This window comes from Camponotus floridanus, unplaced genomic scaffold (genome assembly GCF_003227725.1).
Source record: "Camponotus floridanus strain SB8 unplaced genomic scaffold, Cflo_v7.5 scaffold3, whole genome shotgun sequence".
NCBI classification, from domain to species: Eukaryota; Metazoa; Arthropoda; class Insecta; order Hymenoptera; family Formicidae; genus Camponotus; species Camponotus floridanus.
In genome coordinates, this window is record NW_020229436.1 from 5,757,533 (window position 1) to 5,901,711 (window position 144,179).

At 29.4% G+C, this 144,179-nt stretch overlaps 6 protein-coding genes, 1 long non-coding RNA gene and 1 pseudogene across 18 annotated transcripts; 1 reads left to right on the plus strand and 7 right to left on the minus strand.

Moving 5' to 3' along the window:
• Positions 1-4,982: 4,982 nt before the first annotated feature.
• Positions 4,983-10,410, minus strand: LOC105250328 (cytochrome P450 6k1). Its single transcript, XM_011256353.3, has 6 exons — positions 10,211-10,410; positions 9,147-9,675; positions 6,885-7,244; positions 6,521-6,705; positions 6,112-6,400; positions 4,983-5,306 (listed from the first exon to the last, which is right to left on the minus strand). Exons 2-6 carry the CDS (start codon positions 9,655-9,657, stop codon positions 5,125-5,127), a joined length of 1,527 nt encoding a protein of 508 aa, XP_011254655.1. The 5' UTR covers positions 9,658-9,675; positions 10,211-10,410; the 3' UTR covers positions 4,983-5,124.
• A 4,841-nt stretch (positions 10,411-15,251) lies between these two features.
• LOC105250332 (cytochrome P450 6k1) lies at positions 15,252-24,128 on the minus strand. 3 transcript variants are annotated; one of them, XM_025410093.1, is made up of 7 exons: positions 24,016-24,128; positions 17,704-18,233; positions 17,149-17,517; positions 16,762-16,946; positions 16,250-16,538; positions 15,447-15,689; positions 15,252-15,353 (listed from the first exon to the last, which is right to left on the minus strand). In XM_025410093.1, the coding sequence occupies exons 2-6, from the start codon at positions 18,221-18,223 to the stop codon at positions 15,508-15,510; spliced, it is 1,545 nt and encodes a 514-aa protein (XP_025265878.1). In that variant the 5' UTR covers positions 18,224-18,233; positions 24,016-24,128; the 3' UTR covers positions 15,252-15,353; positions 15,447-15,507. The 3 variants fall into 3 exon arrangements, with proteins under 3 accessions (XP_025265878.1, XP_025265877.1, XP_025265879.1); XM_025410092.1 differs by having other exon boundaries at positions 23,946-24,120; XM_025410094.1 differs by lacking the exon at positions 24,016-24,128 and adding an exon at positions 22,951-23,019.
• On the plus strand, positions 20,893-22,255 carry LOC112638419. 2 transcript variants are annotated; one of them, XR_003122987.1, is made up of 4 exons: positions 20,893-21,105; positions 21,248-21,354; positions 21,449-21,692; positions 22,038-22,255. It is a non-coding gene; the product is annotated as an uncharacterized LOC112638419 (long non-coding RNA). The 2 variants fall into 2 exon arrangements; XR_003122986.1 differs by lacking the exon at positions 22,038-22,255 and having other exon boundaries at positions 21,449-21,794.
• Positions 24,129-27,437: 3,309 nt separating the features above from the next.
• On the minus strand, positions 27,438-40,771 carry LOC105250331 (cytochrome P450 6k1). 3 transcript variants are annotated; one of them, XM_025409974.1, is made up of 6 exons: positions 40,718-40,771; positions 29,602-30,094; positions 29,046-29,414; positions 28,662-28,846; positions 28,145-28,433; positions 27,438-27,634 (listed from the first exon to the last, which is right to left on the minus strand). In XM_025409974.1, the coding sequence occupies exons 1-6, from the start codon at positions 40,742-40,744 to the stop codon at positions 27,453-27,455; spliced, it is 1,545 nt and encodes a 514-aa protein (XP_025265759.1). In that variant the 5' UTR covers positions 40,745-40,771; the 3' UTR covers positions 27,438-27,452. The 3 variants fall into 3 exon arrangements, with proteins under 3 accessions (XP_025265759.1, XP_025265760.1, XP_025265758.1); XM_025409975.1 differs by lacking the exon at positions 40,718-40,771 and adding an exon at positions 38,782-38,796 and having other exon boundaries at positions 29,070-29,414; positions 29,602-30,131; XM_025409973.1 differs by lacking the exon at positions 40,718-40,771 and adding an exon at positions 38,782-38,796 and having other exon boundaries at positions 29,602-30,131.
• Positions 40,772-45,680: 4,909 nt separating this feature from the next.
• On the minus strand, positions 45,681-47,152 carry LOC112638406. Its single transcript, XM_025410060.1, has one exon. The coding sequence runs from the start codon at positions 47,094-47,096 to the stop codon at positions 45,681-45,683; it is 1,416 nt and encodes a 471-aa protein (XP_025265845.1). The 5' UTR covers positions 47,097-47,152.
• A 5,009-nt stretch (positions 47,153-52,161) lies between these two features.
• Positions 52,162-58,553, minus strand: LOC105250355 (annotated as a pseudogene).
• Positions 58,554-60,579: 2,026 nt separating this feature from the next.
• LOC105254238 lies at positions 60,580-73,647 on the minus strand. 7 transcript variants are annotated; one of them, XM_025409977.1, is made up of 6 exons: positions 66,042-66,141; positions 64,029-64,118; positions 63,745-63,944; positions 63,616-63,634; positions 63,492-63,530; positions 60,580-62,523 (listed from the first exon to the last, which is right to left on the minus strand). In XM_025409977.1, the coding sequence occupies exon 6, from the start codon at positions 62,468-62,470 to the stop codon at positions 61,055-61,057; it is 1,416 nt and encodes a 471-aa protein (XP_025265762.1). In that variant the 5' UTR covers positions 62,471-62,523; positions 63,492-63,530; positions 63,616-63,634; positions 63,745-63,944; positions 64,029-64,118; positions 66,042-66,141; the 3' UTR covers positions 60,580-61,054. The 7 variants fall into 7 exon arrangements, 4 of the variants coding, with proteins under 4 accessions (XP_025265762.1, XP_025265761.1, XP_025265764.1 ...); XR_003122976.1 differs by lacking the exon at positions 60,580-62,523 and adding an exon at positions 62,912-63,410; XR_003122975.1 differs by lacking the exon at positions 60,580-62,523 and adding an exon at positions 62,912-63,426.
• A 7,845-nt stretch (positions 73,648-81,492) lies between these two features.
• On the minus strand, positions 81,493-87,166 carry LOC105248829 (cytochrome P450 6k1). The gene is made up of 6 exons (XM_011253838.3): positions 87,039-87,166; positions 85,949-86,507; positions 83,690-84,058; positions 83,332-83,516; positions 82,824-83,112; positions 81,493-81,917 (listed from the first exon to the last, which is right to left on the minus strand). The coding sequence occupies exons 2-6, from the start codon at positions 86,466-86,468 to the stop codon at positions 81,742-81,744; spliced, it is 1,539 nt and encodes a 512-aa protein (XP_011252140.1). The 5' UTR covers positions 86,469-86,507; positions 87,039-87,166; the 3' UTR covers positions 81,493-81,741.
• Between the last annotated feature and the right edge of the window lie 57,013 nt (positions 87,167-144,179).

Below are 144,179 nucleotides of genomic sequence, written 5' to 3' on the forward strand. Positions count from 1 at the left end.
AATTTCTACCTTACTATCTCTTAACTCTATCAGAATCTTGATTAAAAGATGATCAATTTTCTACGGTCTTCGGAGAGTTTCGCGAGAGAAAAACCAGAAGATCTATTAAAAATATTTATTAAATATTCAAAGTTCCAAGCAGTTGCAAACGAAATAAAATTCGATTTGCAAGATCATCGAAATAATGATTTTCGTGGTCTAAGACCAGTAGATACATCCTACAATTACGTAATAAAAGAATAGATAAAAAAATAAATAAGTGAAATGAAGCGGAACACAAGAATTGGGCCAATCGAGCCGTAGCGTACGGCATCGTTTTACTCGTCAATTGAATCTTTAGTCTCATTAGAATTTTTCTCGTATTCCGATTATCGTCGTCAATTATTGGGATAAAATGCAACTCAATCAATATAATTAATTCCTGCCTCTCTCTCTTTCTCACGTTTAACATTGAAATAAGCGATCGATGTTAAAATCCATGCTTGATTTTATCTATTACGATGTCTTTTTATCGAAATACATGACAACTATGCTTATCCAAAGATATCCAATATCTAAAAATCACTTTAAAACTAATATTAACATTTATGAGAAAATATGAAAGAGAACTTATTTTGCTTCCTGAGGAAATGTATTTGTCTGCTCCCGTGTTTTCCTTATACATATATATATATATATATATATATATATATATATATATATATATATTCGATGAAAAAGAAGACGGCAGAGATAAGAAGTAAATTTGCGCTTTGCTACTTTATCTTCAAAATATATTTTTATAATATTTTGCAATTAATAAACGGCAAAATGAACCACTCCAAATAAAACGATTTGCCAAAAGGTCACATGAACGCCATATACAGGGTGTCCCAGACTTAACGAATCATTTTTTTATGTTATATTGATATGAATAGGAGAACATTACATTTTAACGCGCCGATTGGTAATCTTTAATCTTTTGTAGCGCCGAAACTACATCTTCCTCAACATTTTGGTATTAAGATTTTCGTCTCCAAATGATCTCAGGAATCTATCATTTACGGCCGATTCGTTAAGTCTGAGACACCCTGTATAATCGTGTTACACGATGTGTCATGTGAGATTTTTTTATTCGGATTCGAGCAATATCGAGTTTTCGATAATTAATATAATTAATATAATTATAAATAAAGTGTAATTGCCGTATGAGATGTTCCTGAAAGTTGCGTAAGCTTAAATTTTGATGCACTTAGATAGAACCCACGGCTACAAAGCTACGTTAATATGTACTGCTCTAACATCATTCAATTGCGACTATTATTATTGTTTGAAACAAATTGCTTGCATATCGAACAGCGATCGCGAATTCTATAAAAAAAATTTCTCGATAAACTCGTACAAATTGGATCATCATTGGGGTGATTTCGCGTTTATAAAATCCGTTCTCTCCGTCTCTCGCCGTCCCTCTCTATCTCTTACGAGTCGTTAAATGAAAATATCGTTGATTGCCAAGCGAGGAAGGAAAAGGAAGTCAATGAGACGTTTGCGTCGATTGTCGTTAGACGAATATTAATTAAACGAAATTTGTTGGTTTAGTAAATCAATTTTGCGTGCATGCGTAATGTCTCGTATATACGTACAGATATACGCAGAATGTATTGTATATACATATCTGTATTTATATACGTGTAAGATTGTGCGAAAATGAGAAATGGATCATCCTGTACATATAGTTATTTGTATGTGTATATGTGTATGTACATACATACATGTATATCATATGCACACGTACATATATATATAAATGCAAACAAGTATAATTATGTAAGTAAAAAAATTAATGAAATATATATTTACCTGATATATATGCAAGAGGATGAATAAAGATATAGTTAATGCTCGCGGGCGAGTTACTAGCGCGATGTTATAATAATATTATCGATATTATGATATTACACGATGTATCGGAGAGATAACGTGTGCATAATTATGTGTGCAAAGAGATATTTCGCGTGTGGAAGTTTCACTGCGAGAGGTATATTAATTTTTCTTGCTGTTCAGTGACGGCGTATTTATTTTCGCCCCGATCGTCGGGGATATTTATTTCGCAGCTGACACGAAAGCAGGTTCAACTCCAATCCTACTCGACTAGAAGACATTTACGTCGCGATCAGAATAACTCGATTTAACGTCGTCTTTTCCGATATTTTAAGTAGAATAATAGATAATACACGAGAAATCTCGATATTTTTGCGTCTTCCTGATAATTCGTGTTTCGTGTTCTTTACTGTTGCTCTCGTTTTTATTTTTTACCTAAGCAATGATGTAAAACAAATTGTATTTTAAAATAAAACACCTAATTTTCGTAATAAAACTGTGGATATTTTTTATTTGCTTTTCTATTTAATTTGCTTTTTTATTTAATAATCTTGCTCTATTCACACTCTTTTGGTATATTTTAACCGTGTAAAATTCTGTTGGTTATTTTATAACATTTAATATAATGCTATTCTGATCGCAAACGCGTCGATCGATGAGAAGGGAAATACAAATTAACCCTTTCAGCTCTGTTAGAGACTAGATTTTCGCATGTAAGCTTTTCGATCTTATCGAGTTATGTATACATATAACAGGCATTATGAGATAGGATCAAAGGTGAAATGAAATGTGAAAAAAAAAAAATATCAGAGCTGCTATTATGTATACGATCATCACGACGCACGTGCTACACAAATTGCAGTTGTAACGCAAAGAAGTCACCGTCACTGAATATAAACGTGCGAGAAAGTATGTGTGCATGTGTGTGCGCGCGTGTGTATATGTGTGTACCACACATATAGGATGCTATCGATATATGGTACCTATCATTCCATTCGATTCCAAAATGTTGTAGTTATATATATATATATATATATATATTATAGATATATAATTTTAAATAATCCATACGCGTGATTGATCGCCCAGCAAGTAGCTCGCGCGTATGATCGATCATTAGTCTTTTTGTAAATGAGAGCGAATGTTATATATATGTTATATATATGTGTATGTGTATATATATATATATATATATATATATATATATATATATGTATATGTATATAAAAGTGTATGTATATGTGTGAGAGTGTATCATTGCATCAACATGTGACCGGTTGCTCGTGGCTGCCTCCTATATTATATTTACAATGTCGACGAATAAAGGAAAAACGATTATTCTGCCGAAGATGCAGAAATATTTGAGTAAAACCCCCTCCTGTGCATTTGCACGATCGCAGCAATAGATTATCAAAATTTATTGCTTTTAAAATCGGAATCGATAAAATCACGATTCTGAATTAGTCCATTTAAAGTTACTTCATCCTCCTACGAAATTTTAATATATATTGTGAAATAACATTCATGATTTTTTATACTATTAAAATTTATTTCTCAACATGACAGATTTACAGATCGATCTGATAATTGATAAAATTGTTTTTTATTTTGCAAATTTTTTAATTATCATGAGTTACATTTTTGCATATCGAGATATTTTACGCCCCCTGATCTGTGTAAAATAAATAATGACAATGTCATGGATGTTAATTGAGCATTAATGTTTTTTGACATGATGTTTTTTGACTTTCTCAAGATTTTAGTAAATCAGTTTTATCTTTAAAAATTCGGAATGAGTTTTTGCGAGTTACATAATATCAGAATTTAATATAACTTGTCATATTTAATGCGCGAAGAAAATAAAGGATATATATTATTTTAACGCATGCAAATTATTTGTAACTTTCATTACATTATTTTTTAATTTTATAGTCGTTCTAAAGCAGCACAATATTTAACTGGTTTATAATCTGGACTAATATTTTTTTCTTAGATGCTTAATGGAGTACTCAAGAATTTTTTTGACATTATGCTTTGTGTTAATTTTTATTTCTGTTCTCCACATACGAAGAACAAAATAAATAAAACATGTGGAGAAATATGTGGAGAACAGAATGTAGAAGGAATATGGAGAAGAAATTAGAAGAATTTATATCCTCTTTAATATATTCTTTTAGATACAACATTATAAATTCATTCTTATAAAAAGTCTAATAATTAATAGTTTATAATTTAAATAATTTATAATTTAAATAAATTATTATAGTTATTATTATTATTAATAGTTTATAATTTAAATAATTTATAAATTAAATAATTTAAAAAAACGTCATTTAAAAAGATTCAAATACTTTATAAAAAGATTAAGATTCTTTCATAAATGCTTTCTGTATAAAAAATCTAACTTTGCAAAAGACCAGTATATAATAATTTATTTAAATTTACATCTTCGCTAATTTAGTTATATACATCCTAATTGTATATATATTGAATGCCCAGTTGAATTTTAATTTATATTGATTGCTATAAGCGATATGTCTAAATGACACATTTTAGAGTCATATCTTTTTCAGTTTGTTAATCTCAACTTCTTATAAATTTACAGAAAGAATTCCTTAAGAAAGATAAATAACCACGATCCTTTATGCGTATTGAATTTTTTTTTTATCTTTATGATAAATATATACTTCTAAAATATAATTAATATTTAAAATATATATATATAAAAAATCAGTGAATAAAAAAATATAATAATTTCAGATGTAAATAATTGTTGAGATGAAAACGAAAAATTATGTATGGAGATCCTTTTTTGCATATTATGTTTCACAATACGATAAATCGATTGTAGGAAATTTTAATTAAAATTAATATATGTAAAAAAAATTAATGTACTGTTACATTAATTAAAATTACCTTTCACTAGTTTTCACTTTTAGCGCCGATTTGATATTTCTTTAATCAATGATCGATGATGATATAACATGATAATTTATTGTAGTAAATATAAAATAATTTAGTGATATACGCTTAAGCAAGCTTAAACATGCATAATTCTTATATAATAACTATTAACTATTAACTATAACTATTAACTATATAATAACTATTAACTTATATAATAACTCTTAGAGCACATTATCTTACATTAAAAACAATCGTACGGTCGCGTAAAGTTTAAAAAATATAAATATAAAATGTGTAAAAATGCAAAATATACACAGTAATATATTAGTATCATCGGTTATTTTTAAGTTACGTTACTTATAATTCTTCGAGGTTAATTTTTCGTATGTTGAGATATATTACTTTTCCTAATGGCATTGTCAAAATTGCAGTGGGATCAAGTTTCATAGGTATCAAAGTCTTTTCGCATGGTGCCACTTCAAATTTGCTCAAGATCTTTACTAATGCTAGTTTCATCTCCAAAAATGCCATACGAATACCTGCGAAATAACCGTATAATAATCATATTTAATAAAAAAGAATAAATATATATAAGATGTCTTATCACATGAGTGTTAACAATACATTCTATGATCAATTATAGTCGATTTTTGCAGGAATCAAAATTTATAAGTAATTGACAATAAAATATGAAAGCATTTTTATAAATTAAGATTCAGAGAGATAAATAGATAACAAAATCATATTTTTCAATTATAATTAAACTTTACATTTTTTAAATATAATGTTTAATTATGAAATATTAAATTATACAGTAATTATATATTAAAGTAATGGATCAAAATAAATACATGATTGAAAATGACAACTTTCTTAAATATTTTCATAAAAAATGACTCTGAATTAACGAAAGAACGAATCGCTAAGGATTGTTAATAATCGCGTCAATAATTGTATATTATCACTCTAATTGAATTTTTTGTTATTCGTATAAGTTTTGTGTTTCGTTAGTTTTTATGTAATTATACAAAAATATAATTCTAGCTGAGCTCTTATAATTCGGTATTTTATTGATTAAACTTGATATCACAGTTAATTAAATGGAAAAAAGGAGTAGTCTTATTTAATTTATCTTATTTAATGCTCGTTTGTTTCACAATCGAATCTATCTTTTATGTTTGATCGATCAATTAGGATAAAAAATTGCTTTAAAGCTTTTGTAATTTTCGTCATAAATCTTAAAATGTATATAAGTTTGTGCATTTATGGAATATGTAGCTTCGTTTCGATTTATTCTATGTTAGACATGACATAATATATTAATCTTTAAATTAATTTTCTTACCTATACACCCATGTGGACCTTCTCCAAATGGAAGATGAACGAATGACGGTCTGTTACGTTTATTCTCCTCGTTGAATCGCTCCGGATCGAATTTATTCGGATCGGGAAAGTATTGCGGATCGTAATGCAAACCGCGTACGGAAATGAAAATCGGTGTACCTTTTTCAATTACGAGATCGGAGTTCGGCACTTTATAAGTCTTGGTGGTGACACGTTGTAGATATTCTATTGGCGGGTATATTCTCATAACTTCAAAGAGCACCATATCAAGACACGATAAGGACATGATCTAAACATAACAAAAATAATAGATCGAAAAAATAAATATCATTCTTATATATATGTATTTCAGTTATACTTTTCAAGAGATTCGATTGAGAGTAAAAAAATATCCTAATTATTTGCGCACCATTTCGTATGTAATATTTCCATCAGATTTAGCGAGTTCCTGAATAATTTCTTCCCTTAATATGTTCTGTATTTCAGGATGTAATGCGAGTTCGTATAATGTGAAAGATATTGTTGTCGCGGTAGTTTCATAAGCAGCCGCAAAGAAAACTGCTGCTTGTGCTAGTAGATCGTCTCCATCAAACTCTGAAATTAAATTTATTAAAGTTTTATAAAGGTTTGATTGTTTTGATTAATATTAATTTTAATCATTCAAATACATTGAATAATCTAGTTTTCTTAATATCTTGCTAAATGAATTTAATTTCAAAGCATTTTTGCAAAACTTGTGTAGTTGTCATCATTATTTATCGCATTGTGCTTACTAAAGTCTTTGATATTTTCATCATGATTTCTCTTCAAATCGATAAGGATATCGAGGAGATCGTTTCTTATTTCGCCGGATTTTTCGCGTTGAATGATCATCTCCCAGAAAACTTTACGCAGGAATGCATCGGTCTGTTTGCCGAGCACCGTCATGCCAGTTAAGCGACATAAAATTGGAATAAAAGATATTACGATTAACTCAAAACTACGATCAGTGTCGAACATCATAACACCGTGTTTCCGAAACTCGGCATTCGGATCCTTGAAAGAGTTCATGTCGAGTCCGAAAGCGGTGCTGCCAATCACATCAGTGGTAAATTTGGTGGCCAATTCTTTTACGTCTATTATCTTTCCCTTATCTGTCAACAATATCATCATGTGTCAATTTAACTATGTTGTATCTTTAAAAAAAAGAGATCAATTAAATCAAGTTAATGATCTAATTTACTTTACTTAAAATCAGGTCATGAAGAAATAATAATTTTCGAATTTAAAATTTTAAAATTATACATAATTTTTTTTAATTAAAAAAATATTAAGAAAAAAATATGAATTTGCAATGAACAACTACATATTTTCTTCTTAAAACAATTATTTGTTTTCTTTACATTAATTGATTCCTTATTATTTTGTGTACAAAAATATTGATATAAGAAAATAAAAAAATTAATACTTTTACGAGATATTTCATAATTTATGTAAAATTCCAAATGTCAAATTAAAATAAAATATTTCATAAACTATTCAATTTTTTACTATTCTACTTTTATAACTTTTTACGTCAAATGTTGCGAGGAATTGATTTATATAAATAAATTAGGATAATTCGATTTTTAAAAAATGAAAATGATTTTTAAAATTGTTAGTCTCCTAAGAAAATACTAAGACAATCAAAACATAATTCTTTCAAAATTATTTAATTTTTGTCTGAAATATGTTTGTATAAATTTATTTAACTATTTTTATATAAAAATCAATACATGAATAGAAATTTTGATCCGGCAGCCTTAATATTGATCAGGTAGCTTTCAGATTACGGTACGTCACATCGTATTACAGTTCCCCTGATCAGATACTTATGCTAACCTGATACATCGCCATACGGTAATCATGATTGATAGGTGGTATTAAACATTTTTTTAAATAATATTTTATCCTTTTTTTAAAATATTTTCGATGTCTGGAACAGTTAAGACGGCAGGATCAATCTCTGAACTAGTGGTCAAGCTACGACTCAATAGCCTGATCGCAATCCGAAATGCTAAATCAAGTAAATAAAAAAACGTTACATAATTCATTTGGCCTTGCTTTGGCAGCCGAAAATAGTGCCGAGCCAATGGCAGATTTAAATTTATACTCGGGATATTTAAGATATGAAGATATTTTGGGCAATCAATATTTATGAAGGCAATTTGTGGCTCACTTTGTATAAACAATAACACTATGTGTGCAATATAGAAAATTTATTTGTTTGTTAATTATTTGTTTTCATGGACATAGACTTTTATTTTGACTTTAAAGTTGACCTTGATTTTTACAGAATGATTATTTATCTTCAATAATCAGCATTCTTAATCTTAAAAGGCAGTCATCTTTAATTAAGAAATCAATAAAATATGAAAATAATATTTTGATAATTTGTTAAAATAATATTTTATGTTTGAAAATGTTGTTATGAAAATAATATTTTAATAATTTTTGCATATCATCCGGCACTTTTGAAGTAAATTAATTGAAGTTGCTTATTTTTTTTTCGCGCGAGGTGAGATAAGCCCATATTATATAATGTTACCAGGTTTAAAAAAGAAAGAAAAAATAAATAGATAAAAAGAAGAAATAAATAAATAATGAAAAGGAGGAAAACCTTAAGCACCGTACAATATGAAATGGATTTTGTTTCCTACAATTATAGATTCCGTTTTGCAAGAAAAACATCAAATAAATATAGAATAAACTGGTTCATATAAAAATGCAACGTATACAAATTACTAGAAAATATTTTATATTTTATGACATATAAATTTCTCAAGAATATCTAATCGCCACTTAAGATGGAGATGAATGATCTTTATAAAGATTTATCTTTATAGAAAGATTTATCTTTATTCAAAATTAAGAGATGAAAATGATCCAAGTTAAAATGAGAATTATTTAGATTGTTAATAAATTGTACATAATTTTATATAGCAATTTTTATTTAAAGAGATGCTTTATATCTTTTTTTCTCGATATTTTGTGCATTCCATAAATCATTCACTTACCTTCCAAATTCTGCAAATCCAAATAGTCGGATAAATTCTTGGCGCATTCCTTTATCAAATCTACCATCTTCTTCAGTTTACGGGGAGTAAAAAACGGTGTCATTTTCAATCTCAGCATTTTCCACACTGGATTTTTTACGAAGAAGAGATTTGCGTAACCTAGACGGTCCTTCTTATCCGGCGTGAAATATCGATCGGAAAAATGATCAAAGTCCTTCACTAGGATGTTCTTGACGAGTTTGTGATCGCGAATCAATAAGAAGGGCTTATCAAAAACAAAGAAGCCTACATAGGGTTGCCCTACTGCTTCGTCATAAAATTCTTTTAGTAGCTGTCCTGTTGATTTTTTCATAAATATACATTCCACAAAACTCCCCAAGAAAGGTATTGGTGGTATTTCCGAAACACCGCGCTTTTTCCAATATTTGAACTTGCGCGTCATGTAAAAGTAGAAGACTATGATGAAAACTATCAAGCCATTCAAACCCCAGTAAGGCATTATAAACATCATTTTACACAACTTGTAGATCTGTAAAAATATTCCTCTTGTTTGAAAAATAGAAGATATCAATAAATATATAGAGCAACCTCTTTTTAAATAAAGTGGAATAATTTTAAGAATTATTGCATAAAATTATATGGGAAAATGTCTACAAGTCAATGATTTCTAGGAGAGAAGAGAAACTCTCAAATTTCTCTCAATTTCTAGACTGAGCAAAAAGGTTTAGTTATATTTTTTCGTTAATATATATATATTTTATCTCTACATCAAAGTGTATAACAAAAAAAGGGTGAAAGACTCAGATTTCTCAGATAAATGACAGTAACATTTCTAATTTTGTTATTACACTTGTCATAGTATTGCTACTTTATTAACATACTTTATTAACATCTATAATAATTTTCCTCCAAGTCTAGTGCGAAAGATTTTATTAGCTACTTATGTTTTACTGATTATCTCGAATACATGCACTACAAATTCGTAAATTTTCTTCAAAAATATAATTTTAAAAGAAGATTGCACTATAAGATTACACTAAGAAAGTCATAAGTCTCATTATTACTTTTACTCATAACGACGTAACATAATTTAAAGATATGACTTTGAAGTCTTTGAACTCGCGTTATCACTATAAATAATATAAGAATATAATAGATTCGTAATCGTTATTAATAAAGTACTTCAAATTAATTTCACAAATTAAACTTGATTTAGTTTGGCTTTTTTGATTTCTCTGGCTTAATAATGTATGTAACACATGCTTTTAATCTCCACATACTATTGAGAGGTATAAGAAATTGGTCTTTTATAGTCGATTCTCCCCACTTGTTTTACTAAGATAATATAGTGTCGTATATAAAAATAGCTACGCTGCTAATATTCCATTCAAATATTCATGTCGTATTCCATTTGACATTTTGCCTGATTCCCAATAATATATTCCCAATGATTATCTATGATCTATAGCATTGAAATTTAATGATAAACCGTCACATACAGCTTTTCTCGAATTTAGTATTTTTTATTATATTTAATAAGATCCATTATTTTTTTTCATGTAATCTTAATAAAATTTGAAAATACCAATTTATATTGTAGTTTCATACACATTTTTTATTTGTGATTTTTTTTGACGGCAGGATTTTCGGATGCCGTTAAAAGTTTTTATCTTCTTTTGAAAGAGAATAGTATAAAGTTTGCGATGTATTTCAATTGTGTACACTTGTGTACAAGGAAAGGAAGTGGCATGGAAGTGTCCCCCTTCGATTTTGAGTTTTTAATATGTTGTTTTCTAGACAAAAATAAGGGACACGTATTTTTTTATGTGCCCATATGCGTATCTAGGGGGTAAAACACCTCTTTGAAAAAATCGAGTTTTTCCTTTTGAGATGAATATTTCAGAGGTTATAAGAGATAGAAGAAAATTTTTAAATCAAAAGTTAAATGGCTTTAAGAGTACTTTACAATAATAACAAAAAAAATTTATTTTTTTAATTTTTCAAAATACTCCCACCACTAAATATATTTTTTTTTAATTTTGAAATTTCTTTATTACAAAGTGAAAGGTTTTTTACGAATCCAAGTATATATGATTAAGTTATGTTTAGAAAAGTGATTTTCCAGAATTAATTATAAACCTCTCCATAACACGTTAATCGTGTCCGTCCATGCGTCCGATTTTTCGCACAACACATCTTGTGTTTTCATAACAGAAGATTACATACACTGTATATATTTATCTATGTAGGCTGGGTTCCACTTAATGATCGCAACGCTCGCAGAATCATCTTATCCTTGTTGTTCGCTAAAAGTTAAACAAAGACACATCATGTTTACAAGTGCCGAACGCAGTCATAACATTAAATCCTTGAATACTACAAGATAAAATAAAAGAATGTAATTTAAATCAATGACATTGGCACTTTATTGGTTGGTAATGTATTACAACCGATTACATAATCATATATTTAATATTGTCCATGACTACTGTGGCGTGACCTTTATCAGCCTTAGTAAGAAATAAATCATCATAATCACGCAAAAACTTCTTACAGAGAGAGAAAATCGCTTGAGAATATATCTATCCACAAAGTTGACATGCTTACTTTGACAAAGAAATCTTTATAGAGAATTAGCGACTAATGAGATTAGCGATTAATGAGATTTTTACGATTAAAATGACACCACACATGACAAATAGGATTATTTTTAATTAATATATATGGTTAATCTAGTTAAAAATAATCCGATTTATGTCGTGCTTAATGTTATTTTAATCGCAAATATCTTATTAATCCAATAAAATTATTTTTCAAATCAATAAAATATGACATATATATAAAGGTGATCCGGTTTAGAAAGAATGTCCCATATATATACATATATATTATATATTTGTCATATTTTATTGATACATATACATATACATATATAAGTGTGTTTTATAAAACGACCGTATGTTCGTACTAGATCCATTAATTATTGTGAATCTCACAATCAATAGAGTACGAAATATTATTGCGTATGATCTTTTTTCATTTTGATAGTATTTATTATTGGAGTAATATACACATATTTATTTTATTAAAATACTTTTATTGAAATTACTAAAACATTTTTTATGTGAAATAAAATAAAAGTATTTTAATTCTATATTATATATATACAGGGTGTCCCAAAACTCATAATCAATCTTTCAAAGACAGATTCCTGGGATCATCTGAAGACTATTTTTCCTCAACGAAAATGTCGAGGCACTAATAATTTTCGATAATTAAAGAATTATAAGTGATTGAAAATAAGGTGTTTTTCGTAAACTAAGCTTTGCAGAAATAAAATATTAAGAAAACCATATTCTTCGTTTAATTTTAAATAGAGTTTACTTTAGTTGAGTTTTAATTTAAGGCTTAATTGCAAAGATATATGATGACAAAAATTGGGAACATGCAAAAAATGATGGCCTTTATCGACATTTTCGCTGAGGAAAAATTGTCTCGAAATGATCCCAGGAATCTGTCTTTGAAAGATTGATTATGTGTTTTGGGACATCCTATATACACACACACACACACACACACACACACACACACACACGCACGCACACACACACACACACGCACGCACACGCACACGCACACGCACACGCACACGCACACGCACACGCACACGCACACGCACACGCACACGCACACGCACACGCACACGCACACGCACACGCACACGCACACGCACACGCACACGCACACGCACACGCACACGCACACGCACACGCACACGCACACGCACACGCACACGCACACACACACGCACACACACACGTATATATTACTTCATAATATATGCTAAAGTAAAAAAAGAAGAAAGACGCGCAGTTAATAATATGTAATAAAACATTAATAAATGTATGATATGTTTCGTACTTTTGAGATCCACAATTATGGATCTAGCACGGACTTGAACCAATCAGTCGTTTTACCGTGGAATTGGAAAGTGGATCCAGCCACGTAGTTCCGCCGGCCGTAAAATGGATCCAGTTAACGCCACTGTACGACGAGGAAAAAGCGTTCCCTGAAAAATGGCTGCATGACCACTCTCAGGCTTCTCTCTAGCGCAACTTAAAATAATGAAAGAAAATAATAACCGAAAATGTGAAAAAGCAAATACATAAAAGAAAATAGCTGATAATTAAATTGCTCTATCGCAACACTATTATTAAAAGTTTAATGTTCTGCCTCGTTCCAATCGCAGAGTGATTGCACCCACGAATGCTAACTGCAATTAGACGGACAATAAATGGTTAAAATGCGGCTATCATCGAAAGCCGCGGATGACACTTGCGTTCGCAATCGATGTCGCATGTTAAAGAATTTCAAATTAACACAATACTTATTATGAACGTACCGCTTTAGTGCACTTTACTGTAACGCTTTCCACTAAATCTGTTTACCGTCTATCGAACTTGCACTCGACGATCGTTCATTGAATCGAAAAAAAGACTCCTTTAAGAAATCGTGGTTTGAAATTAATTTCTTTGCGTTTAATAGTACGCGGAAATAAGATCTAATGACCGTTCGCAGGAAAAGAAAAAAGATCGAGAGCGTCTTCGTGAAGAGGGGGTGAGATACGAGTTGGGCGATACCTTGCTTTTCAGTAGTCTCGCCCAGGCTCGTGACAGACAAGTATGAAGCAAGACGATTACGCGGTTACATGAAATTATACGGAAAACAGATTTTCATTCTTACGTGTTAGCACAAGCAAAGAAAAAAACATAAATTTTCTTGCGAACTTAAACACTATACAATAATCATAATAACATAGAAACTTGTAAAATTTTAATTGTTTATTTCTAATTAATCGAAAAAAAACATTAAATATAAAATTTAAAAGTTATTTGAAAATATACTTGCTATATCTCGAAAATAACAGATATATAAACATCATGTTTATTAATTTTAAGTAAATATCATAATCTGAAATTTTCAAAAAGTCATATAATTTATTTAAAAATTTTAATTTTATTAACAAATAAATGTGCATGCAAAGCGAGGTTAACATAAATAAACATAAATTGGCAATAAAAAATTTAATAGCGAATATAGTTTATATATTATTATATATAAGATCATGTTTTTTTCACATTATTTTTATTAACTTACCATCGCCGAAAAATGTTTTCAAAAGTTTTATAATTTTAGGATGAAAAATATCATGTGTATATATGATTTCTGATAACAATGCATTTTTTATGCATTACTCTTATTCGGCAAAAAGTACCGCAAAAGTAATTACAATTTTTCATTAAGATGTCTTCGATTTACGAGTTATCAGAATCAAGTGGAGTTAATCAATTATTGTCAGAAACATTCTCTCATAATTCTATATCTCCTTTAGGACATTTTGATAACTTCTTTAAAAATATATTCGTGAAATTGCTTAAGAAAGATGTTACAATTTTTTCTCCAGTATAAAATATCTCACTTTATCCAATATTTGAATTTGCGAGTCATGCAAAGATAACAAAGAAGATGGAGTAAAATTATTATGTTCTTTAAATTCTAGTAATGTATTATAAATAGCATTTTATAATTAATCTATAAAAAATCTTTTCCTTACACTTATTTAAATAGATCTTGTTAATGAATATTTAAGAATTTTTTGATTATTGTTTACAAAATAATTCTACGTTTGATATTTTTCTGAGGAATTGCGGAAAATTTATAACACATAAATTTACGTATTTTACAAATATATATATATATATATATATATATATATGTTTTTACGTTTACTTATTAAATTAACTACACACTAAACATCATCTCAATAGACGAGTTGATGCAAGAAAGATCATCCATAGTACAATCGACGCGAAGTCATTCTTTTGCATGATAATGCTCGACCACATGCTGCGAAAAGCGTGAAACAGATACTTCTAGAGCTTGAATGGGAAGTCCTATCGCATCCAACGTACTCTCCAGACTTGGCACCATCGGATTGCTATCTCTTCCGGTCGATGCAACACACGCACTTACGGACACACACTTCTCCAGTTACGAAAAAGTCCAAAAATGGGTGGATGAATGATGAAAGATGGGAAAAAGTAATAGAAAATAGAGGAAATTACTTTGATTATTTTTTTTATTCATCTTCCCTTCGAAACAAATCAATTTTAGAGACGAAAGATCGGCACGAATTAAGTTTACCACCTAGTATCAAAATGAAATTATTAAAAATTTTACATTACATGCGCAATACATTTAATGATTTATCTTTATACATTTTTTAACAAAAATACTTACTGTAAGTATTTTCCATGAGTTAAAATAATATAATACACACTGCTATAATACATATTATGTTTTAAAGAGCGCTAGATTTAATTTTGCGGAAGTTGAGATATATTACGCCGTTTAAAGGCACTGTCATGGCACCCCTTGGATCAATTACCACTGGTATTGAGGTTTTCTCGCATGGTCTCACTTCGCATTTACTCAAGATTATGATGAGCGCTAATTTTATCTGTAAAAGTCCTAAACGAGTGCCTGCAAAAGTACATATAAATTATATTTGTAATTATATTATATTACAATAAAAAATAAAAACACAAAATAAAAACACAAAAATAAAAATTATATATTATTATACACATTATAGACTTATCATACACAACGGAATTATCATATACAAATATAATGAAAATTATTCGCAATTTTGTTATATTAATTTGCACTTTTAAAATATAAAGCTATAAATTTGAGAATTATGAAATTTATTAGATTATGAAATAGATAATAATATTATATTATTTAATAATCTCAATATTAAATACATAATTTATCTTTCTTTCAAAACCTGCAGATTTTTATTTATTTCGAATTTGTGTAATCTACTACACTTTTACGAAAGAAAAGTTAATGTTTCTTCGTACGTCTTTAAAATATGTGATTTTATAAACTAAATAAAACATTTATAACTAAATATAACATTTATAATATTTATATGAAAATGTAAATTTGTCTATGAAATTTACAACCTCAGTATATGATTTTGTTATTTTCCATATCATATAAATATCTTTTCATACCAAAATTGATTTTCTCACCTATGCAATTATGTGGACCTTCTCCGAAGGGGAAGTAAACGCATGCTGGTCTATTACGTTTATTTTCCTCATTGAATCGCTCCGGATCGAACTTATCCGGATTGGGAAAATATTCCGGATCATAATGTAGACCGAGCATTGGGATGTATACCGGTGTACCCTTTTCAATTACAAAATCGGAGTTCGGCACTTTATAAGCTTCATTTGGCATACGATTTATATATCCCAATGGCGGATACATTCTCAAAGTTTCGGAGACCACCATATCCAGATATGTTAACGACATAGTCTAATAATAAAATAAAATGTCGTCTCATAATATATTATATACATATATATATATATATATATATATATATATATATATATATATACATATCAATTTTAAATGAAAATTTGATCAAAATTAAATACAAATTTTAAATAAAAATTGCTCTGGCAATGATATCAATACTTGCGTGACACATGTTTATTTTAATAACTTTTCGATAGTAACTGTAATATTCATGTACCAAATCGTATGTGATTTTTCCACCAGACTTGTCGAGAGCCTCGACAATTTCTTTTCTCAGAGTATTTTGAAGATCAGGTTGCAATGCAAGCTCGTACATTGCGAACGCTGTTGCCGTTGAAGAGGTCTCGAAACCGGCGGTGAAAAAGCTGGCTGCTTGCGCCAGAAGATTATCCCCATCAAATTCTAAAATTCAACTTATGTAGACTTTTAAAGACGCTTATTATATTAATTTTAATTATCGAAATTATTGTTCTTATAGTTCAGTTAATTTAATAAGTTAATTTAATAACATTAGTACTTCCCTTAGCGTTATCTCTCTATTTATTTATTTTAGAAATAAAAATAAATTTTTAAAATAACCATTATTTATTTCTGTGTTGCTTACTGAATCCGTAATAATCTTGATCACCGTTAGTCTTTTTTAGTTCGAGAAGAATGTCAATAAGATCATTCCTCTTGATGCCAGATTCCATACGATGATTGAGCGTCTCCCAAAAAACTTTGCGCAAAAAGCTGGTAGGTTCTTTGCCAAATACTTTTATTTGAGCCAAACGCATTATAGTTGGAAGGAAAAATACCGCGAGCATCTCCAAGCCGCGAATGGTGTCGTATTGAAAGATCATTTTGCCATATTTGCGGAACTCAGCGTTTGAATCATTAAATGAATTCACATCAAGTCCATAAGCGGTGCTGCCGATGACGTCCGTGGTAAACTTGGCAGTTAATTCTCTCACTTCGATCGTTTCTCCTTCACCTGTCACCAATATTTTATTAATTGATTTAATCTATCTAACAGTAAATATCTTACACAAGTTATTTTGAAATTTTAAAATCTATTTCACGCGTATCTGTGAAATTGAGAACTGAACTTCTTTATAATTTCAAATTTCTGAAATACATATTTCTCAATATATTTTGCATTTTACATATGAATATTTACCTTCTTTCAACGATTCGATATACGAGCTCAGATGGTTTCCACAATTTAACATCAGTTCAAACATTTTTTTTAGTTTGCCAGATGTGAAGAATGGCGTTAATTTCATCCTTAACATCTTCCATACTGGATTCCTTATAAAAAAGAGATTGTTGCAACCCAGCTGGTCATCCGGATAAGCAATATTGTATCGGTCGTAAAAGATATTAAAGTCCTTTATTAAGATATTCTTGATGAGTTCCCGATCACGAACCAACAAAAAGGGCTTGTCTAAAACGTAGAAGCCAATGTAAGGTAGCCCCTTTGCTTGATCATATAACTCCTTTAAAAAATACGCCGGCGCTTTTTTCAATAACAGGCATTCCGTAAAATTGCCTAGGAAAGGCGTCGGTGGAAAGATTTCTTCGATGCCCCGTTTTTTCCAGTATTTAAACTTGCGTGTCATGTAGAGATAAACGGTTACCATGAGAGTCGTTAAAACTATGATGACGTCCAAACCCCAGTAAGCAGTTATGAGTGCCATTTTGGTTTATCTATAAAAAATATATTTTTATATAGAAGTAGACGGTATTATATTTTAATAACATATATCGCAAAATAAAATAATATTTATTTAATTGTATTTATTAAGTACATTTATTATTTATATTAGAACAAGATCTTGAAGGATTGAAAAAATAAAACTTGATTGATTGATAAATGAATGAAGTACATATCGATCTTAGATAATTCTCATATATTTAATGCGATATCATCCTGAGAATAACATTGTATTAATTTTAAACATGCCGACAATATAGATTTTTTTAAACAAAGTTTCCCATTTTTATTGCATATATATTTTTCGAAATAAAATCTACAATAAAATCTTTTTTCATTTTTCGATTACAAATTTACAGTATTTCTGATATTGAAGAAGCTTGGATGATATCTCATCTTCCTTTTCTTTCTTATTCTCATTTATGATGATTTAATGTTTTGTTACTCTAAAATATTACTTTGTCACTTAATAAAATCAAAATTTTGTTCGAAAACTCATCAGGAAAATTTAAATATCATACTCATTGATCTCCAAAATAGTACCTATAAAATTTGGTTTAAAAACAATAATTGTTAAGAAAAGGATATTTTTATAAAATGTAATTGGGGAAGTATTGTAATATAAACCGTATATCATTTTTTAATACTCTTCCGCAAGCTTCACGTACTCATATTTTACACTCAAGGAATTGACTCATATTTTCTAGACGGACTTCATTACATAAAGCACTGGAAAAAAACTTGATTGATTGATAAATGAATAAAGTACTCCCTAAATTTCTGAGAATTAGGGCTAACTTTAAACGAGTGAATATTCACTTCAAATGATAGTGAAAATACTGCAACTCGTCATAGCCATATAAATATATTTAACGTTACACACAAAAAAATATGTTTTGAAAATATGTTGAAATAAATAAATATATCCCTAAAAAGTCATTTTAATATTTCTTGTATTATATACTAAATACACGTGCAATGAATTGGTAACGTGAAACAACGATACGACAGAAACACAAAATCAATCTTCTTCATTTATCATTACATCCGAAGACTTGTTGATGGATTATTTAAGAAAATTTTCCGATCTTTTTTGTGTTCGTTTTCATTAAATCGCGTGGTAGTATGATTTAAGAAATTTTTGAACGTTTCATAAAATGTTTAATTTAATCTCAAAATGAATCTGAATGAACTTCATAAAAAATGCAAAAGTAATAGAAAGTATTTAAGATTAAATATAGAAGAAAATATTCATTATCATTAAATGCGAAATAAATGATGGTTATTATATAATGATTATCAATAGATAATGATATATTATTGATAAAATACAGGGTGTCCCACCTAGAAATAGCCACACCCTTTTATCTTTTAAGCTAAAAGAGATAGACTATAACAAATATATGAAATATATATATGAAATTAAATGGCTTTAACTGAACTTTATTGTGAGTATAGTGGTTGATTACAAAATTTATCTGTATTAAAGGACGGAGAGATATGTATAATTTTTTTATAATAATGTAGATATTTTGATATAATAAAAGTTGTAGCGCTGTTTGAAACGAATATAATGATGTATGATTTAATGTAAATATTTTACATATTATACGAGATTTTTCGGCTTGAAATATCGCGGGCAACGTCCACCATTTCATTTTCGGCCCTGCGATATAGCCAACTTCTGACTCGTGCATTAGAGGTTGACATATGTCGTTTAATCATGATACTCAGTCAGAAGTTGGCTATATCGCAGGGAAATTCGCCGAAAATGAAATGGTGGCCGTCGCTCGCGATATTTCAAGTCGGAAAATCTCGTATAATATGTAAAATATTTACATTAAATCATACATTGTTATATTCGTTTCAAACAGCGCTACAACTTTTATTATATCAAAATATCTACATTATTATAAAAAAATTATACATATCTCTCCGTTCTTTAATATAGATATATTTTGGGATCAAAGAAATATAATCGACCAAACTAGCCAGAAATTGATTTATTAGTACGACGTTTCGACCATATGGTTGTGGTCCTTATCAAGTATACACTGGAAAGATTATAAAAGATTACTAAATTAATTAACGGTTTAAATATATAGTACGCTCAACGAATTAAAATATAACAATTTTAGTATACCGATGTAATAAAAATCAGGAGACCGGCATGGATGATAATCTTGTAAATTGCACAAGTCACATTAAAAAAAAAAACACGTTATTTTAACTAAATTTGAATTCGAGAGAAATTAACGCGTCTGTGAGAGACTTCGTCAAGAGACTAAACAATAACGATATGAAAATTGAACTACGTGACCTTTATTAAGTTCAGTTTTCATTTCGTTATTGTTTAGTCTCTTGACGAAGTCTCTCACAGACGCATTAATTTCTCTCGAATTCAAATTTAGTTAAAATAACGTGTTTTTTTGTTAATGTGACTTGTGCAATTTACAAGATTATCATCCATGCCGGTCTCCTGATTTTTATTACGTCGGTATACTAAAATTGTTATATTTTAATTCGTTGAGCGTACTATATATTTAAACCGTTAATTAATTTAGTAATCTTTTATAATCTTTCCAGTGTATACTTGATAAGGCCACAACAATATGGTCGAAACGTCGTATTAATAAATCAATTTCTAGCTAGTTTGGTCGATTATATTTCTTTGATCCCTTTATTTATTGGACTAGCGACATCAAGATATAGATAAATTTTGTCATCAACCACTATACTCACAATAAAGTTCAGTTAAAGCCATTTAATTTCATATATATTTGTTATGGTCTATCTCTTTTAGTTTAAAAGATAAAAGGGGCCACTTCTAGGTGGGACACCCTGTTTGAATGACCCTGTTTGAATGTTTGTATAATTATCAATCTTGATTTTTAATAGTCGACTAAGAGAAATTATAGATAACACGGCCTTAAAAGATAAGAAATATTTATAATAATGGAAATCTAAAAAAAAATTGTAATCTAACTTTCAAAATATTCCACTCTAGGGATGTTGCTCGCAAATGTTAAATAATAACTCCATGGAAACTCCATGGTGTACGATTTAGGAAATCACGTATTGGCAACTTTCCCTATTTATCATTTATTAATAAAAGTAATATTTAGATACATTTTTCTTATTTTATAATCTTGAAACTTTTCGATTTTTAATATTAGGATATTATTTATTATTAATAGGTTTTTTTCAGATGTTTCAGCAAGTAAAAGTCATATGAGCAGCAAGTAAAAGTCACGGCCAAAGTTGGCTTTCTGAAAACGCTCGGCTATTTGTCATAAGTTTTAAAAAGTTGAAAATGAATCAATAGCGAATTCGGGAGATGCCAAAGGTGACATATGATCACAGACTAAAATTAATTTAATATAATGTCAACCGATCAGTCGAGATCGATATGCGTGGCTGGAACGAGAGTGTGATGTGAAAACGTGGTACATGTATGATTTTCAACATTTTTCGCCATGAAGTACCGCTATGAAAAATTTGGAAAAAGTAGATGTTAAAGCAGACATTTTAAGGTTTTCTTTAAAAAAAAATTGAAGGTGTATCTTTAAAACATAACCTCAAAAAATAATTTTGAAAAATTCAAAAATTTTTTTTACTCGTATATTTTGTCAGAATTTTTTTTTAATTTATTCTCAAAATAGTCTTGCTGATGTTTATAACATATATTTTTTTCATCAAAATCGGTTCGGCCGTTTTCGAGAAAAATCACTTTTTCACTTTTGCTTTCCCTCTCCATAACTCATACAAAAATGCAATTTTAAGATTGATATTTACAGGATTTTTTAGACACATAGGTGCCAATCCATGATACCAATCTCGACTCGATACGTGCGGGAGCAACTTTTACATGCTTATTCCCCTTTTGTATTGTTGGTCACCGATGATCGACAGGGCGTTTAACGTGTTAAATGAATCATTGTTAAAATTGGAAGGACACAAGGATTATTATCAACTTGTTTTTCATTCACATAAATCATTCGAAAAAATAAATAATTCCGATTAGGAAACTATATTGTAAATATAGTTTGATTATTGTTTGATAATTATAAGAATATTTATTTAATCAAGAGAATCATTTCATTTCAAGATTAATTGATCATGCTGATAATCGACTTTAAATAATGCCTTCTTTAAAATATTAAAGATTACAGCAAACTTACACAAATTTAAAAATAAATAGAAATAGTAATTTATCAGCGATCATTTTTAATCTATAAATAATCAATTTTTACAATTTAATATTAATAACTGCAACAATAAACATTATTTCATTTTTTCTCATTTTCATAATTAATTGAATTTTTGATAAAACATAGCAAACAAGATGAAACAGAATGATGCGTTTAGCCATGCGTTTTCTATTAAATATCAAAGATACAAAATTAATGAATTGAGAATCGAGATATTAGAAAAGACAACAAGAGCAGTTTAACGTCATTTTTTAAAATATGCAATAAATAGTTTCAATTAAAAATCTAAATAAACTTGAAAAGATCACATAAAGTTAAATTAAGAACAACGTTTTTCTTGAAATTTATTTTTAAAATATTACTTTAGACACACAAACTATTTATATTTTTAAAATATTCTCTTTAGACATACACACAAATCCCTATAAGCCTTTTAAAATGATTGAGAATAGAAAAAAATCGTATCTAAATAAATATTAGATTGAAGTTTAATAATTACCAATAAAAAACACGAAGTGTTTGAAAAATAAGTTTTTTAGCACAGTAATTCAGAACACGACAGTATAGCTGCAGAAACAACTTTATAACTCTGCATCACACATGCGATTGCATTTATATAGTGTAACGTTCTTCCCTTTCTGTTCTTTCTCATCGCCAAATCATTTATCGTTATTTCAACATAATAGTACACATATAAATATATTGTTATGTAAACTCGTTTATGATAAATCTTCAAAACAGATTTATGATAAATCTTCAAAACGTACTTAAATATGTTCCACAATAAAAATGTTTGTTACAATAAAATATTTATAAATTATTAAATATTTAATTTTATTTTTAAATGCAAATTAATGATATGTATTGTTATATTGTTATATTTCTATATCTCTTTTTTATATTAAAAAAACTAAAACTTATGTGTCCTAAAGAAGTAATATGCCTCTATTTGCATTTTTTATTTATATTTATAGCTTAAAGAAAAAAAGAGAAAGAATTTGTCTGCCTTATTGATTAATATAATTGATATAAAAATCCGTAACTTGTATATTTATAATGATTATTCATGTTTTAAATTGACTTGAGAATTTCGAAAATTCGAAGATTCATTTTTGATTTGTCGAATATATTTTAATGAATTTTTCTTAACGAATTTTTCTTAATTTAAATATTAATCACAGCAATGTGTGAGTATTTTTTTAAATGTCTTATTCTTTTCTTTTTTTCACTACACTTTCTTATTTATTTTTATTTCTGTAATTTTTAATAAATATCGGTTTTCGAGCAAATTTCTTAATTTCTTTCTAATTTACAATGAATATACAAAAAGACTCTGCGTGTTCAAAAGTTTGAAACACTATTATTAAAACTGTCCTGCAGTGTAGTAAAAAATGTTCTTTAATAAATATATTTGTAAGTAAAATAAATTTTCATTTTTCGAGATTTTTAATATAAAAAATGATAACAATATGTACAATATGACGATTTTTGTACCTTTCTTATATTTTATAATATCTTCGATGTTATATCATCATAAAATCTATTTTCAATCATTAGCACTCACTGTTAAATATGCAGATTACACAGAACGCTAAAACGTTTTGCAAAAGAAACACGCAATAAAAAGCTGCTATGACAGGAATAAACTTCTTTGTCATGTTGGCGACTCCATTTATTTCGTTTCCCTCCTCTGCGAACTTTATTATCTTAGTGCAGTGTCGCGAAAGAGATTGCACGCAAACATTTAATAACTATTTTCAAGATTTCTAAATCTCTTATATTACATGCTGCCATTACATCCACGGTAAATGTGCTGAATAAGGATTCCCAATGATTTTGACCTTCTCATATGTTGTCAAGGTTACTGTCCTGAGTGACATTCAAAAAGTTTTAGCCATTTATTAAAAAGTTATTAACTAAAAAGTTGTATAAATTATGTATAATTTTTAGATACTATATACGTTTTAAGAATGAAACATGTACATGCGTGGATACATGATTTCCGCCCCCCTCCCTTACGAAGATTTTACTTCTGGAAGAGATAACTTAACTCAAACCTATTCTGATTTAAACCAAATTTTAATTTTAAATCAGAAATAGGTTTGGGTTAGGTTATATCTTCTGGAAGTGGAGCTCTCCCGTAGAGGAGCGGAATCCACTGTAGCCACGCATGTACTTTATAAAAGAAACAGAAGTTAATTCTTAATGAAAGTCAAGATAAAATTTGATTTAAGTTCTATAACCCAAATTGCATCGTGCTTTCGTATTGTACACTGTTCTTTAATAATTCCATTTCTCTAGCGAGGAGAGATAATATCTATCCTTTGTTAATGTTTATTTTTTTTAAAACGTACATAGTGTCTAAAAATTGCATATAATTCGTAAAACTTTTTAAGTCAATAACACAGGCCTGCGAGATTTTTTTTTAAAGATGCAATAGTGATTTCCGACGTAATTTTGTGCGCTGAATCCGAATCTGGCCGTCGAATTTGCGTAGCATGTCAAGTTTTTGAGTTATTTGTAGTTGAATAGCCCAAAAATCATTATTTTGGCTAATTTCATGAATTTATTGTGAGTAAACCAAATTTTTTGAAATATTTCTGTCAATGGCATCGTATAATACTCACTTTCGCCTTTCAAATTCACTTTCGCCGCACGATTTTTCTTCGCTGAGATATACAGGGTGTCCCATTTTAATGCCCCACCCCAAATAACTTTCTTATTTTTAATTTTAGAAAAAGATGTTTCAGACAAAAGTTGTATGGTTTCGAGGGGGACATAAGATGGTACCATTAATTTGATCTTGAAGAGTCACATGAAGGTTACGTGAAGATCATTTTCAATTTCTTAAATAGAACACCCTATATATTTTTGCATATTCTTGTAGCTTATCTCGAGAGCTTTCCAAAACACTATAAATAAACATTTTTTCATCAAGTACGTTTCGAGTAATGAGGCTTGAAATCATTTCTTAATTTTACATAAACCATAAAATATCTTGTAAAATATTCATTTTTTGATTATCTTACCTTAATACTTTTATGTACAAAATAATGAGAGAAATCAATTGGTGTGAAATCAAAGAAAACATACAGTTGTTTTTAAGAAAAAATATGGAATTGTTAATTGCAAATTACATATTTTTTTCTTAAAAACAACTGTATGTTTTCTTTGATTTCACACCAATTGATTTCTCTCATTATTTTGTACATAAAAGTATTAAGGTAAGATAATCAAAAAATGAATATTTTACAAGATATTTTATGGTTTATGTAAAATTAAGAAATGATTTCAAGCCTCATTACTCGAAACGTACTTGATGAAAAAATGTTTATTTATAGTGTTTTGGAAAGCTCTCGAGATAAGCTACAAGAATATGCAAAAATATATAGGGTGTTCTATTTAAGAAATTGAAAATGATCTTCACGTAACCTTCATGTGACTCTTCAAAATCAAATTAATGGTACCATCTTATGTCCCCCTCGAAACCATACAACTTTTGTCTGAAACATCTTTTTCTAAAATTAAAAATAAGAAAGTTATTTGGGGTGGGGCATTAAAATGGGACACCCTGTATAAGTATGAAATTGTAAGAAAATTTACGTTAAAGAGAATTTATATAGACATCAATATGGTAGATCCATGATCTTGAAATTTGGAAAGACTGACATATGTCAGATTCGGTTGGCCAAAAAAGTATTGTAAAGAAATGTCTAATACAGTTGTTATACATTTTGATAAATTTTTTTAAATTTTATGCCTTTTTATTGTGATTCTATTCACCATATTGGATGCGCCATTTTTAATTTCAAAAGGTGACAGAAGGTATTTAAAAATGTATATTTTTATCCTAATTTTGATTCGTAGTGAGATAGAGAGATGGCACGGTTGATTTAGAATGGCTTATTGGATTCCTATGCATGACCAGTCTTATAACTTGTATATCTGAGCAAAAAAGAATCGTGCGGCGATAATCGAAAGTGGATTCAAAAGATGAAAATGAGTACTATACGATGCCATTAACAGAAATATTTCAAAAAATTGAAATACTACGCAAATTCGGCGGCCAGATTCGGATTCAGCGCACAAAATTACGTCAAAAATCACTATTGCATATTAAAAAACATTTTTGACCCCCTTTTTCGTAGGCCTGTGTAATTTTTTAGTAACTGACGAGCGACGGCTAAAACCTTTTGAATGTGACTTAGGACAGTGATCTTGATAATATATATCAAAGTTCAAGATTATTGGGGCTGGGTGCGCTATTCTGCACATTTACCATTTAAATTAAGAATAGCAACAAAAAATTGAAGATAATAATGAATTTTTTGTGAGAATAATTAAATCAATTGTTAGTTTTTGTCTAACCTAGAGTGTACAAGATTAATTAAATTATAATTTATAAAGAAATACATATATCATGAAAAATATTAATCAAGCGAATGATTTTCTTTTTGTGATGCAAATGATACACTTATGTGTGATTTTGACATACAAGACACTCACATTTTTCACAAATAGATATTCAATGTTTTACAAATAATTTTCGGTTATATATATTTATGATAAAATATTTATTATATATATATATATATATATATATATATATATATATATACACACATGTGTATGTACATATATTAATATAATTAAGAATACAAGAATCTTTGAAAAATAAAAATAATAAATTCGAAGTTCATCTTAAAATATCTTGTGAAATATTAATTGAAATTAAGAAATATGTAGAAAAATATTTTTCAAAATATCGGATAACAATTTTGTATATCTTAGAATAAATCTAGATGTTAGTTTAAATTGTTATTATCTTTAGATACAATCGAAGAATGTATTAAAATACAATTTTTTTTAAATTTTACATTACATGGGCAATATATTTAATGATTTATCTTTACAGATTTTTTAACAAAAATACTAGCTGTAGATATTTCCTATGAGTTAAAATAATATAATATACACTACTTCATATATATATATTATGTTTTAAAGAGCGCTGGATTTAATTTTGCGGAAGTTGAGATATATTACGCCATTTAAAGGCATTGTCATGGCACCCCTTTGATCAATTACCGTTGGTATCAAGGTTTTCTCGCATGGTCTCACTTCGCATTTACTCAAGATTATGATCAGCGCTAATTTTATCTTTAAAAGTGCTAAACGAATGCCTAAGTACATATAAATTATATTTGTAATTATATTATATTATAACAAAAATAAAAATTATATATCATCATACACATAACAGACTTATCATACACAACGGAATTATCATATACATATATAATGAAAATTATTCGCAATTTTGTTATATTAATTTGCACTTTCAAAATATGAAGCTATAAATTTGAGAATTATAAAATTTATTAGATTATAAAATATATAATAATATTATATTATTTAATAATCTCAATATTAAATACATAATTTATCTTTCTTTCAAAACCTGCAGATTTTTATTTATTTGGAATTAGTGTAATCTATTATACTTTTATAAAAGGAAAGTTTATATTTCTTCATACGTTTTTAAAAACATGTAATTTTATAAACTAAACGCAACATTTATAATAATTATATAAAAACGTAAATTTGTCTATGAAATTTACAGCTTCAGTATATGATTTTGTTATTTTCCATATCATACAAATATCTCTTCATATCAAAATTGATTTTTTTACCTATGCAATTATGTGGACCTTCTCCGAAGGGAAAGTAAACGCATGCTGGTCTATTACGTTTATTTTCTTCATTGAATCGCTCCGGATCGAACTTATCCGGATTGGGAAAATATTCCGGATCATAATGTAGACCGAGCATTGGGATGTACACCGGTGTACCTTTTTCAATTACGAGGTCAGAGTTCGGTACTTTATAAGCTTCATTTGGCATACGATTTATATATCCCAATGACGGATACATTCTCAAAGTTTCGGAGATTACCATATCCAGATACGTTAACGTCATAATCTAATAATAAAATAATAATAATAATAAAATAAAATGTCTCATAATATAAATATAAATATATATATACATATGTATATACTTGTATATATCACATATACATATATGTATCAATTTTAAATGAAAATTTGATCAAAATTTAAATAAAATTGCTCTGACAATGGAATCAATACTTGCGTGATATATGTTTATTTTAATAATTTTTCGAAAGTAACTGTAATATTCATGTACCAGATCGTATGTAATTTTTCCATCAGACTTGTCGAGAGCCTCGACAATTTCTTTCCTCACAGTATTTTGAAGATCAGGTTGCAATGCAAGCTCGTACAATGAGAACGCCATTGTCGTTGAAGTGGTCTCGGAACCGGCGGAGAAAAAGCTGGCTGCTTGCGCCAGAAGATTATCCCCATCAAATTCTAAAATTCAATTTATCTAGACTTTTAAAAGCTCTTATTATATTTGCAATTAATTTTAATTATCGAAATTATTGATTTAATATATCAGTTAATTTAATAACATTATTACTTCTCTTAGCGTTATCTCTCTTTTATTTATTTATTTTGGAAATAGAAATAAATTTTTAAAATAACCATTATTTATTTCTGTGTTGCTTACTAAATCCGTAATAATCTTGATCACCGTTAGTCTTTTTCAATTCGAGAAGAATGTCAATAAGATCAATCCTTTTGATGCCAGATTCCATACGATGATTGAGCGTCTCCCAGAAAACTTTGCGCAAAAAGCTGGTAGGCTCTTTGCCAAATACTTTTATTTGAGCCAAACGCATTATAGTTGGAAGGAAAAATACCGCGAGCATCTCCAAGCCGCGAATGGTGTTGTATTGAAAGATCATTTTGCCATATTTGCGGAACTCAGTGTTTGGATCATTAAATGAATTCACATCAAGTCCGTAAGCGGTGCTGCCGATGACATCCGTGGTAAACTTGGCGGATAATTCTTTCACTTCGATCGTTTCTCCTTCACCTGCCACCAATATTTTATTAATTGATTTAATCTATCTAACATATAAATATCTTACACAAGTTATTTTGAAATTTTAAAATCTATTTCACGCGTATCTGTGAAATTGAGAACTGAACTTCTTTATAATTTCAAATTTCTGAAATACATATTTCTCAATATATTTTGCATTTTACATATGAATATTTACCTTCTTTCAACGATTCGATATACGAGCTCAGATGGTTTCCACAATTTAACATCAGTTCAAACATTTTTTTTAGTTTGCCAGATGTGAAGAATGGCGTTAATTTCATTCTTAACATCTTCCATACTGGATTCCTTATAAAAAAGAGATTGTTGCAACCCAGCTGGTCATCCGGATAAGCAATATTGTATCGGTCGTAAAAGATATTAAAGTCCTTTATTAAGATATTCTTGATGAGTTCCCGATCACGAACCAACAAAAAGGGCTTGTCTAAAACATAGAAGCCAATGTAAGGTAGCCCCTTTGCTTGATCATATAACTCCTTTAAAAAATACGCCGGCGCTTTTTTCAATAACAGGCATTCCGTAAAATTGCCTAAGAAAGGTGTCGGTGGAAAGATTTCTTCGATGCCCCGTTTTTTCCAGTATTTAAACTTGCGTGTCATGTAGAGATAAACGGTTACCATAAGAGTCGTTAAAACTATGATGACGTCCAAATCCCAGTAAGCAGTTATGAGTGCCATTTTGGTTTATCTATAAAAAATATATTTTTATATAGAAGTAGACGGTATTATATTTTAATAATATATATCGCGAAATAAAATAATATTATTATTTATTTAATTGTATTTATTAAGTACATTTATTATTTATATTAGAACAAGATCTTGGAGGATTGAAAAAATAAAACTTGATTGATTGATAAATGAATGAAGTACATATCGATCTTAGATAATTCTCATATATTTAATGCGATATTATTCTGAGAATAACATTGTATTAATTTTAAACATGCCGACAATATAGATTTTTTTAAACAAAGTTTCCCATTTTTATTGCATATATATTTTTCGAAATAAAATCTACAATAAAATCTTTTTTCATTTTTCGATTATAAATTTACAGTATTTCTGATATTGAAGAAGCTTGGATGATATCTCATCTTCCTTTTCTTTCTTATTCTCATTTATGATGATTTAATGTTTTGTTACTCTAAAATATTACTTTGTCACTTAATAAAATCAAAATTTTGTTCGAAAACTCATCAGAAAAATTTAAATATCATACTCATTGATCTTCAAAATAGACCTATAAAATTTGGTTTAAAAACAATAATTGTTAAGAAAAGGATATTTTTATGAAATGTATTTGAGGAAGTATTGTAATAAACCGTATATCATTTTTTAATACTCTTCCGCAAGCTTCACGTACTCATATTTTACACTCAAGGAATTGACTCATATTTTCTAGACGGACTTTATTACATAAAGCACTGGAAAAAGCTTGTTTGATTGATAAATGAATGAAGTACTCCCTAAATTTCTGAGAATTAGAGCTAACTCTAAACGAGTGAATATTCACTTCAAGTGATAGTGAAAATACTGCCACTTGTCATAGCCATATAAATATATTTAACGTTACACACAAAAAAATATGTTTTGAAAATATGTTGAAATAAATAAATATATTTCTAAAAAGTCAGTTTTAATATTTCTTGTATTATATACTAAATACACGTGCAACGAATTGGTAACGTGAAACAACGATACGACAGAAACACAAAATCAATCTTCATTTATCATTACATCCGAAGACTTGTTGATGGATTATTTAAGAAGATTTTCCAATTTTTTTTGTGTTCGTTTTTATTAAACCGCGTGGTAATACGATTTCGGAAATTCTTCAACGTTTTATAAAATGTTTAATTTAATCTCGAAATTAATCTGGATGAACTTATTAAAAAATGCAAAAGTAAAAGAAAGTATTTAAAATTATATTAATATAGAAGAAAATATAATTAAATCATATGCGAAATAGATAGATGGTTATTATAAATTTATTAATGGTTATAAATAGATAGCGGTATATAATTGATAAAATATAATCGTCAATTTGATTTTCAATAATCGGCTAAGAGAGCACAGATAACACGGTCTTATAAAGGATAAATTATATAATATAGTATAATATTATAATAGTATATAATAGTATAATAGTATAATAGTATAATTGTAATCTAACTTTCAAAATATACCACTCTAGAGAACAACTGTTGCTCTCAAATATTAAATAATAACAGGAAACTCCATGGTGTACGATTTAGGAGATCAGTACGCATGGCAACTTTCCCTATATATCATTATTAATAACAATAATATCTAGATCACATTTTTGTTTTTTTATAATCTTTAAAATTTTCGATTTTTAATATTAGGATATTATTTATTAAATTTTTATTGTTGGATGACCGACACGGCATTTAATGTATTAAATGAATCATTGTTAAAATTGGAAGCACACAAGGATTATCATGATTATTATGAACTTGTTTTTCATTCTCGTGAATCACTCGAAAAATACAAATAATCCTGATTAAGAAATTATATTGTAAATGTAGTTTGATTACTGCATGATAATTATAAGGATATTTATTTAATATCAAAAAAATTATTTTATTTTAGGAATAATTGATCATGTTGATGTTTGACTTTAAATAAAAATCTTCATTAAAATATATTGGAGATTACAGCGAACTTACGCAAATATAGAAATAAGTAATTTATCAGTTATTTTAATGTATACATAATCAATTTTTACGATTCCATATCAATAACTGCAACAATAAACATTATTTCATCATTTCTCATCTTCTTAATTAATTGTTATTGGATTTTAATAAACAATAGCAAGATGAAAGAAAATGATGCGTCTAGTCGTACGTTTTTTTATTAAATATCAAAGATACAAAATTAATGAATAGAGAAATATTAGAGAACAAGAGCAGTTTAACGGCATTTTTAAAAATATGCAATAAATAGTTTGTACTAAAATTCTAAATAAACTTAAAAAGATTACATAAAGTTAAATTAAGATCAACGTTTTTCTTTAAATTAACTTTTAAAATATTTTCTTTGAACATACAAACTATTTATATTTTTAAAATATTCTCTTTAGACACAAATTATTTATATTTTTAAAATATTCTCTTTGGACACTAATTATATTTTTAAAATATTCTCTTTAGACACACAAACTCACTCCTTTTAAAATGATAGACAGCAGAAGAAAATCGCATTTAAATAAATATTAGATTAAAATTTAACAAATCATCAATAGAGAAAAACACGAAGTGTTTAAAAAATAAGTTTTTCAATACAGTGATTCAGAACACGACAGTAGAGTTGCAGAAACAACTTTGTACTTCTGCATTGCACGTGCGATTGCATTTATATATTACAATTCCCCTTCTTACATATTACAGTTCCCCTCCTGTTTTTCATCGTCAAATGACAATCATTTTCTCTTGTTATGTTAACATGCATATTATTATCAACTTCTGATTCGTAAATAGATCTGTGATAAGTCTTAAACAACGCACTTAAATATGTTCCACAATAAAAGTGTTTGTTGCAATAAAATATTTAAAAATTATTAAATATTTAATTTCATTTTTAAATGCAAATTAATGATACATTGTATTGTTACATTGTTATACTTTTATATGGTTTTTTTGATATTAAAATAACTGAAACTGATTTATGTGTCCCAAACAACTAATATGCCTCCATTTGCATTTTTATATCCATATTTATAACTCAGAGAAAGAAAAAGAAAGAATTTATCTGCTTTATTGATTAATTCAGTAAAAACCCGTAACTTGCATATTTATAATGATTATTCACATGTTTTAAATTGACTTGAGAATTTTGAAAATTCGAAGATTCTTTTTTGATTTATCGAATATTTTTTAATGAATTTTTCTTGACGAATTTTTCTCAGTTTAAATATTGATATCAGCAATGTGAGTGTTTTTTAAAATGCTTTAATTTTTATCACAATTTTTTATTTGTTTTTATTTCTGTAATTTTTAATAAATATGTCGGTTTTCGAGAAATTTCTTAATTTTTTTCTAATTTGTACATACAATGTATATACAGGGTGTACCTCCTAGAAGTGGCCACCCCCTTTTATCTTTTAAACTAAAAGAGATAGACCATAACAAATATATATGAAATTAAATGGCTTTAACTGAACATTATTGTGAGCATAGTGGTTGATTACAAAAATTATCTGTATTAAAGAACGGAGAGATATGTATAATTTTTTTATAAAAATGTAGATACTTTGATATAATAAAAGTTGTAGCGCTGTTTGAAACGAATATAACAATGCGTAATTTAATGTAAATATTTTACATATTATACGAGATTTTCCGGCTTGAAATATCGCGGGCGACGTCCACCATTTCATTTTCGGACCTGCGATATAGCTAACTTCTGACTCATGCATTAGAGGTTGACATATGTCATGTTGTCATTTAATCATGATACTCACAAGGAAAGGGTCGGAAGTGTCCCCCTCCGATTTTAATGAGCTTTGAATATGTTGTAGTCTAGATCAAAATAGGAGACACGTATTTTTTTATAAGTGCTGAGTCGGCCGTTAAGGGGGTGAAACACCTTCTTGAAAAAAATCGATTTTTTCATTTCTCAGCGGATACCGTCGAAGCGATAAGAGATATAAACAAAAGTTTCAAATAAAAGTTTTATGGTCTTTAATGTACTTCAAAATCATGTAATCAGATTTGTCGAAAATGTCATATTTTTCGAAATCCCCCCCCCTCCCTTTTAATGTTTGAAAATTTTTAAATTTGTCTCATAACAAAACTTATAGCTCATTTAACGACAAATTCAATCATATATAATAAAGTTGTATTCCGAAGTCATTATATATATGTATATGGAAATATTACATAAAATACCGTACATAATTATTGCATACAAGAATAACAAATATTCATGGTTGATATCGGTTACAAAGATGATGATCATGAAAGAAATGATTTATACAAAGGGATTTTTTACACCATGCGCAAGAAATTACAGCAATTTCACCGCAAATATCACATGTTGGTTTTAAATTAGTTTTGAAACAAAAATCTACTGGTGTATCAAATTCTTCTGGTTTCTTTTCTAAATAACCACTTTTATACCATGCATATTTGAATAAATTTTTAAACCTTGGTGATGAAAATTGATTATGTGTTAATGATTGTAATTTTAAAATATTGTTTCTTGAATGAAGCTTGACGTCAAGATCTAAAAGCATGATGGTATCTGAAAAATGTCTAACAAAATTTTTCCATAAACGAAAACCGAATACATCTAAAGGTTGTATTTTTCCCGTTGCTCCAGCTGGTATAGTTAACAAATTAATATTGTCTATAAAATCTGGTTTGTTTCTTTGAATTATATCAGGACAATGACCAGTCCAAGAATCTAATAATAACACTGATTTTGGTCCAACATTTGGAAAAAACACTTCTTTTATCCAGATCTCAAAATGATGCGATGTTAATTTTCCAAATTTTGATGCCATGACAAAGATATTATTATCTTTAAACATTGTTTCTTTTACTATTGGACCAAATGTTCCAGTAGGTTCTTTTAAAACAATAAACAGAGGCGATAATAATCTACCATCAGCTGAAACAATAGGTTGTATAGTATAACTATGTGTAGTTGCTGATATGGATTGTACTATGCGCTCTACTTTTTTAATACCAATAGGTGATAGTGAACGACCGGAATGAAATTCTAATTGAAATCCACTTTGGTCCGAATTATATACATTTTCAATTCCATATTGTATAATAGAAGATTTAACATTTTCGATAAATGACTTGCTTCGTGCTTCTAAATCTTTGTCTGACGCTAAATTTTTTTTTGTTATAAATTTTGTAATTTTTCTAGATACGATATTATGTGCAAGCTTAAACCTTTTTACCCATGATAATGATGCTGTAAACCCAAGTAGATTTACTTCCTTCTGTGCGCGAAGAGCCCATCGAGCAATATCAATGTCATGAATAATTATTCCCTTTTCAATACCTTCATGGAATTTATTTAACGTATATGTTGAAATTTCTTTCAGTTTATCAAATCTGTTGCCACCTTGATTTACTTGCTGCTCCCATCTTCTTAATTGACGTAATGACGTGACTTTCCGAAATCTATTTCTTATAGATGCAAGAGTTCTTGACTTTTTTGTTCCACTTCTCCATAACTCTACTGCATTTCTTTTATATTCTATTGGTACAGAATCCGCAACACATTCAATTTCTTTTACAAAATATGTGTCTTCTTCTCTTTCTTCATCAATTACAGGTTCTACTTCAGGTATATCAAATTCGTTTTGAAAATCTAATGATGATTCTTCATAAACTTCAAACGCTTCTTCATACATTGATCGAAGCATATTTTCCATCATGTCTTTTGTTTCATTTTCATCTGTTGTAACAGGACTTTCTGGGAATTCCCCAGTCATATACAGTGCAGTGTATAGCAGTACTGCTACATTTCTTGGATTAAACATTATCTAAAAAAATTATTAACATTATGTATATTTGTTTTATAAATATTAGCAAAAAAATACTTATTAGCAACAAAAATATTTTATTATTTAATGCGTATTAATAATTTGTTACGTTTTCCGAGTTTCATGAAAAATAGAACAGTTTTATCACATAACTTAAATAAAGTAATAAAATATTAATTATAATTTAAATACATTAAAACAAAACAGATAAACCGCAATTTTGAATGAAGTGTAAGTAAAAGCAAAAAACTATAAAAGTTTTAAAAATCGAAAAAGTACATACATACTGTATTGTTGTGTGCGTGGGGCACAATTGTTTTTTCAGGATAACGGCTAGTCTTGTTAATTAACTCGAGCACTTGTTAATTATTTGATAACTGATTTGTGACTGTCCGCCGCTTCTAGGCGGTGGCTTTTAACGCCTCCGGTTCTGAACGATTATCGGAGGAGGATCGCGCGGTGGCATGACCAAATAAAATCATTGGTTATTTCTAAAGTGGCGTGATCAAAATGCAAGCGAAGGAAGTCCGAAGACTTCCTCGCATTTTATTGCAATTCAGCGCTATTTCGAGAGTGATTTCTTCCTCTGTTTGATGACTTGGCCGTGTGATACTGGCTGTATCAGCACTTCGGGCAGCTGACTTTCTTATCGCGACGCATTTTTTCGCTCGCTTTATAAGTTATAATCCTTTTAATTATTTTCTTATATATATAAATATATTTACTATCGCGCTCGCGTATATTCGATAGACGCTTTAATAGTAATATGTGTTCCACTGCACGCAGTTGTTAATAAAATAATATATTGCACCAACTCATTTCGCGAATGCGACATCTGTTTATTCATAGAATTGAATCTATTAACATCGGCATCTGATCAATAATTTTCCTTGTCCGACTAGTTTTATTTTTCATGCATTAAAAACATTACTTTTCCATATAAATTATATGTATATTTATTGTCACATAATATAGACATATATTATAATTATAATTATTATATAATTTATAATTATATTTATAAATATAATTTCTATAATTTATAAAAATATATTCTCATAAATTATTTATTGCTAATTTATGGTTGCCTCTGTGAGTTTGCGAAGAAAAATGACTGTCGCTGTGAATAACGAGCGTCATAAGGCGGATAAAGCGGGCGTATAGTAGTGTATAGGAATATTTTTAATTTATTTCTGAAAAATGTGACTTCGGAATACAACTTTATTATATATGATTGAATTTGTCGTTAAATGAGCTATAAGTTTTGTTATGAGACAAATTTAAAAATTTTCAAACATTAAAAGGGAGGGGGGGGGATTTCGAAAAATATGACATTTTCGACAAATCTGATTACATGATTTTGAAGTACATTAAAGACCATAAAACTTTTATTTGAAACTTTTGTTTATATCTCTTATCGCTTCGACGGTATCCGCTGAGAAATGAAAAAATCGATTTTTTTCAAGAAGGTGTTTCACCCCCTTAACGGCCGATTCAGCACTTATAAAAAAATACGTGTCTCCTATTTTGATCTAGACTACAACATATTCAAAGCTCATTAAAATCGGAGGGGGACACTTCCGACCCTTTCCTTGTCAGTCAGAAGTTGGCTATATCGCAGAGCCGAAATGGTAGACGTCGCCCGCGATATTTCAAGCCGGAAAATCTCGTATAATATGTAAAATATTTACATTAAATCATACATCGTTATATTCGTTTCAAATAGCGCTACAACTTTTATTATATTAAAATATCTACATTATTATAAAAAATTCGTTCTTTAATACAGATAAATTTTGTAATCAACCACTATGCTCACAATAAAGTTCAGTTAAAGCCATTTAATTTCATATATATTTGTTATGGTCTATCTCTTTTCGTTTAAAAGATAAAAGGGGGTGGCCACTTCTAGGAGGTACACCCTGTATAAAAAGGCTTTGCGTGTTTCAAAAGTTTAAAACACTATTATCAAAACTGTCCTGTAGTGTAATAAAAAATATTCTTTAATAAATATATTTGTAAATAAAATAAATTTTTATTTTTCGAGATTTTTAAAATAAAAACAAAATGATAACAATATGAACAATATGACAGTTTTTGTACACTCGGCAACCAAAATGCCTTAACACCTGAATTTGCCCGTGTCAAGGCATATTCAGACGACGTATTTCCACTCAATTATAATTGCGCATCATGACTATTTAATATCTGGCAATGATGTTTCAAAGCGATTTTACGCAAAATTCAAACTAATATGTGACATATCTGAAAAAGTGGTTTAACATATGTCAAATATGTCAAAATGTAAAATATGTCAAATATGTCAAAATGTCAAATGATTAAAAAGTAAGTAATGCACATTAATTATATGAAATATTAAAATAAAATACATTAAATATATAAAAAATATAAAGCGTGATATGAATTACACATATTAAGTTTTTATTTTTGAGCAGCGGTCGCTCATCCTCAAATCTGCGACACACAATAAAAAACTGGCAATAATATGTGTAATTCATATCACGCTATATTTTTTATATATTTAATGTATTTTATTTTAATATTTTATATAATTAATGTGCATTACTTATTTTCTAATCATATACATTTTGACATATTTGACATATAACCACTTTTTCAGATATGTCACACATTAGTTTGAATTTTGCGAAAATCGCTTTGGAACATCGTTGCCAGATATTAAATAGTCATGATGCGCAATTATAATAGAGTGAAAGTACGTCATCCGAATATGTCTTGACACGGGCAAATTCAGGTGTTAAGGCATTTTGGTTGCCGAGCGTACCTTTCTTATATTTTACATTATCTTCGATACTATTTAACAAAATGTATTTTCAATCATTAGCATTTACTGCTAAATATGCAGATTACACTGAATGCTAAAACGTTTAGCAAAAGGATCACGCAATAACAAGATGTTATAACAAAATATGCTTCTGCGTCTTATTAGCGACTCCATTTATTTTCCTCCTCGTCTGCGAACTTTATTATTTTAATGCAGCGAAAAGAAATGACACGCAAATAATTAATGACTATTTTCAAGATCTTTGCATCTCTCATATTACATGCAGTCATTACATCAGCTTGCCAGAGAGGAAGGAAAAGATCAATGGCTTTAAGAAAATTAAACATTTTTTAAAAATTATTTTTGAATTTATTATAATTATCTCGCTATTTATTTATTTTAAAAATAAAAATAAATTTTTAATATAATTATCATGTATTTCTGTGTTGCTTACTGAAAAATTGATGATTTATTTTTGATGACAGCATGGAAATGCCATCATCAAAATGCTTTATTCATCATTGCACATCAAGGATTTATTTGCACACATGTGCCTTCTATGCAAATTTTTTGTATCTCATTTACTGTGACTGCTTTTTCTATAGCTTTGGAATGCTGGCAGGTGAGCGACATGTATTTTTCATTGCGCTTTTGCAAGAATCTGCATCTTATGCGTTTTTTATTTTTTACTTTCGAGTTGCGTGCGGACATTTATTTCATCATTTTACATTTTAACTTTGCGTAATCATATTGATAATTTGTTTAGAAGATGTAAATTTTGCGGCGGTTATTTTTCGAATTAATTGTTTATTTGCGACTTTATCTCTTGACATTGCTTTATGTTAGATTCATTTTTGTTTACATGGCTTTGATAAGGATCCGGAATAGGATCGAAACGTACGTTTGTCGAACATTGTTAACGATTTATATTTGTTCTAATATTGTCAGCGTTTTACTTTTGCGAATAATTTTCCATGTTACTTTATAATTCTTCATTTGTCTACTTTTGTCAATAAGAATATATGGTTAATTATTGATCATGACATCTAATTTTATTATTTTATTTTCACAAATAGTATTCTTGCAATTATATGTTTGAAAGCTAATAAGTCAATTTTTTATCTTTTTATACGCCACATCCACCTCAGCGCAGTGATTTCGCCTTCCTATCTTTATTTTATTTCGAGTATATATTTATTTTTTATAATATAAAACATATGTAAACATATATGGTTTTTATTATATAAATTATATTATTAATGTGTATAATATATTATTAATATATATATTATTAATATATATATATACATATATATATATATATATATATATATATATATATACATGTATATTAGCCTATTAAAATGTCTTTATTAATTCTTTATAATTTCAAATTTCTTAAATACAAATTTGCCATTATATTTTGTATTTTACATATGAATATTTACCTCCTCTTAATGATTTGATATACGTGGTTACATTTCCACATTGTAATATCAGTTACAAACATTTTTTTTTAGTTTACCGGATGTGAAGAATGGCGTTAATTTCATCCTTAACATCTTCCAGACTGGATTTCTTATAAAAAAGAGATTGTTGCAACCCAGCTGATTAACCGGATAAGTATTATTGTATCGGTTGTGAAAAATATTAAAGTCCTTTACTAAAGTATTCTTGATGAGTTCTCGATCACGAACCAACAAGAAGGGCTCGTTTAAGACATAGAAGCCAATGTAAGGCAGCCCCTTTGCTTAATCGTATAACTCCTTTAAAAAATACGCCGGCGCTTTTTTCAATAACAGGCAGTCTGTAAATTGCCTAGGAAAGATATCGGAGGAAAGATTTTTTCGACTCCTCGTTTCTTTCAGTATTTAAACTTGCGTGTCATGTAAAGGTAAACGGATATCATGAAAGTCGTTAAAACTATAATGTCCAAACCCCAGTAAGCAGTTATGAGTGCCATTTTGGTTTACCTATAAAAAATATATTTTTGTATTTATACAGAAGCAGATGACATTATATTTTAATAATATATATCGCGAAATAAAGTAATATTATAATTTTTATTTATTCAATTGTATTATCGTATTATTAATTGCATTTAGAACAAGATCTGGAAGTCCTGGAAAAATGAAGCTTAATTGATTGATAAATAAATGAAATACATATCGATCTTAGATAACTATTATTAATCATGCTGATCTTAAGTTAGTTTCTTGATTTCTATTAAAATTGTGACAATATAGGTTTTTTAAAATAAAATTTGCCATCTTTATAGTAGTTTTTCGAAATAAAAACGATAATAAAATCTTTTTTTATTTAGTATTTTTCGATTGCAAATTTGCAGTATTTCCGATATATTTAGGAAGTTTGCATGATATCTCCTCTTCCTTTTCACTCTTATTCTCATTTATGATGATTTAATGTTTTGTTACTCTACAATATTACTTTATCACTTAATAAAATCAAAATTTTGATTGAAAACTCATCAGGAAAATTTAATTCGATCCCCTTTCTTTCTGTTTAAAATTTAAATAAATATGATATAATAAAGCTGTTTCTCTGTGATTTATTAAAATTTTATATACTTTTGAAAAATTAATCTCTAATTGATATTCTATTTTTCAAGTACTGTGATATGGATTTAATACTAAAGACTCAATTTTTTGTTTCTTTCTATATGCTGCGCGATGTCATCTGCAAGTAGAAACGCAAGATTGTGAGAAGATTACACATATAACTTTGTGTACATTTTGTATATATTTTCACGTATACTCTCTTAGTTTCCTTAGATCCTCTATATTTTCTATTTTTCAGCAAACTTCATTAGTTCTGTTTCGTTTTAACAAATCCATTAAAATAATTTTATTATTGTATTGTATTATAACGGAAAGTTGCACTAAAATCGTACTACTTAAAGAATTTTGGATTATTGAGAAAATTGGTATGATTATTTAAAAAACTATTGGCAAATGATAGAGCGACATCTTATTTAAATATTTTGAAGCAATAAATAACGTATCTTATTATATATATATATATATATATATATATATATATATATATATATATTCTATGCAATTGAAAGTGATCAAAAATATGATTTTGGTAAATAATTTTTTAAATACCGTACTCATCGATCTCCAAAATCGTACCTATAAAATTTGGTTTAAAAACAATAATTGTTAAGAAAAGGATATATTTATGAAACACATTTGGTGCAGTAATAAACCGTATCATTTTTTATTTAATACTCTTCCGCAAGTTTCATGTACCCATATTTTACTCTCAAAGCATTACATCATATTTTCTAGACGGACTTCATTACATAAAGCATAAAAATAAATTTTCTTTATTTATCTAATTTTCTTTATTTATCATTACATTCAAAGACTTGTTGATAGATTATTTAAGACAACTTTAAGATTTTTTTTGTGTTCATTTTCATTAAACCGCGTGATAGTACGATTTCCGAAATTCTTCAACGTTTTATAAAATGTTTAATTTAATCTAAAAATAAATCGGAATAAACTTTATAAAAAATTAAAAAATAATAGAAAGTAAAATTATATTAATATAGAAGAAAATATAATTAAATCATTTGCAAAAGAGATAATGATTATTACATAATGGTTATAAATAGATAGTGGTATACATATAATTGAAAAAAAAAACCATCAATCTTGATTTTCTAGTCAACTAAGAAAGCACAGATAACATGGTCTTACAAAGGATAAATTATATAATAGAAATTGTAATCTAACTTTCAAAATATACTACTAAAGAAACCACTGTTGCTCGCAAATGTTAAATAATAACAGGAAATTACATGGGATACAATTTAGGAGACCAGTATGCATTGGCAACTTTTTTTATATATCATTATTAATAAAAGTAATATTTAGATACATTTTTCTTATTTTATAATCTTAAAACTTTTCGATTTTTAATATTAGAAATAATATTAGAATATTATTTATTAAATTTTATATTTTGGTCACCGGTAACCGACACGGCCTAAAAATTTATCGTCGATCACCAGTGATCATGGCATTTAACGTGTTAAATGAATCATTGTTAAAATTGAAAGCACACAAGGATTATCATGATTATTATAAACTTGTTTTTCATTCACATAAATTACTCGATAAAAGAAATAACCCCGATTAGGAAACTATATTGTAAAGGTAGTTTGATTACTGCATGGTAATTGAGGATATTTATTTAATATGAAGAGAATCATTTTATTTCAAGAATAATTGATCATGTTGGTGTTCGACTTTAAATAATGCCTTCATTAGAATATATTGGAGATTACAGCAAACTTATGCAAATTTAGAAATAAATAATTTGTCAGCTTATTTTAATCTATAAATAATCAATTGTTACGATTTAATATCAATAATTGCAATAATAAACATTATTTTATTCTTATTTTCTTAATTAATTGATATTAGATTTAAGTTAAAACAATAGCACACAGGATGAAAGAGAATGATGTATCTAGCCGTACGTTTTTCTATCAAATATCAAAGATACAAAATTAATGAATCGAGAAATATTAGAGAACAAGAGCAGTTTAACGTCATTTTTAAGAATATGCAATAAATAGTTTCTATTAAAACTCTAAATAAACTTAAAAGGATCACATAAAGTTAAATTAAGATCAATGTTTTTCTTGAAATTAATTTTGAAAACATTCTCTTTCGACAAACTATTAATATTTTTAATATATTCTCTGTAAACACATAAACTATTTATATTTTTAAAATATTCTTTTTACACACACAAACTCCTATTAATATGATTGAAAATAGAAAAAATCTAAATAAATATTAGATTAAAGTTTAATAAATTATCAATAAAGAAAAATACGAAATGTTTAAAAAATACGTTTTTCAGCACAATGATTCAGAATACGAGTAGAGTTGCAGAAACAACTTTGAACTTCTGTATGACACATGCAATTGCATTTATATATTGTAATGTTCTTGCCTTCCTGTTTTTTTATCGGCAAACATTAATCATGTTCACATAATAGTAAGCATACAAGCGTTAATTATTGTTATGTAAACTTCTGTTTCATAAATAGATCTACAAGTCTTAAACAACGCATAATTAAATATGTTCCACAATAAAAGTGTTTGTTACAATAAAAAATTTATGGATTATTATATATTTAATTTTATTTTTGAATCCAAATTAATAATATATATTGTTACATTGTTATATTTTTATATGGTTTCCTGATATTAAAAAAACTGAAACTGACTTACGTGTCCTAAACAATTAATATGCTTCCATTTGCATTTTTATATCCATATTTATAGCTCAGAGAAAGAAAGTGAAAGAATTTATCTGCTTTAGTGATTAAAAATCCGTAACTTTTTTTGTAATATTGTAAAAATATTTATATAATATCATAATAATATTTTAACAAATTATCGAAAAGTTTAACAAAAATATTGTTAAGTCTAATAAATATATAAGTACATATTACATATAATAAACAAATATGTGTTTATTATTTAAAATATAAAATAATCATAATATATGATTATATTAAATAATCATAATTATTATGATTATTTAATTAATACATAATTAAATAATCATAATAATATTTACAAAAATAACATATTAATATAACAAATATAAATTATACTTAATTATATTATAACAAATATAAATATAATTCATAATATTATTCATAATATTTTTTATAAATATCATTTTTTTCATAAAACAATTTATATAATTAATAAATAGTAAATAATCAAATATTACATATGTGTAAATAATTAATTATAATAAATGAGTAAAATATTCCAAAAAAATTAGAAATAAATTCTAATTTCCAAAATAATTAAAAAATGAATAATATATGGCTAAATATAGTTTTTCAAATAACTTACATTAAAGTTAAGTACATAAATAAATTAAATCAATTCTGGTTCTGGCAAAACATTAAAGATTTAGATATTGAGAGTGCCACAATGCGGAGATTCAGCGATTCTTTATGGTTTTCCATTTTAACGGAAAGTATTTCAAATTTATTTGTATTCTAAAATGGTGAAAAAAATTCAGGAATATATCGTTACATCGCTGAGTAGTAACAATCGCACCAATGACGGTTTTTACTTTTAAAATTATTTATTAAATTGGCCTTATCACGTCGTTCCGATTGAATTCGTATATTTTTACGGTTTTAAATAGAATTGTACAGCAATCTTATATTTTTATTATCAATATGTTTATATATTTTATTTTATCTCATGTAATTTATCGAAATGTTAATGTTATATTTATTTAATTATTGTGTTTTACTGAAGAGAGTCCGTTAAATGTCTAATTCTTTATCTGGATTTTTAATGAATATTAAAGATTTTTTTTAAATAACTGCGCTCTAATTATTACTATGTTTCTTTAGAAAAGATCCTAAATAGCAGTTCTTTTACTTTTTATGATTTATCTTGTGGAGAATTTATCTTAATTATAATTTGAATACATGATACCATTATAATTTCTTGATTTGTATTATTTATATAGATTAATTCATACAGATTTCGAGTTAAATATATAATAATAATTTCTTTATTTAAATTTAAAAGTATTCCATTTAAATATGTATTAAGAAAAAATATTAGAAAGAAATATAAATTAATATCTTAACATTATCTTATCATATCCTATCATTAAACCTGCAATGGAATAATAAATAATAGATAAATAATGAATATAATTTCAAATTTAACAGCAAAGAGATAATTCTTTAAAAAACAAAATCTATTTGATTTTGAATTTGATTACCTATGATTAAAAGATGGCTATGCTAAAAGTTAATAAAACTTGTGATTAAATGTTAATAAGTTATACAAACTATTTTATAATTGATTGATTTAAATATGCATGACATTCCGGGATGATTTTGAATAATTTAATTTAAGTTTGGCATGTTCCTTAAATCCGAAGTTTGCCGCTCGATTTAGATCCTTATGAAACATCGCGTTCATGACAGGAAAAACACCCGGCAATTTTGTCAAATAGAGGAATTGAAACTTTAACAGTTTGTACACTATTCTGTCCCAAAAATTGAGAGAACTGTACAGACGAGGCATTTTAAGTTTGAATATGTCGCAAAGATAGAGCAGAAAGACTTTGTAACTGCTCAAAGAAGAAATTGCAGCGATGCCCTCGTAGAGGCATAGGGTCATGTGTTCCCATTCCGCCGTTACTGTGCGCAAGTTTGGTTTCACCCAATATTCAATACAATCTTCGATACGTTGACGTATATCTTGCAAACTGCCGCGACAGAAGTTGTATTGATCTTGCATGCCCAACAGGTAACCCAAGCCGCGCCAGAGATGACAGAAAGCTTCCAGATCTTCGTCGCTCGCATCATATATTCCGAATTGTTCTGGATAGAGTACTATCAAACCCATGCAGGCAAATTGCGTGCCAAACATGTCGCCCTGATTCAATCCCTTTATCCTTGACATCGTAAACGGGCATTGTCGGCTCTTCGCCAACGGACATGCATCCGCGAAATCCTTCGCGATTGTTTGAAACATCGGGCATTTCATATATGACATTTTGCTAGCCAGATCGATCTCATCGTCGCTCATGCTACATAACTTCTGTCGCATGGCGCGATGCAACTTTCGTACCACCTGAATGTCGTGATAGGCTTGCGTTCCTTCACACCAAGGATCACTCGTGTACCAATTCCTGAAACGTCTGATTGATGACAAGTAGCGCTTGAAAGCGTTATATGGTATGTTGGATTTTTGACTAAGGATCAACGGTTTCAATCCATCGGCAAAACTAAACGACAGTGGTATACTTATCAAATTGCTTAGGGAAATTGCGCAGAAATAACGCAAAGCGAATTGTTGTCCGCGGTAAAATTTGTTCATATCCAACCAATCCGGTCTCTCGTTCGCCGATCGACCGCAATCTCCATCTTCGAAGGTCGCCGGCAAGATAGATCTCAGGGATTTGGGTATGTTCGGGAAATATTTGCTAGTATTGCTTATGAGATGGTCATATTGCTCTTTGAGCGTCCATTGATTGAAATCCATTGGCAAATCGTCACTGAGTTCCTGTTTGCACATTGTTATGAATTTCTTGTGCTGATCGGTAAGAAAGTTCACTGAAACAAGAACCGATTTGTCGCAATCATCATTAGTAGATTTAAAGTTGTTCATAAAGTCGCTGTTCTTCTGAATCTCTTCCTTCAGAGCGACGTCGTTCTTTGCGTAGTCATTCAATAAATTCTCGTCGAAAGATCGTTTTAATTCTTTAGATTGTAACATTGTGACGATTCGTTATCTTGTAAGGATCTTGTGCAAAATTCCGAATGCTAAATCTGTTTTTGGGGAAATAGAAAACATTTTTAAAAACAAGTATAAAATAAAAATAAGTTTTCGTCACTTTTAATTTTTTAAATGGAACTCCTATTTTATGTTACTACCTATTTTTTTATATTCTTGTAGCTTATCTCAAGAGCTTCCAAAACATTATAAAGTATTTTTTCATTAAGTAGTTTTTGAGTTATAAGGCTTGAAATAATTTTTTTCATTTTACATAAATTATAAAATATCTCATAAAATATTCATTTTTTGATTATCTTATCTCAATACTTTTATACATAATGAGAAGAATCAATTGGTTTAAAAAATCAGTTATTATAAGAAAAAATATCTACTTGTCAAATACAAATTACACACTTATGTAATAAGGAATTCAGCTATAAAATGATATTGCTGCTTATTAGTTTATTTCATACATTGTGGATAATATGATATCTTAAAGATATTTCTTGATATATAAGATATCTCAAAGATTTTTTTATTTTTTAAACCATATTATTGTTAATTTATAATAAATTTTATAAATAGATACTTAGCTCCTAACTAATTTATTTTATATATTAAGAAAAATTATGAGGAAAAAATGACTTTGTTAAATAGTCAATGAATAGATGTTGACCTGTTGCAAAAATTCATATTTTTGTTTTAAAAACAACTTGGTGTTTTTCTACAATTGATTCCTCTCATTATTTTATACATACATTTTATACATTATTTTTTAAAGTTATGCTCATTTTCATGACACCCTGTATAGTCAAATGCTTACGCCCCGATTCTTTTTCTTTTCAGCTAAATGTTGTAGAACGATCGCGCCGATTACACATGCAGGAGTGAAATTAGTGTACTTGCTTATTCACTTTAGTATTTCTTGTTTTAGTTTTTTTGTATCTATGTCTAATTAAATTGTATATTGACGTAAATGTATATATTGATCTACTGATAGCGAAGGATGTAAGAGAAGACAGGTGTGAGAGGAAAGAGAAAGGGGGGAAAAGGATGGAGGAAATATTAAGGGAAAGATGGCAGGAATTTTTGAAATTGGTTAGCATTTATTGAGAATAAGCTGTAAGAATTATCTAGGAATTTCGTGTTGTTGTGTATATTTAATCCAGTTTTTGTTGGCAGATATACACCATTTCTGCCACTAGTCTTTCCCTATATGAAGACTCTTCATATAGGATCTAGAATTGTTGTGTCTCCCCACTTAAAATCATGGCCAAGTAATTTGTGTGTTGATAACACTGTTAAGGAATCCAAAGATCTATTAAAATTAGCTTAATGCTCTTTAATTCTAGTGATCAATTATCTATTTCTATCCAACCTACGAAGCACAATTCTTTACATATAATTTTATAAATTACGTTAGAATGATTCCATTTTGATAAGGAATCTTTATGTAACTTAATGAGCTTGTTTAACTTATTATTGATTGTAAACGCTAATCTTTTATTTTGTATAATTGAATAGAATTTTTTTGGAATGTTTGGAATGTTTTGTACAAATGAGATAATAAAAAATGGATGGGAATTGGAATGATGATACGGAGAGAGTGACAAACTGGAATCTCTGTTTGAAATAAGAAACTGTAATCTACGAGAAATAACTAACGCGAAATAAATACATTCTGAGATTTTCTCTTATATATTTATTGTTTTCTATTTCTTCAATTATTTATCCGTTAATGTTAATTATAGAATATGTTAATTATATTTAAGGATTAAATTATTATTTGATATATTTGTTACAAAGTAAATGCAGGAGCAAGATAAAAAATCCAATAGATCATATTTTACTTAAAGTTAAAACGCAGAAAAGATAAAGAAAGATAAAGTTCCTCTTATTTATGCAATGTGATCATTATATAAATATGTAATGAAGAGTTTATACTCAATTCAAACTTCCACATTTGCGTAATGCTCATTAGCATGTTTAAATAATTTTTAAATAAATAATGAGCGACGATTTGTTACTAAAAATCTTTTCAAGATTATTTAGAATTATCAGCTTGAAAATATATGCTGAAGTCAAGATCTTATTTTCTGCTGACATATCATCTTCATGTTTTCTTACACATCGCGCAAATGTAATTTAACAATTATTGAATTTTAAAATATTACAATACTATATAGCAAGATCAATTTGTAAATTTTTATAAAAAATTATAAAATATAAAAATCCTTTTTTAAAGAATCATATCATGGATGGTTATAAATTTGATTTTAAAAGAATTTTAATATTGCTTAATTTTATTTTTTTTTAATTTTCTAAAATAATATAGAGAAAAAGGAAGTATTTCGAAAAATATATACATAGAGACAAAAAGAATACAAAAGAGTCATACTTAATAATGTCCATTTTAATTTGATATCTATTTGATATCTATCAATACATTGATCCTTTCATAAGTAAATCGAACTCTTGAATTAAATCTCTTATTTATGCATACAAATTCTTTGATAGTAGGGAACAACGCACTCTGTTTAGATACTTCAATCATTTATATATATAAACTTGTTTACCAGTTTCATCGAGCACGTTAAGGAATTTTTTTTAAGTTTATCTCTTATTTTACCACGAGTTCGTAAAGCGCAAGTCATCATGTTATGGAAGATATTTTATAATTGTTGAAAAAAAATATGATTGTTAGACCATTAAATTTTTTACTTTTTTCAGTCAAATTTGTTTAAATTTTTAAGATCTACTGCTTACGTTTTCTCTTTCTTTCTGTCACATTTTAATCTTATTAATATTATACACTTATTAATAAATACATTTTTGTGAAAAGATATTATTATTTTACGCATAATATATTTAGCTTATTGAATTTCTTGATATTTACATCGTAATTTATAACATATGTGATAATATTAACTACTTATTGTTTTTAATACATTAGTTTATTGTTAAATTATAAAACATTATTAAATTATATTAAAACAATAGTCATCAGACGCAGAATAAATATACGATACGATATACGCCATCAAATTTATATACTTTAATACCTCGAGTTTCTACTTATTTTATAATATTATTCACCATTCATAATACTTCATGTTATACACACTCATCTTTTAATGAGATTAATTATTAAGTGATTTGTATTGTTATATTGTATTAACTGATAAAAGATTATTTATGTATGTATCCGTCGATAAAAAACAGATGTATATTTAAGTATTCCGCTATCTTTTCGTAAACTCATGAGAAAAATTTAATTTGTAATTATTATATGACAGTTAATAAGTATTTTCATAAGTTTCTCGTTATTTCATTCTTGTCAATGTTCAAATTTTTCTTATTGTTAGAACAGTATGCGTTTTTTCTCAAAGAAATGTACACGTAACTTATTTTACATGCTTTTTCAATAATCTATACAGTCTTTAATTTATTTATTATAATATTTTTATATAAAACATTATATTCTTTTCCATTGCGCATTACTAAAAAAGTTTTAATTTAAAAAGTTTAATTATAATAAATATGACATTAAAAGAGCTAATAATATTTTTGTAGCAATTAGTATATCGTTAGATCATATTTTTTAATATATAATAAAGAATATATCAAGATTTTATTAAAAATTTGATTTTACGACATAAACTAATTGATTTGCTGCTTATAAATGTTGCCGATGACTCATAAAATTATAAAACAGTGATCTTAGAAAATTATGTAATTGATAAATATTGTAATTATCACTCTTTAATCGATAACAAATCGTTATGATAGATTTTATATGCAAAATACATAAATAGCAAATATTTATATAAAACACGTGTGCGAAAAAAACTTCTGCTTCTTATATAATCTTATATAATGAATATGATATATGATATATGAAAGATAAATATTACTCACTATAATAAAATCAAATATATATTCTTATTATTACAAATATGCAACATCACTAAACTACTAAACTACTGATTTGCTACAATGCAACGAGTGCTTTTATAATAGTAATACTGCGTAGATTAATCTTGTATATTCTAAGATATCTATATTTCTTTCTTTATTTAAATCTTTTTACAAGCGCATGTTGACACCATTATTTGCATCATTAGCGTATATATACGCGCATCTTTTGTGGTCATTATCACCGCAGCGTATATATATATATATGCGCAATTGATTTGGTTATTTTTATCAAAGCGCATTGTTTTCTTATATGATATTATGAGTTGAAGATTGACTGAGATTAACTTTTAATAAATTAAAATTAAATATAATTAATTAATTAAAATTTTATTTTGTTTGATTTCAGTGAAATGGCCGATATATATGCACAACGGGATGGCCACGAGACCGCCGACAATGGGAACGTTAGCAACGTAGTCAGTAATCGGCGATGATATCAGAAACCGTTTGCGACGCAACTGACGATAATATTTTTTAAACAAAGTTTTATCTGAAGTTGATTAAACGTTCTATTTTTTATATTTAAGTTAAGAATAGTAACAAAAAATTGAAGATAATAGTGAACATTTTGTGAGAATAACTCAATCAATTGTTTTTGTATAACATAGAGTGTACAAGAGTGATTAAATTATAATTTATAAATACGTATATACAATATATCATAAAAAATATTAATTAAGCGATTGATATTTCTTTTTGTGCAAACAATACACTTATGTGTGATTTTAACATGCAAGACATTCACATTGTTTACAAATAGATATTCGGTTTTTTAAAAACAGATTCGGTTTTCAAATATTTATGATAAAATATTTATAAAATATGTGTGTGTGTGTACATATATTAAAATAATTAAGAATACAAGAGTTTTTGAAAAATAAAAATAATAAATACAAAGTTCATCTTAAAATATATCTTGTGAAATATTACTAGAAACTAAGACATACGTAGCAAAATATTTTTCAAAATATCAAATAACAATTTTGTATATCTTAGAATAAATCTAGATATTAGTTTATTGTTTTATCTAGATATTTGTTATTAGTATAATATATTAGTTAAATTGTCATCTTTCGTTTATTTCTTGATACAATCGGAGAATATATAAAACTAAAATTTTTAAAAATTGTACACTACATGCCCAATACATTCAATGATTTACCTTTTCACATTTTTAAACAAAAATACTAGCTGTAGATATTTTCTATGAGTTCAAATAATACACTACTACATATTATGTTTTAAAGAGCATTAGATTTAATTTTGCGGAAGTTGAGATATAGTACGTCATTTAAAGGTACTGTCATGGCACCTTTTGGATCAATTACCATTGGTATCGAGGTTTTCTCGCACGGTCTCACTTCGCACTTACTCAAGATTATTATGAGCGCCAGTTTTATCTGTAAAAGCCCTAAACGAATGCCTACAAAAGTGCAAAATATATATATCTCTCTTCTATAATTATATTATATTATAAAAATATTAATTTTATAATTATATTATATTATATTATAAAAAATAAAAAATAAAAATTATATATCATCATACACATAATAGACTTCTCATACACAATGGAATTATCATATATATATATATATAATGAAAATTATTCGCAATTTTGTTATATTAATTTGCACTTTTATAACGTGAAGCTATAAATTTGAGAATTATAAAATTTATTAGATTATGAAATATATAACAATATTATACTATTTAATAATATTAATATTAAATTATTTATCTTTCTTTCTTTCAAAATCTGCAGATTTTTATTTATTTCGAATTAGTGTAATCTATTTCCTTTATAAATGAGAAGTTATGTTACTTCGTACATTTTTTAAAATATGTGATTTTATAAATTAAACACAATATTTATAATATTTATATGAAAACATAAATTTGTCTCTGAAATTTATAGCTTTAGTATGTGTTTTTTTATCTTGTATGTCATATAAATATTTTTTCATTTATCGAAATTAATTTTCTCATCTATGCATGTGTGTGGGCCCTCTCCAAAGGGAAAGTAAACGCATGCTGATCTATTACGTTTATTTTCCTCATTGAATCGCTTCGGATCGAACTTATTTGGATTGGGAAAATATTCCGGATCATAATGTAGACCGAGCATTGGAATGTATACCGCTGTACCTTTTTCAATTACGAGGTCAGAGTTCGGCACTTTATAAGCTTCATTTGGCATACGATTTACATATCCCAATGGCGGATACATTCTCAAAGTTTCGGAGATCACCATATCCAGATACGTTAACGACATAGTCTAATAATAAAATAATAATAATAAAATAATAATAATAATAAATAATAATAAAATAATAAATAATAAAATAATAAATAATAATAAAATAAAAGTCTCATAATACATATATATATATATATATATATATATATATATATATATACATCAATTTTAAATTTGATCAAATTTAAATGCAAATTTTTAATTAAATTGCACTGGCAATAATATCAGTGCTTGCAATAACTTACTTAAGTTTACACATGTTTATTTTAATAATTTGTTGGTAATAACTGTAATATTTATGTACCAAATCGTATGTGATTTTTCTACCGGACTCGAGAGCCTCGACAATTTCTTTCCTGAGAGTATTTTGAATATCAGATTGTAATTCGAGCTCGTACAACGTAAATGCCGTTGTCGTTGAAGAGGTCTCGAAACCCGCGGAGAAGCTGGCTGCTTGCGCCAGAAGATTATCCCCATCAAATTCTAAAATTCAACTTATGTAGACTTTTAAAGGCTCTTATTATATTTGCAATTAATTTTAATTATCGAAATTATTGTTCTAATATATCAGTTAATTTAATAATATTATTACTTCCCTTAGCGTTATCTCTTTATTTATTTATTTTGGAAATAAGTTTTTAAAATAACCATCATTTCTGTGTTGCTTACTGAATCCGTAATAATCCTGATCATTGTCATTTTTTTTCAGTTCGAAAAGAATGTCAATAAGATCATTCCTCTTGATGCCAGATTCCATACGATAATTGAGCGTTTCCCAGAAAACTTTGCGCAAAAAGATGGTAGGTCCTTTACCAAACACTTTTATACGGGTCAAACGAACTGTAGTCAGAAGGAAAAATATCGCGAGCAACTCCAAGCCGCGAATAATATTGTAATGAAAGATCATTTTGCCGTATTTGCGAAACTCAGCGTTTGGATTTTTAAATGAATTCATATCAAGTCCTTAAGCGGTACTACCGATGACGTCCGTGGTAAACTTGGCAGTTAATTCTCTCACTTCGATTCTCCTTCACCTGTCAACAATATTACCAATTGATTTAATCTATCTAACAGTAAATATCTTATACAAGTTATCTTAAAATTTAAAAATCTCTTCTACGCATATCTGTAGAATTGAAAACTGAACTTATTCCCTCTAAAAATTATTAATTGTCGTATAACAGTTTTAATAATGCTTTGTATTTCTCATAAAGTTACGTATTTTTTCGGATCCTTCAACAAAGATTCTCTTATAATATGATACGATTTAATCAAGGTGACTTTTGTAATTTTATAAACTGTATATAATATATTATTAATTTATACATATTATACTATTAAAATGTGTTTATCAATTCTTTATAATTTCAAATTTCTTAAATACATATTTCTCATATATTTTATATTTTATATATGAATATTTACCTCCATTCAATGATTCGACATACGTGTTTAGATGGTTTCCACATTGTAACATCAGTTCAAACATTTTTTTTAGTTTACCGGATGTGATAAATGGCGTTAATTTCGTCCTTAACATCTTCCAGACTGGATTTGTTATAAAAAGGAGTGTTGTAAGGAGGATTGTTGCAACCCAGCTGATCATCCGAATAAGCATTATTATATCGGTCGTGAAAAATATTAAAGTCCTTTACTAAGATATTTTTAATGAGTTCCCGATCACGAAGCAACAAGAAGGGCGCGTTTAAGACATAGAAGCCAATGTAAGGCAGCCTCTTTGCTTGATCGTATAATTCCTTTAAAAAATACGGCGCTTTTTTCAATAACAGGCATTCCGTAAAATTGCCTAGGAGGTGTCGGTGGAAAGATTTCTTCGACGCCCCGTTTCTTCCAGTAATTAAACTTGCGTGTCATGTAGAGGTAAACGATTATCATGAGAGTTGTTAAAACTATGATGCTGTCCAAACCCCAGTAAGCAGTTATAAGTGCCATTTTGGTTTATCTATAAAAAATATAGTTTTGTGTTTATATAGAAGTAGATGGTATTATATTTTAATAATATATATCGCGAAATAAAATAATATTATAATTTTAATTTATTTAATCATATTATCGTATGTATTAATTACATCTAGAACAAGATCTTGAAGCACTGGAAAAATAAAGCTTAATTTCTAGCTTAGTTTCTTGATTTTTTACTAAAGTTATGACAATATAGATTTTTTGAAATAGAATCTCCCATTTTTATTGCATATTTTTCGAAATAAAAACTAATCTTTCTTTATATCGCGCGATGCCATCAACTGGACGCAAAGAGAAACGCAAGATTGTAATAAGATTATACATATAACTTCGTGTACATTTTGTATATATTTTCACGTATATTCTCTCCGTTTCGTTAGAAATGTTTTCTTCAGCAATCTTCATTAGTTCGGTTTCGTTTTAACAAAATCTATTAAAATAATTTTATTATTACATTGTATTATAAGGGAAAGTTGCCAAAATCGTACTACTTAAAGAATTTTGGATTATTGAGAAAATATGATTATTTAAAAAAATAAATATGCCGGTAAAGATAGAGTGACATCATTATTTAAACATTTTGAGGCAATAAATAACTTATAAAGTTTTATTATTTACATATATATTCTATGCAATTGAAAGTGATCAAAAGTACAATTTTGATAACTAATTTTTCAAATATTATACTCCAAAATCGTACCTATAAAATTTGGTTTATATAATAGAAAGTATTTAAGATTATAATAATATAGAAGAAAATTTAATTAAATTATTTGCGAAATGGATAATGATTATCATATAATGGTTACAAATAGATAGTGGTATATAATTGATAATTGATAATCTTGATTTTGAATAGTCGATTAAGAGAACACAGATAACACGGTCTTACAAAGGATAAATTATATAATAGGAATTGTAACCTAACTTTCAAAATATACCACTCTAGAGAACAACTGTTGCTCGCAAATGTTAAATAATAATAGGAAACTCCATGGTATACGATTTAGGAGATCAGTACGCATTGGTAACTTTTCCTATTTATTATTATTAATAAAAGTAATATTTAGATACATTTTTCTTTTTTAAATCTTCAAACTTTTCGATTTTTAATATTAGAATATTATTTATTAAATTTTAATGTATTGTTGGTCATCGATAACCGACACGGCCTAAAAATTTATCGTCGGACACCAATAACCGACATGGCGTTCAACGTGTTAAATGAATTATTGTTAAAATTGGAAGCACAGAAGTATTATCATGATTATTATAAACTTGTTTCTCATTCATCACTCGAAAAAAGAAATAATCCCGATTAGGAAACTATATTGTAAAGATAGTATGATTACTGCATGATAATTAAGGATATTTATTTAATATTAAGAGAATAATTTTTTTCAAGAATAATTGATCATCTTGACCTCCGACTTTAAATAATACCTTCATTAGAATATATTGGAGATTAACTTACACAAATTTAGATATAAATTTGTCAGCTTATTTTAATTTATAAATAATCAATTGTTACGATTCAATATCAATAATTGCAATAATAAACATTATTTCATTTTTATCTCTTAATTAATTTATATTGGATTTAAGTTGATAAACGATAGCACACAAGTCGAAAGAGAATGATGCGTCTAGCCACGCGTTTTTCTATTAAATAGCAAAGATACAAAATTAATGAATCGAGAAATATTAGAGAACAAAAGCAGTTTAACGTTATTTTTAAGAATATGCAATAAATAGTTTGTATTAAAATTCTAAACTTGAAAGGATCACATAAAGTTAAGATCAACGTTTTTCATGATATTAATTTTTAGAATATTCTCAGTAGATACATAAACTATTTATATTTTTAAAATATTTTCTTTAGACACACAAACTATTTATATTTTTAAAATATTCTTTTTGGACACACAAATTATTTATATTTTTAAAATACTCTTTTTAGACAGACAAACTCCTATTAATATGATTGAAAATAGAAAAAAATTGCATCTAAATAAATATTAGATTGAAGTTTAATAAATTACCAATAAAGAAAAACACGAAATGTTTAAGAAATAAGTTTTATAGCGCTTTTTAGTTTTTAGTGATTCATAATACGACGTAGAGTTGCAGAAATAATTTTGAACTTCTGCATCACACACGCGATTGAATTTATATAGTGCAATGTTCTTCCCTCCTATTTCTTATCGGCAAACGTTAATCATGTGACATAATAGTGAGCATGCCAGGGTTAACTTATTGTTATGTAAACTTCTGATTCTTAAATAGATCTACAAGTCTTATACAACTTAAATGCACTTAAATATGTTCACGATAAATTTGTTTGTTACAATAAAAAATTTAGGAATTATTAAATATTTAATTTTATAAATGCAAATTAATATATACATATTGTTACATTGTTATATATTGTTACAATGTTATATATTTTTATTGTTACATTGTTATATATTTTTATATGGTTTTCTTGATATTAAAAAAATTAAAACTGGCTTATATGTCTTAAACAACTAATATGCCTCTATTTGCATTTTTATATCCATTTTTATAACTCAGAAAAAGAAAGAATTTGTCTGCTTTATTGATTAATTCAGTAAAAATCCGTAACTTGTATATTTATAATGATTATTCACATGTTTTAAATTGACTCAAGTATTTTAAAATTTTGAAGATTCTTTTTTGATTTGTCGAATAATTTATCGAATAATTTTTAATGAATTTTTCTTAACGAACTTTTCTCAGTTTAAATATTGATAATAGCAATGTGTGAGTATCTTTTTAAATGTCTTATTCTTTACTATTCTTTCCAATTTCTACAATTTCTTATTTACTTTTATTTCTGTAATTTTTAATAAATATGTCAGTTTTCTAGCAAATTTCTTAATTTCTTTCTAAGTTATACAATGTATATACAAAAAGGCTTTGCTTGTTTAAAAGTTTAAAACACTGTTATCAAAACTGCTCTACTTTATAAAAAATGTTCTTTAATAAATATATTTGTAAGTAAAATAAATTTTCATTTTTGAAGATTTTTAATATAAAATCAAAATGATAATAATATGTACAATATGACGATTTTTGTACCTTTCTTATATTTTATAATATCTTCGATGCTATATTAACAAAATCTATTTTTAACCATTAGCACCGCTAAATATGTAGATTATACAGAACGCTAAAACGTTTTGCAAAATAGACAAGCAAAAAGAAGCTGCTACGAATAAACTTCTGTGCCATGTTGGCGACTCTATTTATTTCATTTCCCTCCTCTTCTGCGGATTTATTTTAATTTAGTGTTGCGAAAGAGATCGCACGCAAACACTTAACTATTTTCAAGATCTCTGGATCTCTCGTATTGCATGCTGCCATTATATCCACTTGTCTGACAAGAAAAGATTAATTGCTTTAGGAAAAAATTAAATATTTTTTTCAAATTATTCTCGAATTTATTATAATTATCTATTCATAATAGTGAATAGTTACTAAACACTTCAATCGTCTTCAATTGTCTTCAACGTTTTGACAAATCTATTTTATTATTTATCTAATTTATTTATCAAAAATGTTTGCCACAATTTGCAGATAAATTTTACAGCTTGTAATTTTTTTATTTGAAAAAACTCTTTACAATTACGTATATAATGTAAGAAAAATTTTTTTGAAAGTATTATTTTTCCAATCTTTTTTTATTATTTTTCGGAAAATCTTAAATCTTCTATAAAATTTGTTTGTGTAAATGCGCTTTTGATGAAAAAAGAATTTCTTTTTAATTAAATTATTTTTAATAACGAGAAAGATAAAAAAAGAATGTCAATATAATTTTATTCTAAGCGTTTCTGATTTATGTTAAATAATTGAATTATATTTTCAGAAATTTTCCATTACAATTAGGTAAATTTTGTAATTAATTTTATAGTTGAAATATAAAATATTGATAGTTATACTAAAAATAAAAGAATATTGTTTAATTTTTTTCTGTGTTTGCTATTTCTTTTCTGTCATTTATTACAACTGATACTTACGTGAATGACATGCTGTTTGTTTAAATTATTGGCTTAAAAAATAAGATTATAGAAAATTGCTGACAAATATCATGATTATTATATATTGTTTGTCTCTGAAAATGAACGAACTTTAATATCCATTCTTGTAAATATATATATATATATACATTATTGTAAATATATATATATATATATATATATATATATATATATATATTTGTACGTCGCAATCCATATTAAATTTTATCAATTTCTCGTTTTGAGAAAAAATTCAAGGATTATGATGTATATTATATATATATATAAAACGGTAACGACACAAATATGATAAATTATCGTCGTACAAGGGCAATAAAATATATGTCGTAAGATGTATTATGAAACGGTAATGACACAAATATGATAGCACTTATTATTATTATGATACAAATTGTTCTCAAATAAAAAATAATTACTAATCAAGTAATATAAAAATTATTGTGATATAAATTTATCTTATACAAATTGTTAATTTTTTAGTTAGACTGTCTGCTGTTTTGAATTAAATAATATTTTTTATAATAGCTAATTTAATCTTTTGTAATAAATCATTAATCTGATATACTATATTTAGACATCTTAAAAAATGATTTTAAAAAATCAATTCTTTCATTTTCTAATTAAAAAAATCAAAAAGATCAATTCTTTTATTTTGTAGTCAATCTTCTTCCTATAATTCTTTCTATAATACAAATAATCTTTTTTATCTTTTTTTATAATGCAGATTAATATTACATTTTAATATATAATTATAACAATTTATCAATTTATTAATTTGTATAATTATAACAATTAGAATTTTTGCTGCAATAATATATGCAACTGCTAAAATAATCTATTTAAATGAATAATGTATTTCATTACATGATAAAATTATATAATCAAATAATATCATATTTGCTGCTTGATGACATATTTTATTGCTTTGATGACATATTTTATTGCTTGATGACATATTTTATTGCCTTGATGACATATTTTATTGCCTTTTATTAAAGTTATGTAAGTTTTTCCCCGTAATAGATGAGTTACAGATAAATTGCAATTAAATTTTGTTGTAAAAAAATTTATATTATATAATTTATAATATTTTTTTATGCATATATATTTTCCAAATGAAATACATTATTATCTAAGAAAAAATCTAACCAAAGAGATAAAAACTTTACATATTAATACTTAACGATGTAAAATTATACTACGCAGTTTAATTCTTTATTCGCAACGTGTAAATAATGATCATTTTTCATAATTCTTTGATTTGATAATCTTTCATTCATTAATTATGAAGAAACACTCATAGACATCCATTTGACATGCTGCCTTTACAACTTTAACTATATAACTATGTATATTATTGTACACATGTACAAATATTCTACGTTTTAATGAAAAAATTAATAATTATGTGTCACCATGTGTAAAAATAATTTCTGATTATATATTTGCTGAATACTCTATCTCACGCCTTTATTATTTATATCTTATCTTGTACTGCAAAAAAATTTGCAGGAATATCAATTTTTAAAAACAGCAAAGAGATATTTCTTTAAAAAACAAAATCTATTTGATTTTGAATTTGATTACCTATGATTAAAAAATGGCTATGCTAAAAGTTAATAAAACTTATGATTAAATGTTAATAAGTTATACAAACTATTTTATAATTGATTGATTTAAATATGCATGACATTCCGGGATGATTCTGAATAATTTAATTTAAGTTTGGCATGTTCCTTAAATCCGAAGTTTGCCGCTCGATTTAGATCCTTATGAAACATCGCGTTCATGACAGGAAAAACACCCGGCAATTTTGTCAAATAGAGGAATTGAAACTTCAACAGTACGTACACTATTCTGTCCCAAAAATTGAGAGAACTGTACAGACGAGGCATTTTAAGTTTGAATATGTCGCAAAGATATAGCAGAAAGACTTTGTAACTGCTCAAAGAAGAAATTGCAGCGATGCCCTCGTAGAGGCATAGAGTCATGTGTTCCCATTCCGCCGTTACTGTGCGCAAGTTTGGTTTCACCCAATATTCGATACAATCTTCGATACGTTGACGTATATCTTGCAAACTGCCGCGACAGAAGTTGTATTGATCTTGCATGCCCAACAGGTAACCCAAGCCGCGCCAGAGATGACAGAAAGCTTCCAGATCTTCGTCGCTGGCATCATATATTCCGAATTGTTCTGGATAGAGTACTATCAAACCCATGCAGGCAAATTGCGTGCCAAACATGTCGCCTTGATTCAATCCCTTTATCCTTGACATCGTAAACGGGCATTGTCGGCTCTTCGCCAACGGACATGCATCCGCGAAATCCTTCGCAATCGTTTGAAACATTGGGCATTTCATATATGACATTTTGCTAGCCAGATCGATCTCATCGTCGCTCATGCTACATAACTTCTGTCGCATGGCGCGATGCAACTTTCGTACCACTTGAATGTCGTGATAGGCTTGCGTTCCTTCACACCAAGGATCACTCGTGTACCAATTCCTGAAATGTCTGATTGATGATAAGTAGCGCTTGAAAGCGTTATATGGTGTGCTGGATTTTTGACTAAGGATAAGCGGTTTCAATCCATCGGCAAAACTAAACGACAATGGTAGACTTATCAAATTGCTTAGGGAGATTGCGCAGAAATAACGCAAGGCGAATTGTTGTCCGCGGTAAAATTTGTTCATATCCAACCAATCCGGTCTCTCGTTCGCCGATCGACCGCAATCTCCATCCTCGAAGGTCGCCGGCAAAATGGATCTCAGGGATTTGGGTATGTTCGGGAAATATTTGCTAATATTGTTTATGAGATGGTTATATTGTTCTTTGAGCGTCCATTGATTGAAATCCATTGGCAAATCGTCACTGAGTTCCTGTTTGCACATTGTTATGAATTTTTTGTGTTGATCGGTACGGAAGTTCACTGAAACAAGAACCGATTTGTCACAATCATCATTAGTAGATTTAAAGTTGCTCATAAAGTCGCTGTTCTTTTGAATCTCTTCCTTCAGAGCGACGTCGTTCTTTGCGTAGTCATTCAATAAATTCTCGTCGAAAGATCGTTTTAATTCTTTAGATTGTAACATTGTGACGATTCGTTATCTTGTAAGGATCTTGTGCAAAATTCCGAATGCTGAATCTGTTTTTGGGGAAATAGAAAATATAATTAAAAACAAGTACAAAATAAAATAAGATTTTCGCCACTTTTAATTTCTTAAATGAATCTCTTATTTTATATTACTACCTATTTTTTTATATTCTTGTAGCTTATCTCAAGAGCTTCCAAAACATTGTAGTAAAGTATTTTTTCACAGTAGTTTTTGAGTTATAATGCTTGAAATAATTTTTTCATTTTACATTATAAAATATTATATCATTATATGATATTCATTTTAAATTATAAAATATCTCGTAGAATATTCATTTTTTTATTATCTTACCTAATACTTTTATGTATAATAAAAGGAATCAATTGGTTTAAAAAAACAGTTATTATATTATAAGAAAAAAAATATGTATCTGTCAAATGCAAATTACACACTTATGTAATAATGAATTCAGCTAAAGTAATATTGTTCCTTATTAGTTTATTTTCATATTAGTTTATTTACATTGCGGATGATAATATAATTTTTGACATCTATAAACTCGAGTCCATGTTTACTTCCTGACAACCGAGGACATATTTATGCAGTTCGTCGTCGAATCTCGAATCGACATGAGGCTTACAGCGGCATACTATATTATTGTAAAAAGCGCAGAATCTAGTCAGCCATGCTTCTAACCATTAATTTAAGCAAAAAAAGCTTATTTTGTTAGCTTATGTAATTATTAACAGATACATTTGAAAGACATCCTCCTCAGTCTTTTTTTTGAACGTGGTTTTCTTTCTTTCATATACCTATGTTACGCATCAGATTATCACATATATAGGACCTGCAGTTTAATGCCGATTCTACCGGAAATCGAATCCGGGGTTTTTTGGCTTTGTGGACTATAATGCGCCATCTATTATATCATGCTTGGCTTTGAAAGACACATTCTATATAATTATCGAAAGTTTTTATCATGCCAGACATATATATTTATATTTATGGTATTTTGTACCTTTTTTGAAATTTCCTTGTTCTTCGTAAAAAGCCTGTTCTATAAAAAAGACGAAAATTTTATGTAATTTTATGTAATGTATAAACGATGTCTGTGTTTTTTCTACAAAAGTTGTAGGAAGTACCATAAATTTCTTCAATACTCTAAAAAAATAAAAATTTATATTATAATTGTGATTTTACAAAGGCATAAAAGTAATGCCGTAGAAAAATATAACTTAATAGATATATTTAAAATATCAATAAATACTTACAAGAGCATGCGCACCAATTAATAATGTTCCATTAACGAATTAAAATAAAATATAGTAAAAGCTCATAAAGAGCCAACGCAGTTGTAAGGCATGTTTTTTTGGAGAAAAAAAATAATCCATGAAAACGATCACATTAAACGATCTTTCTTCTTTATTGACATCAAACGTTTCGGACTCAGTTCGAGCCTTCTTCAGTGATTCTGATAAGACAAAAAAGAACCAAATAAGATAACATTGAAAACGCAGTCATTAATAGAGAAGAGAGGAAAAAATAGTCATCATACGTGCATAGTCTTAGAGAGCGAACGTGGACCCGTCAAGGAAGCCAGATGCAAGCAGCCCTTTAAGCGTTGCAAGGCGCAAAGAGCGATGCACTAACAAAATAAATGTACACGATATAGATACAAAGCCTTGCAATAATTATAATTAGACAAAGGCAACTCCGACTCGAGAAGACGAAACAGAAACGGACACGAACACTCAGCGCGCACATAGCCGATTAAGGAAAAAGATTCGAATGCTAATAATAAACTGACGTCAAAATGTGATCCAGTGACATATAACTTCGTGTATATTTTGTATATATTTTCACGTATATTCTCTCCGTTTCGTTAGAAATGTTTTCTATTCTTCAGCAACCTTCATTAGTTCGGTTTCGTTTTAACAAAATCTATTAAAATGATTTTATTATTGCATTGTATTATAAGGGAAAGTTGCCAAAATCGTACTACTTAAAGAATTTTGGATTATTGAGAAAATATGATTATTTAAAAAAATAAATATGCCGGTAAAGATAGAGTGACATCATTATTTAAACATTTTGAGGCAATAAATAACTTATAAAGTTTTATTATTTACATATATATTCTATGCAATTGAAAGTGATCAAAAGTACAATTTTGGTAACTAATTTTTCAAATATCATACTCCAAAATCGTACCTATAAAATTTGGTTTAAATAATAGAAAGTATTTAAGATTATAATAATATAGAAGAAAATTTAATTAAACTATTTGCGAAATGGATAATGATTATCATATAATGGTTACAAATAGATAGTGGTATATAATTGATAAATATATAATCGTCAATCTTGATTTTGAATAGTCGATTAAGAGAACACAGATAACACGGTCTTACAAAGGATAAATTATATAATAGAAATTGTAACCTAACTTTCAAAATATACCACTCTAGAGAACAACTGTTGGTCGCAAATGTTAAATAATAATAGGAAACTCCATGGTGTACGATTTAGGAGATCAGTACGCATTGGTAACTTTTCCTATTTATCATTATTAATAAAAGTAATATTTAGATACATTTTTCTTTTTTTAATCTTCAAACTTTTCGATTTTTAATATTAGAATATTATTTATTAAATTTTAATGTATTGTTGGTCACCGATAACCGATACGGCATAAAAATTTATCATCGGACACCAATAACCGACATGGCGTTCAACGTGTTAAATGAATTATTGTTAAAATTGGAAGCACAGAAGTATTATCATGATTATTATAAACTTGTTTCTCATTCACATGCATCACTCGAAAAAAGAAATAATCCCGATTAGGAAACTATATTGTAAAGATAGTATGATTACTGCATGATAATTAAGGATATTTTTTTAATATTAAGAGAATAATTTTTTTCAAGAATAATTGATCATCTTGACCTCCGACTTTAAATAATACCTTCATTAGAATATATTGGAGATTAACTTACACAAATTTAGATATAAATTTGTCAGCTTATTTTAATTTATAAATAATCAATTGTTACGATTCAATATCAATAATTGCAATAATAAACATTATTTCATTTTTATCTCCTTAATTAATTTATATTGGATTTAAGTTGATAAACGATAGCACACAAATCGAAAGAGAATGATGCGTCTAGCCATGCGTTTTTCTATTAAATAGCAAAGATACAAAATTAATGAATCGAGAAATATTAGAGAACAAAAGCAGTTTAATGTTATTTTTAAGAATATGCAATAAATAGTTTGTATTAAAATTCTAAACTTGAAAGGATCACATAAAGTTAACATCAACGTTTTTCATGATATTAATTTTTAGAATATTCTCAGTAGATACATAAACTATTTATATTTTTAAAATATTTTCTTTAGACACACAAACTATTTATATTTTTAAAATATTCTTTTTGGACACACAAATTATTTATATTTTTAAAATACTCTTTTTAGACAGACAAACTCCAATTAATATAATTGAAAATAGAAAAAAATTGCATCTAAATAAATATTAGATTGAAGTTTAATAAATTACCAATAAAGAAAAACACGAAATGTTTAAGAAATAAGTTTTTCAGCGCTTTTTAGTTTTTAGTGATTCATAATACGACGGTAGAGTTGCAGAAATAATTTTGAACTTCTGCATCACACACGCGATTGCATTTATATAGTGCAATGTTCTTCCCCTCCTATTTCTTATCGGCAAACGTTAATCACGTGACATAATAGTGAGCATGCCAGGGTTAACTTATTGTTATGTAAACTTCTGAAATAGATCTACAAGTCTCTAGTGAGCATGCCAGGATTAACTTATTGTTATGTAAACTTCTTAAATAGATCTACAAGTCTTATACAATTTAAATGCACTTAAATATGTTCCACGATAAATTTGTTTGTTACATTAAAAAATTTATGAATTATTAAATATTTAATTTTATAAATGCAAATTAATATATACATATTGTTACATTGTTATATATTGTTACAATGTTATATATTTTTATTGTTACATTGTTATATATTTTTTATATAGTTTTCTTGATATTAAAAAAACTAAAACTGGCTTATATGTCCTAAACAACTAATATGCCTCTATTTGCATTTTTATATCCATTTTTATAACTCAGAAAAAGAAAGAATTTGTCTGCTTTATTGATTAATTCAGTAAAAATCCGTAACTTGTATATTTATAATGATTATTCACATGTTTTAAATTGACTCAAGTATTTTAAAGTTTCGAAGATTCTTTTTTGATTTGTCGAAAAATTTATCGAATAATTTTTAATGAATTTTTCTTAACGAACTTTTCTCAGTTTAAATATTGATAACAGCAATGTGTGAGTATTTTTTTAAATGTCTTATTCTTTACTATTCTTTCAATTTCGTATTTACTTTTATTTCTGTAATTTTTAATAAATATGTCAGTTTTCTAGCAAATTTCTTAATTTCTTTCTAAGTTATACAATGTATATACAAAAAGGCTTTGCTTGTTTAAAAGTTTAAAACACTGTTATCAAAACTGCTCTACTTTATAAAAAATGTTCTTTAATAAATATATTTGTAAGTAAAATAAATTTTCATTTTTGAAGATTTTTAATATAAAAACAAAATGATAATAATATGTACAATATGACGATTTTTGTACCTTTCTTATATTTTATAATATCTTCGATGCTATATTAACAAAATCTATTTTTAACCATTAGCACCGCTAAATATGTAGATTATACAGAACGCTAAAACGTTTTGCAAAATAGACATGCAAAAAGAAGCTGCTATGAATAAACTTCTGTGCCATGTTGGCGACTCCATTTATTTCATTTCCCTCCTCTTCTGCGGATTTATTTTAATTTAGTGTTGCGAAAGAGATCGCACGCAAACATTTAACTATTTTTAAGATCTCTGGATCTCTCGTATTGCATGCTGCCATTACATTCACTTGTCTGACAAGAAAAGATTAATTGCTTAAGTAAAAAATTAAATATTTTTTTCAAATTATTCTCGAATTTATTATAATTATCTATTCATAATAGTGAATAGTTACTAAACACTTCAATCGTCTTCAATTGTCTTCAACGTTTTGACAAATCTATTTTATTATTTATCTAATTTATTTATCAAAAATGCCACAATTTGCAGATAAATTTTACAGCTTGTAATTTTTTTATTTGAAAAAATTCTTTACAATTACGTATATAATGTAAGAAAAATTTTTTTGAAAGTATTATTTTTCCAATCTTTTTTTATTATTTTTCGGAAAATCTTAAATCTTTTATAAAATTTGTTTGTGTAAATGCGCTTTTGATGAAAAAAGAATTTCTTTTTAATTAAATTATTTTTAATAACGAGAAAGATAAAAAAAGAATGTCAATATAATTTTATTCTAAGCCTTTCTGATTTATGTTAAATAGTTGAATTATATTTTCAGAAATTTTCCATTACAATTAGGTAAATTTTGTAATTAATTTTATAGTTGAAATATAAAATATTGATAGTTATACTAAAAATAAAAAAATATTGTTTAATTTATTTCTGTGTTTGCTATTTCTTTTCTGTCATTTATTACAACTGATACTTACGTGAATGACATGCTGTTTGTTTAAATTATTGACTTAAAAAATAAGATTATAGAAAATTGCTGACAAATATCATGAATATTATATATTGTTTGTCTCTGAAAATGAACAAACTGTAATATCCATTCTTGTAAATATATATATATATATATATATACAGGGTCTACCAAAAGTATGGAAACCCCTAAATATCTCGGAAAATATACGTTTTACAGAAAAGTGTTTCCAACAAAAGTTGTAGGGTTTAAGAAGATCTATATACTGATTCTATCAGTTTGACCTTGGATGGCGTCGTCAAGGTCAGGTCAAGGTCACATTGACTTTTTTAAATGACACCCCCTACATTTGATTGCATATTCTTATAGCTTAATTCAAGAGCTTTCCAAAACACTATAATAATGTTCATTTTTATTAAGTACTTTGCGAGTTATGAGGGTTGAAATAATTTCTTAATTTTACATAAACCATAAAATATCTAGTAAACCATTCATTTTTCGATTATCTTACCTTCATACTTTTATGTACAAATTAATGAGAGGAATCAATTGGTGTAAAGAAAACACATAGTTGTTTCTAAGAAAAAATATGTAATTTGCAATTAACAATTCCATATTTTTTCTTAAAAACAACTGTATGTTTTCTTTACACCAATTGATTCCTCTCATTATTTTGTACATAAAAGTATCAAGGTAAGATAATCGAAAAATGAATGGTTTACTAGATATTTGATGGTTTATATAAAATTAAGAAATTATTTCAAGCCTTATAACTCAAAAAGTACTTAATAAAAAGGTACTTAATTATAGTGTTTTGGAAAGCTCTCGAGATAAGCTACAAGAATATGCAATGAAAAATAGGGGGTTCCATTTAAAAAATTCAATTTGACTTTTATATGATCTTCGTCCTCCACTCAAAGTAAAATTTTTAGTCATCATTAGGTACATTTTTTTAAGCCCTACAACTTTGCTATTTACAATTTTTCGCTATAGTTGATCCTTTTCGAGATATTTGACCGTTTCCGGACTTTTGCCCAACCCTGTATATATGTATATATATATATATATATATATATATATATATATATATATATATATATTTGTACATCACAATCCATATTAAATTTTGTCAATTTCTCGTTTTGAGAAAAAATTCAAGGATAATGATGTATATGTCTTATGATGTATATTATATATATAAAACGACAATGACACAAATATGATAAATTATCGTCGTACAAGGGCAATAAAATATATGTCGTAAGATGTATTATGAAACGGTAATGACACAAATATGATAGCACTTATTATTATTATGGTACAAATTTTTCTCAAATAAAAAATAATTACTAATCAAGTAATATAAAAATTATTGTGAAATAAATTTATCTTATACAAATTATTAATTTTTTAGTTAGACTGTCTGCTGTTTTGAATTAAATAATATTTTTTATAATAGCTAATTTAATCTTTTGTAATAAATCATTAATCTGATATACTATATTTAGACATCTTAAAAAATGATTTTAAAAAATCAATTCTTTCATTTTCTAATTAAAAAAATCAAAAAGATCAATTCTTTTATTTTGTAGTCAATCTTCTTCCTATAATTCTTTCTATAATACAAATAATCTTTTTTATCTTTTTTTATAATGCAGATTAATATTACATTTTAATATATAATTATAACAATTTATCAATTTATTAATTTGTATAATTATAACAATTAGAATTTTTGCTGCAATAATATATGCAACTGCTAAAATAATCTATTTAAATGAATAATGTATTTCATTACATGATAAAATTATATAATCAAATAATATCATATTTGCTGCTTGATGACATATTTTATTGCTTTGATGACATATTTTATTGCTTGATGACATATTTTATTGCCTTGATGACATATTTTATTGCCTTTTATTAAAGTTATGTAAGTTTTTCCCCGTAATAGATGAGTTACAGATAAATTGCAATTAAATTTTGTTGTAAAAAAATTTATATTATATAATTTATAATATTTTTTTATGCATACATATTTTCCAAATGAAATACATTATTATCTAAGAAAAAATCTAACCAAAGAGATAAAAACTTTACATATTAATACTTAACGATGTAAAATTATACTACGCAGTTTAACTCTTTATTCGCAACGTGTAAATAATGATCATTTGTCATAATTCTTTGATTTGATAATCTTTTATTCATTAATTATGAAGAAACACTCATAGACATCCATTTGACACGCTTCCTTTACAACTTTAACTAATATGTATATTATTGTACACATGTACAAATATTTTACGTTTTAATGAAAAAATTAATAATTATGTGTCACCATGTGTAAAAATAATTTCTGATTATATATTTGCTGAATACTCTATCTACGCCTTTATTATTTATATATTATCTTGTACTGCAAAAAAATTTGCAGGAATATCAATTTTTAAAAACAGCAAAGAGATATTTCTTTAAAAAACAAAATCTATTTGATTTTGAATTTGATTACCTATGATTAAAAAATGGCTATGCTAAAAGTTAATAAAACTTATGATTAAATGTTAATAAGTTATACAAACTATTTTATAATTGATTGATTTAAATATGCATGACATTCCGGGATGATTCTGAATAATTTAATTTAAGTTTGGCATGTTCCTTAAATCCGAAGTTTGCCGCTCGATTTAGAATCTTATGAAACATCGCGTTCATGACAGGAAAAACACCCGGCAATTTTGTCAAATAGAGGAATTGAAACTTCAACAATACGTACACTATTCTTTCCCAAAAATTGAGAGAACTGTACAGACGATGCATTTTGAGTTTGAATATGTCGCAAAGTTAGAGCAGAAAGACTTTGTAACTTCTCAAAGAAGAAATTGCAGCGATGTCCTCGTAGAGGCATAGGGTCATGTGTTCCCATTCCGCCGTTACTGTGCGCAAGTTTGGTTTCACCCAATATTCGATACAATCTTCGATACGTTGACGTATATCTTGCAAACTGCCGCGACAGAAGTTGTATTGATCTTGCATGCACAACAGGTAACCCAAGCCGCGTCAGAGATGACAGAAAGCTTCCAGATCTTCGTCGCTGGCATCATATATTCCAAATTTTTCTGGATAGAGTACTATCAAACCCATGCAGGCAAATTGCGTGCCAAACATGTCGCCCTGATTCAATCCCTTTATCCTTGACATCGTAAACGGGCATTGTCGGCCCTTTGCCAACGGACATGCATCCGCGAAATCCTTCGCGATCGTTTGAAACCTCGGTCATTTCATGTATGACATTTTACTAGCCAAATCGATCTCATCGTCGCTCATGCTACATAACTTCTGTCGCATGGCGCGATGCAACTTTCGTACCACCTGAATGTCGTGATAGGCTTGCGTTCCTTCACACCAAGGATCACTCGTGTACCAATTCCTGAAACGTCTGATTGATGATAAGTAGCGCTTGAAAGCGTTATATGGTGTGTTGGATTTTTGACTAAGGATAAGCGGTTTCAATCCATCCGCAAAACTAAACGACAATGGTAGACTCATCAAGCTTATGGAGATGGCGCAGAAATAACGCAAGCCGAATTGTTGTCCGCGGTAAAATTTGTTCATATCCAACCATTCCGGTCTGTCGTTCGCCGGTCGACCGCAATCTCCATCCTCGAAGGTCGCCGGCAAAATGGATCTCAGGGATTTGGGAAATATTTGCTAATATTGTTTATGAGATGGTTATATTGTTCTTTGAGCGTCCATTGATTGAAATCCATTTGCAAATCGCCGCCGAATTCCTGTTTGCACATTGTCATGAAATTTTTGTGCTGATCGGTGAGACAGTTCACTGAAACCGATTTGTCACAATCATCATTAGTAGATTTAAAGTTGCTCATAAAGTCGCTGTTCTTCTGAATCTCTTCCTTCAGAGCGACGTCGTTCTTTGCGTAGTCATTCAATAAATTCTCGTCGAAAGATCGTTTTAATTCTTTAGATTGTAACATTGTGACGATTCGTTATCTTGTAAGGATCTTGTGCAAAATTCCGAATGCTAAATCTGTTTTTGGGGAAATAGAAAATATAATTAAAAACAAGTATAAAATAAAATTAAATTTTCGTCACTTTTAATTTCTTAAATAAAACCTTTATTTTATATTACTACCTATTTTTTTATATTCTTGTAGCTTATCTCAAGAGCTTCCGAAATATTATAAAGTATTTTTTTATTAAGTAGTTTTTGAGTTATGAGGCTTGAAATAATTTTTTTCATTTTACATAAATTATAAAATATCTCATAAAATATTCATTTTTTGATTATCTTATCTCAATACTTTTATGTATAATGAGAGGAATCAATTGGTTTAAAAAAACAGTTATTATAAGAAAAAATATGTATCTGTCAAATGCAAATTACACACTTATGTAATAACGAATGCAGCTAAAGTGATATTGCTCGAAAACATGGCAATATAATTCTTGACATCTATGAACTCGAGTCCATAAACATGAACTCGAGTTCATAGATGTCAAGAATTATATTATCATCCGCAAAGTAAATAAACTAATATGAAAATAAACTAATAAGGAGCAATCCTTATTAGTTTATTTTCATATTAGTTTTTATTTACTTTGCGGATGATAATATAATTCTTGACATCTATGAACTCGAGTCCATGTTTACTTTTTGACAACCGAGGACACATTTATGCAGTTCGTCATCGAATTTCGAATCGACATGAGGCGTACAGCGGCATACTATATTATTGTAAAAAGCGCAGAATCTAGTGAGCCATGCTTCTAACCATTAATTTAAGCAAAAAAAGCTTATTTTGTTAGCTTATTTAATTATTATCAGATACATTTGAAAGACATCCTCTTCAGTCTTTTTTTCGAACATGGTTCTCTCTCTTTCATATACCTATGTTACGCATCAGATTATCACATATATAGGACCTGCAGTTTAATGCCAATTCTACCGAAAATCGAATCCGGGATTTTTTGGCTTTGTAGACTATAATGCGCCATCTATTATATCATGTTTGGCTTTGAAAGACACATTCTATATAATTATCGAAAGTTTTTATCATGCCAGACATATATATTTATATTTATGGTATTTTGTACCTTTTTTGAAATTTCCTTGTTCTTCGTAAGAAGCCTGTTCTATAAAAAAGACGAAAATTTTATGTAATTTTATGTAATGTATAAACGATGTCTGTGTTTTTTCTACAAAAGTTGTAGGAAGTACCATAAATTTCTTCAATACTCTAAAAAAATAAAAATTTATATTATAATTGTGATTTTACAAAGGCATAAAAGTAATGCCGTAGAAAAATATAACTTAATAGATATATTTAAAATATCAATAAATACTTACAAGAGCATGCGCACCGATTAATAATGTTCCATTAACGATGTCACGTATTAAGCTAACTCTCGTAAAACAATTTTTTACACTATTTTTCTAACAGATTGTGTCAAATATATTTATATTTTTGATTTTTGTATCTTGTATAATATAATATTTATTATATATTCAAATGTTGAGTTTAAGATTATTGTTGGAATTTGGTGGTAAAATCCGTATGTCAGCTAAATGCCACAAGCACCTGATCGTGAAATAAAAACGTACGCCAGTTTTAAGAAAAATAACTATAAATAATCTACTGTGCTTTTGTCAACACTGTGCATTAAATGTTTGAGTTAATTTGTACAAAACAATCTTACTTTATATTAGCAAGGAGAACCACTACTTGTAATTGCACGATTAGCACAAGATAAAGAGATTTGATATTGATCACCACGAGTCTTCAGACAAAAGCAAGAAGCGTTTCGTGCGTGCCACATAGGTGCTCTCTCTCAAATTCGTTCGCAGTGCTTACGTCTGATAATGTTTATTCATGCGCGATGTTTATTCAATTATTAATTAAAAATTATTTCCCAACATCCTCACCTTTTTTTAATATTTCGCTCAACTTATATAAACTAAAAATTATAAAATAAAATTATAAATAAATTAAAATAAAATTATAAAATAAAATTATAAAATAAATTAAAAAATATATTGATATCTAACAAAAATAGTCGCAAAAAGAAAAACTCGAAAAAGAAAGATTCAAATTTTAAAAACTATCAGGAAATCTTGTATAATACTGATTTCCTTATTATTACTCTATTATATTATTACTATTACTATATTAATAAGCTGGATAGAAAAGCGTATTAAAACAAAATTTAATTGATTACAAGAAAAAATTTTGATTATTAATAGACAAGCAAAAAATTGTCATAATATAACCTCCACAATAGATCTTTCTATATGCATCTCTGCGCTCATACACAAGGTGAGCACGTGTTCTTGCAGCGTTTGTGACATGCGTTTTATTTGCTTTTTTATCGTATCGGCGACTGGCATGTAAATGATTTATTTTACCGTTTTCTGCAAGTTTTTCGTACTTATTGTATGCAGTTGTCGTTTTTTACATTCTCTGCGCAACCTCTTTGAATTTTGTATTATGACAGCTTTTTGCCTATTAATAATCAAAATTTTTTCTTGTAACCAATTAAATTTTGTTTACGCTTGATACGCTTTTCTATCCAGCTTGGGTTTTTAGCCTTGATTTCTATTTTGATTTTACTCTTTAATTTACTAAAGTATTTCTGCACAAATCAAATTTAGTTTTATTAAGTGGTTTCGTGAACAAGTTTGCTAGTTGAACAACATTTTATTTTAATGACTTTTGGTTTTACTTTTTCGTGTATGAAACGATATTTAATGTCAACATATTTTAATCTTCGTTTTACTACGTCGTTCTTTATTAATTTGATCGCGCTCTGATTATCTATATTCAACTTAACTAATATTGTTTTTCCAAGAAATTGAATTATTGTAAACATTTATTTAACATCTGTTATTCTCTTATCTGTCGAATTATTTATGTATCTGCTAGTAAATTCCATAGCTTGTGCTCGGGACTGTTGGTAGTCAAATAAACTTCCAATTGTCTCTCTATATATGGATAGTCCGTCTTTGGCTTTCTTTCCTCTTTCATTCTGTACAACGGTGTATTGACTAATTTAGATCCATTCTGAACTTGTTGAAAAAGTTTTTGGAATGAGACTTTAGTGTTAATTTTAATTTGCATAACGATCGATCGATTTCAATTCCCAGAAATGATCTTGATTCTCTATCAATCCTCATTTCACAAATTCATCACCATTTTTGAACATTACAATATTTTAATAATATGACGTGCGAGTGGATAACTACAAAATTTTTATTTTAATAATGACATTTCTCAAAAACTTGATCAATTTAATTTTACTATATATATATTAAGAAGCATGTAATATTATATCAAAAAACTAAAAAAGAGAAATGAATCGAGATGAAAAGATTTTTTTTATGTTGTCTTTTTTGATAAAACGAAAAGATATTTTTTAATCGATTCGTTTTGCCGAAAAGCGACTTTTAATTTCATGAAAATGGTCCTTTAGTCGACTAACAGTCGATTGTTTAAATCGACAATAGACCATACTAGAAATAATTAACTAAACGTTGACTTAAAAAATCGACTTCAAGTTGACTAAAAAATGTCAACCATCAGTTGACAAACTTTCATGCTTTGTGTAGGTTACAATAAAAAGAAGAAAAAAACACGGAAAACAATAATTTAAAATAAATAATAAAAAGAAATCATAATTATTACTGACGACTTGATTGTAAGCGTAAAAATCGTTATAAAAATACGTACAAAAAAGTATAAAAGGAGAGATAAGTAGAAGAAAACTCTGCGAAGAAAGTAAAGAATGTGAACGCCATTTTAGTTTAACTAGGTAGACGAAAATAATATTGATAGCGAAGGATGTAAGAGACAGGTGTGAGAGGAAGGAGAAAAGGGGAAAAAAGAATGATGGAGGAAATATTAAGAGGAAGACGGTGAAAAACTGGCGAGAGTTTTTGAAATTGGTTGGCATTTATTAGTAATAAGCAGGTAAGAATTATCTAGGAATTCCGTGTCGTTGTGTATATTTAATCCAGTTTTCTATTGGCAGCATTTCTGCCGTTAGTCTTTTCCTATGAAGATTCTTTATATAGGTTCTAGAATTGTTGTGTTTTCCCACTTAAAATCGTGGCCAAGTAATTTATGTGTTGACCACCACTGTTAAGGAATCCAAAGATCTATTAAAATTAGATTGATGTTCTTTAATTCTAGTGGTCAATTGTTTATTTGTCTGTCCAACCCACGAAGCACAATTCTTTATATATAATTTTATAAATTACGTTAGAATGATTCCATTTTGGTAAGGAATCTTTATGTAACTTAATGAGCTTGTTTAATTTATTATTGATTGTGAACGCTAATCTTCTATTTTGTATAATTGAATAGAATTTTTTGGGAATGTTTTGTATAAATGGGATAATAAAAAATGGATGGGAATTAGAATGATAATACAGAGAGAGTGACAAACTGGAATCTCTGTTTGAAATACGGAACTTTAATCTACGAGAGATAACTAACGCGAAATAAATACATTCTGAGATTTTTTCTTATATATGTTTGGGCAAAACAAAAAAAACTAATAGGTCATGTCTTATTTAAGGTTAAAACGCAGAAAAGATAGAGAAAGATAAAATTCCTCTCATTTATATCCATTTCATTTATGTTCAATGTAATCAAACTATTATATTTGCATAACGCTTGTTCACATTATAAAATATAAAAATCCTTTTTAGAGAATCATATCATTATGCATGGTTATAAATTTGATTTAAAAGATATTTTAATATTGCTTAATTTTATTTTAAAAAAATTTTCTAAAATAATATGGAGAAAAAGGGAGTATTTTGAAAAATACAAAAGAGTCATACTTACTAATAACTCATTTTAATTTTTGATATATATTTGGCAATACATTGATCTTTTATAAATCGAACTCTTGAATTAAATCTATCTCTTACTTATGCATAAAAATTCTTTCTTAGTAGCGAATAACATACTATATTTAAATACTTCAATTATTCATATATAAACTTGTTTACCAGTATTATCGAGCACATTAAAGAATTCTTTTCTATATTTATCTCTTATTTTACCGCGAGTTCGTAAAGCGAAAATTATCATGTTATGAAAGATATTTTATAATTGTTGGAAAAAAATATGATTGTTAGATCATCAAATTTTTTACTTTTTTCAGTCAAATTTCTTTAAATTTTTAAGATCTATTGTTTACGTCTTCTCTTTCTTTCTGTCACATTTTAATTTTATTAATATTATATACTTATTAATAAACACATTTTTGTGAAACGATATTATTATTTTACGCATAATTTAGCTTATTGAATTTCTTGATATTCACATCGTAATTTATAATATATGTGATAATATTAACTACATATTTTTTTTAATACATTAGTTTATTGTTAAATTATGAAACATTATTAAATTATATTAAAACAACACAGTCGTAGAATAAATATACACCAGATGTAGAATAAATATACACGTACGATATACGCCAACATATTTATATACTTTAATACCTCGAGTTTCTACTTATTTTATAATATTATTGACCATTCATAATACTTCATGTTATACACACTCATCTTTTAATGAGATTGATGAAATATTAAATATTAAATGATTTGTATTGTTATATTGTTATTTACATTGTATTAACTGATAAAAGATTAATGTATGTATCTGTCAATAAAAACAGATATTTAAATTTTCCACTACCTTTTCATAAACCCGTGGACAAAACTTAATTTGTAATTATTATGAATATGACAATTAATAAGTATTTTCATAAGCTTCTCGATATTTATCTTGTCAATGTTCAATTTTTTCTTATCGTTAGAATAATATGCGTTTTTTCTCAAAAAAGTGTACGCGTAACTTATTTTACATATTTTTTTAATAATTTATACAGTCTTTAATTTATTTGTTATAATATTTTTATATAAAACATTATATCCTTTTCCATTGCGCTTTACTAAAAAAGTTTTAATTTAAAAAATTTAATATAATATATAAATGTGACATTAGAAGGGTTAATAATATTTTGATAGCAATTAGTATATCGTTAGATCATATTTTTTTATATATAATATATAACAAAGAATATGTCAAGATTAAACATTTTATTTTACGACATAATTGATATAATTGACATAATTATACATAATTATACATAATTTTACGACTAATTGATTTGCTGCTCATAAATGTTGCCGATGACTCGTAAAATTATAAAATGATAATCTTAAAAAATTATGTAATTGATAAATGGTGTAATCATTCTTTAGTGGATAATGTATCATTATGATGGATTTTATATGCAAAATACAAACATTAAATAGCAAACATTTATATAAAACACATGTGTGATAAAAAGTTTCTTATATAATCTTATATAATATGAAAGATAAATAGTCTCACTGTAGCAAAATCAAATATATATTCTTATTATTACAAATATGCAACGTCTCTTACTAAACTACTAAACTACTGATTTGCTACAATGCGATGAGGGCTTTTATAATAGCTGCGTTAGATTAATTTTGCACATTTCAAGGATGCGTATGTTAATATCATTAAATATAATTAAAAATCTATAGACATATTAATATCATTGAATATAATTAAAAATCTATTTACGCATGTTAATATCATTAAATATAATTAAAATTCTATTTACGATTAAATACGTTAATATTCTATTTACGATTAAATACGTAAGTATTATATTATTTGCTACGAGAAAAAAATCTCTCTTATCAAATAGCGATACGATGATTATAAAAGCTATACATGTATATAAAATGTTCGTATTTTACTTCTAAAAAAATTACTTGTTTAGAAAGTAATATTATTATACATAATGTATAATAATGTTTAGCGTGATAAGTTCCTTAATTTTTGTTCTTAGAAAAATGTTAAAATGTCCTATAATAATGGAAAAAATGAAAATTATTTAGAAAAAATATTTGTTATATACATTTTCGCAAAATTTAAATGCATTATTATTAAATTGCATTACAAATCATAAAATTTTGGCCTAAAATATTTGTTTATATCTTTCATCATTTCGATTATATTCGCTCAAAGTTTAAAGATATTTATATTTTTTCCAACAATGTATTTTATTTTCTTAGTGCGTGCTTAAAAACTTAGAAAGAAAATTCATATTCTTTTTCATTTTGACTAATAAGATATATAATATATAATATGACTAAAGCTTAAAATCAGAAAAACTTTTATATATTTATTTTTGTTCTTCAATGAATATTATTTCTCTGAATAATTGTTTTAATAAATTATAAATCCTGAATTTATTCTTTAACTGCAATAAACAAGTTTATTATCATATCACCTTCACAACATACGCATTTGGTGTGTTACTGTTAAAATTAGGTCATGGTTTCGTATATACATTATATACATTATATTTCGTATATACATTATCCATATACATTAGATTATCCTTCGGAACCGCAATCATTTCTTACATTCATTAAAGATTTACATATAAGTGTTGAAGAAGAAATGAACGTAAATAACTCTATTTATGCGAATGAATGTCGTACTGTTATATAAGGATAAACACGGAAAACAATAATTAAAAAAAAAACAATAAAAAGAAATAATTATTACTGACGACTTAAATGTAAGCGCAAATATCGTTATAAAATTACGTACAGAAAAGTATAAAAGCAAAGAGAGGTAGAAAAAAGTTCTGCGGAGAAAGTAAAGAATGTAAACGCTATTTTAGTTTAACTAGGTAGATGAAAATAATACTGATAGCAAAAGTTGTAAGAGACAGATGTGAGAAGGAGAAAAGGAGAAAAAGGATGATGGAGGAAATTCTAGGAGGAAGATGTCGAAGAACTGGCGGGAGTTTTTGAAATTAATTGGCATTTATTGATAATAAGCAGGTAAGAATTATCTAAGAATTCCGTGTATATATTTAATCCAGTTTTTTTGTTGGCAGATATGCAGCATTTCTGTCGCTAGTCTTTTCTTATATGAAGAGTCTATATAGGATCTAGAATTGTTGTGTCTTCCCACTTAAAATCGTGGCCAAGTAATCTATGTATTGACACTCTATTGTCAAGGAATCTAAACATCAATCTATTAAAATTAGATTGATGTTCTTTAATTCTAGCGGTCAATTGTCTATTAGTCTGTCTAACATAGGAAGCGTCACAATGACAATGTTACGGTAAAGTATTTATATAAAAACATATCTGACCATTGAGTAAAGCTAGCAATAAGATTACTGGTTCGTAATGTGTTAAAAAAATAAAAAAAATAATAGAAGAAAAAATATCGTAAAAAGTATCATCATGAATTCTTACGATTAGTTGATTGATACTTGATTTTATATATATTTTAAGATGTTGATTTAATAAAAAGAATGCATTTATATGGTAATAAATATTTATATGGAAACATTTATATGGTAATAAGTACTTATATGATATAAGTATTTATATGGAAACATATATAGAATTTTTGTATTATTTATACTTTTAATTAAAATATATAAAAACTAAAATGTCTAATAAAATGTCTGATACTTGTGTCATATAATATTAATGCGATCTTTAAATTGCAACTAATTACAGATAATATTAATTCAGTGAAATTTTTTAAAATATGAGACGTTGAAAATAATTTAAAATATTTTGGTTTTAAACATTTATTACATTCTATTAAAAATATCTTTAGAATTTATATAATATCGTAATAATATTTTCACAACTCATCGAAAAGTTTAACTTTGTTAAACTTTTCGATAAGTTGTGAAAATATTGTTAAATAATATATCTAGTACTATAAGTATGTATTAAATATGTATATGTATTAAATGTATGTACATGTATTAAATATGTATATATATATATATATATATATATATATATATATATATATATATATATATATACAGGATGTCCCAAAACGCATAATCAATCTTTCAAAGACAGATTCTTGGAATTATTTGGAGACGATTTTTCCTCAGCGAAAATGTCACTAATAATTTTCGAATTATAAGTGATTGGAAATAAGGAGTTTTTCGTAAACTAAACTTTGCAGAAATAAAAAATATATATATATATATATATATATATATATATATATATTTATCATTTATATGTATACATATATATTAATATCGATGATTAAAAGAAAACTATTTTATTGATGATGTATGTATTTTTGAGTAATTTTTTTATAAGAAATTCTTTCTTTTATATCTATGATTAATAATAGAGACAACAAGATATAAAAATAGAAATATATTTATGTATTTATTTACTAATATATATATATATATATATATATATATATATATCGATATATGTGTATATGTATATATTTATAATGTATACATTAATAAAAAGTCATAATGAGCCAAGCTCTTAAATAGCTTTTATTCCTCTCTCTCTCTTTTGTATTTTTAAATACATTATGATGTTGTATATACTATTACATACATTTACAACAATAATATATTTTGAATACATTTTCGAGTCTTATGCTAAATGATATTTATAATTCATCGAACGGCTTTCTCGTATCATAAAGAAAATTATGCAGAGTTAAACGTCTATGTTTTATGTTTGTGGCTTGAAAGTAATACATTCTTCTATCAAACTTTAATTAGCGTTAATTCTTCGAATATTGAGATATAAACCGCCATTTAATGGTGTCGTTGTAGGAGCTTTTGGATTAAGTATCATTGGTATTAAAGTTCTTTTACTCGGTGTCACTTCGTATTTGCTCAAGATTTTAATGAGTCCAAGTTTCGTTTGCAATAATCCCAAACGGGTACCTATGAGATGTATAAGGGTAATAAAAATTCTTAAGAAAAATTTTTTTATGTGACAATATTGCTCTTTTGCAATGTTTCATTTTTTGTAAATGTTTTATATACATATATCAATTTTTTTATATAAATTTTTTTGTAGTAGATTGTAAATGTTTTTAGGATGTTTTGATAAAAGGCAATTTCTCGTAGGCGTAGAATTGATAAAAATATTCCCATAAGTTTCTATAATTTTTTTCTATAATGCATCTGTATCATGATATTATTTATCTTTAAAGTTAAAATTTGAGAAACATTTTTTTAAAATAAAGTTTATATCGCTCTGTAATTTTTTTAATAATAATTTGTAATAATTACTTTTATGGTAAGGGGTTTTTAAAATATATAGCATGATATATTTCTTGCTGTCACATCGGAGAGCCAAGATCGGTCTACTAAGTTAAATCTTTTAATTTAAAAGTTAATAAAAGTTCATAAAAGTAAATAAAAGTTCATAAAAGTTTTGAAGTCGACAAATTTTTTTTATATATATTTTTAAATATACTTTTAGATTTTCTCTTTATATATATATATATATATATATATATATATATATATATTTTTTTTTTTTTTTTTTTTTTTTTTTTTTTCTAGAAAAGGAAACTCTTGTTTTATTTTGTCAAAACTCGAGAGAAATCCATTTGATCGATAGAGTAAACAATGATAATAAAATGATGATAAAACATGCATTGTAAAAGAATTTTATATTATTTTTATCTGCTTTACAGGCTCAGAAATTGCTCATCTTATCCAAAACACCTCTTTGATGTGTCTCGAAATGCGATAATAAAATTAATCGATATATATATATATATATCGATTAATTCACATATATATGTATTATATTTTACAAATAAATCGATTTTTTCTTACCTATGCATGCCCGCGGGCCTTCCCCGAATGGCATGTAGACGCATGACGGTCTATTACGTTTGTTCTCTTCGTTGAATCGCTCCGGATCGAACTTATCCGGATCGGGAAAATATTCTGGATCGAAATGCATACCTAGCATCGATATATAAATCGGCGTACCCTTTTCGAGAACCAGATCAGAATTCGGCATCTTGTAGGTCTCGGTCGTCATGCGATCCAAAAACGGTAATGTCGGGTACATCCTTAATGTTTCGGACACCACCATGTCAAGGTACGGTAGCGACAATATCTAACACAACAAATATTATATATAAACATCAATTACCTATAATAACAATCGGGTAAATCGAGACCTTCAAATGTATAAATCTAGCGTAAGATTCATTCATGAATGATGTAAATGTTTTAAGGGAAAAAAATAGCTTGATGATTATATTATTATTATAATTTGTGTCTTGTTTGTTAATAATAATGATTTTTTGACAGGATATGTATCACGTTCACTTACCATATCATATGTAATCGTGTCATCGTTTTTGTCGAGCGCGTCAAGAATCTCTTTCCTAAGTTTATCCTGAATCTCCGGTTGCAACGCGAGCTCGTATAAAGTGAAAGCCATTGTCGTCGAAGAGGTTTCATAACCGCCGGTGAAAAAAACGACTGCTTGTGCTAATAGATCGTCCCCATCAAATCCTAAAATTTAATTCACCCCTTTAAATCTTTGAATTATTATTTTCATATACACATTCTCTTTCTCATTCTTATTGGATTAATATTTTCTTCTTATTAAATATAATTAAAAAAACTTAATGCGTGTTCTTTTATAAAGAGTCATCATCGTTTCATGTATAATATATTTTACTTACTGAATCCTTCAATATCTTGATGACCGTAATTTTTCTTTAGATCGATAAGAATATCTATGAGATCGTTTCTCTTCACGCCAGACTCTGTGCGTTGATTCATCGTCTCCCAGAAGACTTTACGTAGGAAATTGCTAGAATCCTTGCCAAACATCTTTATATTGGCCCAACGCGTTATGTTCGGAAAGAAAAACGACGCGAGCATCTCGAAACCACGAACATAACCATAGTCGAAGATCATTTTACCGTACTTCCGGAATTCAGCGTTCGGATTCTTCAACGAGTTTACATTAAGTCCGTACGCAGTGGAGCCGATCATATCCGTGGTGAATTTAGCACTTAAGTCCTTCATGTCTATCTCCTTTCCTGCATCTGTTGGCAATGCATTCCAAATTGACTTTTATTTATATTATTTATACGCAGATTATACTACAAAAAAATTTATATGGAGAGTAAAATATTTATTATCATATAATAAAATAATTATAATTAATATTTCTATTTTTATAATTATTATTATTATAAGTGTTAGTAATAATAATAATTTTATATACGCAGTAATAATAACCTTATACAGGGTGTCCCATTTTAATTGCCCCAGGCAAATATCTCGAAAAATATGGAAGATATTTTCATAACCTGACCTTTAATAGGTCACTCAAGATCAAATATACAGGGTGTCCCAGACCACCCGTCTCATCCGATTTTTTCGTAAACGCGACATTTTAAAAAAAAATGTTTCAGACAAAAGTTTTGTGACTTCGAGGGGGACATAAGATGGTGTCATTGGTTTGACCTTGGATAGTCGTTTGAAGGTCACATAAAGATTACCTTCAATTTCTTAAATGGAACCCCCTATTTTTCATTGCATATTCTTGTAGCTTATCTCGAGAGCTTTCCAAAACACTATAATTAAGTACCTTTTTATTAAGTACTTTTTGAGTTATAAGGCTTGAAATAATTTCTTAATTTTACATAAACCATAAAATATCTAGTAAACCATTCATTTTTCGATTATCTTACCTTCATACTTTTATGTACAAAATAATGAGAGGAATCAATTGGTGTAAAGAAAACACATAGTTGTTTCTAAGAAAAAATATGTAATTTGCAATTAACAATTCCATATTTTTTCTTAAAAACAACTGTATGTTTTCTTTACACCAATTGATTCCTCTCATTATTTTGTACATAAAAGTATGAAGGTAAGATAATCGAAAAATGAATGGTTTACTAGATATTTTATGGTTTATGTAAAATTAAGAAATTATTTCAAGCCTTATAACTCAAAAAGTACTTAATAAAAAGGTACTTAATTATAATGTTTTGGAAAGCTCTCGAGGTAAGCTAGAAGAATATGCATTGAAAAATGGGGGTTTCCATTTAAGAAATTAAAGGTGACCTTCACGTGATCTTCAAACGACTATCCAAGGTCAAACCAATGACACCATCTTATGTCCCCCTCGAAGTCACAAAACTTTTGTCTGAAACATTTTTCTTTAAAATGTCGCGTTTACGAAAAAATCGGGTGAGATGGGTGGTCTGGGACACCCTGTATATATTCATTATCTGTTCCCCTTCGAGCCAAACAACTTTTGTTTGAAACATTTTTCCGTATCTTCCATATTTTTCGAGATATTTGCCTGGGGCAATTAAAATAGGATACTCTATACAGTTGGTTTTACACATATCAATAATTGTAAATTAAAATAACACTATACTAACTATTTATATATATATTATTTTTTATATAGCTTATTTTTAATATAACTGTTTGTTTCTTTCAATGGATTTAAAAAAATATATAAGATTTTGTTCCCCATTAAAAATGTATATATAAATAGTAGGTATATCAAAAATTGCGTAAAATTATATAAAATTATATAAAATTATCAATCGAATTTATTTCTCATACGAAAATATTAAAGTAATTTATAGGAAAGATAAGTAAAAAATGTGGATACTTTATATGAAATGTTTTATGTGTTTTATTATATTATTTTCTCTTTTCTCAAGAGAGATTATCTTTTCATTTTTCTTATAAATGTTAATATAATTTATAAAATAATAGTTGAGAAATAAAGAATATGAATATTTCTTATATGAAATATATATATTTTACATCTTATTATATCACTTTTTTTATATAAAAATGGACAGAGCGAAATGAAAAAGAAATTGATTTATTTATCACAATTTTTGTAAGATTCTTTATATCTCAACGTCGTATATAATATTTAATAAATCTTTCCGAACACATACCGTTCACTTTCAAAGATTCTAGATACGTCTCCAAATTCTTAGCGCATTCAATCATCAACTCGAACATTTTCTTTAATTTGCCGGACGTGAAAATCGGCGTTAACTTCGCCCGTAATATCTTCCAGGCCGGATTTTTTAAGAAGAAAAGATTGGAGAGACCCAAACGATCATTCGGACTAGGCGAGCCATTTCGATCAGAAAAATAACTAAAGTCTTTTACTAAAACATTCTTGATCATTTCGCGATCGCGAATCAGCAAGCAGGGTTCGTCTATAATGTAGAAGCCGATGTAAGGTATTCCCTTCGCTTGAGTATAAAGATCCCTCATGAGAAAGCCAGCAGGTATCTTTAACAACGCGCATTCCTTGAAATTGCCCCAGAAAGGCATCGGTGATACTTCCACAACGTTTCGTTTTTTCCAATAATTGAATTTACGAGTCGTATAAAGGTAGGCGGTTATAATGAGAACCGTTAGGGCTATCATGCCATCCAGACCCCAGTAAGTCGTAATGAATGCCATTTTGTAGCTTGTGTTTATAAAAGAAATATAATCTCTTATCTATAAAATAAAAGATAATAAATTTGTCGATTTGCAGTAACAAAATTTTGAATAACAATTTTTTAATGATATCATTGATTTTAATGATATCATTGATGCCACTGCTTCCTTTACAATATAATGTAATAGATGATTGAATTATATGTATATGTGATTAGATTTATACTCTTGAATGAAAAAGACACTAAACTGACATGTATCTCCTTTAGACCAATTGCTTTTATTTCTTTAGAGACATATGTATCTTCTGAGAGATTCTATTCTTCTTATATAAGAGAAATATTATTTTCTTTGTCATTACAATTCAATTAATTATAACTCAGAAACACATAATTCATGCATTCGATGATCATATTACGACTGTTACAGTAAATTAACAATTTATATTAGTAATTTATAGCAATAAATATCTATAAATATATAGAAATTTTTATTTTTATTCAGTTAAAATCTAGAAACAAAAATATATGTCGGTTTTAATATCTTTCTCTCATCAAAGTAGAACGCAACTTGCTTTTAACAACTACTCACACTGCTCTCACTACTTTCACTGTCGAACAGGATGTTTAAAACCCGAAGTTATCTTGCGTATTGCTATGACTTCCACTGGTTGTAGTGACAGAATAAACTTAAGTACAATATACGCTGTAGCAGCTTTATATATCTTCTTCAATATCTCCTTCTTATTTTATTTGTAATATCGTTGATAACTCGTTATCATGTATCATTCATATTACGCACGCAATTCTTAATTACTATTTTCGAACTATGCTATTTCATTTGCATTAAAGACTTTCTTCCGGTAGTTGTTCACAATTATTATGAATTATTTCATTTATTACAGATATATAATTAACTATAAATATGATTAATTTTGATGTAATTTCAATATATTATCAATTCAATAAGATAAGTGTATGTTATTAAGCAGTCTGGGATTTTTCTATACGAGGAAATTGATTCACAATTACTATCAAAACAAAATAATAGCATAATAAGAATAATATGCTAATTTCTCTTCGGACTGTTTATTATTTATCTTGACATTAGATTTTTATCTAGAATAGTGCATGTTTTTAGAAATATCTAATTTTTTTATAATCTTAAATGTTTTATACTGTCATTTTATACTTTCTTATACTAATTTTAAATATTTTATACTGTGTATTATACTCCATTTTATATTTTCAAAATTATTATGGCATTATACAGGGTGACCCATTTTAACTTAGGCAGCCAAATAACTCGAAAAATAAGCACACTACGAAAAAATGGTTAGAATCAAAATTTCGTCATTTCGAGGGGGACGTACAATGACGTTAAAATCAGCCCCCTCACTCCTCCCCCTGGGCGGTGAGGGGGGGCAAGTTTGAAATCTTAAATGGGAACCCCTATTTTTTATTGCATATTCCTGTAGCTTATCTCTTTCCAAAACACTATAATTAAGTACCTTTTTATTAAGTTCTTTTTGAGTTATAAGGCTTGAAATAATTTCTTAATTTTACATAAACCATAAAATATCTAGTAAACCATTCATTTTTCGATTATCTTACCTTCATACTTTTATGTACAAAATAATGAGAGGAATCAATTGATGTAAAGAAAACATACAGTTGTTTTTAAGAAAAAATATGGAATTGTTAATTGCAAATTACATATTTTTTCTTAGAAACAACTATGTGTTTTCTTTACATCAATTGATTCCTCTTATTATTTTGTACATAAAAGTATGAAGGTAAGATAATCGAAAAATGAATGGTTTACTAGATATTTTATGGTTTATGTAAAATTAAGAAATTATTTCAAGCCTTATAACTCAAAAAGTACTTAATAAAAAGGTACTTAATTATAGTGTTTTGGAAAGCTCTCGAGATAAGCTACAGGAATATGCAATAAAAAATAGGGGTTCCCATTTAAGATTTCAAACTTGCCCCCCCTCACCGCCCAGGGGGAGGAGTGAGGGGGCTGATTTTAACGTCATTGTACGTCCCCCTCGAAATGACGAAATTTTGATTCTAACCATTTTTTCGTAGTGTGCTTATTTTTCGAGTTATTTGGCTGCCTAAGTTAAAATGGGTCACCCTGTATAATTGTTGTTATAGCACTGTGTTATAGCACTCTTTTTAAAATATTTTTAAATTACACACTATCAAACGTAGAGTTTTATTTTAAAACTTTAAGTTCAATTAATTAAACATTCAGTGACATTCGAATAATCAATAATATTTTTGCAAAAATTAATATATATCAGATTTTTTTAATCCTAAATGTATATTAAAGAATATTGAGATTATATTTTTTATCTGTGTTAATTCAAATACATAAAAATTTAATTTGACATTAATTAACTGATTTGTTTTGTTATTTAATAAATGTTGCTATTGATTTGTAAAATTGTAGTATAATAAATATTATAGAAACATGAAATTATTCTTAATAAATATTATACTTATCATTTCTTAATTGATAAAATACTTAATTGATAACAAAATACAAACATGATTTTCGAACTTCCTACAAATACAAAACAGTGACATCAAACATCAACATAAAATATAACGCATAAAATCAATATGTGAAGAAAGAATTTTACACTTGCATAAGATAAATAGTACTCACTATAAATAACAAAAATATTTATATATATTTATTGATTTATTTACAACACACACTTATTCACAAGATAAGACTTGTTATTAAAGCAAATACTTTTACTATACTAGTTTAATATAATTATAAATACTTTTACTATTACTAGTTTCTTGCGATGCAATAAACGCTTTACTGCATACTTACATAATACTGGACTCATTATCAACTAAAGTAATATTGCTGCTCATTCAATTGTTTACGCATTGTAGATAATAATATAATCTGATTTTGATATCTGAAAGATATCTAATTATTTATTTCCTTATTGTTCAATTGTGATGAATTTTATGATTAAATACTTTATGACAAAATATTTTATGATTAGATACGTATCTTCCACTTATCTCCTATTTTATTTTATATATTGAGAAAATTATGAAAAAAAGACTTTGTTAAACAGTTAATGGATAAAATGTAGCTATTCATTGCAAAAATTTATATTTTTTTCTTAAAGACAACTTTGTGTTTTTCTACAATTGATTCCTCTCATTATTTTATGCATAAAAATATTGACATAATTTATGTAAAATTATGTAAATGATGCTAAATTAAAGTATAAAATATCTTGTAAACATACACATTATACTGATATATGAAATGGTAAGGTAATCACTTAATCATTTTCAGTTCGCCTCCTATATACTCTATAATTTTTATTCAAACAATTATTTTCTAACTTCGTTTATGAGTTATTCTGATATGTTGTTTTATTTAAGACATCTTGTAAAAATATTGACATAATATAATTGAAAAGTAAATATTTTACGAGATATTTCATAATTTATGTAAATATATTCTATCAATTATAAATCTGCCTAAGGTAGAGAAATTATAGTTGATAAAATTAAAAACGTGATCCAAAAGAAATCTAAGGAGAGGTATTAAGTGGAAACTCTATCAATTTCTTCGAGGTGTATTAAAAACTTAGATGATGTTAAAGTCTGTAAAAAAGAAAAGTACAAAACGGAGCAAGCAAATCAAATAAATTAAGCCAAGCGCATTAACAAAAAAAATTTAGAGAAACTAATTTACAATAAATAAATAAATAACATAGAGAAACAATAATTAGAAAAAAGTAATAAAAGGAAATCGCAGTTATTACTAACAACTTAAATGTAAGCGCAAATATCGTTATAAAATTACGTACAGGAAAGTATAAAAGCAAAGAGAGGTAGGAAAAAGTTCTGCGGAGAAAGTAAAGAATGTGAACGCTATTTTAGTTTAACTAGGTAGACGAAAATAGTACTGATAGCGAAGGATATAAGAGACAGGTGTGAGAGGAAGTAGAAAGGGGAAAAAAGGATGATGGAGGAAATATTAAGGGGAAGACGGCGAAGACTGGCAGGAGTTTTTGAAATTGGTTAGCATTTATTAGTAATAAGCAAGTAAGAATTATCTAGGAATTCCGTGTCGTTGTGCATATTTAATCCTGTTTTTTGTTGGCAGCATTTCTGCGGTTAGTCTTTTCCATGAAGAATCTTCATATAGGTTCTAGAATTGTTGTGTCTTCCCACTTAAAATCGTGGCCAAGTAATTTATGTGTTGACCACCACTGTTAAGGAATTCAAAAATCTATTAAAATTAGATTGATGTTCTTTAATTCTAGTGGTCAATTGTTTATTTGTCTGTCCAACCTACGAAGCACAATCATTACATATGATTTTATAAATTACGTTAGAGCGATTCCATTTTGGTAAGAGATGTTTAAGTAATTTAATGGGCTTGTTTAACTTATTATTGATTGTGAACGTTAATCTTCTATTTTGTATAATTGAATAGAATTTTTTGGGAATGTTTTGTATAAATGGGATAATAAAAAATGGATGGGAATTAGAATGATAATACGGAGAGAGTGACAAACTGGAATCTCTGTTTGAAATACAGAACTTTAATCTACGAGAGATAACTAACGCGAAATAAATACATTCTGAGATAAATACATTCTGATTTTTTCTTATATATGCTTGGGCAAAACAAAAAAAAACTAGGTCATGTCTTATTTAAGGTTAAAACGCAGAAAAGATAGAGAAAGATAAAATTCCTCTCATTTATATCCATTTCATTTATGTTCAATGTAATCAAACTATCATATTTGCATAACGCTTGTTTACATCGTTAACATGTTTAAATAATTTTTAAATAGATAATAAACATACAGATAATAATATTTGTTACTCAAAATTATTCAGAATTATCAGCTTAAAAATATATGTTAAAGCAAGATCTTATACATGTATATAAAATGTTCGTATTTTACTTCTAAAAAAATTACTTGTTTAGAAAGTAATATGATTATACATAATGTATAATAATGTTTAGAGTGATAAGTTCCTTAATTTTTGTTGTTAGAAAAATGTTAAAATGTCCTATAATGATGGAAAAAATGAAAATTATTTAGAAAAAATATTTGTTACATACATTTTCGCAAAATTTAAATGCATTATTATTAAATTGCATCACAAATTATAAAATTTTGGCCTAAAATATTTGTTTATATCTTTCATAATTTCGATTATATTCGCTCAAAATTTGAAGATATTTATATTTTTTTCCAACAATGTATTTTATTTTCTTAGTGCGTGCTTAAAAACTTAGAAAGAAAATTCATATTCTTTTTTCATTTTGTCTAATAAAATATATAATATATAATATGACTAAAGCTTAAAATCAGAAAAACTTTCATATATTTACTTTTGTTCTTCAATGAATATTATTTCTCTGAATAATTGTTTTAATAAGTTATAAATCCTGAATTTATTATTTAACTGCAATAAATGCAAGTTTATTATCATATCACCTTCACAACATACGCATTTGGTGTGTTACTGTTAAAATTAGGTCATGGTTTCGTATATATTCCATATACATTAGATTATCCTTTGGAATCGCAATCATTTCTTACATTCATTAAAGATTTATATAAACGTTGAACGAAGAAGGAGTGAACGTAAATAACTCTATTTATGCGAATGAATGTCGTACTGTTATAAGGATAAAGACAAAGGTGATAGCGGAAGATACTTAAAATTAATAAAATTTATTATATTTACTACTTGTAAAATTAGGCAAAATTTATTATTTATTATTTGTGAAACATTCAATTGACGGCCATCATCTTCATCACCTTAATTTAATCTTTCTAATCTGAGCAATATTGCACAGTCTCTATTCTTTAAAATGTTTCCGGAATTTAAAAAAAAAATTGTAGCAATAATTCCGGGCAATGAGAAAATAAGAAATAGAAAGATTATGTTAGAAATGTCATAAGAAGGACAGATATTACATGATTTCTAGATATTCATGATATATATATGTATTTAGAAGTCAAACAGTAAACAAATTAATTTAAAAAAAGAGATTAGATCGTCTAATAAACTGATAGTTGGCAAAACTGATATGATAACAAATGAAGGGGGATTATCATATTAAAATATTCTCAAATATACGTCACATTTTAGCATCGATTTTTAACTTTTAACGCTAGTTTGTCGCTGATGTAATATATGACATGTATAGATTTTTGAAATATGTATACAGAAATTATTTGCATGAGAATATCGATTTCATATTAACTTTGAATTTGTATAATACTGTAGCGTAATCTTGTCATAAATAATGAACAAATCACATTCAATCATACACAAACGCAAATATCAAATGTCACATTGTTGTAAATTTCCGATGATTCAATACACTTATTCGATATACATATATGCACGTCCTAGCCTTAATGAATGTATAATGCCCGATTTCATCAACAGCGTTTAACTTTAATCTTAGTTTAACTCACTCTTTATCTCCTTTTAACTCTTCCTTTAGAAAGAGACAAAGAATGAATTGAACTAAGATTAAAGTTAAACGCGGTTGGTGAAATCAGGCCTAAAAGTTTGCTATTAACAGATGTGAAATTTACAAAACTGGATGTAGATGTCAAGACAATTATTTACATCTTTCGGAGAACTTTTTTTAGAAGCTACGATTGAATTGATGTTAATTTATGTATGATGATTTAATGATACAAAATGATTTATTGGAATGCACTCTGTAACAAGTTTCCGGCGTGCACGTTGTTTCTTTCGCATCTTTTTTTCGACAACAGAAAAATGAATTTCAATTCACGATAGCTCCAAAGCATATCGGCTTAAATGTTGACGTGACTGGCTAAATTGCCATTCGTGAGAGATCGCATTTTCCAGACCGACATGCAAGTAAGTTTGACGTACACGAATCAATATATACAAGGTGTCTCGAGAATTCCATATTTTTCCACTAGACAGTGTATTTATCCACTAATACAAAGTAGCAATTGTCTCAAAGAATACACATGAAATTATTCTACTGATGAAGAAAAATCCATTTTTTTTAATAAAAATTTAATAGTTTTTGATATATTCAAGATAGTTTGCATTTAAACTTTAAAAAATAGCTTCTTATCAATTAATCGCAAAATTATGCAGTTCACTCTCTTGATTGACATCGAAATTTGTTTGAGTTTATCGAGTGATGAGCAAAACAAAATTTGAAAAATAAAAAAAATATCGTGAAATTTCTCTCGTTGAATATTCATGATTATAAGAAAAAAACAATTTCAAACTCACGAAAGAAATTATAACCAATATGACTAAATGTATTACAAATTCAAAATAAAACATGTCAGATAATCATTTAGCATTAAAATCGCCTTTCAATTTTATTCAGGCTTCAGGTGCATTTATGTAAAACTATTTCAATATCAAATGTTAAACATCTAAATAATTTTTTTTTATTTATTAAAATATTTTTAAACATATTGTTCTCTTTTTTATAGTTAAAAGCAAATAATTGTGATAATTTTGAGACACCTTGTGCATAGATACATAGCTGCGGAATGATAAACTCTTGAATACACATTAGAAATGTAAGAATGCACTAGAAGGTATTTATAATCTCTGTTTTCGAGCAAAGTACACTCTCATCATACACGGCAAGTAATACTGTAAATCATGAATAAAATAGACATGCATTTCAAGTCAAAGAATAAATTAATAATGTAGGAAGCAATGTCAATTGCACGAGTGTACGATAATCTCAGATACACAATAATTGATGGAAAATTCCACTAACAATGATGCTATATCTTATGAGTTAATGGATAATTTAGAACATTTTTTTATACATAAATGTTTATATATTTAAATACATTTAAATATTTTAAATATGTTTAAAAATATTTTAATAAATAAAAAAAAATCATTTAGATGTTTAACATTTGATATTGAAATAGTTTTACATAAATGTACCTGAAGCCTGAATAAAATTGAAAAGCGATTTTATTCAGGCTAAATGATTATCTGATATGTTTTATTTTGAATTTATAATACATTTAGTCATATTAGTTATAATTTCTTTTCGTTTATAGAAACAGTATATATTTAAAAAATTAGCTTGAAAAATTTTTCGCTAATATTTTTCTATCGTATATATTTACAATTATTTTTTTTTAAATTTCTGTAAACATAATTTAATAAATTTATAAACATAATTTTATAATTTTTTTCTTTTTATTTCTCCTTTCTCTTCGCTCTTTATATTTTATGTTAACATAAATTTTTTTGAAAACTTGAAAAATTCTTTAATTATAGATTAATCGTATCGTACTCTGTATGAAATTTAAATAGAACATTTTATTAAACTTTTGTTGTTTCCTCGTCTTCTTCAACTAAACAGAATGAGAATCCCTTACAAACCTACCAATTTTGAGTGCGCAAATATCAATTTTCCAAAGGTTCGTTGGCATGATTCTTCGAGAATACAGTAAATGTTTCGCACCGGCTATTTATCTGCAAAAACAGGCTCGAGGAGATTGTTGTCCAACTAATCTATGATTCTCTTTTAAACATAATCGCACGTCATCGCGTGATTTCTATTCGCACGAATGTATCTCATGTCAGATACAAGTCAAGTACACGAGGTCGATCATCCTCTATAAATGCCGGCCATAAAACGTTGGCTGTGCATTGAAATTTCCAGCAATTACGCGATATTTTCGCTTACGATCCAAACCTGTCACTTAGTCGGATCTTAAGATCGCCTATGCTTTATAAATGATCGTTAAAAAATAGTGAAGATCGATAAATTCAAATCGTATTCCACGTGAATAATGACAGTTCGATTAATAATGATGATGAGAGTTCCATTGAAAAAACAATCAAGTAGGAGAGGAGAGACAAAAGGAGAGGAGAGCTGTCAAGAGCAGAGGGCAATCAGCCACCGTGAATCCGCGAGTCGCGTGAGATCACGAGAAGACTCTTCGGCTACCGTTTCCGCGCACGCAACTTCGTACGCGGCACGCAACCGATTCCTGCGCGAGAAGAATTACCCCCCCATCCTCTCGACACCCCTCGATTCTTCGTCGAACGTGCTCGCGGCTCATCGCGACCAACAAAGTAGCGTTTTGCGATCCTCTCTTCTCCTTCTCGAGCCCTGTTTATCAAATATTCCTCGAAAGGGGAAGGAAGGGAACGAAGGATGGGAGGGCGAGAATACGGTGAGGAATTTTTCTCGCGCCGACTCGCACACGCGAGCGATCATGCATGTCCGGCGGGCTTGTCCTCCCTTTCTTCCTTCCTCATCCTTGCGATAATGAGACCCGTACATTGTTTCCCGATGTATTACATAGGCATCTTGTGGCGTGAATTGTACTTGTAATGCGTTTCTGACGAATGAGAGATGTAAAAAGAAGAGAGTAAGGAGACTAAGGATAAGAAGAATGGTGATAAATAGAGAAAAGGACGGAGGGGGAGAAGATGGAGAATTTGTGTGGCAGCTCGAATGATTCTTAGGTGATTCCTGAAAGCGATACGTCTTGTGTCCTCTAGAAACGTGGACATGAACTATGAAGCGAATTTATAAACATTTTATCATATAAAATGTAAAATAATAAAATATAAAACATAAAATATAAAATTCAGTGTATGCCTATTTATATTATTATAACAATACACTGAAAAAGAAATTATTATTTCGACTACATGGAAATTTATTTGCATATTTAATTAGTCACATGATTTAAATAATAGAATTGGAGAAAAAGATTTTTATATAACAGCTACAATGTTGTAAAGATGCTTTTATATACAGTTATTAGAGAATTATTAATAATAATCTTTTTTTAAAATTTAGAATTATTTTATTAATCTGCTTATGATTATATGCATGAAATATTAAACTCTATGCGTATAAAAGTAACTTTTTGAAATATTATTTTGGACGGTTTTTATTTGTACTCATCATCATTGATTTTTATTTGTATTCATTATCATCAATTTTTATTTATACCAGAGAGAAGACTGAGAGGTATCATGGCCCGCTTTTAGATGATCCCTGAAAGCGATATGCCCTCTATAAACATTAAAAACATGGAAACTACAAGTGAACTACAAAGCCAATGTCCACGAATGTTCTTAGAGGGTAACAGATATGTTATCCTCTTTTTAATTAAAAGACTGTATCATTTTCAGAGATCACCTAAAAGCGGACCATAACATCTCTCAGTTTTCTCTCTGATTACGTCCATGCTTCGTACTTCGAGAATTGCATTTCGATAAATCTCGAATCGCGACCAATATAACGATTATTATTTCATTATAATCTTTAATCTTTTATTATATTTCTTCTTTGTTGCAATATTTTTTTTTGTTTTTAATGTTTTGTTTTTGTTTTTTTGTTTTTTGTTTTTATATTATATAATATAATGTACTAAATAATAAAGTATAACATAATTACAAAATATATACTATATATATATATATATATATATATATATATATATATATATATATTATTAGTAAATTTTATAACTCTCTGCAAATTGACTTCTTATATAGCTAATTATTATGTATCTCTCTATATCTAATTATTATGTGTCCAATGAATTCTTCTCTTCGGATCTTTATTAACTGTCGCAATCCCTCGTCCTAAAACTGTAGGAATGCTTCTTTTTCTTGTGATGTTCATCGGAATACCTTCTGTGGCTATTTGTCTTCCATTTTTAACAAAGATTCAAATTGCTGAAATTTCTTTTTCTTTATTTATCCCTAAGATTATTTTAATATATTTTCCTTAGCATTAAAGGAATATTTAAAAAATTTTAATGATCACCTAATATATCCAGCTCTAACAACTTTTTTTTTCACGTGGGGAAAATGCTCCTTATGCACACTCCGGCAGGACCTACTTAGCGGTCACTTTCTCGATTAAGTGAAATTATTCGAGGAAAGACTATCTCTAACGTATATTTTAATTACATGCCCTAATTACATTCCCTAACCGCATGAATAAATGTCCGACATTACGTACTATTGTACGTAAAGCTTTTCTTCAGGCCAGTGGAACTTATTTTTCGTTGATCCTGGCCACTTTCTTGCTCGATCTCTGATCAGAGATCGAAAAAAGAGATAAACACTCCTTTTTTTGCCGATTAATTACCGGCAAATGAGCGTAAATATTTCACGCTTATCGTAATGATCGCTCGATTTTACGATCGTACATTAAATATTTGAATATAACTTTATTCTAACTCAAATAAAACCAAATTATTACAAATTTCTATATATTTTATATTTTCTAATAAAATATAAAATTAATGTGTGTATAACTTTTGTCATATTACAAATTATTCAATTAATTAATCATTTGGTCTTATATTAAGTTAAAATAAAGTTTAAAAACAATATTTACAAACAAATTCTACGATGGATGAGCTATAAGAAATTAGAATAAAATAAGTGCACGTTATAAGAATAAAGCAGCATCAAAAATTGATAAAATTATTGCGTGTTCTTTATTTAATAAATTAGACAAAATCTTTATTAAAAAATTTTCTTTTCCTGATTCTCTTTTTTAAATTAATTCTTCAATATAATTTCTCAATAGATGCAAAGCATTTCGAAAGAATTTATTAAAAGTTATTTAATTTAATCTATCCTAGTTCATCCATTTTAAGGCAACGGATTTATCTACAATCTACATCTACATCTACATCTACAATCTCTACGAATCCGTCACTTTAAAGTTAAATAAAGTTTTTCTCACTCACCAGCACTGATGCGCAACAGCGGAGTTGTTGTTTTCGAAGCTACGTTGTCTGTAACATATACAAATATAAAATTCATTTATAATAATGTTCACAAAATGCAATCAATATTTAAAAAAAATTTTATCGTTCGGAATTTTATATCTGATGTGTAAAATAATAAGCAGAGATAAACACGTGTGGAAAAATTTTAGAAATTTTTTAAACTGTTTTTTAAATAGAAAGTTTTATATGACTTTTATAAAATAATCTTTCTTTCTAATTTTCTCTTTAATTCATTTAAATAATAAGACCGAATTATTATGCGTACGATTTATAACAATTGATATACAAATAATAAATATTCACCATCAGGTTGCTCCGCCGATGCAAGATGCCTCTCCCAGGCCTCCTCCTCCTCTCGTGTTGTTGGCGCGCGATACTTTTAACGACACTCCCGCACTCGCGAGCGATATTTTTATATCGCTATTTTCGTTATTTTACGTGCGATACTGAACGGCACTCCCGCACTATTTCGATGCGATTAAAAATTATATATTTGATCGCGCGATGTATATACTTAATATGTATGACAACGCGAGAATATTACGCGAAAATGCGACGCGTTGACGAAGCGCTTGCCGTCCGCGGCACGTTGACGGCACCGACGACGCGAAAGGGTACTTAGCTTCCTATTCAGGCACCTTAAGATTTATCATAAATTTAAAAATTTAAGATAAACCTCAAGGCACCATCCAAGTACTAAGCCCTCCCACCGCGACAAGGTGTACCCCATGGGAGGGTTATATTATATATAATTTTTTTATATATAATATAATATTTATATAATTTGGAATTTATTTTGTAATATAGTATATAAATTTAAATTTGCATAACAAAACCGTAAAACAAAATCATTAAGGCGGTACTGTTTATGTCAGATATTATGTTGTTGTTAGTTCAATGTTGAAATATTTTAACATATTAATATATCTCATATATCTAACGTATTAATGTATCGTAAGATTAAAAGATTAAAATAATTACATGTTGTGATACATAACTAATGTTTAATTAACAAGCATTTAATTAACAAGGAGAATATTTAAAGTATTGGTCGAAATATAGTTAATTCTAATATTGTTAAGAAAATATTATAATAAGCATTAATGATCGATATTATAACATAATTAATTCCCTTATCTCCTTTTACATATCCTATGTTTCAATTTTTATTCCCAGTAATGAATGATTGCGATTCGATAAAGATTTATTGTTGCAATAAATGTGTTTCATGTCGCTAATTAATTTTTAATTAATTAATTTTTATTAATATTTATAGTAAATTATGTTTCGATACTAATCGTAATCGTGTTTAGTAAAAAAATTACAATATACGAAGCGTTTCTCACCACTACTTTATTACTCGAGAGTCACCGTGGAAATGATGACAAAACCGTAACGTATAGCGCACTACTGTTTATATTTTATAATGCCAAAGTCGAACACCGTGTTGTCCAAAATTTGCTGTAGAAATATTTTACATATTATAAAATATATATTAACGCGGAGTATTTAATTATAAAAGTATTTTAATTTATTGATTAAGATTGATTATTTATTAAACAATGTATCATCTTTCGTTATGTTAATATTTGTATGTATGTATTTGCGAAATATTAAAATTATTTTAATTCATAAGATTAATTAACGATTTACTTATTAAACGATTAATGTTTAAATTAGGAGCCTTCGTAATGTTAATTATTTGGATCTACAATTCGATTGTTTTATTGCGCGTCTTCAATTCAAATTATATTTAAATCTTAAAGAAATAAAGCGATAAAGCATTATGGCGAAATATATATTTGATTCTAAATATCATTAAGGAAATAATTATTGTCCGTAAAGATTGCAATGAAACAATAATTTATTATTTTAAATTCCCCCTCTATCAATACTTGATTAAATTAATAAATTATACGGAGCGTATGTTACGTTCATCGTTGAATTGTTATTCATTATCGAAATCATTGTTTTCAGAAATTACCAGGAAAATCTGGGATTAGTTTTAATCTTACAATAAAAATCCCGAATTTCCAACAGAACACCGAATTAGAATCGCAAATTGATCTTATATCGCGAATTGATCTTATATAAACCGATAAGAAATAATTTTTCATAATGAAAACCGCTTCTATTCCTCATCGGTATTTTGCTATTCCTCGTGGTACTTTCATTCATTTGAATTCTTTGTCGCATTTGAATTCACTCGCGAAAGTATTCGCGATCGCATTTAAAAAAGATTCGATAATATACGAAACATTTTGCATCACTATTTTACTTAAGTGTCATCGTGTGAATAATACCAAAACCGTAAGATATAAATATTAACGCGTTACTGTTTATGCCGTCAACATAAAACATGATGTTATATAGATAATTTGATGCTAAAACATTTTAGGTACTTTAACATATACTCTTATAGACGCAAAATATTAAATTGTAAGAGTTTTTAAATTTATAGAGCAATTAAATAATTATTTGTTAAACAATTAATTAATATACGAAACGTTTTGTATCATTACTTATTACTTGAATATCACCGAGCAAATGATAGCAAAACTGTAATGTATAAACAACGCGCTGTTTTCGTCGCCAAAGTTATGATTTGATAATTCGTTGCCGAAATATTTTATATATTATGAAATACACACGCGCAGAATATTAAATTATAGAAGTATTTTAATTTATGCATTAAAATTGATTATTTATTAAACAATTTATTATAGAATTCTTTATGCATAAAATATCTAAATAATATATTATTGTGAAGCAATTTATGAAATATTACTAGCTATATAAAAGTATTAATTAATATGAAAACATTTTATTATAGATATTTTAAGTATATTAGAATAAGATAATCTAGAATATTTTATATATGTTATACTAATATAACTTAAAAATATAACTTAAAAATTTAAATAATTTAGATAATTATTTAAATTTTTAAGTTATATAGTATAACATATTTAAATAATATATTAGTATATTATATTATTAGTATATTATATTATTATATTATATTATTAGTATATTATATTAGTATAACATATTTAAATAATTTAGATAATTTACAATAAGAGAGAGAGGGGGGGGAGGGAGAGGGAGAGGGAGAGAGAGAGAGAGAGAGAGAGAGAGAGAGAGAGAGAGAGAGAGAGAGAGAGAGAGAGAATCGTTATCGAGAAAATGAGAAGCAATAAATAATATGATCTGAATATAAATGATATATATAAATCTAACATATAAATGATATATATAATGTAGTTTAAATATAAATGATGAATATAAATGAATATAAATATAAATGGTAAATAATTTATAAATTATTTACCGGATATTCTTGCTCAATACGTTGCCAGTGCTTTTCCGGACTTGCTTTTTCTCTCCTTTAGTATTTCTTCGTTGCACTCACATTCACTCCCGAAAACAAGATTAATTAAGATTAGTTAATTAAGATTAGTATACGTAATAATCGTAATGAGACACTTTGCACGACACTCCCGATCGCGTAATAATTACAATTAAAAGTTTGGCAAGTATTAATTATAATTATCATAGTGAATTATGTTTCAACTACTCGTAATTGCGTTTTATCGTTAGAGAGAAAAATTTAATGATATACGAAGTATTTCGCACTTTACTCCTCAAATGTTGTCCTGCGAATGATATCAAAGCCGTACATGCAAACACAACACGTCGTACGCCGCCAAGGCCGAACGTGTTATTGTTCATTCATGCCGATATATTTCACGTACTTTAACATATACACGGAACATTAAAGCGTCTAGGAGTGTTTTAGGCTATATAGATTAACTAAATAATATTTGTTAAAGGATTGATGTATCACGAAGCTGTTTATTATGTTAATTACTTCGATTTATGATTCGATTTTGCTGTGCGTTTTAAATCTAAATTATATTTAAATAATTGAAAAATAGAAAGAGATGAAGCGTCGCGGTCGAATTATATTTCATTCTATAAATATCATTAAAGTAATAATTTCTTTTTGTAAAAATCAATTTCACATAAATTATAATTTATTATTTTAGATTTCTGTTTCTATGATTCTTACCTGATCAAATGAATAAATTACGTGAAATATGTGCTTCGAGAACTTTCATCGCGATATATATATTTATGTATATAATAATTTATGTAAATTGAAGTGAAGTAGTGATCCGATACGCTTCGTATATATTGTTGAATTTCTTTTTTAAATGCAATTGCGAGTATTTGCGCGAATGAGTGCAAGTGCCACAAGAACAACAAAAATAGCAGAAAGAAAAAAGAAAATTTAAATTACGAACGAATCAATGAGATATATGGTAAGTAATTTACATAAATTATTTATATATATATAATTGTGTTAATTTATATAAATTATTTATATAATGTGTCGTATGCCATATATATCATTTCTTAACGCTTTAACTATGAGTATGTATTCATAATATTAAACCTTCAAACGCAAAAATATTTTCTTAATCGGCAATCACTCGTAGAATATTTCAATGACGTTTTATGACTTACGATCATTCGCACAGTAATTATTTATATATATATATATATAATTGTGTTAATTTATATAAATTATTTATATAATGTGTCGTATGCCATATATATCATTTCTTAACGCTTTAACTATGAGTATGTATTCATAATATTAAACCTTCAAACGCAAAAATATTTTCTTAATCGGCAATCACTCGTAGAATATTTCAATGACGTTTTATGACTTACGATCATTCGCACAGTAATCTTGAACAATAAAGTAGTGACGTTTCATATATTATCAAATTCTTTCTCTACATAGTCAACCTTGGCAATATAAACAGTACGCGGTAATGTTTCTTGACTTATGATCAGTCGGTCAATGGCTCCCGAGTAGTGAAGTAGTGATGTGAGACGTGCCATATATTATCAAATTCTTTTTCTAACTATAATTACAAGTGCACCAAGGAACTTTTCGTAAATGAATGTAAGTGCAACGAGGAATTTAAATGAGTGCAACGAGAATTGAAACGCCCCGAAGACAAAGTAAAACAAAAGAAAAAAAGAAGGTCTTGGAAATGGATGGATCAATAAGATATGATGTAAGTCATTAATATATTAATTATTTATCACATTCATTATTTATTATATTGCTACGTCCCCGCGTCCCATCCCCCTGGATGTATTCGCCACCTATTGAATTCTTTCGGCGGGAAGTCTGTCGATGGAAGAAGATTATTTCCGCGCACGTTGTCAAGATGTTATTAAACAACAACTGTCAGAGAGTCTGAGCCCAGCTGTCAAGTTGAGCGGACGTTTATATTTGCGAATTAAAACTTATATAGTATATTACAAAATTAATTATATATTATATTATATATAAAATTATATATAATATAACCCTCCCATGGGGTACACCTTGTCGCGGTGGGAGGGCTTAGTACTTGGATGGTGCCTTGAAGTTTATCTTAAATTTTTCAATTTATGATAAATCTTAAGGTGCCTGAATAGGAAGCTAAGTACCCTTTCGCGTCGTCGGTGCCGTCAACGTGCCGCGGACGGCAAGCGCTTCGTCAACGCGTCGCATTTTCGCGTAATATTCTCGCGTTGTCATACATATTAAGTATATACATCGCGCGATCAAATATACAATTTTTAATCGCATCGAAATAGTGCGGGAGTGCCGTTCAGTATCGCACGTAAAATAACGAAAATAGCGATATAAAAATATCGCTCGCGAGTGCGGGAGTGTCGTTAAAAGTATCGCGCGCCAACAACACGAGAGGAGGAGGAGGCCTGGGAGAGGCATCTTGCATCGGCGGAGCAACCTGATGGTGAATATTTATTATTTGTATATCAATTAATATAAATCGTACGCATAATAATTCGGTCTTATTATTTAAATGAATTAAAGAGAAAATTAGAAAGAAAGATTATTTTATAAAAGTCATAAAACTTTCTATTTAAAAAACAGTTTAAAAAATTTATAAAATTTTTCCACACGTGTTTATCTCTGCTTATTATTTTGTACATCGGATATAAAATTTCGAACGATAAAAATTTTTCGAAATATTGATTGCATTTTGTGAATATTATTATAAATGAATTTTATATTTGTATGTTACAGACAACTAGCTTCGATAACAACAACTCCGCTGTTGCGCATCAGTGCGGGTGAGTTAGAAAAACTTTTACTTAACTTTAAGATAACGGATTCGTAGACATTGTAGATGTAGATACAGATGTAAATTGTAGATTGTAGATTGTAGTAAATCCGTTGCCTTAAAATGGATGAGCTAGGATAGATTAAATTAAATAATTATTAATAAATTCTTTCGAAATGCTTTGCATCTATTACGAAAATATATTGAAATATTAATTAAAAAAAGAAAAAATCAAGAAAAGATTTTTTGATAAAGATTTTGTGTAATTTATTAAGTAAAAATCATGCATTAACAATTTTATCAATTTTATCAATTTTTTATGTTAATTTATATATAACGCGCACTTATCTTCTAATTCCTTATAGCTCATCCATCATAGAATTTGTTTGTAGATATTATTATTAAACTTTACTTTATCTTAATATAAAATCATATGATTAATTAATTAAATAATTCGTAATATGGTAAAAATTATACACAAATTAATTTTATATTTTATTATAAAATATAAAATATATAGAAATTTGTAGTAATTTGACTTTATTTCAGTTAAAATAAAGTTATATTCAAATATTTAACGAACGATCGTAAAATCGAGCGATTGTTACTAAATGAGCGTAAATATTTCACGCTAATTTGCCAGTAATTATCCGGCAAAAGAAGGAGTGTTTATCTCCTTTTTCGATCTCTGATTAGAGATCGAGAAAGAAAATGGCCAGGATCAATGAAAGGTAGGTTCAACTGGCCTGAAGAGCACACAGGGTACGCGGTTAGGGTACGCGGTTAGGGTACGCGGTTAGGGTACGCGGTTAGGGTACGCGGTTAGGGTACGCGGTTAGGGTACGCGGTTAGGGTACGCGGTTAGGGCACGCGGTTAGGGCACGCGATTAGGACATGTAATTAGGGCACGTGATTAAAATATATACATGCTTAGGTTAGATGATGATTAGAAATAGGTTCCATAAATCTCGAATAATTTTAGTTAATCAGGAAGTAGGGTTGTTAGGGCTATATTAAATAAGATCATTAGAATTCTTCTTTTAATATTAGGGTTGTTAGGGCTATTAAGATCATTAGAATTCTTTAATACTAGGGTTGTTAGGGCTATTAGGTAAGATTCATTCTTTTTTTTAATATTTCAATAATCTTAGGGGTAAATTAAATTTATTTTAATTAAATTAAATTTATTTTTAAAAATATTGTAAAAATAAATATAACATGTTTTAAAATAAAAATGTTTTAAAAATGAAATTTAAATTATCAAAATTATCTTGAGGAATATTAAAGAAATTGTATTATTATTAATGTTTAAGAAATATCTCAACATGTTATATTTTATTTTAAACTTATTTTAAAACTTAAAAATATATGTGTATCAAGTTAAATATTAAATTCAAATGCTATCAATATCAAATTATTGATGTTAGTAAATATTTGAATAAATTGAATATTATTATTTGACATTGATAGCATCATAAATTTTTAAATTGTAAATAATTATAATTGTATTTTAATTATAATTTAATATTGATATTTTAATTGTAAAATACAATATAATTATGACTACAATTATATTATATGAAATTGTATTCATGATTGTAAAATCTTAAATTATACGAAAATTTATCGAAAATATACATATAATGATTGCATAATAGTAATTAACATAATAGAAATTCATTAAATTAAAGTATTTGTTTTTATAGTATATATTTTTGAAATATTCACAAAAAAGTAACTGTTTGTATTTTCATATCAGAGAGTTATTAATAAAATCGGAAAATTTTTATATAAAATATAAAAATTCAATGTTAAATTAATGATTAAATATAAGCTTTACAAAATTTGACAAACGCCTTCGTTACATAATCGTGAATCAATTATTATAAATTTAATGATATGCTTTCCGCTAAACTTATCTATTATATTTATAAATTCTATATTGCGCGAAACTGAATATTCGTAAAATAAATTAATTATGATTGCAAAAATATCGTGCTCGTTCTTTTCGCGTTCTTATACAAAATTGTCATTTTAACAAAAGAATTTTATCGCTGTCTCTCTTATCAGATAATATTGTTAAATATTGTTAATTATAAAGAAAATATAAATTAGTTAAATATAAAGAAATATCGAATAAAAGTATGAAGATTCGATGTGATAAGTCAACGATTAAATATTAGCTTCAAAAAATTTAACGATCACCTTCGATATTATGTAGAATCGCGAATTAATTATTATGAATTTAATAATTTGTTTTTTTTTCAGTTATATTTGTATTTACAAATTTCGTATCGGAAAATATTCATAAATAACTTAATAAATTACGGTTGCAAAAACACCGCGTTTTTCTCGCGTTCTTTTCGCATTCTCAGACGAGATTGTCGTTTTAATAAGAGTTATCGTTGTTCTTTTTGTTAAATAAACGTTAATGAAAGTTGCGTGGTTCGTACCACCGAGGAGTCGAAACGATTTTCATCAAGAAGAATTATTTCTCATCGGTTCTTGTGGGACCCATTCGCGACATCTAATTCAGTGCCCTGTTAAAAACTGATAATTTTTATTAAGATTGGAACTAATCCTAGATTTTCCTGGTAATTTCTGAAAGCAATGATTTCGGTAGTAATTCAATGACGAACGCCATACGCTTCAACATGGAATTAATTTAAATAATATATGTATATTTAGATGAGAGAAATGTATCTCTTCTTTTCTTCGTTAAAAATATTCTATCATTATTAGGATTGGTATTATTATTGTCTAATGCGCCAAAAAGATTTAATAGTATTTAAATATGGATATAGCGTTGTGTATAAATTTTCATTTTTCAAGTAATTTCATATTGTAATTAATTTTTATTATTTTTTTGATAAAAATAATTACGAACGAATATGTTTTTAATTAATATAATTTGTCTTTTTTGAAAAATTTCTAGGTACTAGAAATATTAACATTAATTTTTAGTTTCTTTTAAGAAACTATTTGCAGGTATTGGACATCCATCGCCATTTTGAAATATTAGTTTTTAGATATATATCATTATATATGTATAATAAAATACATGCACAAATTAACGTATCCAAAATATTTTTATAATTTTAATTAATGTTTTATATTATATATATGTAAAATTATACAAGAATGTTACATAAAATGTGCAAATAAATTTAAAATTTCGAGATAAATCGAATGGGTACCCCTATATCAGTAAGATTTTGATTAAAAGAAAAAAATTTTAATTTTTAAACGTTGTAAGAATAAGAATGTAGAAAATTAATTTAGAATTAATTATATATTTAAAATTATTTGATTTATTTTATTTTGCACACTATTCAAATTGAAATTTTTTAAATCTTACTGTTATCAGGTTTGATTCGTCTCGCGCGTGCGAACGGTACTCCAAATTATTATGTGTTCGCACATTTAAAACAAACTCCAATGATGCATGTATTTTATTATTTATAAATATTATTTATAATCGTTCGTAATCACATTTCAATAAATAAGGTTATATCCATTTAATTTTTAATAAAGAAATATATTCCTTAATAATGGAAGAACATGTTTTCTGATGTACATATCAATTTCGTGAATTAAAGATAATGACGAGGGATAATTGTCATTGATTTATTACTGAAATCATTGCTATCGGGAATAATCCGGAAGATCCGGAATTCGTTCCCTTTTACAGTAAAGTTTCCGACATTCAATGGATCACTTAACTTTTCTTCACAAATTGATTTTGCAAAATTTAATCTCTGTAGAAACAAGATGTTAATCGTTCTCCATTTTTAAAATCGCTCCTCTTTTTATCGGATTACCGGTATGTCACTCGCATATCTGCAATTGAATATTTTGAATATTATCGATTTATTTATCCGTCGCGTTTTATCGCGAATTTTAAATCGCGATTTATCTTATAAAAATTCTCACGCAAATCGGTCGGTGAATTGTATATTTTTACAGACCTGAAATGTTTGTCGAATTATCTTCGATTTTCTATATTTACGTGATAATAATTATATCGCGCTCGTGTCTATTGAGAGTTACGATTATTATATTATAAAAATTATACGTAACGCGATCAAATATTCCATATTATCGATTTATTTATTCATCGCATTTTTACGTGAATTCAAATCGCGATTTATCTTATAAAGATTCGCAAATGACTCAGACAGTGAAGACTATATTCGTAAACATTATAGACATCAAATTGTTTATCGAAATATCTTCGCATTTATGTGATAATGATTATATCGCGCTCGATAATAATGTTTATTATATATATCTCATTGAGGACGTTTCGATTATTATATTATAAAAGATATACACACATATCGCAATCGGATATTCGGAATATTATCGATTTATTTATTCGTCGTGTTTTCTCAGGAATTTTAAATCGCGATTTATCTTATAATTTAATATTATCTTATAATTTAATCGTTGACTTATACATCGAAGCTTTGTCTATCTTTCCACGTCTTTGAATATTGTCTTTAATAATCCGCGTAAAATGCACTAGTAATAGAAATATTTTTTCTATAATAAAAAACGGTCAATAACTTTATTAATGACTGTTTTAATCACGATTGTTTACACTATATAAATCTTACTAAATTCTATTATTACATCGATTATTAGAGGGACCTTGATAAAATCATTCATTTTCTATTAAACGTAGTGATAACGAGATTTTTTAATTATATTTTAAAGTTTATCAAACTCATTTTATTTTATTTGGCTAATCATGCGCGACATAGGATATGTATTTTATTCTCATTATCGAAATTCGTATAAAGTCGCGTATTAATCACAAATAAATCGGACAGTGAATTTTATGTTCATAAACAATACAGACCACAAATGTTTATCAAAATATTTTTGTGTGCCATTATTTATGTGATAATAATTATCGCGCGTGTGTTTATTGATGGTTCGATTATCATATACAATTATCATATACGATTATACGTATCTTGTAATCGAATATTCTGATTAATGTCGATTTATTTATTCGTGTTTTTTCGTAAATTTTAAATCGCGATTTATTTAGTAATTTAATTGTTGATTTCGAAGCTTATTTTATCTTTTCGTTTTCAATATTTTTGTTGATAATCTACACAAAATACGCCAGTAATGCAAATACTTTCTTTTACAATCGAAGAAACGATCAATAATTTTATTAATGACTCTTTTGATCATAATTATTTACGTTATATAAAACTTATTAAATTTTATTATTGCATATTTATTATTAATAATAAATATTGCGTAATTAATCTTCGCTAATCAGTCTCGTCTGGACTATATGAAAATTTTTAATAAATTTTTAATAAATTTATTAATTTAATTAATTATATTATACGTATATTTTGGACATTTTCGTGTAATAAATTATTCTATAATAAATTATGGCATAATAAATTATTTTGTATTAAATTGCGAATTATATTTTATTTTAACTTTTATATTAAATCCTATTAAAAGAAAATAAAAATAAAATTTAAAAAAATTTTCCTCCTCGATGTATCTCTACCTTAACGAAGGCATTTGCCGGGTGGGGAGGTTTGAGTACTCTAATGAACCTAAGAGCTACGCCGGCGGTAACGTACGCCGACATTCATATCTAGACTATTTTTATATTTAAAATAATCTTAAGTATGATCTAGATTGCTTTTTAAGAGATTCCGTTTAGTTAGTAAAATAGTTATATTTCAACTTACTTAAGATGATCTTAAATATAAGAGTAAATTATGAATTCCGGCCGTAATTACCGGTAGGGTCAGCCATGCCGGACAGGTCGAAGGGGAAGAGTCAGACTAAGAGAGATACCAAAATTATATAAATATATGTTATATTAATTATGTTAATATTTTTGAATAAAATGAAAGAAAAAGGGGCAATACTCGAGAAAATAGAAAAAGGCTACAGTGATTTGAATATCTATACTCGAGAACAAATGTCTATAAAAAGTATTCCGATGGACTCCACAGGAAGGAATAAGCGTGACAAATGATGATAATCCTTATGATATTCCTTGTTAACACAAAGGAATACAATAAATCCAAGAGCTCGAAGAAGAGAAATATTGGATAGAAGAGAAATATTGGAAGAAGAGAATATATTGGATAGAAATGTATAGTGATTGGAAATGATTAGAAGAAACTAAAAGAATGTGCATACAATCTAATAATAATACTATTTTGTAATTATATTAAATTTTATAATTTAGTACGTTGTGTTATGTAAAGTATTAAGCTTAAAAATATTATGCTGGTATGAAAATTATAATAAAAATATATAAATAATATTTGCTATATTGAAACGGAGAACATATAAATTCTTTATATTTTATATAAAGGAAGAGACATTTAAAATATTTTGCAAGATCTAATTAAATTTTTAAATGATTAAAAAAATGATTGATAAATCAAATATCAATTTACTATTAATTAAGAAGAAATATGATTAAAAATGTTTTTATTCCCCAGCAGGCATTTTGTTTTTTTGTAAATAAAAATATATAAATATGACACTGAATATATAGAAAAATATTTATTTCATCTTTGAGCATTACATTGAAAGATTAAAGTATCTTTCGCGAGAGATGGAATAATTTATTTACTACTAATTTACTGGCATTTCGTGCACATAGCACGGAACAAAACCAGAAATTGTGCACATTATATGTTTGAGAATATTCGTGGACATTGGCTTTATAGTTCATGTCCACGTTTTTAATGTCCACAGAGGGAGTGTCGCTTTCAGGGATCACCTATTTTAAAAACAGGCCATGACACCTCTTAATCTTCTCTCTGATGATGGCAACGAAAACCGACGATTGTTCGACGTCGGTATTTGTCGGCAAGGTAAGAAACCACAGAAGATACCTCGGTTTAAACCTCGGTCGGGTTTAGCCGCATCGAACAAAAGGTTATGATTGACGTCACGTCGGTTAGGTGGCAGGAAAGAGGCGATTCGAAACGCTATTAAGACCCGGTATTCCTCGAATAAATTTAATTTAATTTAATTAACAAGTCTCATTATTTGTTCTTCCAATTAAATAGACAATGATGCTAGAGTTTTTTCGACGATATTTTCGCATAATAAGTTGCTTCCTCGAGAAAAATGGGAGAATAAATAAAATAATTATTAATAAAGAATAAATAAAATCTACGTATCCATATATTCTATGTATCCATATATAAATCTATGTATCCATATATTTTTTGTAAAAAACTAGGATGACAATAATTCTTGTTAATGACAACGTGAAAAATTCGAGATCTATATAAAGAATTGGAAAAATCCAATTGAATTAAAGACTACAACCTATTACTTTAAAATTTTAAAAATTCATAAATATAAATAATTTGTTTAATTTAGAAATATAATAATTGCGGTGTGTAATTATTTTATATACACATATATATATGGAATATATAACAAATTATTTTAAATTGACTTTCGAGACGCGACTTATAAATTCTCTTAACTCGAACAGACGTTTGATCGAGCGCGCGCAAATAAACGTCAATGCGCGATGATTCGCGATGATAGCGAAAGTACACGGAATGACAGATTGACAGATACGTCAACGCGATGACTCGCCGAATAAGCGAAGGAACGACGTTTTTATAGAAATTGCGCGCGGGGAATTGATTTTCTATTCCACCCCCGCAGCCATCGCATTCGCAGAGGACCGCCGGGCGCGGGATCATCTTTATTTCATTTCGGTACCGCCGAAATCATTTCACTGATTGCATCCTCTCCTCCGCTCCCCGCGCGTCCTCCTCAGTCCCTCCTTCCCTTTCGCCCCCGCCGCGTTTACGGCGCCGCGCGCGGGCGCCTCGGGCGCGGATTATACGGTATCGCGTCGGTCCGTCTCTCATGAATTAGGCATCGGACAAGTTAATGAAAGTTTTCCCAGGCAATTTCGTGTAATAATAGAGCAAACCGCCGCGCCTCTCGAGGAGGATAGAAAACGGATGCACGTGTGCGTAGAAACGAGTGAGTGTACGTGTATGTGAGTGAATGTTCGCGTTCGCGAATATGCGTCCGAGATAATAATGCGAACTGATTACGGAATCGATCAAGAGACGGCTTCTACTAACATAAGGAACCCTAAAAACTCAAGCAAGATCTATAAGAATGGCATAATCGTGCGGTATATCTTTTTTCAAACTATTAATTTTTATTTTATTAGAGTGAAATCGAAATTTAGATTTATATCTTATTATATATATTAATTATATTATAATAATTAATTATATTTATTAATTATATTAATGAAAAGGAAACTTCTATTACGAAGCCTGAGTTTCATGTAATAAGTCTTTTTTGGGAAAAAGGAGATTATGCGAAATAAATAATTGAGAATAAATAAAACCTGGTTATATATTTTATGTAAGATAAGATAAAATAAGATAATTCAAGAATAAATATGTTGATAAGAATGAATTCAAGAATAAATAAAATCTGTTTATTTATATGAACAGATTTTATTTATTCTTGAATTCATTCTTATAAATATATTTATTCTTGAATTTATTTTTATAAATATATTCTTAAACTTTTTTTTATCTATTTATATTTATATTTATATTTGTAAAATATTGAGATGATAATATAATAATTAATGACAATGTGAAGAATTCATGTTTTATATAGAAAGATTAATAGAGAAGCAAAAAAGCAAATTGAATTGAATTAAAGAGAGATGTCGATAACAATCTATTCAGACAAGTTGCGCTCGTAAACCTCTTATAAAATAAAACTTGTCACGCAAGAGAATTAATTACATAGATGTCTCCTCTTCTTTGCATAATGAATTATTCCTGATTCAATAACTAATATCGACGTGCATATGTTAATATTCCCTTATTTAAAAAAAACCGGACTAACATATCTGCTTCAATCATACGAGAGGATCGTTATTATTTTAACGTTAAGTACTCCTCTAGATATCGATCCATCTTTAAAATCGAGAAGGCAAAGTGTGTGCTGTGTGATCGACCGATAATATATCAAAAGTACATCATAAGTACCCCCGTGATATATCGCGTTCTGACTGACGGACGCATTTATACCCGATGTCGCGCCCGATGGATCAAGTGCGCCAGCATGCGTGATGCACGATGTTTAATGCATGCCGTTTCGCCGTTGCGCTACGTCGGGGGCGTAGAAAATTGAATCGGGGATTCGGATCGATATTCCGGGGCGACGCGGTGGATGTTCTCTTATCTTGCCGCCGCCTGGACCCCGAAAGCGGTGCCGTTGTTGCCGCGAATAGAAACGACCAATTCCTCGGACGGATCGATCCGTCCGTCTCTCCTTCACAAACCACCCCGAGAGAGAAGGAGAGAGACAACATCGCGTATTTAACGCCAAATTCATCGATTCTCACCTCGAGCCGATTCTTGGAATTGGAAGACACGATTGGCAAACATTTTTTTTGATTTTATTAACGCTTTGGGCAGGTCCTCTCAAGTCCAGAAATACAAAGAACAATATAAGATGTCGCAGCAATGTACAATAATACAAGCCTGCCAGGTTCAGAGTAGGTGAATCTGATAGATTTTGTGATGTTGAAAACGAATCTGGCCGCAGAATTTCCCCAGCACGTCAGGTTTTTGAGTAATTTATAGTTGAATGGCCCAAAAATCGATATTTTGGCCAATTTCATGAATTTATTGTGGCGAAACCAAATTTTTTGAAATATTTCTGTCAATGGTACAGTACTCACTTTCACTTTTCAAATCCACTTTCGATTACCGCCGTACGATTTTTTTTCGCTGAGATATATAAGTATGAAGTTGTAAAAAAATTTGTTAAAGAAAATTTACATAGACATCAACATGGTAGATTCATCATTTTGAAATGTGAAAAGACTGACATAAATCAGGTTCGGTCACCCAAAAAAATATTGTAAAGAAATATCTAATACAGTTGTTACATATTTTGATAAATTTTTCTAAATTTTATGCCTTTTTATTGTGATTCTATCCGCTATATTGGATGAGCCATTTTTAATTTTAAAAGGTGACAGAAGGTATTTAAAAATGTACGTTTTTACCCTAATTTTGATTCGTAGTAAAATAGAGAGACGGCACGATTTAGAATGGCTTATTGGATCCCTGTACATGACCGGTCTTATAACTTGTATATCTGAGCGAAAAAAATCGTGCGGCGGTATAATCGAAAGTGGATTTGAAAGATGAAAGTGAATACTATACGATGCAATTGACAGAAATATTTCAAAAAATTTGGTTTTCCCACAATAAATTCATGAAATTAGTCAAAATAGCGATTTTTGGGCCATTCAACTACAAATTACACAAAAACCTGACGTGCTGGGGAAATTCTGCAGCCAGATTCGTTTTCAACGTCACAAAATCTATTTAGATTCACCTACTCTGCTTTTTGTAACTGACAAAATTATTAATAATAATAATTTAAAAAAATATTAATAATAATAATAGACGAAAAATAATAAAAAAGAGCCGATCAAAATGACGACCTGACGCGATAACACGATAAAAAAAAATGAAAAAATAGCGACACGCTGTATTTCCTCGGCTCTCTTTCGCGATCCCGTTGGGGAAAAATAGACCGGCAAATGCAAATAGCACGTCTGTCCGCAATGCGTTGGCAACGAACAACCCGAGCGGACCGTATTTAAGCCACGCACCGTAAATTCGAGGTGAGACGCAACGTGCAGCCGCGAATCTCATTGTCCGATTCCGACCTGTGTCCCTCCGTCTTTCCTCCATTCCATGCGTACCGGTGCGCGTAAAGAAATCATTTCGCCCGACGCTCCATATCTCTCCTTTTCTCGGCTTTTCTTATTGTAATGCGAGATCCTTCTGGGCCTTCGGACCTTCCGTCCGGGTGTAGCCCCTTGGCGCGGAAGGGTTAGATTGCCCCGGAGAATTTATAAGGGAAAACACACGCAATAAAACGGTAAACGCCGTTAACGATTCTTTAGTTTCGCTTCTGACAAGTTCTTATTGTTGCCGTTACAACTGACCGTCCGCCTGCAGGTAGATACACTTATACACGGACGTATGGAGTTTATCAGGTATCTCGGGACGTGTCGGTTCTCCCGGGGCATGCGATAAAGTTACAGTGAAGTTGTAACAGTAAAGAGTGTAACCGAATCACAATCAAACAACAGTAATATCAAAAAGGCAACCCTAATAAAAATAGTATCAAAATTATATAAAAGTCAAATGTCAAAAACAATAAATTAATATTAAATTAATATTTAGTATCAAAAAGATAAGGGACGCACAAGATGATTAAGGATAAGAGGAAATTGGAGAGATTGAGTGAATAATTAAATAGAAATTAGTCAAAGAATTATTTATTCTGTTGTATATTACAGAAGAATAAAGACGAAATGAATTAAATGCGGCAACTCGAGTTCGTTATTCCATTCATGAGTCAATTTATTGCTTCATGATTACTTTATGTTTGCGCTCTTTATCATTTGTGTTTATTCTGCAAACATGTGAGAATTTGTTGATAAAATTCAGTTTCACTAATGAGATAATAAACATGCAAATAAGTAATATGAAAAAAATCATCAGATTATCTTGAAAATAACATTATGTTATGTTTATGTTTTATGAAAGAAATTAATGACAAGAAAACAACATGGTATGACACAATATCACACGTAGGGTTAAAGCTGCGATACCCTTCCAGTCAACATTTTTATTGTTTAATGACAAAACGATTGCAAAACAAATATTATATCGCACAAGTATAAATAATCGACGTCATCAAATCTTGCACACTGCACTCATTACAATAAAAAATGCAACGCTTATCGCTTACGCTCGATTATGTATTTATATACATATTTTGTAATCGTGTTCTTTTACTATTAATTCAAGAAATACAAAAAGTAATTACACGAAATCGTTTTACTTTTATTTTTTGAAAAGACTTCTTTTTGGTTTAGATCTCTTATTATAATGTTTGCAGAATTTTATGCAGAAACAACAGAACCACAGAATTTTATATTTTTTTATTACAATTGTTTTATTTCTTATAATTTCGAAGATCTTATAATAAGTATGTGAAAGGTTAAATTCTTTTTGATCAATGTTTTTATTTACAAAATAATTCTGCCAAAAAAACAACACATGTTACCAAATCATATTAAAATCTATATTTTTATGAAGTTCTAAACTTCTATTGTGTTATCGAATTTTCTCTAAAGTTACGTTCTACACAAAAGGAAACATTCTGCGTCGTCAATAGACATTTCGTAAAAATTAATTCATTATTTATTACATTATAATAATATATAATATATAATAATAATATATAATATATAATATAATATATAATATATAATAATATATAATATATAATATTATAATAATATATAATGAAAATAAACTATAATTAAAAAATGGATAAATTATTACATATAAATATCATGTATCTTTATTGCTAGAAAAATATGTGGAAAATATTTATTACGCAAATTGGAGCTCGAATTAGATTCGATGGCCTTATCAAGTAGTTTGAATTACAGTTTGGAATCACTTTTGCAAATTATATATTATATTAATATATTAATATTATTATATATTATTATTATTAATATATTAATATTATTATATATTGTATTTTTATATTAATATTATTATATTATATAATTATACATTATGTTGCGATCTGAATTCCCAACGAGCGATCTCACGCATCCTCATCCTTTGCACTTTGCGCACATATATAAATGACAGAGAGGTCGGTTTTTCGCCGGGTTGCACCTCGTTTGAAAGCAAGGATACTGTTCGTGGACAGTGTTGGCGCGGGAAGGGAGCCGGGTGAATATTTATAACAGAAAGTACATGCAATAAAATCGCGCGCGCACCGCGGACACCAATGCGCACGCAATAAAATCGGCCGGAGGCCACCCTTTCGTGAAAGAGCGGCGCGCGCGGGGTGTCCTTTAACCCGTCTCTCTCGGCGCGATTTAAATATTATCTTGTACGGGGGATGGATTTAATGCATTTATAATTGTACACGGGAGTGTAAGGGCGGGCCCCGGGTCATCGGTCGGACATCACTGACCCTTCCGGCTGATCCCCGGGGTCATCGTCCACCTCGGGCTTGTAATCTTTTCTTTTTTTTTTTCAAACCTTTCCTTTCTTCCCCCTTCTTTCTCTCTCGGACACTTCACTCGGAAACTTCCGAGTCGATCGACCGAAATCTAGGGCACGGGCCCTACCGGTTTTACCGCGCGTCCCATTCGACCCACATCTCCGGTCACGAAGGGCCCCGATTGGGGCTGGGATCAACGTGTCCAGTTTCCTCGTGCAACTTTTTAAAGTGTAACTCTCCTGGGACACTCAGATTGCGTAACATTCGATGAAGTTTTACAGATGATTAATAATCAGCGATGATAAATCTATGCAAAATTCCATCACTCATGATAGGATATTTTAGACTTAGGAAGAGATCCCCCTAAATTAAAGAAGAAAAATTTTGAAAATACTTGAAAAATATCCAGTAAACAATTTGAGAAGATTTTTTACAAAAATCTATTCGACATGCTTTGTCTTTTATATAATATTTTTAAGTTGTTTGAAAGATGAATGAACAATTTTTAAAAAGATTGAGAACTCTCTCTGAAACCATATGGCACCAATTGCCTGGGCACCTCATGAGAAACGAAACAACCGTTCGTCCAACGCGTGTTGGAAACAATCCAAGCGTTTTAATTCCGGAAGACGTTGCAATATAACGGTTCCCGGTGAAATAGAATCGCGATCCCCCGTCGTCCTGGGTATCCTGACGTTCGTGTCCTACCATCGGCGGCTTCTTCGGTGACGGGACCAACCCCTTCTAATTTCCCGAAAGAGCGACGACAGAATCAATGGGCGGCGCATATTACGAATGAATTTTTCACATTCGTTCTCGAGACTGACCAGAATTTTATTCCCAAGCGTCCAGTGACCTTTTTGCCTATCGCAGTCAAGTTGCAAAGTTTTACATAAATCCTTATCTTTTACACTGCTAGGATTGTATCATTGTAGCATTAGAATTTATAGCAGCAAATTCTATTAATATTTTCTAGCAAATTTAAGAGAGGGTTCCGTTGTTAATATTAATTATATATCTTCAAGTTGGATAAATATAAGTTTCTATACCACAGCTAGATCAATCTTACACTGAGAAAAATCGTTTGACCAACAAGACGTATATGATTGAAGGCATTTTGGTTAAATCAAACAAGAATTTCTAGTTATCATGATAAAACTCGATTTTTTTATAATTAGAACGTTTAATAGATTTTACTATAAGGATTTGGTTAGTATTTTCTGGTTGAATCTATAAAATTTCTTGTTACATTAATTTCTTTGCTTGCCGCTAGCCACTCTTAACTTAACTCGTATTCAATATTTGCCATGAAATGTATATAAAGAACTAGTATTAACATTAAATCCAAAGTATATTTTTTTTCTCTTAGCAGTAGTGCTAGAAAGAGGATGCTAGCTCTCTGATCGTGTGTGTTTGAACTGCATCCTCTTCTTGCATCACTGTTTATCAGTTTAATTTCTAACGAATTGAATTTAAAATAATTTATTCAATAATCTGGATTGAATTTATCCAATAATCTTGTTGGAATTCAGAACATTAAACAAATTTTTGAGATTAGAGGGAAAAAATTTTAGACGACTTAGTGCTGGCAAGTTTAGTATTATTAATCAGAAAATTTGGTAAATTTAATAAGAAGAAATTAATCAGATTCATCTGGTAATTCCAACAAGAATTCTTCCAGAATTCTTGTTGGAATTACCAGATGAATCTGATTAATTTCTTCTTATTAAATTTACCAAATTTTCTGATTAATAATACTAAACTTGCCAGCACTAAGTCGTCTAAAATTTTTTCCCTCTAATCTCAAAAATTTGTTTAATGTTCCAACAGAAGTTCGTCCATTTTCCAACAGATATACTGGACCAACAGAAGTTCGTCCATTTTCCAACAGATATACTGGTTAAATCTACCAGAATTCTAATTAATGCAACCAGATTTTTTTCTCACAATCAGTGTAAAGAAACGATTCTTCTAGTTAAACTTGATAACAAATATGATTAGCCTGATGAGATATACTGGACCAACAGAAGTTCGTCCATTTTCCAACAGATATACTGGTTAAATCTACCAGAATTCTAATTAATGCAACCAGATTTTTTTCTCACAATCAGTGTAAAGAAACGATTCTTCTAGTTAAACTTGATAACAAATATGATTAGCCTCAACATGAGTAAGCGCCGGAAAAATTCCCTTTCAAAAATTTCAAATATGAATTATGTTTCTGTCACTTAGATTGATCAAGTGCAAAACACATCGCATAATAATTGCTAATTATTCATCTTCAATTAATTTTACGCACCAAAATCGTTCCTCTACTTGCAAGACGATTTTTTGGATAATAAACAATAAATGGCCATCTGGCCATCGTTTTTTTTACCCCCTTCGTTTTTTTACTCAAACTGTCATTTATCGCTCCCGTTTCTCTCGGTTTTGTTTATCGAGAACGACGCCTCGAATGCCGCTCCATTTTTCAACAGATATACTGGTTAAATCTATCAGAATTTTAATTAATGCAACCAGATTTTTTTCTAACAATCAGTGTAAAGAAACGATTCTTCTAGTTAAACTTGATAACAAATATGATTAGCCTCAACATGAGTAGGCGCCGGAAAAATTCCCTTTCAAAAATTTCAAATATTAATTATGTCTCTGTCACTTAGATTGATCAAGTGCAAAACACATCGCATAATAATTGCTAATTATTCATCTTCAATTAATTTTGCGCACCAAAATCGTTCCTCTACTTGCAAGATGATTTTTTGGATAATAAACAATAAATGGCCATCTGGCCATCGTTTTTTTTACCCCTTTCGTTTTTACTCAAACTGTCATTTATCGCTCCGGTTTCTCTCGGTTTTGTTTATCGAGAACGACGCCTCGGATGCCGCTCCATTTTCCAACAGACATACTGATTAAATCTACCAGAATTCTAATTAATGCAACCAGATTTTTTTTCTCACAGTCAGTGTAAAGAAACGATTTTTCTAGTCAAACTTGATGACAAATATGATTAGCCTCAACATGAGTAGGCGCCGGAAAAATTCCCATTCAAAAATTTCAAATATTAATTATGTCTCTGTCACTTAGATTGATCAAGTGCAAAACACATCGCATAATAATTGCTAATTATTCATCTTCAATTAATTTTGCGCACCAAAATCGTTCCTCTACTTGCAAGACGATTTTTTTGAATAATAAACAATAAATGGCCATCTGGCCATCGTTTTTTTCACCCCCTTCGTTTTTTACTCAAACTGTCATTTATCGCTCCGATTTCTCTCGGTTTTGTTTATCGAGAACGACGCCTCGGATGCCGCTCCATTTTCCAACAGACATACTGATTAAATCTACCAGAATTCTAATTAATGCAACCAGATTTTTTTTCTCACAGTCAGTGTAAAGAAACGATTTTTCTAGTCAAACTTGATGACAAATATGATTAGCCTCAACATGAGTAGGCGCCGGAAAAATTCCCATTCAAAAATTTCAAATATTAATTATGTCTCTGTCACTTAGATTGATCAAGTGCAAAACACATCGCATAATAATTGCTAATTATTCATCTTCAATTAATTTTGCGCACCAAAATCGTTCCTCTACTTGCAAGACGATTTTTTTGAATAATAAACAATAAATGGCCATCTGGCCATCGTTTTTTTCACCCCCTTCGTTTTTTACTCAAACTGTCATTTATCGCTCCGATTTCTCTCGGTTCTGTTTATCGAGAACGACGCCTCGGATGCCGCGCACGTAGATCGCGCGGAATTAAAGCGCTAACCCTCGGCAGCGAGAGAGCAGCGGCCAATTACCGTCGCGGACACGTGATATGTAACGCGCATGAATTTCGGACGTGTCCGTTTCTTCCGGCCGGCAGCACCACCGGCGGCTTATATTATTAGCGTCCTCCGCGGGTACCCCTGTCCGACGCCATTACGCTCGTCCACCTTGGTGTCCCGCGCATTGTTCTTCTAATTTATGCCAAGGTGGGCCCTCGTAGCCGCTGCCCTCTTTCTCCCTCTCACCCCTCCCGTCTTTTCTCCTTCTATTTCTGCTTCTCTTTGCGCGCGGCGCGCCTTGAATTATGGCGACAACGCCGCTAGATCCTCCGGACTAATTGAATTATTGCTCGAATCTCACGACGCGGTATTCGCCTTGCGAAAAAAGGCAAAAAAGAGAGAGAGAGAGAAAAAGCGAGCTTCTCTTTCTCCCCCCCCCCCCTTCTGACTCCTTCCTCTTCTCTCGCTCGCGGGAATGATCTCTCAAACGGCGTGAATTTCCGGGAAATAATTTCGAGTGCGTGCGAGACTCGACTCTCGCGCCCGGAGGTGAGCTCGAATTCGAAGATCAAACTCGCCCAAATTGGGGTTATCCTCCGAGGTTCCTTCGATCCCGCGCTCATGCTCGCCCAGGGAATAACGCTAATGCCAACCAAGGAGCCAGGGCTCCTCGCATTCCGGAGAAGCAGTTGAAAATTGAAGGTTTAATATCTAGTCGTTGGTGCGACTTTTTTTCGGAGTTATCGCCGATCTCTTTCGAGAAAAATTACCGCAAGGAGACCTAAAAAAGATACGTCTTTTCATTTTCTAACGTGTGTAAAAATTGTAGAAGCCCAAGCGTGGTTGTTCTCGGAGCGACAATCGTGAACGTCAAGTTTAAATGTCATCGACTTCCATGAATAGAATAAAAAAAACGAGAAAGAGGGAGAGGGGAGGAAATCGCGCGTGACTCGAAATTCTGCGTCGCCGCGAAATCGCAGATTTATGGACGTTTAGGAGACATTAGCCCGGACATAAGTGAGCAATGAGAGGCGCGACGACGCGTCGGTATTAATATGATAATTCGATTTATTCGATTTAGTCAGGGGGGGCGAGACGGGTCCCCCTGTGTCGACCACGCGTGTCGGTTCTTTTGTAAAAGCGGCGACAAGAATAAGAGGCGTAACGGCAGGAAAGGAGGACGAGGGGTGAGGAGGGGGAGCAGTTTTGAGGCATAATTCCCGACTCAATCAATTTCGAGAACGTTAATTTTCCCCGCTCCATCGCTCTAAAGGAGACGTCGTTATTACGACACCGCGATACCATCGCGCCGATATACATAATATACTCGGTGGTATATGCTCGAAACCGGCGGAATCCTTAATTCGCCTTTCCAAGAACCGAGAGCAATCAGATCTCGCCGCGCTCTGGTCGCCTTGAGAGATCGACGAAAGGCCCGGCCTTTAACGTTTAATGCCACGTTCACTATTTATAGGCGCGCGATGGATCATTGATCATTAGTATATCAGATTCGCCGCTTAACGATCACGGTGGCCAGACGTTCCGGAGTAATTAATGGCCGCGACTTTGGATTCTATGGACTCCTCCGACGTGACGTTACGTCCCCCTCGGCTTGCATATTTTGTCGTTTGCGCTGAAATGATACTCGAATTGAATTCCGTGATCCTGACGTCTCTCTTTGGAAAATTATTCCGAAATTATATTTTTCAAGTTATATTATTATTATTTATTTTAGAAAAAAGATGCGACTTTTTTCTGAAATTGAGACTGAAAAATTATTCCGAATTAATTATAAATTATTCCGAGACTGAAAAATTATTCTTTGGAAAATTATTCCGAAATTATATTTTTCAAGGTATATTATTATTATTATTATTATTTATTTTAGAGGAAAGATGTGAATTTTTTTGAAATTGAGACTGAAGAATTATTTCGAATTAATTATAAATTATTCTTTGGAAAATTATTCCGAAATTATATTTTTCAAGTTATATTATTATTATTTATTTTAGAGAAGAGATGTGAATTTAAAAAAGAAATGTGAATTACTTGTGACAATTTTAGAGTGACGTATTATTACTGATGCATGTGTCTGATTTGTATCAGAAGCTTCATTTTTAATTGATAAAAAAATAGTATGAATGCTGGAATAAGAAGAAACATTGTCAACCTAATGAAAAAAATTAGGATTTATATTTTTGATTCGACGAGAACCTAAATTTATCAAGAAGCAATTTTCGATTACAATTACTGTAACTCTTATGCGACTATTATTGCATTTCGAGATATCCAGATATTCGTCAAGTCGTGAGAAAATATATATGAGAATGAATTATTAATATTGCAAAAGGGCCATAATATATATTCTCAGCGGAACGTAATAACAGTTTAAGGGAGGCTTCCACTAGATACTAATCATACATATTATCCTATCTATAATCCGAAGAAACCGTGGTTTCTAGTCGATTTCACTTGTATAAATCTCTCGCAGGAACGATGACCAGATAATATCCAGGTCATAAAATAGTCCGTTATATCGCGCTACGTTTGGAAGCCAGAGACCCAACTTCCCTCGAGTACATTACGCTATTTCCTTCTTTCTCCATCACTCCTTTTCGTAAAAAAAAAACATATATTATATAGCATATAAAACACGTGTGTCAAAATTAATAATCGTAGCACATTAATCTATACATTCTAATCGAAAAGTATCGTAATCATAGAATAACATCGGGAAGCTTAATCCTTCTACAAAATTCTCAATCTCTATCTATCATATTTATTGAAAGCTGTAAATTTTATATCGTGAAGGATTCTCTAAAAGAAAATATTTTAAAGAGATATGGAAAACGTTTAAAATTCATTTAATCTATGACATTTCAAATACGAAATTTGTAGAATTTTGTATGCGAAGAAATATAATTTAAGACATTTATTATATATACGCGTTGACATAGTTTTATAAAAACTTTTACGAAAGTTTTTTTTGTGTAAAGCTACATATATTTTTTTATTTAAACATACATTTCAATTATATATATTATATTTATTAATTTCAATTTATTATATCTCAATTATATATATTATATATATTATTTACATATCAATTATATATATTATATATATTATTATTACATTATTTAATATTATCGAGATAAATGTCATGTGTGTTGTTGTTGGCGAAAGCATTTCTACGGCCAGTATTTTAAAATACGGGACTTTAAAAATAAGTGTATTTCTCGGGCCTTAAATTCTTGACTAACCCTTTCAGCAGCTCAGCCTTTGCACGGCATCTTACGGTTCTCTTCAGCGCCAGGACGCCTCTGACAAAGTAACGACCGTGTTTTACCGCCCGTTACGTAATTTTACCTGACGGCTCGTGGAAGCCCGGCCGCGAGGAAGCGCCTTCGTCCGTTACGCAATTTCTTCGTCCACGTACGTGGACACGTAACGACAATATGGCTACGCGAGGGGTACGGTCCGTTACACGGTATCGCTATTCCGGCCGACAAGAGAGAGAGAGAGAGACAGAGAAAGAGAGACAGGGGTGGCGGCGCTTTATTAACAGGCCGCAGCAACGGATAACGAGGACACGGGGATCCTTCCTTCCTTCCTTCCTTCCATCGGACCTGCCACTGGCCCCCGAGGCAATATCCTACATTATACCATTTCTCTCTCTCTCTCTCTTTCTCTCTCTCTCGTTGTCGACGACCCTAAATTAATATTCAAATCTGTACGAACGGTTCTCCACGCGTCGACTTGGACGAGGATGCTCCTAACGGACGGTCGGATGGACGGACACCATTGTCGTGTCCTCGTGCGTCCTTAAGTGTCCTCGTCCGGCTCGTCCTACGATTCGTCTGATTCGATTTCTCTTCCTCTGCCCCCTTCTTCGCTCGCGATTTTCCCCCTTGCGCGATGCCCTGCCGGCCGGGGTCCTTTCGCAGGATCATTGTAGAGAGTTCTTTTCCTACTTTTTTCTTTTTTTTTTAACGAAACGCCGATCGTCTCCTATTGGTCGGCTTGAGCCGGTCGACGATGGCGAGCGATCCAATTATCGCATCCGTCCGCGTTCCTGGTCGTACGATTATCTCGTTGCTGCGATCGATGTAATTCTAGATTCTATGAGAAAGTTCCGTCTCGAAAAGAGCAGCTTGTCGATTAGTCGTTGTAGGATTTTGCGCACGCCATTCTTTGGAGTTGTAGCAGTTTAAAAGTTATATTTATGAATTTTAATCAATCTTTTTCATATAAATATTATACAAGTTATACAAAGCAAACTTTATTCAATGAGAAGCTGAGTAAAAGGGGATATGATATAAACTCTTATAAATTATAGCATAAATTAATCGAATTAATTATTGATTTGAACATCATGATGTTTGTTTAAATTTTCTAAAATGAAATTCAGAATGTCAAGAAATCAGAAAACCTAATAAATTAAAATTAAGAAATAGTAAAATAAATCTAATATATATAACATAAAAATATTATTAATAATAATTTATATAATAATAATAATAATAATAATAAATATTTTTAATAATAATTCATATAATAATAATAATTTATTATTCACAAACAAAATAAAATGGAATCTTAATAAATATAATCTATTATTCACAAAATAGAATTTAAGAAACAGATTAAAAAATATTGACTAAAATGTAATCGATCTCAAATATGAAAAATAATAAATAAGGTAAATATGAAAAAACTTTAATTTCTTCTAGAAAAATGCAAACTGTTAAGTGATCACTGTATAATCGCTGAATAGAATGAAATGTCCTAAGCTCCTAAAATAAATTTAATCATGATCAAAGAATAATCTTTCGTCAGTTTTTTCTAACTCTTAATCTTAATTAAAATTAATAATAAAAAAATATTATTCTTTTAATTATTTTTACAATAAAAAAATATTATTCATATAATATTATTCTTTTAATTATTTTTTACATTAGAATTAATTATTTATATTGAACAGATCTTATGTATTTTTCAGTTTTGTTCTTCAATGCCGAGGACCGTATCGCAAAATTCGACATATTTGCGCTTCTCAGACCTTTTTTTATCCCATTACGAGCGGCGCATTTTCGCGAGAGGGGTCGCGGCCCGTTGCGAATCCTCCGGCATTCCAACATTTCCACGGTGCGTGCCGTTTGAACTCGCTGCGATATATCGTGCGCCCGCGAAGCGGAGGAGCGTCACCGAAAGGAGCAGCAAACGAATAAAAAAAAAAAAAAAAGGAAGAAACGAGCGCTCGGGGGAAGAAACTCGGCGCGGCGAGTAAACATCCCCTGAGGGCTCCATTTATGGTCGAATTGCGGACAAATGACCGCGTCTCAATGCGCGGTTTTTCGGTGGTAAAAAAAAAAAGAAAACAGAAAAACGAGAGCGCGCGGGGAAATAGATTCTCGTTCCCTAAGTCAGGTTACGCACACATCTCGTGAAAAAACGGAATCGGAAAGAGAGACGGAAGAGGAAGAGAGAGAGATTAAAGGGAGGGGAAGGAGGGGGAGAAATGGAAAGCGGCACGCAGGCGCATTGTCCTTGCGACGAGTGGAATCGTGAAATACGATCGGCTTTTAGTAAAATGAGACCAAAATATAGGGTGTCGAGAACTGCACCGCACCCTCCTCCCCCTCCCTCCTCTCTATTTCTCTCTTTTCCTCTCGCTCGGCCTCCCCCCCCCCCTGCGTTTAAACATGACGAACGCACAATTTTGCTCTTTTCACGTGAATTATGTGGAACGCCCTTGAAATGAGCATCATCTCGTCTCGCTCCTTCGACGATAAATCGACGTTACACACGACAAACGATTGTTCCAATGCGATCTCCGATTGGAATCGGAGCGCCGCTGTAATTGCGCTCATCATTTTTGCATCGTGATCGAATTTTATTGACAGATAGTCTGACTTAACTGCTCTTTATCGATATTTTATCAATAAAGCATTCGATATGGATAACACCGTCCTCCCTTTACTCGTAAAAGTCAAAAGTTATTGTAACTTTTTTATAGAGGGTGCGTCAAGAGAGAGATGTAAAATACAATCACGAAAGAAATAATTTCTCGTACGAAAACTAATAAAGAATAAAGAACAGAATTCTTTCCTTCGTTTTAAAAACAATTGACTAAAATTTGAAATATCAATAACATATTTATGTCTTTTCTTAAAGGTTGGATAATCTCTCGAATGAGTTTGTCATCGAACTAGTTTCAATAATGTGATTATTATCATATATAAATGTAAAAATCTGCAACATGTTATTTAATAAATTAGTTTGTAATAATTTAAAAAAGTTACATATGTTCAAAATTTCCGGATAAATTTTATTTTTTCGATAAAGAAAATGTATTTTATATGTATATTTTAATAATCGCTGTCTAGATAAATTTGATAACATATAAAATCATTAAAAGTTCATGTGTTATCAATTTTTCAATTTTCAAAATTGAAATTAATTTTCTCAGAAATACATTTAATCGTGATAAAATTTTCTATATACATTGCTGTATTGTTTCTCCGATAACGTATATATTTAAAGCACGTTCAATATTTATTTTTTATTGTTTTATGGTAGAATTTTCTCAACGACATTAATTGTTATTATTTTTATATTTAACATTTTTACATCTTATAATTTATCATCTTCATTGTATTTTAAGGAAATTGTACAAAAGCTTCAAATTATTTCGAATAATTGATGTTCCTCTATATTATTTTAACAAAGGCCTAGAAAACATTGTTCCTCACATGTATTCAAATTTTTCTTTATACGACAATGCGCATTTCTATCTCTCTCTTTTTCTCTTTTATTTAATTATGTTCTATTTAGTATTAGACGTATTATAATTCTTTGCATCTTTGAGAAGCATTCTTCCTTTTCGACACCCCGGTGGGATTTGAGAGCTAGAAAATCTTTTTCCGAAACTCCGTCTTTCAACTGTCAGCATTGTTTGTTCTTGTGGAAGATTTCCTTTAATCCACCTTCTATAGATTCATGTATGTTATCTCACAAATAGAAAATATTTTAAAACGGAAAGAGATAATAGTAAGTTCATTCCATACACAGATTATTTATTTTTGGTTTTAAAATTTATGGTTAGAAAATTTAAAGAGAAGTATTGTTGTGCAGCTTAATAGAAAGACTTTTATCGTGCATTTTATTATACCGGCTGTCAGTTAAAGCGTTACAGACTTATATCTCGGAAACATTTTAGAGAAAAATGTTTCAGACAAATGTAATTTTAATTGCAAATTATATATTTTTTCTTAGAAACAATTATAGGATTTTTTACACCAATTGATTCCTTTCATTATTTTATACATAAAAGTATTAAGATAATCGAAAAATTAATATTTTACTAGATATTTTATGGTTAGCATAAAATTACAAAATTATTTCCAACCTAACTCGAAAAGTACTCAATGAAAAAATATTTTATTATAGTGTTTTGGAAAGTTCTCGACATAAGCTATAAAAATATGCAATAAAAATGGAGAGTTCCACTTAAGAAATTGAAGATGACCTTCAGATAATCTTCAAGCGACTAAGGTCCAAGATCAAACCAATCACACCATCTTATGTTTCCCTTGAAACCACAACTTTTTATCTAAAATTAAATAACATTTTTCTCTAAAGTGCTTTGTTTCCGAGATATAAGTCTGTAACGCTTTAACTGACTCACCCGGTATATTGCATTGTATATATTTTCTATTTAAGCCAAGCTAAGATAGCTTGAACTTTACGTATATTTCAAAGAATTTTTTCTAATCTTATATTGAAAAAAAAACATTATTTTCACGAGAATAACATTATTGTAAAATCACAATAAATAAATATATATAACATATATATAAAAATAAATGCCAGCTGATGAGACCAGAAGACGAAGTATATTGCTGCTCGCACGGAAACTCGTCAGATTTTAATACTCCGTCGCAAAATAGCGAAAAGTCATTATGAATCGAAGAAGAGAAAGAAAGGGAAAGAGAGAAAGAGAGAGAGAGAGCAAAGGACATGCTCCGTCGAATTCTATTTACGAGGCAAATTGATGGCCCGGAGTCTTGCTTGAATGCGGCGGTCCTTTTTTCAGATATCATTACACTGAAGGGGCAGATGCAGCGGCAGCATCCCTCTCAGTCACCCCTCGCGAAGCTACGACGAGATGATCCCCTCTATCCCCCCCCCCGTCCTCCTCTTCCTGCAGCGACGAACGGAGAGAATGGAGGCAGAACAATCTTCCCTTTATAAGAGACATACGAAGCCATTCGAATCCTGGGAACCGTTTTCCCCTGCCTTCCTCCTCCTCTGCCGCGTCTTCTCTGTCTTTCGTCTCGGCTCGCAATTATTTTCACAGCTTGGTATCCACGCGCGAAGCGCACCGGAAGCGATGCACCGGAATTCGCCGTCATCCGCAGCCGCCGAAAACGTGACGTCGACGTTATCGCGAGGCTTAACGAGGGAAAGTCCGCAAGATACCTCGGACGGAAGAGCGAGGATGATGGCGTCAATTGAGGCTTCAGCCAAGTTTGTCGACGGGTTTGTCGCTCTTAACGGGAAGAAACGAGGCTAAACCCGAATCATTTACATTTTCGAAAAGTCGAGGATTCGTTAGCTACGCTCGCATTAATTTGTGTGTTAATTATGTACTTGATTCTCCAATAAAATTATTCTACATGTGCAAGAGAGCTTTTTCTAATAAGCCAACTGCATAAATCAACTGCTCTCTTTTTCCGTATTTTCAGAAAATATTTATAATTATTCTCTATTTTTATTTTTTAAAAATAGAAAAAGAGAGAAGATTGTATCTCCTACACTGAGGAAAAAATTATCTTAAAATAAAAAAATTTTAGTTAAATCAAGAAAGCTATTTATTCGGTGGATAACGACAAAACGTTTGTTTGCTTAAGTTAAGTATTTATTTACATATGTTTAAAAAAATATAATTTTTAATTAAATATTTTTATTTTAATTTTACAAAATATTTATTAAAATGCATTTTTTTATTCCCAAAAATTTAAAATTTTTTAATTTTAAAAAATAATATATTTAATTTAATAAATTATAGTATATGTTTTACGAAAATAGTATTTAAATATAAAAAATATATAAATGAAAATAATGTACTTAATATAACATGCATATTTAATTAAAATTAAATACTTTTGCTTAAATGAAGTAAACAATTTCTTGCATTTAAAACAAAAGTTTTAAGAAAACAAATTTATTTGATTTAAAAAAATTTTTCCCTCAGTGTATAAATCATGCAATTACATCGATAATTATGACGATAAAATTAAATTTAAATATGACATTAAAAGGATTATAACTGCAACTTTTGGAAAGATCCACTTGTCTATTGGCTTCTCGTCGAAAAATAAAATTGTAAGAATCCGAAATGATGATGTATCTTTGGTTTCGGAAAAAAAATTTTTCGCGGAAATATAATTGTACAAATTATGTGTGGATAATTTTATAAATTGGATCCCTTAGTTGCGCCTGTATGCGTGTTACATCTTGAGCGATTCGTAAGCGCTTCTTTCCGTCACTTTTTCCCTCACGTTTCTCGCGCTAATGTAATGAAATATTTCCGCCGTCCGTGATGCAGTTAAGCTCGCGCAAAACACGACGAAGTATGTTAATGCCGCTCATAAAGCTCCGCAACAGGTTCATTTCTCGCGCGCGACGCGACATCCGCGAAAATCCACGGGGGGACGCGCCCGTACGTACGACATGTCGTTTGTCACCTGGACATCTGAAAAATCTTACGAAATCGCACGTGCTCGTAGCGGCCGTCTTCTTAACGAGCGACAACGTCGTCTCCGACGGCGTCGTTTTCAGAAGGTTTCGATTTTCTGCGCGCTTGTCGGGTAAGCTGAGAATTTTCGATTTTTTTTTACATCCAAAATCTACGCATTTCAACTTTTTTCACTTGCAAATGCAATTCTGCACCTCTGAAGAGAGTGTATAATATATTTTGTATTCAAAATCATAATCGAATAATAATTGTAATAATTTCAATGCTTAGATTGTAATTAAATTCATAATACAATTATTTTTTCACGATTTTCTTATTTTTCTTCTTTGAGGTCGTAATAATTTTATTCTTAGATTCTAATTAAATTCATAATGTAAATATTTTTTCATAATTGACAATTCTTTAACTTTTTTTAGGATGTAATAATTTTATTTCTTAGATTCTTAAATTCATAATGCAATTATTTTTTTATAATCCACAATTTTCTAATTTTTTTCCTTCAGGCTATAATAATTTTTTTTAAAATTATTATTTATAATTTAATTTAATTTTCTAATTTTTTTCAGGCTGTAAACATTTTATTTTTAGATTTTATTTAAAATCATAATGCAATTATTTTTTCACAATTGACAATCTTTTAATTTTCGTTTAGGATGTAATAAATTTAATTTTTAGATTCTACTTAAAGTCATAATGCAATTATTTTTTCACGATCGACAATCTTTTAATTTTCTTTCATTGATGATTTTAATCCTACATTTTCTGACGCAGCATTCAATGTATTACAATAGAAAAATCATACTCTTGAAGTAGCTATCGGGATCGTATCTCACGTTTACGGAAGACAAATCCAACGATACGGACACGAAGCCAGGAACCCCTTCGTTAGCGAAGATACTTGGACTAATCTCGCAATCAATCTTGGAGTAGGCACGGTCAGAAGGCAACAGCTGCCACGTCGAAGTCGATGACGTCACTGAACGCGAAAGATCACTCCCTTGCAGCATCCCATTCGGAGTAAACGGCTGAGGGCGACTCTCCGTTTCTATTTTCCCATCCCTTCAGTCAGCTGACGGCACCACCTTGTCTGCCATTCGAAACAGCTGCTTACTCTTTAATCGTTCGTATCGCGTCGGCAAGAAAATGACTCTGTTTACTCGATTCAGATCCATTATCTTACGCATATCCGCGTGGAAACCCAAATTCTTGACCCCGATACTTGTATAAGTATATGTGCTACCGTATTTTCCAACAAATAATGAAAAAAATTTAATTTTTATACATGAAATAGTATAAATTATATTAATTAGTTCTATATAAAATTTTCGTACTTCAACTTTATAATTTCTTAATTTTAATAAGAAAATTCTCGCATCTTTCTAATCAATAATTACTACTTTATCTTTTCTTTTTTATATAGTTTTATAGTATAATCCAAGTATATATTTGAGTATATCGAAGAAGCGAATCGCGACGAGGTGTCCTTCGACAGAAATATTACGACTGTCGTAAATTTTGAGTTGCTCGCCAACGTGCTAACGTCAATTTACGTCGTATTTGCAGTGGCGTCTCCGCTTTTATTACTTGTTTGGAGAGCGAGAGACCCCGTCGCGATGACCTACAACCCTGGCGGATTACACGCTCGTGTCTCACGGGTCAAGATCATCGTACGGCCATTAGCAGCGCTCACCACCTCATAATCCATCGACACATGACCTGGCTGACCGGAAAGACACCCGGAAGGACCGCCCGTCTCCGGCCGGAAGACCAGATCGCCGGACGTCGAACGAGGAACGTGCCGATCCTGTCTGGCGACGATCCAGTCCTGGGACATCAGTCACGTTCTCTGACGTCTCGCTTCGACTCATATGTCATGAAACCCCGAGGCAAGTTACCGTAATAAAATAGTCGATAAAGTACTGCAATCTTATGTTATAAATATGATACAAGATATATGTAATTTTATATACATAATGTACAGGGTGTCCCGGACTTAACGAATCAACCGTTATTGATCATAAGAAAACGTAACGCGTCGATTGGTAATCTTTAATCCTTTAGTGCCGAAACTACACCTTCCTCAATTTTGGTATTAAGATTTTCGTCTCCAAATGATCTGAGGAATCTACCATTAACAGCTGATTCGGTAAGTCTGGGACACTTTATATATGTATGTTTAAGAAAATTTTTCCTTTACGTCATTATTTCATTTCGCACTTTTTTATTATTTATAAAAAGGAAATTTACAAATTTATGTCAGGCAAAAATAATATTACATGTTACAAATGTTCAAAAATTGCAAGACATGTGTGATTATTGATGAAACGTCTTTTCTCACACTTGAAGGGCCAAATCGTAAGATGGAGCGTAATAATAGCGAATGCGTGTTAGACACAAGCATGGGCGACACAAAATAATTTACATGACAGGTCACTCCGCTTTGTCGAATCTCGCTATCTACGATCTCCCTCGTTTATTAGCAACCGAGGAACTGTCAGCCGGGTAACTAGCTCGAAATGAAGAGCTCACCGGTACGTGCCGATCCTGTTTATCCATCCCGGCCAGATCCTGAGGAACCTTTCGTCCACGCGCTCGACCCCGACCGCGACGCCGATTCCGGAAAAGCGACCGTTGACGCCGAGTGTCCTCCCGATCCGGGTCGAAGAGCCAGGGTAAACCAGGGTCCCGGGACCCATTCGTCGCGAGTGCAACCTGCGGTGCGCGTGCGACACCGATCGCTCGCGAAGTGGAGCGCGATAAATCGCGTCCGGTCTGAGGACGAGTCTCCGAGAAGGGGACCAGCACCTTTTCTCTCTCCTTCCGTCTCGTATCCTCGGACTACGATGACCTCCGTGGGTCTCACGGGGCGACCCCGCCGATTATCGCCGCGGCCGCGCTTTGAACTCACGGTAACCGTCTCTATCGCGAGGTACATCTCGTGTCCCGCGACGAGGATCGGGGCTCACGATCGAGGAGCATCGGATTCTCGGCGGGTAATTAGTCCGGTTATATTACGAGGGGGTTCCTTTTTTGCGACGGGGTGGTATTTATGGACATTTCGAGCACGACGCGACGGCATCTTCATCGTGAGCTGCGGCGATCGATTTCTATTGTATACTTGTTAGATAGAGAGTGTCGAGCGATGAGCAACGCCGATAAGATTGCAGGAATAAATATCGAGAGACGAGCTACTTTCCTCTAGAATCTTTAATATATTATTCATAGGCGAGAATTTTTATACTCGCTTATCCCGAAGAGTAGCAAAATTCCACCTAGATTTGACTAAATTTCGACTTAAATTTGCGGCCGCGGTTATATCCGAGATTATTTAAATTTTCCTCCGCCTCTCGACGTAGGTGTACGGCTTATCATCATTTGCATAGATTCCGAATGGCGCCGCGTTTACATTCCGCCGAAAAGTAAATGACGCACTGGACGTGATTTGACAAGTAACAATTCCGGAAAACTTGGTCTGGAGATACAGCGCGGTATATCCGACCCGTGGATACCAGTTTGAATTAAGAGACGTCCTTAAAATCGTGACACATGGACGAGATTCTCCCGCAAAGTCCCTCGCATTTTGCATCCGTAAAGCTTCATCCCGCGACTATCTTTCTCGCGCCCTCAGTTTTGTATCATCTCTCTTCTCCTTCGCTCCAAACAAATTTGAGAAACTAGACTTCAATTTGTTTTAAGAACATTTTGATTCTGGTGCTCGGAGAAATAATTGAATGGATTTTATGGCAATTTCTCTTTCATGCATAAAAAAATATTTAATAAATATTTATTTAACTTTGAGAATATCACTTTTATATTATCCCTACATACGAGATATACTATAAAAGAGTGTGTTTTGTTCATATCATAATTTCTTGCCGTCATTTCATTTTCTTCGAATAGAAAATATTTTTTTCTTAAAAAAATTAAAGTCATATATTGCAAGAAAAATTAATTTTAAATATTTAAAATTAAATTTATTCGCTTGTTATTTTAGAGATAAATTTAAACGTTCATGGAGATGTAAAAACTTGAAGCAAAAGTATTCAAACTGGAAACGTAAAGTTTCTCTTTCTGAGAACGGGGTAGGTTCGTGTCAATTTTCCGTGCTTTTTCGTTGGGTCGTCATCTATGAAACGATACCCTAATGGGACTTTGACAAGGACCTGTTCGACGGTTCAGAGGTCCAGATGAGAAACCGGAAGTCGGAACGCCAGGGGTCAGAGCGTGAGTCAGTGGTCGTCAATTCGAATTCTGGTTTCGAAAACGAGTCAATTCTTCGCGGCGATCGACCTTTGTGCCACGTAGCCATGTAGAAGGGATCAATTCACCCTGACCAATGAAAGGGAAAATCTGGCAACACCTGTTCATTCCTGACGTTGAAACGTCCGCGCGTTTATTTATACGAAAACAGGTCTTGGAATAATCCTCGAGAGATTGAAAGTGTTAGAATCGTACTTGTTGCAATTTGCATTTATTTCGTTAGAAATCCGACATCGTTTCGTCGACATATATATCACATGTAAAAATGAGAGAAAGAGAAAGAGAGAGAGAAGGAATGTGTTGGAATCTTTTGCTCGGTTTAATTCATAAATTTAATTTTTGTCTAAACAAAGTTCGCTTTACACTTCTAGATTAGTAGTATACCTGCAATAAAAAAAAAGATTAATGGCAGAGTTTCGAGGCACGAATTATAACGTCATAAAACTTTTCGTCGACAGGCTATTAACATTGTACGATATTAAGTATATTAAATATCAATTTTAAATAAAAAATACTTCTCGAAAAACATTTTGTAGACATATATCTTCCAAGACGATGGCGAAACTGATTATTAAAGATGTTTTATACCTATTTTCAAAATATTGAAAATTTAATGAAAAGTGTACAGAATGTCCTTACTTATATTTAGAATCTTCAGTACAATTTTTAAATCGATTTACTAAAGCATTCACAAATTATAAGGATTTTAATTTGCACCGAATTAATATGTGTTCTTATGGGAAACGTAACCATATCGATTCAAATGACAAAAACACATGGAAATAATATTCAAAATTTGTTTAAAATTTGCAAAAGTTTAGATACAGAAGAAATATTTGATCAAATAATATTATACAAGTATTAACTGATTAAAAAGATATTAAATATAATTCAATAAAGTTAGCCATGTATTTGTCACAAGGCGAAATTTTCTGCCGAAAGTTAATCATTTCGATTAACAAAATTCAAAATATTTCATTAAAAACGCAATAAATATTAAAATATACATCTCTGCACTGTAGCTAAGATCAAATTATAATATTCCACAGAATTTCTCAAAATACACCAAAAGTGGATATTCGTCAATATTGATTTTCAGCTACTTTTTGCTGGGATTGTACATGCAAAACATCCTTAACTTGATTTATTCTTAATTCACATTCATAACCAATAACGTATCGATATCTACCTTTTCTCGCTAAACTGACGCAAGCAAGTTTAGCCGCGATTTTAATAATTATACTCTTAGCCTCTCGATCGGTGATTTATTCGAAAAGTCGAATAAAAGTCAGGCTGAAATGCGAAAACACTGCTAATTCTCTTATTAGGTGAACGCGACGTTCTCTCGCGGCGTTTCCTCGCTTTCGATTCTCCTGGGTAAGGATGAGCTCCTGTTGCTCCGGTAAGTTCTGTCCCCGACACAATGGCGTCCCGCCGCGCGAGAGAGCGCATTATACCGCCCGATATTTCCCCGCTTTCAACTCGCGTATCGCACACACGTGTGCGCGCACTCGGTGTATATCTCGCGGCGACACACCCGGAAGAGAGGATATATGCCCCTAACCGTCTCCCATTATGCGAACCCCGATCTAGGGGCGAACTTATTTAGGCCGCGGCGTCGATCCCGGAAGGGGTGCAACTATAGCACCTTCCGTTCCGTGATGCTCTAGGCCGGCGGAAAGACAGGGAGAAGAGGGGGGGGGGGCGAGCTGAGAGTCATCGACAAAAAGAACGGAGTTTACTGTCCGGGAGATGACGCGGAGGAGAGAGGAGACGAAGGGGTGACAAGTCCCAGGGATGCTGTGGGAATGTTCTCACAGGCGCGAGGAGATCACCTGTAACCATTGTAAACGCGCCTTTTCTTCTCCCGGCGGTGGAATACACTTACCCCCAGCGATCGGTCTCATCCGTAGCCGAGATAATCGAGCACGATCGAGAAGAAGGTGCCCTTCTTTCGTCCCGAGCGCGATTCGTTCGTGTCTCTTCAAACCGAGAAGTCTATGATTCTCAGCGTCAGAAAGCTCGAGGAATATCGGAAGAAAAAGTTAGAAAGAGTTATCATCGTGTTTGATTCCGATTCTTTATTTATTTCGATTTTCATCTAGATTGTATTAATCATCTTAAGGATGTTTTGTACCTATTTCCAAAATATTGAGAATTTAATGAAAATTGTACGGAATGTTCTTACGTATGTTTAGAATCTTCGGTACAGTTTTTAAATCGATTCACTAAAGCGTTCACAAGTTATAAGGATTTTAATTTGCACCGAATTAACATGTGTTCTTATGGGAAACGTATAACCACGTCGATTCAAACGACAAAAACACATGGAAATAATATTCAGAATTTGTTTAAAATTTGCAAAAGTTTAGATACAGAGGAAATATTTGATCAAATAATATTATACAAGTACTAACTGGTTAAAAAGATATTAAATATAATTCAATGAAGTTAGCCATGTATCTGTCACAAGGCGAAATTTTCTGCCAAAAGTTAATCATTTCGATTAACAAAATTCGGAATATTTCAGAAAAACGCAATAAATATTAAAAAATACATCTCTGCACTGTAGCTAAAATCAAATTGTAATAAAGTAACAAATGTTATAAGAATAGGCGCCGAATAATAAATATAAAACAAATACACAAAAAAGCAAGTAAGGCCACCGATATTAAAGGTTGACAAAAAAAGTTTTAATTGTAAACGCGTGTTAAATTACAATCATGTTTAAAATTTCAAGATACAATAATTAGCGCAAACGTTTCAATCCTCTCCGGATCCTTTTCAATGCAATAAATAATAATATAATCCGTTGTATCACGCCCGTAAAAGTCATATCAAGATCGTCAATAACGTCTTTTTTAAAAAACTATATATCGATATGGAGAGGATTGAAACGTTTGCGCTAATTATTGTATCTTGAAATTTTAAACATGATTGTAATTTAACACGCGTTTACAATTAAATCTTTTTTTGTTAACCTTTAATATCGGTGGCCTTACTTACTTTTTTGTGTATTTGTTTCAAATTGTAATATTCCATACAATTTCTCAAAATACACCAAAAGTGGATATTCGTCAATATTGATTTTCAGCTACTTTTTGTTGGGATTGTACATACAAAACATCCTTAAAAAAGCATAAAAAAATAAGTTTTAAAAAATCCTATCTATAATTTTTATTCTATTATATTAAAATCTTCGTTTTTTTTCTCGTCAAACATAATGTTGTACAAGGTAAATTATTCTTATCGCTTCAAATTTAGCGAATGATATTTTGTTACGGAGAAAATTCAAAGAAAGAATCACATATATTTACCAAGTCCTTGACGAAAGTAAATTTACGTATTTTTGTGAAAGAGCGAAAATTGAAGTGATCCCTTTCGCGTCGGCCATTTCGCGTCATATTTCGCTTCCTGAATTTTTACCGTTGCAGCAAACAGACTTTTTTTCATTCTCGATGTGACAGAGGGGGAAGGTTGATAGCGCTCGCAATCTACTCGCTCAAATATTTGGCGTTCACTCGTGGGAGTAAAATTAATCGTCCTGGTGTAAATTCGCGAGAATTTTCGTAGCTTCGCGATGCGTGGCAAAAATATATCTCGCGTGTTACCGAGGCTGTCCCGTATCTCTCCTTTTTCTCGCGCACCAAGGAACACGCGCAACCCTTCGGCCAACGACGGAGAGAGAGAGGGGCTGCCCTTTTTAATTTTAATTTCCTAGCAAAATTCCCTTCTTTGTAAGTAGAGCGAGCGGGCCAGCCGATTACCGGAGAGAAAACGGGGCCGACGAGCGAGCGCGACGAGGAAGAGCTGAAGAGCCCGACAGAGAGAAAGAGAGAAACGAAGGAGGAAGGGGAGAAGAGGCGGAGAAGGAAGATGGGGAGCCAAGAGCACAGGCTCCTCCGGTTTTCCACACGCATCATCCCTTTTACATTTTAATTTCTCCCCTTTTGCGCCGGCTTTCCGAAGCGCGTCTTCCGTCTCGTTCTCGCCCTTCCAGGGCTAAGGTAGCATCCCTTTAACATTATAATGTTCCCTTCCTGTGTGCGCCGGTCGCCCGCTCTCCTTCCCTCCTTCCCTTTGCCGCCTCTGCTTCTCTCGATTTTTTTTTCCTACCCCTTCGGTGGCGGTGTAACGTACCGATTTATGGGTTAGCAAGCGAAATGTAAGGAAATGTTATGCCACCGACCTGGAATCAATGCGAAAACCGTTGAAGCTGACGGAGCGCGGTCTCTGAAGTGCAGTATCGCGTGCACTGCCACGTTCTCTAGCACAAATAGACTCGGCGCTTTCTCTCTTCCTCCGAAAAGCAGCTATATTTAACGGTATTTTAATCGCAAAAGATGTTTCTGAGAATTACTATGAATAAATTTGTAAATTTATTCAAATTTATTAGAATTACTATGAATACATTTTTTCATTTATTAGAAATCATCATCAATATTATTCCTCTGACTTAAGCCGGTAACATTCCATAAAACATGTAGGAAGGCGAAGAGCAAATACCAGGCAACTTTAAAATTCTCTTAAAATTCCATCAACCCTAGAATTGTCATTAATTTCGAAAGATTTTTTCCACCCCGCTTTCGTCGAGCGTGAAATTTTTATCTGACACAGATTTGCGTGAGAAGAAATATACACAAATATTTTGTTGGGCTCTAAATCCTCGTTGTGTATACAACGTTTTCCTTCTCACGTTGATCGACTTCCTTCTAAGCGTATGCATTTCCCTTCTTCCCCCATCGAGGCGAAATCAAAGAAACCGTTGGAAACGATCGCTCGGATTATCGAATAGCCGAAAATGTATCGATCATGCGAAGAGAGAGAGAGAGAGAGAGAGAGAGAGAGAGAGAGAGAGGGAGAGGAAGAAAGGGGTTGAAATGCGCGTGTGTAAGATTGGCATACATAAACAGCCGCGACAGAAACTGGATTAAAGTGCCGGAATTATTCGCGGGGACTTTGCATACGTGTGTCCTTGCGACGCGATTGTTGCGGGTGACAATGGGACTAGTTTCGGATGCAACGCGCGCAACGGAAGTCTTTCTGCTTCAAGAAAGGATTCTCGTATCGATGGAATGTCGCGTTTCCGACGGTTGAAAGTGTTATCCGATTACAGTGCTCTCTGTGCAAATGTTAAGCTTCTCCTTCTTCGAGATCGTTTAACCGAAATCGTGAAGCGAACTATGCCAAGCGAAAAAACTTGAAATACCTCTTTTATGTATGAACTGCTGTAAATGGGTATATGATTAAAGATACATTTAGAATTCGGAATTCCTTAATGAAAATTTAATTTGAGATTTATTTATCAAAGTAGACATTTAATAGTTTTATATTAAATATTTTAATAAAAAGATCATTAATATCGTGCATCAATAGAAACTTTTTTTGAAACAAATAGATAAGATCTTGTTACTCTGCTCTTGTTAAATTAATATTAAATTATAAACAGATAAATTAAATTTTATTATTAAATAATTATGTATTATTTAAAAATCAGTAAAACTTACAAGATATTTCATAATTTATGTTGATACATTGAAGCATGAAATACAAAATATCTCTCGTAAAATATTTATTTTTACATTACAATATTAGTTAAATTTTTCACAAATTAATAGAATTTAATGACGATTTTATTTTTAGAAATTGCTGCATTATATACAGATAACATATAATTACATATTTTCTTAACAATCAATTTAAATGATTATTTCACTTATAAAAATATCACAAAAAAAGTTGAAATACTTACGAAATATTTTACATCACGAAATAAAAATTCGAAATTTTTTAAATAAAATATTATTATTTATAAAATATTTTATAATATTATTTTTATTCTACTTCATTTTTATAAGTGAGAAGAAAGTTTTGTGATTGATGATTTACATGACACATGCCATCGGTCGACACTTGGAAGGGAAAAAGAGGGAGAAAGGATAACAAACGCAGAATAGAGACGACGTGTGACGCTGCGGTTTGGCGTGCGATTTATTTTACAAGGTGTAGAAGTGCAACTCCTTGACCGCTCATCAAAGTGACGAGTAGCCGGGGAGCTCTCTCTCTCGGGGTAGCTTGATGGAATACTGACAAGAGGAGAAACACAACACATCGGTCAGCGCGATTGCGTCCGTCGACGAGGGGTCCGTCGACGAGCGATTTGCATTTACGATGCAATTGTGCGTCCCGACGTTGCCGATGATAGACTGTTGCTCTATTATCTCTAATATTACCTTGTTCAGCAGACGAAGTATAATATTATCTATTACAAGTTTTACATTAAAATACATACTTTTATATTTATAGAATAATATTCAAGGTAGAGATATAGATCACTTTTTCATAAAGTCATAGAAAGAGTGTATTTTAATCGCAAGTTAATATTTAAAATATTTAATACATTCTTTAAATCGCAAATTAATATCTGATACACTCTTTATTATTTTTTAATTATATTTGATAAATCTTTTTATAATGAACAAAAAAAAAACGAGGAATTCATGTTTTCTTTAGTAAGGTTTAATTTAGAAAAAAAAAATAAATCGTGTTTTAAAAATTGAATTTAGAATTTTTGAGAGAAAGTGAACCAAAATTTTTCACAAAATTATAAATAATTGTTTTTAGATATAAAAAAATTTCTGTCCAGAAACAAATTATATCATTATTTACCATCAAACAAAACAAACAGGATACGTATCAATAGAGAAATATTTTGACGAATATAAAATATTTAATAATATTTATAATGATATAAAATATTTTGACGCTTCAAACTTTTTCCAGGAAGATGTCCTTTCTTCAACAATATAAATATTGTTTCTGCAACATGCTTATTCGGGAATCATTATCCATTATTAAACGAGAAGAGCCATCACGTAAGCGATTCGCCAGTGTTTCCCTTGCAAATGTCGGCTTTCTCAGCACTTCGGGAGTGGCCAGCGGCAAGATGGACGAGAAATTATCCTTCGCCAAATATTGTCCCGCGCCGGGATCTATGATCGGGAGCGTCTCGTACGCGCGCGCGCAGGACACGAGCAAAAAGAGGATCTCGTTCGTCGGTCCTGGGACGGCCACCGGTCGTGGATCTCTGAATTAAGACGAGCTGACGCGGCACGTGCTAGATCTTCTCAATGCTGCCTCCGCGGCGATTCGAGTGACCATTGGTCATTGTCGCAGGAGGGAACGCAAAAAGGAAAGAGAACCGGTTGCCACCTGCCAGGACGAACCGGCAGCACGCGCTAAGCAACGCGGTCCAGCGATCCGGGCGTCTTGAAAGGGACGACCGGATGAATAAGACGCCTACTCCGAGTGGCGTTTGATCCGAAGAAATGAGCAGAGCGAAGGGATAGTCGCCTTTTTTTAATGCCGACAGGACTATCCACGAGATTCACGACCATTTAATCGATTAATTTATTTTATATCCGGGGAAAAATCGCAAAATGCGAGAACTTGAAGTTATCTCGAGGAGGACCACACATGCAAAGAGCTCGAGCATTTCAGCGGGAAAGAGTTCGTTGGCCGGCAACGGAGACACCCGCGAATTAGCATATTATCCGTTACAGGCGGTTACTCGCCTCTTTCCTGGCGGCGCGATCCTTCCGGAGGATCCGCAGCCCTCCTCTCCTCCTTCTTTTTACGGTCATCAGTCGGTCCGGTACGTTGACCGGCCGCGATTCGCTACATTGCTCGTCAAAAGCCTGCCAACCGAGCTGAACCCCTGGGACTTTGACTGCGAGAGGCCACGCACTCATCGCCATCGCACACGCAACGCGCGCGTTACCGTCCGTCCGGCGAACAATGGACAATCCTGGGGCCGGTCGTCCTCGTCGTCGTCGTCGTCATCGACTGAAATCGGATAGGATTGGCCGACGCCCCGTGATCGTGACCTGCGCTGGTCCTTCGCCGGCAACACCTTCCTGGACGTGTCCCCTTCGAGAAGGAGGGGTGGCCGGGAATTCAATTCCACCCTGGACGACGTCGGCGCCGGATCTTTTCTGCGCGTGGCCAGCATCGTTCTCTGGGAATTATCGGTAAAAGAGTAACGTCGCTTTAATCCCTTAAGTCGAAGTTAAATCGTCTTTTCTTCAAATATTTAAAATAACAAATTATTCTTTTTTAAATTAAATCTTTTTTCAAATTAATCTTTTTCTCGAAGCAGTGTCCTTTAAGGATGTTTTGCATGTACAATCCCAGCAAAAAGTAGCTGAAAATCAATATTGACGAATATCCACTTTTGGTGTATTTTGAAGAATTCTGTTCTGGAATATTACAATTTGATCTTAACTATAGCACTAGTGCAGAGATGTATTTTTTAATATTTATTGCGTTTTTAATGAAATATTCCGAATTTTGTTAATCGAAATGATTAACTTTTGGCAGAAAATTTCGCCTTGTGACAGATACATGGCTAACTTCATTAAATTATATTTAATATCTTTTTAACCAGTTAGTATAAAGTTTGTATAATATTATTTGACCAAATATTTCTTCTGTATCTAAACTTTTGCAAATTTTAAACAAATTCTGAATATTATTTCCATGTGTTTTTGTCATTTGAATCGACGTGGTTATACGTTTCCTATAAGAACACATATTAATTCGGTGCAAATTAAAATCCTTATAACTTGTGAACGCTTTAGTAAATCGATTTAAAAATTGTACCGAAGATTCTAAATATAAGTAAGGATATTCTGTACAATTTTCATTAAATTCTCAATATTTTGAAAATAGGTACAAAACATCCTTAAGAGAGTTTCTATAAAATACTAAATATAAGACAAAAACCTTACGCGCTTTCTAGAAAATTTATGGTTATGGTTT

Bases quoted from the DNA above. Each gene is read 5' to 3' on its own strand.
- LOC105250328 (XM_011256353.3), bottom strand. From the start codon at position 9,657: ATGATGTTTATAATGCCTTACTGGGGTTTGAATGGCTTGATAGTTTTC. The intron at 7,245-9,146 runs GTAAGTGAATGA...TATTGTTGACAG, and splicing joins GGATTTGCAGAATTTGGAAG to ATAAGGGAAAGATAATAGAC. The intron at 6,706-6,884 runs GTAAGCACAATG...ATTTAATTTCAG, and splicing joins TGAAAATATCAAAGACTTTA to AGTTTGATGGAGACGATCTA.
- LOC105250332 (XM_025410093.1), bottom strand. From the start codon at position 18,223: ATGGCACTCATAACTGCTTACTGGGGTTTGGACGTCATCATAGTTTTA. The intron at 16,947-17,148 runs GTAAGCAACACA...GTTGAATTTTAG, and splicing joins TCAAGATTATTACGGATTCA to AATTTGATGGGGATAATCTT. The intron at 16,539-16,761 runs GTACATGAATAT...TTTTATTATTAG, and splicing joins GAAAAATCACATACGATTTG to ACTATGTCGTTAACATATCT.
- LOC105250331 (XM_025409974.1), bottom strand. From the start codon at position 40,744: ATGGCACTCATAACTGCTTACTGGGGT. The intron at 30,095-40,717 runs TTGGACATTATA...GCTTACTGGGAT, and splicing joins TCATAACTGCTTACTGGGGT to TTGGACGTCATCATAGTTTT. The intron at 28,847-29,045 runs GTAAGCAACACA...ATTGAATTTTAG, and splicing joins TCAAGATTATTACGGATTTA to AATTTGATGGGGATAATCTT.
- LOC112638406 (XM_025410060.1), bottom strand. From the start codon at position 47,096: ATGTTACAATCTAAAGAATTAAAACGATCTTTCGACGAGAATTTATTG.
- LOC105254238 (XM_025409978.1), bottom strand. From the start codon at position 62,470: ATGTTACAATCTAAAGAATTAAAACGATCTTTCGACGAGAATTTATTG.
- LOC105248829 (XM_011253838.3), bottom strand. From the start codon at position 86,468: ATGGCATTCATTACGACTTACTGGGGTCTGGATGGCATGATAGCCCTA. The intron at 83,113-83,331 runs GTAAGTGAACGT...TTGTTGTGTTAG, and splicing joins ACACGATTACATATGATATG to ATATTGTCGCTACCGTACCT. The intron at 81,918-82,823 runs GTAAGAAAAAAT...TACATCTCATAG, and splicing joins AGGCCCGCGGGCATGCATAG to GTACCCGTTTGGGATTATTG.